Here is a 144,179-nt window from a genome sequence, read left to right on the forward strand (position 1 = left end):
TTATAATAACAATTGTCATTAGTTTATTAATTGTATAACATAACTCGTTAGAGGCGCCCGGTGTGCTGTGTTCAAGCCCGCAGGCAGGCAGGTACCAATGTCTCTAGTGAATGAGGGTACGTAATTAGCACACGCTCACGACTGTCTTCCACGATCAAAGAATAAAACGGCAATTCGGATGAAGCCAGTAGAAAATTATAAATTCGTGTAATTATTCAAGGGCCGTAGGAGAGACGCCCTGCCTAATCCTGCCGACAGCCTTCTGTCTTAAGGCTTGTGGCAATTTTCACATTATAATTATACATATTAATAGGTATTTTTTCCATATTATTATGACGTTGCCGTGTTACAACACTGCTCATTTGAAAGCTAGTTTATGTATGGCTGATAATAAATTCTAAATTAAAATGATTTTTATTTTAAAATTCAGTCATTTGTTTATTGATTAGTGTTTTCTTCTCAGTACATTTGTAAGTTTGTCAGCAATATGGACACGATGAATATGAGTAATAACGGGATACGAGTTGCGTCGCAATAATAATACTAGTAATGCCGCACAACTGGTTGTGACGCTTCCGATGTGGAAAAAAATATCCGCAATGTCAATGAAGGCCGATAGTGAAGCTGTCGATACCACATCTACTGCCGAGTCCGCAGCAGCTTTCAAGGCTACCATCAAAACATTGTTGGACCATTTGCGTCAAATTGATAGGATAACAAAAAAACATTTTGTAATAAGCGTGTGCCGCGATCGCCAGCGCGACGGTCGCGGCAGGGTGTGCCTTGTGTCGCTTAACAGACGCAGACACAAAGAAACGATACAAAATGCATATGAAATGCATATATATAGATGTTTCACAACAAATAATAAAAGGTTGTGAAAATGCTGACATTACTCTGTTGTAATAATGTAAAGTCATCAAACTGTGATAAGGATCAGCAGTACGATACGAACCTCGTCTAGTACTGTAAGTATTTGGCACGGACAACATGTATTGCTAAGGCGAGGCGTTTCGTCCTGGTCTCTACAGGAACGCAACGAGCTTATGACCCTGACGCACGAGTCGCACCGTGCAGCGGCTGGAGGAACCCTCAAGTCGAGACGCGTGACTTCTGCGCGGAGCTCGGCCACCGCGCGTGACGGATCACAACTATTTACCAAAATGAGTGTTATACTCCGATAATAGAAACTCACTTCATTTGAGGAATATAAGAGAAATAAAGATTCAGGTAATGAGACGAGAGAGATGTTGACGAGGCGTCCGAGCGTCGCAGCACACGACGACGCGCGGGGCGGTGCGGTGCGGTGCGGGGCGGTGCGGTGCGGTGCGGTGCGGGGCGGTGCGGTGCGGTGCGGTGCGGTGCGGTGCGGTGCGGTGCGGTGCGGTGCGGGGCGGCCGCCGAGGGCACATCTACAGTTCAAAAACCAACAACCAAGATAAGCCGCTCCGTCTAGGGATGTGTGTTCCGATTCTCAATCGATCCAATAACGATCCAGCGACACTCCGACAGACTGAGATCAATATATCGATTCTTTCTTTCAAATTATTATCATTTATTATAAACCTGTGGCGTTACTGGTACATTCCACGAAAACGGATTAATAACACTTACCGATCTTTTTTTATGTATTCATACACCATATTTATAGGTAGCACAGGATAGAAACAAAGTAAGGAAAATGAAAACTAAGAAACATAAGTATTAATAAACCTGCTATTGATTGATAAGTATCATATAAGCTCATTTAGTTTTACTATTAGTGCGATCGAAAACACAAATCGATACATAAATTTAAGGAACATAATAAAATGATTCGGCGTGGAAATCCCTGCGTCTGGTGACGTCACCGCTGAGTTGTGCAGACACGTTATATATATGAGGGTCGCGAGAGTGTGGGCCGCATGCCGCGTGCTGACGTGCTGGCACGCGCCGCTCCTCGACATGGCCCGCCTCCACTCGGCAGTTGTACTCGCGCTCGCTCTCAGCTCGCTTCTCACAGAAATAGCAGCCGGTAAGACCATTCATATATTCATTCGAAGACGTACATAACTTATACTACCATACATGACCAGCAACACAACTTTAAAAAGATGAAAAGCCGCGCGAGCTTAAAAAAAAGTGTTAATTCTAGACTTTGTTGCAATATGTTGCGTGAACACGTAGTAACAAAAATTAGCTTGGAGTTTGACTTTATTTATTTTTTCCAGTGCTGAATTATTATATTCAACATGTGGTTGAGACAAGGCTAGGCCATTGAAAAGCGCGATTATAAATGTGTAACTGAATAAAAACAATAACAAAATATTTTGGTTGTACTTTATAATTGTTACCGTACATGACCCATTACCTACTATGAGTATATTATTTCTGTAAACATCAACAGCTTATCAGATAAAATTGAACCCATTGGTCATTGTTATTGCATATTTTCATTTTAACTACCTTTTGAAAACGTTTCCTTGCGCGTGCTTTTTTTTGGATGGATCCGTAACGACGTGTCTAGGGCGTCTGACTTCTGCCTTTCTCCTGACAGCAACGATAAGGCGATTATCATGACGTATAGCCTTATCGAAGTACCGTTCCGACGCTAACTTCAGATGTTTCCGGATTTATTCAAGACCCAGATCGTCGGGTAAGTCGACGTTCCTCACGAACCACGCATGCTCCGACGGTTAGCCTGCTAAAAAGGGATTCGAGGACAGTAAGGAGTGTCCATGTTGGTACGGGCAGCGTGAGCGAACACCAAGCTCGCGTATTTCATGACGGGTCTTATGCAAGCGTTGCAAAGTTTCACCTTGTTCCGAAGGGACATTTTACTCCGCTTGCAAATCATGGGATAAAGTCTACAGGGAATAAGTGCTGCGCGGTTACGGACCGATTTCATAAGCGGGCGGCATATCGTGGATGGATTCAGGGTAAATTCCGGGTACTTAACTTTCCTAGCCCAGCGTATGGGTTGGCCGAAGAGGGTGATCGGGGGTGTGAGATTTCTACGCCTAATGCGGTAGGAGAAATGGGTTGAGTTCCACCTTTGAAAGAGCATCGTTGTGCTTTTTGCTGGTCCACTGTCCGAGGGTCACGGCTGCACTCTGGAGCTGCGCTTTGCTCGCGATTAGGGAGCTTGCGCGCACTGGGAATTGGTGTGATCCAGTAGTACCGTTGTGATGCGTGTGATGTATCCTTCAACATCGCTTATGGAGTGTGCGGTGCCGGACAGGCTCACTTGCGTTGCTCATACGTCGCCTGTCACTCAACCGCCCCCTGTGCTCCAACACGGCGTCAACTTTTTAATTTTGTTTCAGATTGCGACGTCGTCAGTAAAAAGCAATGGGACGGTTTGATCCCGGTGCACGTGTCGTACCTGGCGCGGCCCGTGAGCCTCGTCATCGTCCAGCACACAGTCACACCCTTCTGCAGGACGGACGCTGGCTGCGAGGAGCTCGTGCGGAATATCCAGACCAACCACATGGAGGCCTTGCAATACTGGGACATCGGACCCTCGTCAGTATACGCACCGACTACTGCACGATACCTGATTCTATAATAATAATGAACAGCGACGGTCTGAGAGTTTGATTCATTTTTATGACTAATGACATGATTAATGTTGCGGTAACGCAAGTCAACACTTCTAATTAACTTTCTGAATGAATCTTACACGATTCGTGACGATGTCGCCTCATGTGTAGGTTCCTGGTGGGAGGTAACGGCAAGGTGTACGAGGGCTCCGGCTGGCTGCACGTCGGCGCGCACACCTACGGGTACAACTCGAGGTCCATCGGAGTCGCATTCATCGGCAACTTCAACAGTGAGTCCCTCCACAGTCATATTCCGTCTAGAGTTCGCGCACGTGAAAACGATCTTCATCCTTCATTTTGTGTGACTGATATGATCGGATGGAAAATACCCTGCAGCTAAGACGGAAGATGTTTCTGATAATAAGTCACCATCAGCTATTGCCCAAAAAAGGGTGATAGTCTAACTGCACTAGAAACCATCATTTCATACTTTAAGAAGCAACGCAATGTTGTTTTGGAACAGAGACGCACGGGCCGGTACCGCTCCCCTGACTATTTCTGCCGCGGTTAGAGGGTGGGACTCCGGTTACCGTTATGCAGCAATTGCGATGTTTTACGATGAGTAACGGCAATCACTTTGTAAATGGATTCGGATTAACGCCGGTTGCTAGCGACTAACACCAGCCCGACCTTTAATACGTTAAAATAAAAAGGAATACGTACATATGTAATAATCACGCTGGTTTTAGTTTAAAGCACCATCTTTATATTTATCGTGGAAATTAGTCTTCAACATGTGTGTACAAGGTTGAGCCCCCACAGAGTGCGTGATGCGTGCACCTTGTATGACGAGTACATCGCGAGTTGTCCTTTTGACTACGCTGCTGGGTATGAGTATGTCAACATAAAGCTAGTGCGATGATCGAAATGCTTGTGGTGTCAGCGGACGAGCCGAGCGGCGCGATGCTGGAGGCGCTGCGGTCGCTGCTGCGCTGCGGCGTGGAGCGCGGCCACCTCGCGGGGGACTACCGCGTCGTGGCGCACCGACAGCTCATTGCCTCTGAGAGCCCCGGCCGGAAGCTCTACAACCAGATACGACGCTGGCCTGAGTGGCTGGAGAACGTGGACTCCATCAAGAACGCGTAACATTATCACAGCGTATCGCATAGCGCCGTTCTTGTTGTGTTCAGATCTTGGACAAGTGTCAACTCATATAGTATTTACGCGTAATATAATTTAAACTACTTATAAATTAAAATTAAAACTGGCTGTTTTTTAATTACACTGTTTACCCTGGTTCGAATACTTAAGCTCAGTTTCGTTGACATTTGGATATTGTCTTGAGACGGACTTTCATATAAAATTATTTCTAGACTTTTGAGTTTCGTTTCCCACAGAACAAATTAATGCTATCTTGAGGTATTGCAGTTTGTTCCACACTTAAGGTCTTTTTGTATTTCAATGGTCTCTCACACCACACGTACATGCCTCTTGTAGCATTGACGCTGAGCGGCACAAATAGAGATATCCGTTAGCAGATCCATTAAAAAGACATCTTTGGACCAATGTTTGTCAAATCCCGTTCGACGATTTCGAAGGGTACCTTTGCTTTGACTGCAGCTAGTGTTATTTAATTAATTTATTTATTACTAAGATGGATAGCCCAGCTCCCGATCGCCTGATGCTAAATGTTCACCGGAGCCCAGAGACATAAATCACACGAGTTCCAAGTCTCAGTTTTTACACGCTTTATATTAGCTTCACTTGTATGTATGTTTGTAACTGACTCCTTTAGACGCGATTTTGACCCACTTTAAACGGCCAAATTTCATTCAAACTTTGTAGATTTATTGAAGACCGTTGACAATACACTAATTTGATAAGATTATTCTATTATTCAATTTGCAAAATAATATTTTTGCCAATTTATATAATTTTTATCTATAGTCGGTAAGGCAGGAGTTGATTTTAAAGTGATTAATAGTTTTAAAAATACGCTTTTATAGAAAATTTATTCAAAAATGTAAATTAAATAATAGTTTAAAAAAACTAAAAAACACGCTTTATGTAAAATTCAACTAAAAATAGAAAATAAATTGTTATAAATTTAAATTGAAAATAGTGTAGAAAAAAATTATTTTATTTAAAAAAAAGCGTGGGGTGCTTTTTAAGATATTATTGAAATAATAATTCTACTCAAATCTGTCAGAAAAATATTTATAACTAATAACACCATGCACCCCACGCTTTTTTTACAATAAAATTATTATTTTTTATAAAGGCGTGGGGTGCTTTTTAAGATATTATTGAAATAATAATTCTTCTACTCATATCTGTCAGAAAAATATTTATAACTAATAGCACCATGCACTCCACGCTTTTTTTACAATAAAAAAAAAATATTTTTTACCCTATTTTCAATTTAAATTTATTAAAATTTATTTTCTATTTTTTAGTTGAATTTTATATAAAGCGTGTTTTTTAGTTTTTTTAAACTATTATTTATTTTACAATACAACGGCTGCCCCGCCCTTCAAACCGAAACGCATTACTGCCTCGTGGTAGAAAGGCGGTGGTACCTATCCGTGTGAACTAACAATTCACAGCTATATGCCTATCGCGATAACATCCTTGTTTTCCAAGGTAATGGAGTGAATAATAAATACGCAACTCCTGAAGTATCTTAAGGATCGCCTGTTGATCTATGACCGACAGTACGGTTTCCGTCATTGTCGCTCAGTTGGTGCATACCTTACGCACCGGTGGGCTAAAGCGGGTAGGTTGGAGAGTCAGGCCGAGGCTTTCACTGTAAGCCTTGATATCGTGAAGGCCTTCGACAGGGTCTGGCATAGGGCACTTCTATCGAAGTTACCATCTTACGGAATCCCCGAGGGACTCTGCAAGTGGATCGCTAGCTTTTTGGATGGGCGGAGTATCACGGTCGTTGTAGACTGTTTCTGCTCCGATACAATGACCATTAACGCTGGTATTCCACAAGGCTCGGTGCTCTTCCCCACGTTTTTCATCCTGTGTATCAATGACATGCTATCTATTGATGGTATGCATTGCTATGCGGATGATAGCACGGGGTATGCGCGATATATCGGCCAACAGGGTCTCTCCCGGAGCGTGGTGCAAGAGAGACGATCAAAAAACTTGTGTCCGAAGTGGAGAGCACTCTGGAGCGAGTCTCCGAGTGGGGTGGATTGAACTCGGTTCAATTCAACTCGTTGAAGACACAAGTTTGTGCGTTCACTGCGAAGGAGGATCCCTTTGTCATGGCGCCGCAATTCCAAGGAGTATCCCTGCAACCTTCCACGAGTATCGGGATACTTGGAGTCGGCATTTCGAGCGATGTCCAGTTTCGAAGTCACTTGAAGGGCAACGCCAAGCTGGCGTCCAAAATACTGGGAGTCCTCAACAGAGCGAAGCGGTACTTCACGCCTGGACAAAGACTTTTGCTTCATAAAGCACAAGTCTGGCCTCGCGTGGAGTACTGCTCCCACCTCTGGGCCGGGGCTCCCAAATACCAGCTACTTTCATTTGAATCCATACAGAAGAGGACCGTTCGTATTTTCGATAATCCTATTCTCGCGGATCGCTTAGAACCTCTGGAAGCCTCTGGGTCTGCAGAGGGACTTCAGTTTCCTCTGTATTTTGTACCGTATGTTCCATGGTGAGTGCTCTGAGGAATTGTTTGAAATGATTCCATCATCTCGTTTTTACCATCGTTTTTACTTTTAATACTACCTGGAGCCTCTGCACTCATTACTGCGTCCACTGCTTACCACAATCGCGTAAGTTGTGATCGGATGTACTTAGCTATTTTTGTAAAATGTCACAGGAGTATTGATGTAGTCTAGTATGTTGTACTTCGGTGGGAAAAACAGGCAGTACTTTAATATTTTAGAAAATCCTGACGAAGCTGAGAAACACAGAACCTAGTCACTTTAATTAATAGTTCCATGAACTCATGTCACTAAACGTTCGCGAGTCCCTCGAGGCTGATGTGTGCCGACTCAGACGGATTGCTTAGCAAATTGTTTTCGTGAACACAGATAAGTTCGGCAGAGTTAAACCTCTTAGAGTGATTAAGCCACACTAGCAACGTAATCAATATACACATTACTAGTTAATGCGGGTCAAGGTATGGGCGATGACCTACCACTACCTGCTTAATGTCAGAAGAGTTTCCAGAGCGGGGTCGCAGTGTCGCGGAGTTGCAGTGTCGCGGTGTTGCAGTGTCGCGGTATCGCAACAGCCTAGGAACTTATCGAATGGTGTAGTGCCAAATTTCAAAGTGAACAAAGCTCAATCTACTACTGCTAACCTCAACTTACCTAGTAGTCTGCCCGACTTGCCTCGGCTAAGGTATTTATCAGGCAGGTCATTCATAGAGGGCAGGAATGACAGTGCCGTTTGAACTGGTAACTTTTACAACTTAAAAATACTATAAAATAGTATAAAATAGTATTTTTAGAAAAATGTGTAATTATTCACGGTACGGTCCGTAACTGAAAGCCTCATGAAATATATTAAAAGACAGTAGGTAGTTTTAGAGAAGGGTCGTTTACTATCAGATGACAAGCCATAGGTATTGCATGTAGAGAGCTAGGAGTCGTCGAGGTCCTGGTCGAGCTGCAGCCGCACCTCGTACTGCGCGCGGTACCACACCCACCAGGAGAGCGCGTGGCGCGTCGCCGCCGACACCACCCAGCAGTAGTAGCACACCTGCAGGAATCGACGCGACCATTCACATAGCGATGCCTCATCGAACGAGATTATGGCATGTGACTGGGCTATTCGGGACATACCTATTTAAATTTTTTTTCTACCTACTTTTTTTTCATACCCATGCGTCATAGTTATGTTGTGCCTAATACATAATTTTAAGAATAAATAGTTTTTACTCGGAGATGTTCAATATTCAGCACTCAATAATAATGAGATGGTTGTTGCCCAGAATAAGGGAGATCATCGTTAAAAGGGATAGCTTTTTAATTTTTTCGGCACGCGCGTGTTCGATAAGGAATACTTTCTACTCTACCGAAAAGAAGTCCCGCAGTAGATACGAACGAATACTGTAATAATGATAGTTCACAATGAGTAACCAGGGTCATGCAGGCTAGCACGAAGGTGGACGCGAGTGGCCAGGGCGTGAGGCGCGGGTCCTGCGCCATCAGCGAGGAGAGCGTGCGGCCTGACAGCCACGCTGCCAGCACCGCCAGCGGAGACATCAGCGCCAGCCCCAGCCCGTCCACCAGCAACTAATCGAGATGAAACACGAGTTAAGTTTACAGCCTCACCAACCTCATGTATGAGGTTTCCGCGTCTAGCAAGCGGCCGGGGTGTGCGGGTCTTGACCATCCACAGCAGGGGTTCGGGTAGTCCACGGGTCCAAAGATGTTTTAGGGCCCCACACACAAAGGACTCCCCTTGAAGTCTATCAACCGACGTCCGAACTCCACAGCAGGGGATTGCCGCGGTCAACACTACCTATATGAAGTCGTCCTGGCCTAAAGGAAAATTAGATGCCCGGTGCATTCGTATCTAGAGATGCGACTGAGGCGGCGCGGCGGCGCTCGAATCCTATCAGAAAAATTGGTACCTGGCAATAGCCAGGATAATAATGTTAGGAATTACATCCACGGCGAAAAAATAGCATCGTGTAAAAATAAAACCCGCAAAAATTATAGTTTGTGCAAATTTTTTAATATTTTTTTATAAATGAGGGATTACTGGTGGCCCTGACACCTTTCCAGTTTCCCAGGATAGGTGAACGAGCCAAGGTCAGCCAAAGGAGACCTAACAACTCAAGAGCAACTGCTACGCGAATGAATCTTCAACCGGATCGGAATCGGAGGTGTGAGATTTCTCCTCCTAATGTGGGAGGAAATCCGTGTGGAGTTTTCCCTTTGAAATAGCACCGCTGTGCTTTTCGGTGGGTTGATGAAATAAATTTAATAGTAATACTAATAGAGGTAATAAGAGAAATTATTTGTCATCAAGTATCTCAAAACTGCACTGGCGCAATACTGAAGGAGGTAAATACACTCGGAATACGAGTGAAGTAGCATATCACAGACTAACTTCGGTTAGCTGCGTTACCTGTTTCGCGCTGTGGCTGAGGAGCCACACCAGCATGGCCCTCGCCAAGCCATAGCGGTGAACCCGCTGGGTGTGGTAGCGCGCCCCACAGAGCTCGCAGCGCGACTTGGCCGCCTCGGTGAGCCACCGCTCCAGACAGCGCACGTGCACTCGACCCACCGTGCCCCGACAGCGACACGCAGCCACCAGCGCTCCCTCCGCGCCGTGACAGATCCGACACATCTCCTCTGCATCGAGCGACCTGCCCTCTGCTTGTTCTGTGTCGTCAATAGTTGGTGCGCATCTCTTGGGACTCCTCACTTTGATACGATGTTGACTTACTAAGCTATCATTTTGTTTACAGTTCGTCTCGCTTTCACCATTCAGAGTTACTGAGCTGGCCACAGAGGCGTTTTCCGGAGCCCTTAGGTAATGATAGAGATCGATGTTACTAGAGCTGGCGGCCACGTCCTTGTCCAGCGTCGCGGTGGAACGTTGCTTCGTGGTAGCGAGAGACGCCGAGCTCTCGTGGTCGTCGGACACATTCAGAGAACAAATCTCATTGGAACTGTTAGGACGTGTCTTGTTCTTTTGTACACAATTTTCTCCGGCATGGTCGGGGAGCGCGGACTTCGATTTGTAGCTGGCAAACGAAAATGAAATAAGCGAAATAAATATGTACTCACCGGTCTACAGTGCTATATACAGTTATTGAACGAGTAGTTTGTACGCTTTGGACATTAGATGACTACGAGTCGTTTAAAATCATATTTCACTAATATATTCGTATAGGTATATGTAGCTACGCCTCGGTATATTTAAAGAGTAAAGAGTTGCCTGCAGTTGCCCCAGTTTACCTCGGCAGTATTCTCGGAAGTTTTTCCTAAATATTCAAATTAATATCACGACAATGACAATTTATGTTCTGTTCATATAACTTTATAAGTGGTCCCCCCAGAATTAAAATCGATTGTCTTCTAGTTTTCTAGAGTTAACAAAAATTATAACATCATATTAGTTGTGGCGGGCAAACACTTTTAGATGCCCTGTCCTACTGAAATCGACTCGAATCCAAACGACTACAAGTTACGCTGTGTCGTTATCCCCCATTAGGACGCGAGTGAGTCCGCAGGGACTGGCTAGTAACTAAGTGTCAGGTAAGCCAGATGTCGGTCGTGGAATGGCTAGAAGCGCACCTGTTATTGGAGGCGCCCCTCGCTCGGTGAGACTTCGGTCGTTGTGTATCATTTTGCACGGAGAATCGGCGTCGCCTCGTGTTCGGCATTTCACACGAAATTTATATTTGTTTTTTTTATTTATTAAATCGGTCTTACATGACAGTTACACGCTCATTGCTAATTTTGACATTGTTTTTTTCTTTTATTTTTTAAATATTGCAATGAGTTGGGTTACACTCCTCCTTGCGTCGATAATCCTCAATACTGAGGGTCGTGGCCTCCTCTAACAACTTTTCCTGTATTATCCTGCGCCATTCCTGCCTATCCTCGGGTGTGTGGATAGCAACGTAGACTGAAGTATTGAGAGTGGAGCGCATCTGGTCCGACCAACGCATTGGACTTCTGCCTCTGGGCCTTCTTCCGCCCACTTTGCCTGTTACCAGCAGCATTTCCAAATTGTCACCTCTCTTTCTGGCGATATGTCCAAAGAACTCGAAATTCCTTCGCGCGCATATATTGCTGAGGCGTATTGGAATCTTTAACTCGGTAAGAATGGATTCGTTGGTTCTGTGTTCTGTCCAACGAGTCCCGAGCATTTTCCTCCAGCACCACATCTCCGATGCGTTAGCGGTCGGCTTTCTTGAGGGTCCAAGTCTCTGCGCCGTAGAGAAAAATGGAGAAGACGAGGGGGGTGATGAGCTGCTTTTTGGTATTCCTTGAAATGTTTCTGTCCACCCATACCCGGTCCAGGGACCGGGGAGGGACATAGCTCTCTTTGCCATACCAACCCGCTTTCTGATGTCCTTATCGGAGGATCCATTACTAGCTATGACGGAGCCCAGATAAATGAAATCCTCTACGACTTCCAGGTTTAGCTTATTGGTCATAGTAAGAGAATGGCTGCGATCGACCACCATAATTTTGGACTTTGCTCTATTTATGACAAGCCCCATTATTCTGCTGGTTCGTTCCAATTTGCCCAGCAGGATGCACTTTTCCTCTTCGTTGGTCTTTGTAAAATTGACTTAACATCAGGTAGTCCCTGAGCTCGTCCACCCATTTAGACAATAAAGAAGGAATGTCGTATAGCGTCAGTGAGCGTGCTCTTCTCTCTCCGCAATAATGTGTCGATGTCGTGTCGGTTGCTGGGGTAGCAATCTTGTGGTATGCGACCGGCTCGAGCCGCCTTGGTGATTCTGATTTCTTCCGCGTGCCGGTTCGCGAATTTCCGCAAAGGAGACCCGAGGAGAAGACGTGTAAGTTGCTCTACACGTGTATACTACACGCGATAGACAAACCGCCTGATGGACGATCACGTTCACCGAATAAATAATGATAATAACAATAACAGAAGTAGACATCAGCACGTGTCAGTGTCAGCGTTGACCAGAACGGCGCCGGTGTCTATCGGTGCGGGCTCGCATTGTACACACTTAGAGTATGTTTGTTGAGTAAAATTAGAGTATGTTTTTAATTTTATGTCAAAGGCGAACATACGGCTCTTCCGATAGTGAGTAGTCACCGTCGCTTAGGGACAGAGTACACGTATTCTATTGAAGCAGAGTAAACTTGAATGGATCACTCTGTGTAATGTGAGCAGTGGAGAGAGCCAGCACGCGGCTCGGCTCCGGTCGGCGCGGCGTCAGTCCATCCGGGGCGAGCCTCGGGGGCGCGCGTCTACCAGCTGCTCACTGATAAAGCTCGCGACGCTACGACACGACACGAAAGTTGCTGTACTTGTTCATTCCTTTGGTCGTGTATTTGAATGGATTATAATATCATGTTAGATAGTTGTAATGTTTGTGTTTGTGCTTAAATGTTTACATTTTGTAAAGTAAGTAGTTTAAAAGATATCTTGTCATTCTAAAACTTCGTCATACACAAATAAACACATTGACGCATTAAAAATTAAATATTAAAACAAAAAATAATTTAATTAAATTAGCCTTTTAAAGTCTATAATTATATATTCTCAAATACGATGCGAGTTAGCGAGGTCGAATAGCGAGTTCAAGAAGGAAATTGACTTAAAAAGTGTTCACCTGCCGGTCGGACCGGTGTGTTGGCCTAGACAACTAGACACGAACAGGACGGTCAACCTGTGAAGAGTATTTGCATCTCCTTGTATCCAGGGGAGCGCACAGCGGGACACGGACTCAGCGTACCTGCACCGTGTGCTACGTGCGTTGTTTACTGAACTGTGCTGCGTGCTGCTCACCTGTGACGAGGGTGCCACACATGTGCAGCAGCACTCGGCAATGGGGCAGACCAGATCTAGAATTGAGTCGCCGGCGCGCTATGGGTGGCGGCTTATTGTTAGCTCGCGCGGACCCTGCTTGGAACTGAGTAGTGGAGTGAACGGACACACCAAATAACTGTCGCTGCTTTATCGCCATATAGTTAGTTATATTGATTCGTTTCAATATACCCAAATGTCTATTAACATCTTTCTCTCAAGTTGGATGCCATGCAACGTGCACCGGTCCTGAGAAGATCCGGCGGAATAAGCTCAGCAGGCTTGTTCTTATATACCTTATATTTTTTTAATGTCAAAAAAATTAACGACACTACTGCGGTATTACATAAATATAAAATAATAGGAATTGAATGAAATGAAATGTAGAGGTGGAGAGCGTACACTGCCAGTCTATCGAGGGTCCTGTTGAGTGCCAATTCGGCCAGTGTTTAACTTTATAAAAGAACTTGTTGCATTGAAGTTCCTTGATTGATTTATTTCTTAGAACATGCTGTAGTTGAACCTATGCAGCTCTGCCGCCACCGACTGCCAAAGACTCTCCTTAAACATTGTTTGATGATGGAACTCCATGATGGAAACACCATGCAGAGAAGTTCATTCAAAAGTGGCATAGTGTATGGCCAAAAAAAATCTGGAAATGCACCGTAGCTGAAAATATTCCTTATAGGTATTGCAAATGAACTCTGTACCTGTAGCAGGCGATGCGAAGGTGAAAAAGAGATAAGGCGATCGAGATGAAACAATTCTTATGATCATGCCCCATGGAACACATATTAACAAAAACGCAGAGAGAACCGAAATCCCTGCTGCATTTGCCACGATAAGTCCGTGCAGTAATATTTTGAGATTTGTACGAAGGGACATCCGTTATTGAACATACGGTTGAGAAGCCTCGAGGCGGGTAAAGGCCTCACGTTGTGTGTCTTAGTTCAGCAAACACTTAACACTAAGTGGGTTATGGCTTTTACTTACGTCTGGGCAGTAAATATACGAGGAGAACATTAATCTTTAAGTTATGAATAGTAGAGGCAATGTTTGAGTCGCAAACATAACGTGAAGACGCTAAGTTCAACACTTGTGAATGCGAAAGCAACTTTACGAACCATATTATCAGTCAAATTGTGATATTATTTTATTGGTATAATTTTAATCCAGGTTCAAAGTTCAGATGATGTGATTGTGCAATTCCACATACATGGATCCTCGCAGCTTACTCCATCAGTCCAAGCACAGTAGTGCGCCAGTAATGGACGCGATGTTCAACATTACAGCAGAGCGTCAGAAGTTCTACGCTAGTGCAGCCTTCAAGGACATGTCTAAGAATAAAGACGTAGAGGTATGTTTGTTTGTGAAGTGATCTTAACATCGCGCAATCGCGCGGTTTCACATCAAGGTGCTCGGCGGGGGTCGGCGGGGGTCGGCGGCAGTGCATCCCTGTCAACCTTCGATGCATCACCAGTTGTCACTCTGCTCGAAGTAAAAGATTTAATCGAAGATGTAAAGGGCGTCTTAGTAGTAGTGCACTTATTCGTTTCAAAATAAAAATAAAGTATTTCTTGAGCTAGTTATAGTTATTTATTGGATTGTAAGGAAGACATGTCCCGATTTAGTATGGAATAAAATATCCGTCAAATGACCCCCACGGCTCCGTCGACCAGCCATTATTCTTTTCATGAATTTCCATGAATTTTTCATAGAAATGTGGCTGTATCTCACGGATGACCCGTTGGATCTCGAATTTCAACTCAATAATTGTTTCTGGTTTCTTCGCATAAGCCTGAAATTCCACAAAACTCCAAAGGAAAAAATCGCACTGCGTCAAATCGCATGATCTTGGTAGCCAATTGACATCAGAATTTCTATAGAAAATATGTTCTGGACATCGTCACTGCAATAAAGTTATTTTTTATTTTAACTGAAGGTGGAGGTCTTTTGTCAAACTTCTCTGTGTAGCAAGCACTTCGTGCAATTTGAAGTTGTTGAGAACGATGACAAATTGATGTTGTCGGTTGTTCGGTGACACTTTCGTTTTTTTTAATTTTTTTATTGCTTACATTGGAGGACGAGCCCATAGACATCTACAGCGTAAACGCCGTCACCCATCTTGAGATAATATGGGTTCTAAGGTTTCAGTATAGTTACGACCCCCCACCCTTCAAACTAAAACGCATTATTGGTTCACGGCAGAAATCGGCAGGGTGGTGGTACATACCCGTGTGTACTCATAAGATGCCCTACCACCAGTAAAATCGCTTACACCAGCAATGTTTTCAAGAGACCGACCGGCACATTGACGGCACAGGAGTCTTGCTGCCCATAAACCGACCCGGTTTCTTCAAAATTTTTAACCACTCTTCGAATGGTTGGGACATTAGGTGCGCTTTCTCGACTGAAAATTCTTCGAAGCTTGCGAGCGATCTCAGCATACCTTTCCAAATGATTGTAATAAGTTTTCAAAATTAAAAGGCATTGCCTTTCTTAAAGCGCTCCATTTTCAATAATCGTAATAAACATTATGTGACAGCTGCCGAATTTCAGAGTTTCAAAGCCACTTAAATATTAAATGTATCTATGGTCGCCACTGGCACAAAAATATGACACTAAATTTAAAAAGCAATTCTTACTAGGACACCCAATTTAACAGCAAAAAGCTCTGCCTCCGACGATATGTTTTATTTATGTTTCAAATCTGTACCCGGCCAACCTATCGTTATGTTTGTCATTATTTCCAATGACGTTATGTTGTAGCTCGTTTCAAAAACCCCAGTCGTTTCGACGCGTCGTTCCTGTTGCTTCACAAACGAAGCAGACACTCATCGGTCCGGCTCCGAAAGACTCGAGCTACCGTTCGATTAGACTTTTAAAGTCTCTTGGCAAATTGTATGGGCGTTTCTCTGGCACTTTCGTTAGCTCGGACTTCATTTGCAGCCCGTATTCAAAAGCAAAATGCCCAGCTTGGATCCCGCCTCTAATATTTGCTTTTTCCTTTGGTTTAGTTAGAATTAAAGCGCTTTCCACCTGTGTGTTTGTTACCGCTCACATCGTTGTAATGCTAATAACGCTTGAGAGATGCCCGGTGACAGTGTGCTGTTGACTACATTTTAAACCTCCTCGGAAAAGGAAAAATATGTACTTATAGCTGAAGCAATGTCTGGTGGCATCAATGGCCCGATATTCGTGTTTGTAGGTGGAGGCGACAAAGTTAGTCCACTTAGTTTAAAACAGAAAGGCTTCACGGATCTTAATAGCGATTCATTGCAAGGTTTAATAACCCATTGCTTCTGTGAGATGCATTCTCTATTGATTTCTATGCAGCTATCTCGTTGTACTGTCGTCAATATATGACAATATATGAGGAAGTAGGCTACGTAAGTTAATCCCTCTACTTTTTTCCGTTATTATTGGGTTTGAGTTGTACTGTATTGGAACTTAGATCAATATTAAGGTTGGAAAATCAAAGAAAAACCTTAAAAACAGTTTTACGGTATAATACGGAGTGACGATGCAACAGCGCCCACCGAACCCATTCTAGCGAGGGATCTGAATCCAGCACATCGGGCGAGTAACGGGATTTAATGGTAGACTGGGTGCCCGATGTACTATCGGAGCGAAACTCTCTGGGTTGATTTAAGGCACTGAGATCGGTCGATCGGTTCCCTTCAGGGGTATTCTCTATAGTCTTCGATATGTATCTATGTTGTAAAAAATATTGCTTTATACTGCACTGGGCTTATGGATTCCCGGGACACCTAGTGTTAAGCGTTACCTGATGCTATTAAGTAACATGAAAACAAATGTTTAAAATTGACTGCACCTAAGTTAGACAAGTAGACACTAACATTATAAACGATCGTAAGTAGAGAGCGTCTTGAGCTTCTCGCAACGGTATTTCTTTGGCATGAAGATTGAGTTGCGCTCATAGCGGGGTCGGCACGCGTCCAAAATAGCGAACGGATGTAGTTGTGCAGCGTGTTGTGGAGGCGGCCCGTCTCGCGCTGCGGGACCACGCTGTCGGTGTGCAACTGTTTCCGTCCGGCAGAAGAGGGTTGTTCGTGTCGCTTATCATATTTACTCGTTGGACTCCTCGAGGGAACGCTTTAAGGAAATCAATGTTCAACCTTCAGGCTCAAGAATATGCTTGCGTTCCCAACGGTTCAAATCAATATCGGAACTCTTATAGGTGGGTGGCTGAGTGGGCACATCCTCGACAACATCTCACAAGGCTTCAATACTGCCTGTTCATAATTTAAGAAAATGAACTAAACGAACTCTATTATAAACGAAAGCTATTTAAGCTACGCGAGTAGAGACGCTCGCTCTACACCTACTGAATATTGCAATCCCGTTACAACTGTATTTTTTGAAGTTGAATCACTATAGTGCTGGCAAAAATATATTATAACACTTAAAAATAAACGCATTGTCTCTCAGTTTGTTCCGCTGGTTCTTGCCACGACTGCGACTCTCCTCCTAACTCTTCGAGCTATGGTACTTTCACGACCAGTAAGAATGTGCAATAGCATCCATATTAAAAGAAATGATTGTGAATTTGAATGTAGAATAAAAATTATTGGCATCTATTTAAGTTGTAAGTAATTCCTTTATACCTAGTAGTCGGGTAGGTCCGGATTGTGACACCGCTCCATCGGGTTCCATGAGGCCCTTGCCAGGCATCTAGTCCACTGAGAATATATTATTATGTAGTTCTACAGTACTAGCCCAAGCTTACAAGTTTACAAAGCTTGATTGTTGTTGTTGTCGTCAGGTGGTGTACACTTGGGAGATGGACTTGAACCGCAGCCTGCTGGGCGCGTCAACGATCCTGGTCCCCCGCGCGACCACCGCCAGCCCCCCCGCCCCCCTCATGCCGCCCTGGGCACACAACTCCTGGATCTGCGTCTTCTCTATCATGCTCATTATAGCCGTCGGAGGAAACGCTATAGTCATATGGATTGTGATCGGTACGGGTGTCCTCATATTTGACTGCTACAGTACGGAGAGAACGCTAGCATGACGTGCAGCTTACCTTTTGATAAGTTGTGACCCGCATCCATGAATTAGCGCACCACTAACCGTACAATAGTCACGCGACTACGCAATACACAATAAGATGTTCGGAATAATAAAATGAATTCGCCTGTTTGTTGTTGAGCAGCTCACAAGCGCATGCGCACGGTGACCAACTACTTCCTCGTGAACCTGTCGCTGGCGGACCTCATGATGTCCGCGCTCAACTGCCTCTTCAACTTCATCTACATGCTCCACAGGTATCGACAACCGCTCTCTGTACCTACTACTTGTTATTAGTTCCATTACAACATTGTGCGCCTGACGAAGGTTGAATGACCTTGTTACTGCTGCTAAAGGTTAATATCTTCAACCAAAGCTACTTGCTTATTGCATTCAAGTACGGACACTTTCAGCTCGTCATAATCTAATAAAGATTCGCCACTGAACAATCGGTCCGAAACTTAGGGCTTTCCCTTTTCCAACATGTACCCCAATGTGTACAACGCTTCATGAACATTGACAACAGTTATCAAATATATTTAAAACGAGCACGACTAGAACTAGAACAGGCGCACGTCCCTGGGCACGGACTCAGGACCGTTCAGGACCACTCAAACTTGAGCAGTCAAACTCACGCAGATTGGTCAATCACGTAGTCAACTATGTGACAGTAAGCAATCACTATTATAATACTTTTCATTGTTATTTTAAAACATATAAAAGCAAGATCCAAAATAAACGACTCATGAAAATTAGGAATTCCCGGCTTAATGACATCCTTCTTCGATGACGACATAAGTCTCATCACTTCCTTTCTCTTCCTTTGCACGTCGCAGCGGGAATCGTAAGCGAGGGGAATTTATTCCGTTACGTGCCAGACAGCGGATCATTTTTTCTCAGAACAACAACAATTTACGATTTATTTCATAATCTTGTTTTATAAAGAAATTTACAAAGATTTTTTTTCATCATGAAAAGTCATCTCGAATAAAGGGAGCCCTCGTCCCGAGGGTTGTTTGTTAAGTCAACCGAACAGCCACCCGGTCACGTGTGCCTTCTAATCACTGACATATCGGGCCGGGCGTCACGCGCTGTATTTTCCTATGCGATTTTGTTGTTTTTTCTTTTCTATTTCCATAATCCATCGTCATAATGAAGCTTAAGATAAATATACGAGTTTTTATTGAAATAGATTCATTGGTTCGTTTAGAAAGCTAATGATAAATTAGGAGATAGCTCTTAGCGCAGAGGTCTGCACTGCACTACTGCACGGGCGGCACATAGTGCGAGTATACTCGCGTAACAATCAGTCGCACACCGCCACAGTTGAGGGCGCGGCGCGTGCACAACTTGCGATGCCGCTACCGTGGGTGGCTCTACGTACGTTCTGCCACTTTAGGATTTCAATAAAAATTCTATTACGCTATTTACTCAACAGCGGTTACTTTTTTGGAACATAAACTTTAAAAAAACAGCTATAGAACTTATATTAAATTACTTATTATTAAACTATTATAAAGTTATTATTAAATAATATTTTCTATAGCAGGCAGAATAATAAGTCGCAGTTGCATAGTTGCATACTACTGAACCTTCAAAAAGCCTGGGTTCAAGAACTGTTCGTGCTACCACATCCCATTATTTAGATATTAGATATAAAGATAAAAAAAACACTTGAGCGTGTCCCGTACGAAGTGAACGATCGCCAGCACGACGAAAATTGTCAGCTACTAATATAAAATTGAAATTAATAAAAGAACTAATACAATAAATAATGAAATAATGTTAACTGAGTAACCGTCACCATACCAGTCACTGTGTTAGATTAATGAGAGACAGATGCTTATTACAACAGTGTCTTATATAGGGGCAGTCCAGTCTGTTTGCAATCATGGCCAGGACCGTGTTGGAGCTGGCCCGCACTCTGCGTACCAAGGATGCGCACCGCTTGCGTATGGTCGCATGAAAGCAATCCGTACGAGCCACTGCGAACATACCCGAGGCGCTACAAAACCGGGGCAGCTCCAACACAGCCCTGAAAGCGTTATTGAACTGGACGCGGATCGCGCTGCATGCACGTTGCGTATAGTCAGCCCACAGAGCACAGGTGTACAGAGAGGTGCAGTACGCTCGAAACAGAGTTATCTTCACCCCGTCTGAGCTCCGCGCAAACCTGCGAGCCAACATATTCGCCCGCACTGACAACGCTCTCCGCTCCCGCTCGATATCTTTAATATCGCTAAGGTCGGCAGTTACTACATGCCCCAGATATTTAAATTCATAAACCCTGACTAGGAGAGTACCGTTCAAGAATACAGGTGGTATACTCTGAGGACATTTAGCACCACCGCCTTTAAATACCATAAACTGGCTTTTACTAGTATTGTATCTCAGACCGTGACCACCGGCATATTCCTCACAGACACGTATAAGCTCTCGGAGACCGCAGACCGACGCACTCAGCAACACCATGTCGTCCGCGTAATTTAGATTATTAACACAAACGTCATCGACATGACAACCGACATGTTTGCCGCTGAGCCCGCCGATCAGCGCGTTTACATACACATTGAACAGCGTTGGCGAAGTCAGTCATTATGATAGGCAAAAATTTCTTAGTCATTATGACACATTTATTGAATTAATTTTGTAGTTAATTCACGTCCATTGATGCCTCGTATCGCCCCTGACGAAGCTTTACTTTAGTAGTTTTAGTCGGTAATGTGCTCGCAGTGACTGGGTGTTCGGGCTGCAGTACTGCAAGATCAGCAACTTCATCGCGAACGTGACAGTGGCTGCCAGCGTGTTCACGCTCACGGGGATATCCTTCGACAGGTGAGGCGGGACTAAGTTTCAGCACGCGTTTATACAACTGAAGAGCATTTAATAAGGCTATTTATTAATGCTTCGAGTAATGTTGCTACTACTTTTCTATGCGCATAGTAAAGATATTCCCACCCGTGGCTCATTGCGGGTCTCTGGGTCTGGTGCCATCGTTGGGGGCCGCCGCCCGGGTACGTACGGGCTGCCCCGGTGCTATCCCGGTGCTACGGTGCAGTTCGTAGCTTGCCAACTAGTCACTTAAATAAATGTTTTTCGCGATCCAACGAGCAGCGAGAATAATGACTCAAATTCGTTGCAATATGAATAGTACAATGTTTAATAATTGTGAACTCCTTGTAATGTTCGGCCCATGAGAATGAGCGAGTGACTGGCAGGTTCCAAGCGATCGTGCGTCCGATGCGGCCGCGCATGTCCAAGACCTGCTCTCTGATCGCGATCGGCGGGATCTGGCTCGGCGGGATGGTGCTCGCCACGCCCTACCTGCTCTACTCCACCACCAAGGAATACAAGTTAGTACATTGACTATATATATATGTATGTATGTATGTTCGTAAGTGCTCATTATCGGAAGCTGCCAGCAACGTACGGTAACAAACTCAAGTTCAACTTGTGAACAGATTATTCCAATGTTTCGCGAGGACTCTAAATACATATTATTTTATTATTACCTATATTGTATTAAGTAATAGTGAATAATTAAATTCAGCCGTCGTGAGCTCCCCGAGTTCGTTACAATACCGCAAAGGATATATTTAGGCGCGGTTCGTTCTAAAACAATGTAATTACTTTACCTCAGAACTTTTACTTTAAACATTACGTTAATGAGCTGAAGAAATGGGCCTTAAACTTTCTCTACAACTTATGATCTCGGAACAGAACATTTACAACTTTAATTATTAGCTTCGAACAAAAATAATAAAACGCTTATTTCTAAATAATGAAAAATGATAACAAACATTTAAAATTTACCAAATTACATGATTTTCATATCCCCGACTCGCATATTAGATACCGAGCTAGCATCAAAGGATATCATTATTAGAATTAGAATTAATCTTTAGGACTGGTGTAAGGATCCACAGTGCATAGGGCGCTCTCGCGACCGCGATTAGTTCCGAGCCATTGATTTCTCACTATTGAAATGAGTGTAAGCATATTAAGTGCAACGTATCACATTGTGTACAGGTTCCCGGTACATGCGGTGGGGGTTTGGACCGCTCATTTCTCTTGCTGACATAATGAAAAATTGACTTTTGTATTTGTTAAGTTAATATTTCAAAGATATAATGAATTAAATGTAGAAATAGCATGTAAGCTCTATTATCGATGAAGGGGTAGCGGTGGCTGACGAAGCACAGCTCCGTACACAACAGCACCTGAGCTGGAGAAGATCGATACAATAATGTAACGTGGAGTCTACGATTGAACGATTAATAATTAAAAACACAAAACAGGTTTTTCAAATAGTATTGACTTCATTAATTTGTTGTCAGGTCAAGAGTTGGAGTGAAGACTGCCTGTCTGTTGGTTTGGCCAGATGGCATGCCCGATGTCTCCAAAATGGACTTCGTGTAAGTGCCATATTCAAGTTCCAAGAATCATATACAGAAATTATGAGTCCAGCTGATAAACAATACAGTATACTTAGTCTGGCCATAAATACTGTTACATCTATACTAATATTATAAAGAGGAGTTTTTTTTTTTTATTGCTTGGATGGTTTGTTTGTATTGAATAAGCTCCGAAACTACTGAACCGATTTGAAAAAATTTTTCACTGTTTGGAAGCTACACTATTCCCGAGTGACATAGACTGTAATCTATTTTGAAAAAAAATAAGGGATCCTTACTAAAACTCCAATAATATAACCCAAGGTGTAAAAAAAATACTTAAAATATTCTTTACATCGCGTGCCCTGCGAACACTATTGATGATAGAATAAAATAATGTACTACGACTTTGTAGAACACATTGTTATTTACAAAAAGTGTCGCGACAGCATATGTTTAACTATTATAGCTATGCCGCAATAAGTGTTTTTTTATTTAAAAAAATAAAACAATATCAAATATCGTTGAAATTTTTGTTAAAGACCCGAACTGAGCCGGAGCGGGTTGCTTTTAAAAATAAACAAAATATTACATTTGAATTTGGAATCTGTAATTTTTATATGATTGCTCATTGAGTTGTCTCATTTTGGCGCCAATACATTGTAAAATATTTTGCAATTTAAAATGGAGTGGGGTGATAAAGAGAACCGAATCGCTGTGATTGCATTACACAAAGTAGTTATGGAGCCAAATGCAATTTTTAAAACTCTCCATAGGCTTGGTGTTAGTAAAATGTTTGTGTTCCGGGCTATTAATAGGTGCAATGAGACCTCCTCTGTTTGTGACAGAAAAAAATCTGGCCGTCCACGTAGTGTTCGTACGAAAAAGGTGATCAAAGCAGTAAGGGAAAGAATTCGAAGAAATCCTGTCCGAAAGCAAAAGATTTTATCTCGGGAGATGAAGATAGCACCTAGAACCATGTCGAGTATTTTAAAAGATCGAAAAGCGAGATCGAAACAACTACTGAAGCGGTACGCAAAGGGAGGTCATAGAAAAATTTTGTTTACGGATGAGAAAATTTTTACAATTGAGCAACATTTTAACAAACAAAATGACCGTATTTATGTTCAAAGCTCTAAGGAAGCTTCCCAATTAGTCGACAGAGTGCAACGTGGGCACTATCCGACTTCAGTGATGGTTTGGTGGGGTATTAGCTATGAAGGAGTGACTGGGCCATACTTTTGTGATAACGGTATCAAAACATCGGCACAAGTGTATCAAGATACCATTCTTGAGAAGGTAGTGAAGCCCCTTAACAACACCATGTTGAATAATCAAGAATGGTCCTTCCAGCAAGACTCGGCGCCAGGTCGTAAAGCTCGGTCTACGCGACATTGGCTGGAAACGAACGTTTCGGACTTCATCAGAGCTGAAGACTGGCCGTCGTCTAGTCCCGTTCTTAATCCGCTGGATTATGATTTATGGTCAGTTTTAGAGAGTACGGCTTATTCTAAACGCCATGATAGTTTGGAGTCCCTAAAACAGTCCGTACAATTGGCAGTGAAAATTTTTCCCATGGAAAGAGTGAGTGCTTCTATTGATAACTGGCCTCAACGTTTAAAGGACTATATTGCAGCCAATGGAGACCACTTCGAATAAGCTTTTTATACTTTAAATTGTCTTATATCTATGTATTAAACTAACACACTGTAAAAGTAATAAATGTTATTTGCCATAGAATTTTTTTTGTTTTCGTTTGTAACAGTATATATGGCCAGACTAAGTATATACTCGTATACATATATGTACAAACACGCGACCCAAGCCGGGCGTCGCGGTGCAGCGGCCGAGTCTATGACTTATTCGCGTTGCTTCTCACTTGTGCGTGTAGAGGAGTTGTAGAGGACGATGTACATATTATTATGTACGTATTAAACAAATGTACTTAAAACTACTTTTACTGTTCAATATTGCGTGTATATTGTCACTGTGTTGTTTCCGACGCTTCGAATACTTTACATTGGTCGCGGTCCCGAGCCGCTGAGGCGGTTTCTCCCACTACATACTCGAGCATATCTCAAGTCACTGCTCATCGCAACAACAGTCGATTATATTTACTTACAAAATATAACATGTAGGTACTACATATATAATAAATGTACTAAGTAAGCAGAGGACGGAAATTATTTACAAATATGTGCTTACTTAGACAAGACAGGTGTATATCTGCAACACAGTCTATGACTACAGCAGATAACATCGTTTCAATATTTGTTATTATGATTAAAATTGTATGTTTTTGTAATAAAAAAAAAATATATATATATATATATAAATAGCTTTATCTTTTTCATTTATATACTATTTTATTTATTGGGCACCAACACGCTATAAATCAGCACAAAACATTACAACTAACACATACAATAATAATATCTCATACTAAATGCTAACTCAATTAGAGGTACTGACTGCTCGCATTGGTGAAATAAGCGGTTCATTTTATGGCTCTAAAAATTATATATTATATTAGTATAGTATTAGTACATTATCTAGTTTATTGTGTGTGTGTGTGTGTGTGTTTTTTTATTGCCCTTTTAGGGAGACGAGCGACTCATCTGATACTGAGTGGTTACCGTTGCCCATGGACTTTTTTTTGCTTAGATAGGTGGACGAGCTCAGAGCCCACCTGGTGTTAAGTGGTTACTGGAGCTCATAGACATTTAGAACGTAAATGCGCCACCCACTTACTAATTAAAGTCGCTGCACCACCCTTCAAGCCGAAACGCATTACTGCTTCACGGCTGAAATAGGCGGGGTGGTGATATCTACCCGTGCGGACTCACAAGAGGTCCTACCACCAGTAATTACGCAAATTATAATTTTGCGGGTTTGATTTTTATTACACGTTGTTATTCCTTCACCGTGGAAGTCAATCGTGAACATTCGTCCAGTATCTATTTCATTAGAAAAATTGGTGCCCGCCTGCGGGATTCGAGCACCGTTGCATCGCTAGATATGAATGCACCGGACGTCTTATCCTTTAGGCCACGACGACTTCAAGGCAAGTGGGAACAGTACTCCACGGAGGCCGGACTTGTGCTTTATAAAGCAAGAGTCTTTGTCCAGGCGTGAAGTACCGCTTCGCTCTGTTGAGGACTCCCAGCATTTTGGACGCCAGCTTGGCTTTGCCCTCCAAATAACTTCGGAACTGGACATCCCTCGAAGTGTCGACCCCAAGTATCCCAATACTCACATGTAGTAGTGAGTTCTAGTTTTTCTTCTGGAAAAATGAATTGATAAACATTTGGAATTATCCCGGATATTAATCCACGAGCAGGAATATTGCATCAGACGGGCTGTTTGAAATTCTGAAGGGCTTTAACAGATAATGTCTACGCTGGTAAAGGTAGTCACTAATAATTATATTGAAAAACAGAGAACCAAGACGGATGGATATGTCCCTGTGACACCCCGGAGAGTGTCAGTGGGAAAGGGTCAGCAAATAATCCCGACGCTACCACACTAGTATTAGTTTGTGCACGCGATAATGCTCTCAGACTTTTGATCGACTTTGGTGTCCTCATTACTTGTAACAATAGCACAGCAATCTCCTTAAATTGTATTACTAGATAGTACCTATAATTTGTGTTTTTGTTTGAAATGAGCCGAGCACGCCATGTTGCGTGGCATACTGTCATCTCTGCAGTAAGTTGTACGGAGTTTCTGTTATTTGAGAATCATTTCTCAGAAATATAACAAATTTTATTGTTAGCTTAGATTTGCATGAATCGCGTGAACACTTTGGATGTCAACGGACGAATTGCATAACTAGGACACGCAGGTTGTAACTAGCTATTTTTTACATGAAGGGTGGGTTGTTCGATCCATAGTTAAGTAAAGCTGATTTTTTATAATGGCCCACCGCTCTGTCTCGAGGTCTTCTTATGACTTTCACCGGGAGAAGAACCCCTTCTACAGGGGCCAGACTTGGACTAACCGTTTCAGCTCGGAGCGGAGAAGAATGTGCATTCCCTCTCCCGTTCCGCCGCCTCCTTCTCCGACATGGTGCACTCGCATAGTTCTGGGGAGCTGAGGGGGCTGCCACTGAGAGGAGCATCCGCAGGGCAGCGTCGGCCTCTCCAGTCTTAAATTTTAATTCAATTAGTTAGTTAGTCTGGTTTTAAGTTGGAATTTTAATTGGATTTGTGGCCATTAACAATTTATAGAAAATTGTTTTAAATAAGTTCCGTACGTAACGTACAAATATTTTTAATATTCTATTTAGACAAGTCACACGCTGCGTTTCGTACTAAAGGAAAAGTATGAAAGGTAACCAAGGCGTGTGCAGTAACGCACACTACGAGACTACGAGTAGGTACAGTGACGTGCACAGTGCACAGTGCACACAGCTACTCGTACCAGCCAGGCTCGACACGCGGCAGTACACGGAGATGTGTGACGTGTATAGCGACAACATCTACTATTCATTGTAATCAAGATACAACCTCGCTACCCCTCGACAAGCTGTGGCGCTGGAGGACAACATTGTTTACAAGTGAGGTTCAACCCCGCTACCCCGCTACCCCACTACCACGCTAATAACGTTTTGGCGAGTCGTAGACATAAATAAAATATATAACAATAAACACATAATTGAAAAAAAAGGTTTGTTTATTCTCGCGTTTATTGTGATCGCTACATAGTGGCGGACGTTTCTAGTTCTCGTGGTCACCCACGACTAAGATGTTGTTTGTCGATACTTAACAACTCATTGGGAAGGGATGTACTATTATGTACTATCTTGTACTATTATGGGGGACCAAGGCACAAGACACCCTCGACAAATAGGACCAGATGAACAAAGTTATTTATGAGTTACAAAAGATAATATTATGTAATAAGTCCAATATGGCAGTTGACACAATATGTTTTTAAATATTGCTTTAGGTTATGGTGTAGATTTTTTTTAATTTATTGAGGCACAGAACAAATTACAATCATTACAGCACATATTACCTAAATCGTACAATTAGTACCTAGATCTAATCTGGATTGCAATTTAAATAGTATGTGCACTCAGCAAATCCATATTAATAGCTTTGGCTATTGAAAACACAATTGAAATTACAAATATTGATAACTATCCATTGTTAAATAGGATATTCTTCATACATTTGACAAATCCCCTGAGTCTAGGTTCAAAGATATCAAGGTTACCGTGACATTTAGCGAAATCATTATAACGCCTGACCATTCTTACCATAGGGTTATAGTATGATATATTATTTTTATATGTCCGTAACGCAAAGAGGTTTACATAATGCGAATTTCGGGCTCTGAAGTGGGTGTTGATAGCAATATTCGACAGCAGTTCCATGGAATCTATATGTGAGTGTAAAATTTTGTACAAAAATATTAAAAAAAATACCTACGGCGAGCTTCCAAAAATTGGACATGGAAAAGAGCAAGTCTGGATTCATAATTCATGTCAGAACGACCTGGCCGCATTTTATTTTTACTTGGAAAATCGAACTCATGACGTAGGCTCGTGAGGTGTTTCCAGCAACCGGTTCATACAAAGTCGCCACGGCGACGGCGTCGGCGGCGTGTATAAGATGTATCATGTTGTCCTCAGCTACCAAATAGCGTTTTTCATCGTGACGTACGCCGTGCCGATGGTGGGGATGTCGTTCTTCTACACCGCGATGGGCAGAGAGCTGTGGGGATCCAGGACCATCGGAGAGCTCACGCAACGACAGCTCGATTCTATTAAATCTAAGCGCAAGGTACTTCTCAAACTTAAACAACTAAACTCATCATCAACATTATCAAAATCATTATCATCTGTATAGTTATTATCACAGGTGACAATGGACAACCTGTCATCAGTAACAACAACTGCCGTGTTCCGCTAGCAGCTGCTCGCGACTCTAACGCCACACTGACATGTCACTGCCACGTGCCTTTTTCCACGTTCTTACACACCTATTTATTGATTGCTAAACGGGTGTACGATCTCATAGCCCAGCTCGCGTTAAGTGGTTACCGCAGTGCGTGGACAGCACAGACAGCACAGTGCGCATGTCGCCGCCCAGATCTGGCCCGCTCCTGGAGTGGCAGCGCGCGGGGTGACGCCGGTGCGGACTCACAACTCCTGTTAGACCAGTAATTACGCAAAGGAGAAACACCATTCTGGGCCTAAGCGTTACACGAATGGGATATGTACCAAAAAAATCGTCTATTTTGCTTGATTAACCTATTGAAATCTTAGCTTCATTGACAATGGCCAAGTGTAGAAAATAAGTAGAATTCTATTTTTTGTTTTAAACAATCTTTGTAAACCTCTGCAACACATTTCAATATACGTAACTAGCTCCACAAATGTGCGGATTAGAATTAGAGCATCCCTAAAATAGGATCGCTTTAGTGGAAATCGAGTGTTAAAAATAATTAATACTCCTTTGTTTAAAGATAAATGACTGTTTTTATGGGTATTTTAATCAATGTAAATAGAGAATGGCCATCGAATCGTGACACAACTACTTACAGTGGCGGCAATTCAAAATATCTACAACTGACAACATTACATATAGCATGCAAAGGTAGTTTTGCATTTTCATATTTTTTTAAGGGATTTTATGACCTGGTAACTAAGACCTTTAAGTCATGTCTTATTTCATTATATTTCTTAATTTTATGAAAAATGATAATATGGAGTGAAATGAAATGAAATGAAAATGAATAATTTGGGACATTAACCAACTGGTATGAAATTAAATAAAATGAGATGAGATGATATGAGATGATATAATCTCAGTAAAATGGTGGTCATTTACTGAGATTTTTTCAGTGGACTATTCGGAGAATCCCGAGAAGTTACGTCCAGTGGCTTTGTTTCATTTTCCCACATTTGTGCACTTTCACAGATATTAAACAGTTAATAAACCACCGTTATTACACATTTAAACCCGAAGAAACACTAAATTGACAAATAAAAAAAAACACAACTTTACTCCTCGCGTTCCCGCCAAAAAATCCGCATTTTTATATTAATGTGACTATGCCATAGAAAAACACAAATGTATCAAATCGTGTTATGTTATCTTTAATGTTGCCAACTGCAGATATCTTGGATTGCCGCTATTTAGTTGTGCCATGATTCGCTGGCCAGACTATAAACTTAATCTCATTTAATAACGTAACGTAAAGCACCAAAATCTATTAACAAAAATCATTAGGAGAAATAAATAACTGTGTGATTTAGTTATGACACGAAATCATGTCGGCAACTGCGGCAATTCAAAATATTTTCAACTGGCAATCTTAAATATAACATGAAAAACCCGATTTGGTACTTTTGAGTTTTTCTATGGTGTAGTTACATTAACAATTTTACTGGTGGTAGGACCTCTTGTGAGTCCGCGCGGGTAGGTACCACCACCCCGCCTATTTCTGCCGTGAAGCAGTAATGCGTTTCGGTTTGAAGGGTGGGGCAGCCGTTGTAACTATACTGAGACCTTAGAACTTGTATCTCAAGGTGGGTGGCACATTTACGTCGTAGATGTCTATGGGCTCCAGTAACCACTTAACACCAGGTGTGTGAGCTCGACCATCCTTAAAAGCAATAAAAAAAAACGGCATGAAATGAAATGAGATGAGATGATATGGGAGCACGTAATGATTTATATTTTATATAAAAAAGTTATCATATAAATATCGTTTTTCATATAAAAAAGTTTTCATTAAAATTAAAATAAGACTGATCTAAAGGTCTTAGTTACCAGGTCATAAAATCCGTTAAAAAAATCATTTCGCGCACAGCGCGTTTTGCGTTACGTTGTTTTTAATTTTTGGCTTTCGTTCGTTTTCGTAAACAACCTAATGCGCGATTTCTCGTAACAGATTCCATTTTTATTTTCAAGCAACCTGTTGCTGCAACAGGTTTCGTAAAAAATTACTCATCTTTAGTAGGAAACAGCCTCAAAAATATCGTTTTTTATTAAAATATCTCGAACAATGAACATAACCTAAAATGTAAACAGTCTGATTTGACCAATTTGACCTTTTTTTTTTTTTTTTTTTATTGCTTAGATTTGTGGACGAGCTCACAGCCCACCTGGTGTTAAGTGGTTACTGGAGCCCATAGACATCTACAACGTAAATGCGCCGCACACCTTGAGATACAGTTCTAAGTTCTCAGTATAGTCACAACGGCTGCCCCACCCTTCAAACCGAAACGCATTACTGCTTCACGGCAGAAATAGGCGGGGCGGTGGTACCCGTGCGGACTCACAAGAGGTCCTACCACCAGTAAAATTGTTAATGTAACTACACCATAGAAAAACTCAAAAGTACCAAATCGGGTTTTTCATGTTATATTTAATATATATAATTATATAATTTATAGAATTTTTTTGTATTTCACATATTTTTGTAGAGAATGAAAGTTATTGAGATGAGTCTTATTTTTTTTGTAAAGTGCAAATGTATTGAGATGAGTTTTATGAACGTGGTCTTGGCGCAATTTTTTACAGTGAAACTGTTTTTGTTCGGATTTGAATAACTCGAGTGATAGGGATTTAGACGGAGAAGATATTATAAGAAATTTAGAACCAGAAGGAACAGCTATTACTAATGAACTACTTCCAGCAAAATCCAGACAATTATACTAGAAGCGATACAGTCAATTCAAAAATACTGTTAAATCTATCGTTAATAAGTGCTAATATTTGTGCCAAATATAGTCTAATAATTATTTATAAATTGTTTAGAATTTATAATATTAATATATTCAACAGGACATTGTTTTTTCTATTCATAAACATTTGAATATGTTACTAGGTTAGACCTTCAAATAAAGTAATAGAAATGTTTGATAATGTATGTGGTGATAAATTATTTATAACATCAAAAATTTTATTTTGAAAGTGGGGGGCTCCGCCCCCATCCCCGCAGGGGCTTAGCCCCTGTACCCCTTTTTTATGTAAAAGAGTACATATCAGAACTTTTCATCCCGGTTGAAAAGGGTTGAGAGAGGGATACAGTGATAATATTATCAAAAGATAAGTTTGTCCTATTCTTAAATACATTATAGAAAAAAAAATACATTAAAATCTTACAAAGTAACGGTTTCCGATGGCGGACTGGAGATGTCACTCTGCGGAATAAAACGTCTTGTTGTGCTTGAGTGCGTTGCCTTTACCACCGGCACCAATGTGGCTGGCTGGAGGCATGATCTCATCGGTCATCTTCGTTAGTGAAACACTAGCGATATCAGAATAGCACAAGCCTCTATGTAATTGACAGGTAGTGAAGATGTTCATCCTGGTGATTGTGATATTCGGTATCTGCTGGTTCCCGTACCACGGATACTTCATCTACACGCATCTGGACTCCTCGATCCTGTACTCCCGCTACGTGCAGCACGTCTACCTCGGCTTCTACTGGCTCGCCATGTCTAACGCCATGGTCAACCCCATCATATACTACTGGATGAACGCCAAGTAACTTTCTTATGGCAACGTTTGAAATTTTTTGTGCCCTTTTCATCATAGTAGCATGGTTTGTCTCAAACACCGCATTCAGAACATTGATACTCGCTTATCGACAAGAGGTCGCCGTCCTTATTAAAACATAATAAGAAAACATCAACATTGCCGATCCATAGGAAGTATACGACACACACACTCGTGCGCACACATACTTGTGTAACTAATTTAGGACCAGGAAATTAGCAAACTTTGTAAATTATTAAGGGTCATTAAGGTAAAAAAACCCTTGATCTTTTTTATAAAAATTAAAAGATTATGAAGCCAGCTCCAAGTTTCAGAGACAAGAAACAATCTAATGATTTTCTTTAAGAACGAACTATTATAATATGCCTTCTATAGTGTGTTTGTAGACAGTTGCCCTTCTTTGTACGAGGTGTGAACTTCTATCGATTTCAGACTTTTCGTTCTTATTACTTATTTAATTTGTTGAAATGTTGGCGGATAAAAGCACTCCGTACTGTGTGGAGAGGCAGACAGTCTCCGGGAGCTGGCCGTCTACGTCCTGAAGAGGTATTAGGCTAGCTTTATACTCTAGAACGGTTTTATCCAGCGTTGATCACAACGATGCTCAAAAGAACAATTGAAAAAGCATCTGTTTAAAATTTAAATGAAGTTCTGAAATATTTCCACATGGCCGGTTGTCTGTTCGCGCAACATACCGCGCTTCGACAGTTCTGAGAGCGCTTCTACTCAGTTAATGCAGTATTGTGCTCCACTCGGCCGTGAGTTCAGTACCGACACGGCACGCGACACCGAACTATTTGGAATACTGAAGGTTTATTATATGTATTTCATGCTACATTTCATAGGTTTTGTTTTATTGCACTCGTGAACTAAAACAAAATTTCATCGTTGTAGTTATTGTTGATGACTATAGTTCTACTTTACTCTTGGTTTTAAAGATATATGACTTAGATAGAAGTACATAAAAAATTTGCTGTTGACCGGGAAGGTGGAAGGCAAAAGACCGAAGGGCAGGTCCCTCATGCGCTAGGCAGACCAGATCCGCACCGCACTGAGCACCGTGTGTGAGGCGGTCCACGCCAAAGACAGATCGTCGTAGCGTGATATAGTCCGCCGGAAGATTGTAAAATCCCACAGAGGTCACGACCCTCAGCATTGTGGATTTACGACGCAACGAGAAGGTGTATATTCTTAAAAAAATATTTCACTTTCGTGTAGTCAGGTAGTTTTATTAGACTTTTTAACCTACCCAGTTTTCATCTTATCTTCAATCTTATTGACGAGTTGTTGCGTAAAGTATGGACAAGAAGCGCGCCTTCCACACAAAGAACAAGCTCGTTTAATACCTCATGAATGATGATGAAGGATATAATAAAGTTTCATTGAAGTGGGCCTTTGCAGATGTTTCATAGCGTTTACCATAGCGATTTGATTTGATGAGATGCGTTCTTCCTCAGGTTCAGGAGCTACTTCCGCATGGCGATCATGTGCCGGTGGCTGGAGGTGATGTGGAGGCGCCGCCACCCCCTGGACTCACCCCCCGAGTGTCCGTCCCAGTCCAACACTAGATCCCGATCAGGTTTTTACTCGTTAACGTAATTATTACCTCTGGTTATATTATTTGTCCTTGCACTCGTCCCGTGTTTGTAGCCGCGCTGTTGCTTGTATTCAATGGATCATTTTACACTTATATTTTTTAAAGTATCATAGTCATTTGGAGGATAATACCAAGTTGGCCTCAAAATGCTGGGAGTCCTCAATAAAGCGTAGCAATACTCCACGTCGGGACAAAGACTTTTGTTTTACAAGGTCCGTCCTCGCGTGGCACGTAGTATTGCTCTGACCTCTATATGCTAGAACTTCCAAATACCAGCTATTTCATTTGACTCCATACAAAAGAGTTCGGATTGTCAGTAATCCCAGCCCCACGGATTTATAGAGGGACTTCGGTTCCCTCTGTATTTTGAACCGTAAAATCCATGGGGAGTGCTCTGAGGAGCTGTTTGAGATGATCCCATTATCTCGTTTTATCATCGCACCGCCCGCCATCGGAATAGAGCTCATCACTACTACCTTGAACAACCGCGTTCGTCCACTTTCAGAGATATTTTTTGCTACGTTCCATCCAGCCTTGGAATGAATTTTCTTCGTCGGTATGCCCTGAGTGCTATCAGATGTTTTTATTCGAACGAGGTTTGTGGAGAGTAATCGATGGTAGAGATGGGCTTGGCTATGCCCCTGGCATTGCAACATCCATAAACGACGGTCACTACTTGCCATCAGGTGGGTCGTGTGATCGTTTGCCCGCAAGGACAATAGAAATAAAAATAAACTGTTGTCGACTTCGGTTCCGATCAAAAAGGAACTCCGTAAACTCTCCAGAAGAACCACAAAACTCAACTTCCGAAAGTGTTCGACGCGGACCACTTGATCATGATAATATTAGCTATAATCCTCGACCGAAGGAAACTGATTCTACTATAACATGAACAATAGCGTTTTATAACTTAATAAAAATGTAAGGGCTCATAAATGTATGAAGCTTAATTGTAACATTTAAGTGTACGACGCCGCGACGTGTCGTTTTTGTGAATCTGTCTCACAAAAATACATACTAGTATAGTGCACACACTTAGACCTAGCGACGTATTTTGTCCGATGTAACAATTAAGGTTGCTATGTACGGCTCTAACAATGCTGAAACCCACATTAAATGTGGAATGGCGATCTACCAAAAAACTCTTTTCCTTTTATCGACTTTTATGTTTTTATTGGAGAGTAAGGATTCGGAGAGATAGGATACTAAAGGCGAAATCAAGGTAATGCTGGAATAAGCGCAGGAGGGAACGATTGCTGAAGGAACTTGGCCAAACTTCGGCCACCCGCCGGCGCATTCTCGAGGCCCTGGTGCCCGTGCTGGAGGCATGGTCGGGTCGGCGTCACGGCGTACTCTCCTTTCACCTTGCTCAGGTCCTCTCGGGACATGGTTGTTTCGGGAGGTACCTGTGGAAGGTCTGCAGGAGAGAGCCACATCCGGGTTGCCACCAGTGCGGGCATCCAGACGATGATGCACAGCACGCGCTCGAAGCGTGCCCGCGTTGGGAGTACTTGCGGCGAGATTTTGTTGCGGTGCTGGGGAGAAACCTTTCCTTGCGGGCTGTCGTCGCCCGCAGGTTAGAGGATCAGGGCTCGTGGGAGGCCATGGCCAGGTTTTGTGACCTGGTAGTGGCGTCCCGTGAGGCTGAGGAGCGTGAAAGGGAGTCGGATCCCTCTTCAGCACCTCAACGCAGAAGGCGGGGTGGGCGGCGCGGGCATGAAGCTCCCGCTCAGCCGCCGTAGGGACTGTCGGGTGGCGGGTGCGGGGGCGCCCGGTACTCGACTGTCAGTCCGGTGGTGGGGCGGTGCAAGGTGGCTCCTGTGCGCCACCCACGGTGTCTCCTGAGACGACGTCCTTCGGGATATTCCCGGAGATGAAATCCCGTCTTATCATCAGGACGGGTACCGGCGAAGGCGGACTGTCGGCGCGCACTGCGGTACCGTGGGTCTGGTGTAGCCGGTGTGGTGGAGCTCGATGGGGCTTAGTCGGTAGTTGGTTTTGCGGGGCGAGCGCCTCGCGCGCCTTTTTCAAGGCGTAGTCTCCTGCGAGGAATTCGGGAAGGTGGATGACCTTGGCCCTATTCGTCTCCCTCTTCCTCACGGGAGGCACCGGAGTCCGGCATAACCCGGTTCGTTACCCCCCTTTACCGGGTATCCGTAAATAGATTCCCTAGAGTTTAAAAAATTAAATAAAAAAAGGGCACAATGAGCACTCGACCGGGGATTCGTGAAAAGCTGACACTGAGCATGGAAGGGCCCCCCGTCCACCCTGTGTACGGTCGCCGGGATCCACTCCGGTCTTCGATTTCAGCGCGACGACCGCACGACAGAATTTTACACTGGTTGGCGGGACAGCTTCCCGGGGTTCAGGTCCCCTATTGAACAGCGGGCGGTGGTAGAGACCGTTTCACTGGGCCTTCCTATACTCCCATCAGTAAATAACATCCCGCGGACTCGCGAGCACGTTTGAGGACAGGAGAGGAAAGAAGTAGAACTGGGTCTCCAACCCACACGCTAGGCTACTTGACAACGGATTCTAGTTGGAGGGTGGTCGCCAGTCGGTCGGACAAGGTCCTACCACCAGTTGTGTTTTGGGCTCCCGTTTAGCATCACCCAGGAGTCACCTGTAGGGTATTGCGGGCTAAGCCTACCAACCCCCAGTCGTATCCAAAAATTCTTTTTTTTAGTGCCTTTCTATAATTTAAAAAAAGTATTCATTTTATGGTTTTTTCTTACATCATTATCAAAAGCCACACGTATGTACATATGTATGTACTACATGTCGTCTGTCTATCTGCTTGTTTTAAAAATCAATCTGCGAAACAGTTAAAACGATTTTGGGCGTACATTCATTAGATATAAGTAGTTGAGCAGTACAGAAGGGTCGTTTTCAATTCTGCGGCCAAAAAAGTAACGATTTAATGATTTTAAACTTTCTCTAATTTTCAATTTTGTTGTATGGGCATGCTTAGAATAAAAAGTGCCTCATCACAATCAAGCCAATCACTAATTTATTGATAATATTAACTAATATTCATTTATATTTTTCATTTTACGCATTTGATAACACCAACACGGATGACAATTTAAATAGGAACTTTTTTTAAAAGCTTAGAAATCGTACTTCTTTTGTTTTTAATAATGTTTTAATATCCAGTTACTTTCCCTTTAATATTGTATTATATACTGATTAAATAAAATTGCCGAATTTCAACATGCATTACTGGAAAAATTGCAAACAAGTTAGAATTTGAATTCCGAACCAGCGCGGCGATACGAATGAGATTTGGGGTAGGTTTTAATGTGTAACTCCTAATTGAACAGTGTTTACGAATATACAGTTATAGGAGCACGTGCCTGGTGTCATGACAACTAATTTACTGGAGTTATAATTACGGTAACATTAAGATTATGAGAATTAAATCAAATAACTAGCTTTAGGCCCCAAATTTGAAAACGACCCAGAAGTGATAAATGAAAATATTGAACAATCTGTAACGGAGACCCACTAGCACATTGTGGGTTGCAGGTGAGATGCGATATTATTAAATTTCTAACTAATTTTAAAGTATCGCACGTACAATTAAGTTATGAATGGATATATTTATATATTTTTTTTTATATTTATATATACTTTATGTTTTGAGGAAATTTCCCCTAGCGCGATGATACGTGAAATGATCTGATTATTTTATAACTCAATGAGCGCACCGAGTAAACAAAATGACAAATTCTCTTATGATCAAATGTGGATATTATAGAGCGATGAAATGGAAAATATACGAAGTTAATTACGAATGAAAGACAGTAAGCTTGTAAAATTAAAAACTTTTGAAAACTTAAAAAAAACTTGATTTTGTCAGAATGGCTATCCTGTATGAATTTATTGAATTTGTTTTTTTTTAATAGTACTAGCCACGGCTTACTGGTTAGAGGCTGGCAAGCGAGTGCAAGGTAATTGTCTTTTAAGGGAGAGCTCACCTCTCTCCGCACCGATCTGTCGTCGCCGAATTGGGGCCCCTGTAGGAGGCGTCCTCTCCCCGGAATTAGTCATGGGGTGACCTGAGGGGGCGAGGACGTGCTACAGGACAGTACTTCTATGGAACTGCTGTGGCCTGAGGCGGCTTGAAGGGATTCCGTACAGAAACGAACGACGTAGACGTGGACCATGGCAGGCGGCGCTAGTCAGGTTCATCTTACCTAAGTGCTGCCCAGTGCCGTCCATTGTCGTTCCGGGGCCGTCCATTGCTTCATTTCATGGACGGTGAAGTTGTTGTTAATGCAGTAGTTTCTTAATGCATTATAGACTATTCCCATCTGAATTCGTATACACTGTTCAGGTCCTATAATAGATATATCCGTCTGATGCGACGCAACAAGCGGTGCGCTCACGCTCCACGCCGCGGCCGCGATCCCTCTTACGAGTACTATCGGTAAACAAATTAAAAACGGAGATTTGTTAAAACTATTCTAACTAACTACTACTTATTCTTACGCCATCTTACCGATGATTGTGTCACAATAACAGTCGTTATTGAATTATAATAATAAATAAATACATGTGCTTGTTTGCACGTGCAGCTACCGAGGAATGCAGAGGATCAAAAGGAAATACAGCAGCCGGATGGGCGCACCACACGCGTCGGATCCGCAGCGACCCGCCCTCGCCGAGACTGTATTCGCATGCTAGCTGCAGGAAGTGTCCCGGCACCAACACCTACGACCGTAAGTGTCCCACACATATGTGCAGTTCTGCACGGTGCGACAAGTCAGCCAGCCGATATTTAGTTACTCTGTTACTACGCAAATAAAATCATTTAATAAGAGAGTAAGTTACATTTTCACGCCTGAACTATTGAAGTAATTTTCACGAAATTCTGAATGGAAATAAATTTGCGATAGAATCTTTAATTCCACTCCCGTGCACTGGTCTCTGCCCACGCCGTATGTACGGTAGTAGCATGGGGGCTTAAAGAAAAATATCTCTTAATATATCAAGAAGTAATACTTTATTTGGCGAAGCGACTTTCAGGATACACTGTTGTTACGAAAAATGCTTGCTATGTAACGGCAAACGAACTCAAGGAGCACCTGGTATTAAGGGACTATCGAAACATTATCGAACAGATAAATGGCACCGTCTTGAGGCGTGAGGTCGATTGTTCGACTGTATTGCACAAGGGCCGCTCTACCCTTCAAGACGGAACGTCCCACTGTTTCGCGGCAGAAATAGGCAACATTGGAGTAGACTCACGCGGGAACAGACGGGATGGTGCTATTTTAGTCTGACACCACCTAGCCAGCTCGGAACTTACACTCTTTACTACACACTCTAGAGTGTACGGTGAGGTCAGGTACTAGAGAGTTAGGTAGGTACGTAGAAAGACCAAGTTACGGTACTGCTTGTACTGTTATATGTTTGGAAGTAGTAACAATATGACAAGGAAACCAGTGTCACGTACCGATAATTGTTGGTTGCCAGCCGGACATAGTACTATTTCCATCCGAAATACAAAAGTTCTTGCTAGGGATAGTGTTAGCAAAGTCCTCAGACTGAGGTGAGCTTGCCTACACGTCTGATAAAGGATCAGTAGATAATAAAAATATCAACTGATTTTAAAACGTTTTGTTTTTTAAAGCTTATCAGTGTAAATTCACCCTTGACCGAGCCCGAGCGGGCCTCCTGTCATCGACGGAACTTCCTTACGAGGGTTGTTGTTCGCTTGAATTAGGCAGCGTCATAATATATGCTCAGAGCAAAGGTAGGGCGCAGCCTGACTGAATTGAAATATAAAACATGTTACAGCATAACTACTATAAGTGTGACTGTGGCGAGGCGTTGCATCAGAATTGTTAATGATCGCTTTATTGGTCTTTCAAAAATTTGGGCGAGTTCTGGTTCTGTTGGGGACTAAGTTTGCGTGGCTCGTGATATCGCAAACGTCCTGGTGGGGCTGGCGACGACCGCGACCAGCTGATGCACGACAGGCCACTCTCTGTTCACCTCTACATCGTATAGATTGAGGTGCGGTAAGACCGCTCCAGTTAAATTCCGACTTATGAATAAAACATACTATAACTCGTCTCTAAAAATCTCATCTTCATTACAGAAATAAATTATTTTCCACTATTTCGAGTCGCGGATAGTAAAAGGACTCCTTCCCGCGTCGTCATGACAACCTGAACCAATCTCCTTAAATCCCACGTTGAATATAATCTATTTACAGAATAACGAATACGAGTATCTATTCATTCTATTTTCTTTTCAATAAGAACAAATATTTAGTGTGCAGTCGTAGAAACAAAAGAGACTTAGATTCGTAATTAGATGTACCAACTGTATTTCTACAGTTTTTGTAGTGAAAATAATGTTAACAGAATCACAATAATAGTATAAATATCGAAGTCATGTACTTGATTTATGTCATAATTCTGCTAACAATGTCGTATATTATGTTTGTAGCAAACAACACACATAAAGGGACAAATGAAATATGATACAATACCACAAAGTATGTACTCCTGAATGTAGACCTATACAAGTATGTAGGTATCCTGTTTTTATTTAGGAGTTGTTATCGAGCTCTATTGTTATCAACAGATAGTTTTAAATGATCAGTTGTGGGGTTGTGGGCCGGCCCGTTAAAGGCGTACAATCAGGTCAGCTAGTCCGCCCTAACGTGAGCCAAGTTCGCAAGTGCCAGCCCATAGTTTAGCTTATTTTAGCTTATATATATTAGTTTAGCTTATTAGTCTAGAAAAAAATGCCGGAAGAACCTACTAGTATATTGGTTAAATTTCACAGATATTCATTTTCTAATGAAATACGCTAATTCATGTTCCACGATTAAGGGTTACTATCATGTCATGACAAACAAATCCGTAAAAAAATATCGTAATTATTAAATACAAATGAACATATAAAGCTCAAGCGATGCTGTGCTGAGCTTGCGATGGCTGTGGACTTCGATGACTACTTCTCACCAAGTGGGCCGTGAGCAGGTTCAACCGTTTTATCTATAGAAAGTAAAACCGCTTCAACCACAGCCAAACCTCATCGGCCAGGAAACATAAGTGCATCTGACGTAAGCTTCGCGTCGCGTCGCGTCGCGTCGCGTCGCACACCGTGTATATACCTAGCGTTGCTTCGCTTGTTGCAGCCTTCATCCACGGGAGGAGAGTGTGAACGGGCCGGGGGAAGCCGCGCGCAGACCGAAGGACTGAATAACTCAACGTCAACTTCATCATGTTTTTAAATTTTATGCTTCAGTAATTTTCAATGAGCAATTACTCGGACGCGTTCTATCTCAATTTAAATTGTACATAATGTAGCTAGGCGTTTATTTAAGTACCAAATTATTAAAATAATTATAAAACAATAAGAAGCATAGATTTTTATATTGAAAAGGTGTTCTTAGTAAGAAAGGGAGCGTATTATCGTATTATTGTCTACCCCGTGTTGAAGCTTCTTTGCTCATTCTCTAAGCGAGTCAAATCATGTGGCCACTAAACTAAATGTGCATTAATTGTATTAAAGTTGATCAAAATTAAAATTGTTTAATAAGTTAGGAGCCATTCATGTTTCCTGCTATTCGTTATGCGGAATGCTCTTATCATCTTCTCATGTAGCTGTTAGAAGCGCCTGTTCCCCTAGCTGACTCTTAAAAAACGTATAGACGGTATTCGTTGATAGAAACAGGCGGCACTGAAAATTTCGGGAATTAACGAAGTGACACAACATTACTATTTAAAAATGTATTTATTGCTTTTCGAAGTATTCTTCGCGAAATTTGACACATTTTTCCATACGATGGAACCAATCATTGAAGCAACCATTCCATTCGGAAGTTGGGGTCTCCAAAATGGCCGTTTTGTAGGCGTCCACAGCTTCTTCAGGTGATGAAAATCTCTGTCCACGCAATTTATTCTTTATTTTAGGGAAAGTATAGAAACCATTAGGGCTTAGGTCGAGGCTGTACGGCGGATGGTCTAATGATTCTATGTTTTCTTGCTCTAAAAACTCTTTTGTTCTGTGCGCGGTGTGAGAACTCGCATTGTCGTGATGGAGGATGATGCGGCGGTTGCAGTTCTCTTTACGGAGTTCAGAAACGACCTATGGCAAACAAATGCTAGCATACCATTCTGCATTAACCGTTCTTTGTCCCTCAAGAGGAATAGTCGTGACATGGCCGGTTTTGGAGACAAACGTGGCCACCATTTTTTTTGCAACACTCCGTGAACGAACAATTTTTGTTGGCTTTAACTCATTTTCGTACACCCAAACTTGTGACTGATTTTTTGTTTCGGGTTCGTACGCGTATATCCAGGATTCAACACAACTTTTTTATACCTAATTGTTCATGCAAGATTATTTGTATTTGACTCATGCCAATGTCTAAAGTTGCCTGAATTTCGCGGTATGTCACATGTCGATCTTCCTCAATCAGCTTACGCACAGCATCAACGTTTTCTTGGGTGACTGCAGTTTTTGGACGACCTTGACGGGGATCATCACTGAGCTTGACACGTTCACGTTGAGACTCAGCAAACCAGCGATAAATTGTGGTTTTGGATAGGGGCTTCATCACCAAATGCAGAAATCATCCGGTCAACACACTTTTTTTGTGTTAAACCACTTCGAAAGTCATAATAAATCATCGCTCTTGAATTTTCTCGAGTCAATTCCATTTTCTCAACGACTAAACAAGTTTGACAAAACCTCGTGACAAGACCGAGAATCTTTTTTTAAATAAATAAATAGTATTCGATTTTTAAAACCAAGGAGTTTTCAATTGAAAAGATTTTAATATGACAGGAACAGTGGAAATATTCCATTCCCGATACTTTTAGTGCAGCCTAGTACTGCTATTGACGTAATATTATTATATTATTTTGGCTAGGCCGGTCATATACTCTTCAGAAGTGTCTTGTTACAATTTTTTGATTAAGCTGTTTCAAGTACGCATTTATTGCATACTAGCGACCCGCCTTCGCTTCGCTTCGGAAACATTAAATTTTATTATTATTAATGAGTCCCGCGATGTTACCCGCGGTTATTGTCGTACACGGGTGACGCCGCGGGGCGAAGCTAGTCTTAAAAAAAGTAGCCTAAGTCACTCCTTATATCATCAGCTACCTATCAGTGAAAGTCTCGTCAAAATCGGTCCAGCCGTTCCAGAGATTAACCGGAACAAACAGACAGACAGACAGACAGACAGACAGACAGACTGACAGACAGACTGACAGACAAAAATTGTAAAAAATGTTATTTTGGTGTATGTACCGTATATGTAATCATATGCATGGAGTAAAAAACTGTTATTTCAATATTACAAACAGATACTCCAATTTTATTTATATGTATAGATGTATGTAGTAAAAAGTAGTTATTTCAATATTACAAACAGACACTCCAATTTTATTTATATGTATAGATAAATGGTAGGTTCATATAAATCTTGTCGAAAATTTGCAAATACATAAATTGTAAGTTGATGATGTTATTAGCATGGGGGCTGACCTGATCACAACCTTCATGTACTTTCAGTAGACCGGCTCCTCGTAATGCGAGAGCGCGGCCGGGGCGGGGCGGGGCGGGGCGGGGCGGGGCGGGGCGGGGCGGGGCGGGGCGGGGCGGGGCGGGGGCTGATCTCGGCTACCAAGTCGACACCTCATCATGTCACCTAACGAGCAAGGGCTCCTACGGATATACGACTAGTAATATCATTTCATATCGACGATATTTATTTATTTAAAATAAATGTTAATATTAAATTGTAAATATTAAATCAATTTCAAATAAATTTATATTGATTAATTGTTGTAAATATAATACTAGTATCATTGAATTTTGTGGTTAAAATATTACGTGATGTATTTCATAATAACAAATATTACCATATTAGGTACGATTAAATTGATTTATTTTTTTATGTATAGTGTAAGAATGTTAAAATGATAATAAAATAGTTCCGTAAGCGGCTTCAAGAAGTTTTCCTGTCACTCTCGAGCCGATCGTACTTTGGACCTGGAACACGCACCACGCACCACGCTCCAGTAACAAAACTAATCTAATGCTGTCTACTTAATGTTAATGAAACTTTATCGAAAAGTCATTTATTTTTTTATGAAATTAAAATGGCAAAATTTAATTGACTACGTAAAACCGAATAACTATTATTATTTCCAATCAAAACACCCCAACTCAATTTTTTGTCATCGAAAGCAGGTTTCAATATTTGGTTAATTATCTCTTATCTCCAATTTGATATTAATATAAATCAACTGTGTATCAAAAGCGCCATTAAGTCAGTTTTAATTTATCCGTAGGATGTTGCTTGATATTTTTCAGTACATACATTTTTCATAGATTAAATTAAAATGTGATTTTATTTACTTGTTCACGATGTTCAAAGCTGGAGTGATCTGAGTCTAATGTTCATAAACTGACCTTAGACTTATTGAGGAAGTTTTCTGTAATATTATTAACGTCAGTAACTTTTGTTTCTGCTGTGAAGAAATTATATTGAGAGCGCATGTACATATTTACGAATGAAACAGTGTACTTAGTGTTGGTTATATGTATATTACTGTTACAATTATTAATATTAAATAATTTTATGGTTGAATATCTCGTTTTATTCAAGATATAATTTTTACTGTGTACTAACCCATAGACACAGCCCACTGAGTTTCTCGCCGGATCCTCTCAGTGGGTCGCGATTCCGATCCGGTGGTAGATTCTGAGAAGTACTGCTCTTGCTAGAGCTAGTGTTAGCAAATTCTCCGGAGCCCATAGACATCTACAACGTAAATGCCGCCACCCACCTTGAAATAAGAGTTCTAAGGTCTCAGTATAGTCACAACGGCTGCCCCACTCTTCAAACCGAAACGCATTACTGCTTCACGGCAGAAATAGGCAGGGTGGTGTCTACTCGTGCGGACTCACAAGATGTCCTACCACTACTAATTACGAAAATTATACTTTTGCGGGTTTGATTTTTATTACACGATGTTATTCCTTCACCGTGGAAGTCAATCGTGAATATTTGTTAAGTACGTATTTCATTAGAAAAATTGGTACCCGCCTGCGGGATTCGAACACCGGTGCATCGCTACACACGAGTGCACCTTACGTCTATAGGCCACGACGACTTTGCCGCTCGGTGTTTTTCTTTTGTCGTCAAAATCATTTGTCAAACTCGTATTTACTTAGAAAAATTGATATCTACCCGAGGGGTTGGAGGTATGCACAGTCGCATAGCTTCTTAATAGCAGCAGACCCGAGCCCCTGGAGGCTCCTCACCTCACGGCTGCTGTCGTTGAACTACATATCACATTGTTATGTAAATTTCGCTTGTACAATCAGCGTAGCTTCACGCGTGCTTCCTTCCTAATGTTAATCATTTACATGATATTATGTTACACAATGTTCTTGATTAACTCGGCTCGGCAGCTATCGTAGTGTTGTCTAAGAGTGAGATTAGTGAATTAATGAATCCTTTGTAGTTAAGGTTTCGATAAGTGAAATAATATCTTTTAATGATGGAAGCCAAAAGAGGACTACAATATGGCCGAGGCCTGAAAAATCCAATGTAAAAAGTAAATGTTTCGTTTTTTCTTATTGCCTTTGTAAAAATTGAACAGAATTTAACATTTTTTCGAAAAATTAAGATCTTTGGCTGCGTCTGTGTCTGTCTTTTCGTTTTTATTTTATTCGAAGAAACTTAAGTGTATAAGATTGATCCCTTAGACTTTGTGAATCGTTTATTATAAAATAAAATAATTTAAAAAAAAAAGAAAAAAACCTAGGAGCATACATGGCAACAGTAGAGTTGTTAATTGTCTCAGGTGACCATCCGGCTCTACGACTCACCTCATGGGAAGCGATTACAGTCACCCACGGACGTCAGCAACGCCAAGAGCACACAGAAGTCACTGCCTCTCGCAGAGTACTCTCCGCAAACCTCGTTTGAAGAAAGAGATCGGGAAACTAGGATATGCTGCAAAGCGCCTAGCGAACTCCGCGGTGACTCTGACGGCACCACCGGGTCTAGCAACACCCTGCGACAGTCCCCCACTCACACTGTCGATTATTATGTTTTGTTGCTACATATGTTCCATATGGTAATGTATGTATGTATGTATTGATAACGCATTTCTCCTGTTACTTGGTTGATAATCGTGTTTGCTTGTATTCGTTCACTGAAGTCTCACTAGTCAGTGAGTAGTAGATGTCCACACTCGAATCAGCAGTTGCGGGAGTATCATATAATAATAATACACGGAAGCTCATCGCAACACCTTTCATCTTCTAAAGTAAAGTCTGCAAACCGCCGCCGAGCCGCGTCCGCCCCCAGCGCAGCGCCGCCCCCGCTGACCACGTGTGCCGAGCTGAGCTGCACACCCCTCAAGTCAACTAGACCAGTCCTCATTGACACCGACAGCTCTGTGATCATCTCCAGTAGTGCAATGACGCAACCGTCGACGCATTATCTTAAGTCGTTTGTCGAACTTTTATTTAGCTTCAAAACGCATTTGATAAAGCAAATGTTCTATGAATATGGAAGGGTTTTAAAATGGAAACATTATTTGTTTAACATAACATTTATTACAAAGTGTTTTCAACTGTTCAAGTTAATTACTACGCCGTATAGATAAATAACTAAGTTCTCTGCGTGGAATAGAACCCCGACCCATCCGGAGCGGGCTCGGTGCGCCGCTTAGTTACTGCTACCGATGCGGCGACGCGCTGGCGACTGGACCGGTGTGGGCATCACAACCCTCATGCTATGCACGTGGGCCGCAGTCGCAACAGTACCCACTGCATACAGTGACAATGCGAGCTGTCAGGGTGTCGACACTTAGTCTTGTCGGCGCGTGCAGCGGCGGGCTGCTGTATTCGTTAATTGTTTGCAATTTTTGTTGTAGCTTGAGTTTAGTGTTAGTACAGAGATGTACCTGTCTTGTATCTGTATATACATGTATATCTTTAAACCATTAAATCGTAGACGCTTTTTAAATGACGACTAACAAAATACACTATTCATTTATTTAAAAATTTATTATCAATTCTTTGTTTTCATTTACTTAAATAATTTTAATCTCACAAGGCTTTACTAATAAGCACGTTTTAAGTACATACAACGCACATACACTTATGAAGTACATACAAGCTGTGACACCGTGCCGGTGGTGGCGGGTGGTGGCGGGTGGTGGCAGGTGGTGCACAAGACAGAGCGCGCCACCACCACCACCACGCGCGCCACTGACGATGACAGTTCGCGAGCTTTTTTTTTCTTATTGCTAGGATGGGTGGATGAACTCACAGCCCACCTGGTGTTAAGTGGTTACTGGAGCCCATAGACATCCAGAACGTAAATGCGCCACCCACCTTGAAATATAACTTTTAAGATCTCGAGTATAGTTACAACGGCTGCCCCGCCCTTCAAACAGAAACGCATTACTGCTTCACAGCTGTTCTTGATTTTGAATTTCAGACTGTATTTCCTTTGTGATTTGTTTTCTTAGGTGGTTTGTGAAGTCTGCCGTTAAATTATAAAATACTGTTGATTTCTATTTGGTTTAATATGAAGTGATTGTACAATATATTGCGCGTCTTGTAGCTGTTGAGTCCCGTTCAGAAGTGAAGGTGGTTGCTTGTGTTCGCGCTGCGGAGCTCGCCGGTCCGCCGGTTTGCCGCCCCCTCCCGCGCCGCGCTGCCTCCGTCTTTCCCGACTTCGCGAAAGAGGAGTTGATGCGTCAACATATGGCCCCCGCCTTGGAAGCTCCAGCTTCCAATGAAGTAAATACAGGATGCTGATTACGATGTGTGTGTTGTGAGACTCTCGTTGTAGTCCTCTGCATTATGTAAGAGTGGGCAGATTTTTGAGTATGCCCGCTGTACAATCCCAGTCGCCGTTTTGAGGTTAGCTACTCGGGATATGCCGTCCTTGCCAGGAAATGTTTGCTGCACTCGTCCAAGACGCCATTTGAGTGGCGGCAGGTTGTCTTCTTTGATTAGGACCAGGGTGTTCGGTACGATGTCTTCCTTGTCCGTTTTCCATTTAGTTCTCGTCTGCAATTCGGATATGTACTCCTTAGACCACCTCTGCCAAAATTGTTGTCGGATTGTTCCACTCGATCGTAGTGCATCAGTCGGTGTGATGCCGTCGCCGTGAGGTCGCTGCAGGCTGGTGCGGTCAACGGTCGGCCAATGAGGAAATGACCAGGGCTGAGTGGACGAAGATCGTTTGGATCTGCGGACATTGGGTGTATAGGACGGGAATTCAGGACGGCTTCTATCTGTGCTAATACCGTGCTGAATTCCTCGTAAGTTAAGTGTGAATTACCTACAACTCGTCGTAGGTGATGCTTATGCTTCACTCCCGCCTCCCATAAACCACCAAAATGAGGCGAATAAGGCGGTATAAAAGACAAATTAATGTTGTCGTTGGCTGCTAGCGAGACAATTTCTTCGGAAATTTGTCAAGAATTGTGAAAATTCAAAAAAAAAGTTTTAGCGTTGTCTGAGAAAATTTGAAATGGTTTCCCACGTCTAGTAATGAACCCTTTAAGTGCAAGAATGTATGCTTGAGTCGTTAATGATGTGACCAAATCCAAATAAATATACCGAGCGAGTGAGAAAACAAACGATTAAAATAATGTAACATTTTTCTAATTTAGCACCTCTTCCTTTGCGGTTATCATATATTATAATAATCTACTCCAAAAATACGTTTAAGAATGATATATTACGCGTAGGTTTCAGAGGTAAGTTGTTTACTAGTGCATCATACATGATCGGAAACGATTGTTGTTGAACCACTCGTGCTAAAACCTTAGTCGCATTGTCTAATTCATCCGTCAAAAGCGCGCCGGACTTCCGCTGTGATTTTAATTTTATACGAATGTTATAAACAAATTTTAACATATACGCAATAGCACGTCGTAATCGATTATATGATGAAAAACGTTCAAATTCAATAAATGACTGTGCGTTTGACTGACAGACCATTGCCGTCGCGTCAGATTTTAATTCTGGTAGATCATTGTGGTCAATGATTCTAGTTGTATGTGTTTTGAATGATCTAGGTGACATACGAAGCCAACCCATAACAATGGTCAAATAAGTCCAAAAATAAATTTTAGAAAACGTCAATCTGAAGGATTGAAATATTTTAGCGTATAGTCTTGTTGATCGGGTTGTGTATTGTTAAGCGACTTACCTGAGCTTGATTTGACATTCGCACCAAATACACCTCGAAGCTTAGTTAGTCGTACTGTGTTCTCGTAACACACCGTGGTGTGGTAGAAAATAATGTGGCGTTGTGTATTAAAGTAATATAAAATAATATAATTAAAGTAAGTCTGCTTGTAGTCATTCACGAAATCGATCTGCATTGGCTTACAGTTAGCCGCACTACGTTCTAGCTTGCGCTCGAGTGCATGGAATCGGTTCCCAGCGATAATGAATGTATCGTCGAGCGCGTCAGCTGATTCTTGTAAAGGAATGCGCACGGAAAAACGACCCGAATCGTCGCGTTTTGTTGTGGTTTCGAATAAAGTTTCGCATGCGCGTTCCTCTTTTGTATATTTGTTATGAATTGAATGAATTTCTTCTAGCTCCCGAAAGGTTTTTAAATGTTTCTATGTTTTGTGATTTATTATAATGACTTTTATTCGTTGAATTTGAATAGTTCTTATTATAAAATGAGCCAGAAATAATCCATCCGAGTTTAGTGTTTTGTAAATACGGACCATGTTTTAAACGAATTAATCCGTCGTTTAAAAGTTCCCAAAACTTATCTGCGCCGATTAATAAGTCTATATCCGCGGGTGAATGAAAATCTGGATCAGCCAGCGTGATGTTGTGTGGAATTTGAATGTTGTTGATGTGTGTATGTGTTAATGATGGCATCTGAGCAGTGATACCAGGTAAAACTATACAAGTGAAGCGCGTGTTATAGTTATTAGTTTTAGCTCGCATCTGAATATCGCATGATTGGGTGGCCTGGGTTACGGAGTTACCCACACCTGTGATTTTAATGGAGGACTGTATCAATGGAATGTTTAATTGATTACATAATGACTGCGAGATAAAGCAATGCTGACTTCCGTTATCGAGAAGTGCACGAATTGTGTGATATTTGTTGTTGTTGTCAGCGATTTCGACTAATGCCGTTGACAACAACACAGTAGGTAGTGTTGGATGTGCTGATGTGGTAATGTCACCGTGATGTGTGTGCGAGTGTAGTGAAGCTGTGCCGCCACTGTGTGGGCTCGACTCAAGCTGCGGCGCCGGCGATGATGATACGGTTGCGCTGGCGTCATCACTATTGTTATCACGGTGAATTAGACCTTAATTTTATCTTGTGTAGATAATTTTAAAAACGCATTACACGAATAAAGCCCATGATTTGCGTTGCACATGCCACAAGGACGCGATCGCTTATTCGAATTTGACTGCCTATTTTCGTTGTTTTGTGTGGATAAATAAGAGTAACTATGTGAGTTTGATGATTGTATTTTAATGTTAGTGGCAGGCGCAGGTTTAGTGTGAGATACTTTTATTGTCTCCAACACGTCGGCTTTGTCTCTTAGAAATTTGATTAAATGCGATAATGTTAACTTAGAATTTGACTCTGATTTCTGAATGTCGCTTTTATGAAGTTCCCATTCGCGTTCTGTCGACGCGTCTAATTTAGAAACCATTATGTAAACTATTAAAGTATCCCACATGTCAGTAGGTTCACCTAAGGTTTTAAGCGCACGAATATTTCTCAAAACACCGTCAATAAGTTTGCGTATAAGCGCAGATGATTCTTTGTTTATAACCTGCATAGAAAACAGCGCCTTGACATGATTATGCACGAGTAAACGATTATTATTATATCTATTTTGCAATAGATCCCACGCAATCACATAGTTTTCGGCAGAAAATTCTAATAATTTTATAACCTGCAGTGCGTTACCGGTGAGACTTGAACGTAGGTAATGAAACTTTTGAATGTTATCCATATCAGGTGAATTATGGATTAAAGAACTAAACGTGTCTCTAAATTCAAGCCAATTATCATAATTTCCATCAAAGGAGGGTAAAGAAATGGTGGGTAGTTTTATGCATGATTTCTTTGTGGAACTCGATTTCTCACTTTTATTATTTAAGATACATTTAGCTTTGGCCACAATAGAATAATATTGATTTTCAAAAGATTCTCTGACAAGCAACTCATTCTCTAATTGAAGATCAGATACCTTCATATCAATATCATCTTGAATTTCAGAAAATTGTTCGAAAAGCTGTTCGATTTTTTGTACACGAACTTGCAATTCCGATTTTTGCAAATCAGTTACTGTGGAAATATCAAGTGCCTCGACAAATTTCGAGAAAAAAGTGAGCTTGCCCTTTAAAACACCTCGCCTCTTAACTAAATCTTTCACTATTTCCTCATCATCTTCCATCGAATGTTGCTTCCTTTTGGTCATTTTAGTGGTTTACGGGAAACAAAGGTAAAAACTCACTATTATTTCACCGGTACGACGAGCTGCACGAATTGTTCACGTTTGCAGGTAGATTGCACACCCCGTTCACGTATTCGAAAATTTTCTGGAATTGATTTAAAATTACGGTATTAGCACCGACGAGCACAGGATTGGGTTTGGATAAAAGGAAATACTGGCCTGACCGTATTGATGCTGGTATTCTTGAGTATCATCGGCGTCGAAGGACCATGTTTTTGATTATGAATTTCAGACTGTATTTCCTTTGTGATTTGTTTTCTTAGGTGGTTTGTGAAGTCTGCCGTTAAATTATAAAATACTGTTGATTTCTATTTGGTTTAATATGAAGTGATTGTACAATATATTGCGCGTCTTGTAGCTGTTGAGTCCCGTTCAGAAGTGAAGGTGGTTGCTTGTGTTCGCGCTGCGGAGCTCGCCGGTCCGCCGGTTTGCCGCCCCCTCCCGCGCCGCGCTGCCTCCGTCTTTCCCGACTTCGCGAAAGAGGAGTTGATGCGTCAACAACAGCAGAAATAGGCAGTTGTTGTTGGCAAATTTGTGTTATGTATAGTTAGTCTCATTGTTCCGTATTCATAGTATGTACTGATAACAGAGGAGACAGACAATATACAAAACTTACTGTGTATAAAGTGGCAAAAAAGTAAAGAAATTGACCAAATAGGCAATTAAATGTCAACTAATTTCTCGCTCTTTCCAGTTAACTCGAAGGTTTTCATTTCACTTTTGAATACAAATTACAAAGTCACATTCCTTTCTTACTTAATTGGGATCCGTCAGACGGCGATGTCATTAATTAAAAACGTTTTATTATTCGTATCAAATTATATACACAACGCTATATACACAATATTCGCAAAATAAATTATATCTAGTTTTACTAAAACATACAAGTTATTAGACTATTACAAGTTATTAGACTACAAGTTATTATTATTATTCATTGTTTTTGGTTCTGTTCGATCCATTTTTTGACTGTATAAAAGATACTTAAATTGATGAGAAACAGTTGATCGGTGACCACTAACATGGCAGTAGTAAAATAACAAAAATAATCACGTTTAAAAAATATAATTGACCAGCGGTACTACAGCGGTACTACTACCTACCAATCAACAGACTGTACGATCGAGTATTGCGTTAATTAACCTTCGCGACACGTTACGGGCTCAAAAAATATGAACTTATATCTTAGCTAAAGCTCTTAACTTAATTAATATTCTTTTCAGTTTAGTTAAGGCTATATATTTGTGAGAGTCCTTTACACAACTTAGTCGTTTAAGCGGTAAAGTGGGTATCGAGCAAATCGTTCATGAGATAAAATCCAGAGTAGCTCTGATCTAATAATAAATGACTGCGGATTTCTTAACAAAAGCCCAATCTCTGAGGCATTACATTCCGTCTGCGGGGAGCGGCGACCAACAGCGCCACGGCGCGGCGGGCTAGCTGGGGCCACCGTTCAAAAGGTCATAGCAGCAAATTAGAGGATGGATGACTTTTATAATTTTTCTCCATCCAAATTCTGAACATTATAATAAGAGTGGTCTGGAAACCTCTCTAGTTCTATGTAATCCATCTCGGTACACAGCAGTTTCTCCAGCATGGCTACTATCTCCTTGAAGTCTGGTCGAGCTGAGGGTTCAGCTTCCCAGCAGTAGTACATGATATTGTACAGCTCTCGACGACAGTGCTCCGGCTTCTCGAGGCGGTGACCGTCGCGGACCTGATCACAGATACTGAGTATTATTATAAAATAAGCTATGTACTTGTTTTATTTGTTGTTTACTGCCACTGGGAGGTACTCGTCCCCTCCCCCCGGCTCCCGTTCACACTCCATGCTAACGTCCCATCTATGACTGAGGTCGAAGTGACATTACGACCCTTGCACTAAGACACGATGACGCATCGGAACCAGGGAACTGGGAGGTAGTGGAAGTCAGCACTGAACTGTTTTCGCACCTTTCTCATCACGTCTCCAGCGGAGAGCCCAGGATAGGGCGTAGATCCAAGGGTGACAATCTCCCAGAGGAGTACTCCGAAACTCCAGATATCAGACTTGACACTAAATATATCATCGTATAGTGATTCAGGCGCCATCCATCTGAAACAAAACATTTGATAAGGTCGTGATCTTAAACAGCTGGCGCGGTGAAAGCGTGACACGGCGTACCGATACCGCCCAATACCCTAATTTAGACCTAGTCACTGGACTGTGACCGGCCTAGTTCTTTCGGCATGGAAGTTACACGTTCTAGTTGGGGACGAGTCTGCTGGACGATTACCAAATTCTTGGGTTTTGCACCATGCGCCTTCGCTTAAGGCCGAAGGATTAATTTTTGACAAAAAACTCAACAAATGTCAACGAGCAACCTATCCTATTCACCAGATACGACATCAGCCGACTTCTTTTTACTCCTAAATTCAAATTACCACTTCATGGCACCCGTTTTCATTCATTAGAAGACAAATGAGAATTTCCGGCGGGAACTGAAATTAATTCCGGAAAAAAAGTTTAATTATTTTTTTGATGATTAGGTATACTTTTTTTTTTTTTTTTTTATTGCCTTTGTAGGCAGACGGGCATACGGCCCACCTGATGGTGAGTGGTTACCGTCGCCCATGGACTTCAGCAATGCCAGGGGCAGAGCCAAGCCGCTGCCTACCGCTTAATACTCTCCATAAGCCTCGTTTGAAGAAGGACATGTCATAGCGCTCGGGAAACACCGTGGAGGGGAGCTCATTCCATAGCCGGATGGTACGTGGCAAAAAAGATCTCTGGAAACGCACTGTGGATGACCGCAGTGGCTCCAGGTAGTATGGATGAACTCTACTCCGGTGGCGGGCGGTGCGATGGTAAAAACGAGATGCTGGTATCATCTCGAACAATTCCTCAGAGCACTCCCCATGGAACATACGGTACAAAATACAGAGGGAACCGAAGTCCCTCCGCAGACCCAGAGGCTCCAAACGATCCGAGAGAATGGGATTATCGACAATCCGAACGGCCCTCCTCTGTATGGAGTCAAATGGACGAAGCTGGTATTTGGGAGCCCCGGCCCAGAGATGGGAGCAGTACTCCACGCGAGGCCGGACTTGTGCTTTATAAAGCAAAAGTCATTGTCCAGGCGTGAAGTACCGCTTCGCTCTGTTGAGGACTCCCAGTATTTTGGACGCCAGCTTGGCTTTGCCCTCCAAATGACTTCGAAACTGGACATCGCTCGAAATGCCGACTCCAAGTATCCCGATACTCGTGGAAGGTTGCAGGGATACTCCTTGGAATTGCGGCGCCATGATAAAGGGGTCCTTCTTCGCAGTGAACGCGCAAACCTGTGTCTTCAACGGGTTGAATTGAACTAAGTTCGATTCACCCCATTTGGAGACTCGCCCCAGAGAGTTCTCCACTTCAGACACAAGTTTTGAGCGTCTCTCTTGCACCACGCTCCGAGAGAGACTCTGATGACCGATATATCGCGCATCCCCCGTGCTATCATCTGCATAGCAATGCATGCCATCAATAGACAGCATGTCATTGATATACAGGATGAAAAGCGTGGGGGAGAGCACCGAACCTTGTGGAACGCCAGCGTTAATGGTCATGGTATCAGAACAGTCACCGTCTACAACGACCGTGATGCTCCGCCCATCCAAAAAGCTAGCGATCCACTTGCAGAGACCCTCGGGGATTCCGTAAGATGGTAACTTCGATAGAAGTGCCCTATGCCAGACCCTGTCGAAGGCCTTCGCGATATCAAGGCTCACAGCAAGAGGCTCGCCCTTGCTCTCCAAGGCTTCAGCCCACCTGTGAGTAAGGTATACAAGAAGATCGCCAGCTGAGCGACCGTGACGGAAACCGTACTGTCGGTCACTGATCAGCTGGCGATCTTCAAGATACTTCAGGAGTTGTGTATTTATAATTCGCTCCATCACCTTGGAAAGCAAGGAAGTTATCGCGATAGGCCTGTAGCTCGATGGGTCCAACCGGTCACCCTTCTTGGGGATAGGGTGGACGTGGGCGGTCTTCCATGAAGACGGAACCCTGTTAGTGCAATAAGAGAGGCGATACAAACGCGTTAGCGCAGGTGTCAGCTCAGGGGCGCACGTTTTCAAAACCACTGCGGGGATGCCGTCTGGCCCACTCGACTTATGGACGTCCAGGAGTCTGAGCTCCCGCCTGACTGCACACTGTGTGAAGCAGATTTCCGGCAGGGAGCTATCACACCGGGGGATGTTCGGTGGTGTGGCACCCCCGTCGTCCACAGTCGAGTTCGAGGCGAAGAGTTTGACCAGAAGGTCAGCCTTCTCTTTCGCGCTGTGGGCCAGATTGTCATCGGACTTGCGCAGTGGTGGGAGACTAGACCTGCAGAAGTTTCCTTCTGCAGCTTTGGCGAGCGACCAAAAAGCACGGCTCCCGGAGGGATAGCTCTTCAATCGCTCGCCAACTCTAGCGACGTGCTCCGACTTCGCCTTGGCAATTACCTTCTTGTAGGACCTGGAAGCGGCGTTATATTTCCGCCTTTCCCCTGAGATGTTAGGATCCCGACGTCTCCTGGCATTATCCCATGCCACGTATGCGGACCGCTTGAGGTGTGCAGCATCCCTGATGGCATTGTTATACCAGGGTCTGCTGCGACCCCCAACGGGCACTTCAGAGGAGGGAATAAACAATTCCATCCCCTGGAGCACCACGTCTTTAAGACGGTCCGCACAGACGTCAGGATCAGCAGAGGAAAAGCAGAACCGCCCCCATGGGTAGGATGCGGAAAATTCACGCAATCCATCCCAGTCTGCTGACATATACTGCCAAACTCTTCGATACCCGGTCGTCGTTCGACGATCAGGACGAGAGAGTGGTACGGCAGCACGAATAAGGCAGTGATCAGACGGTCCAAGCGGAGCGTCGACCACCACACTGTATCCGGCTGGATCTGTGGTCAGCAGAAGGTCCAACAAAGAAGGCTCGTGCCCCTCGATATCTGGGACACGGGTGGGCTGTATCACCAGCTGGGAGAAGCCGTAGGCCAAGGCGAAATCGTAGGCAGTCCGACCCGGGAGGTCAGTGGTTCTGGATCCCAACCACTCTTGGTGGTGAGCGTTAAAGTCTCCAAGAACCACCACCTCCGCAGATGGGTACTGCTCAAGCACGCGGTTAGTCCCCTCTTGCACATGCTCAAACAGAGCTGAACCTGCATCACTGCTGTGGGACCTGTACAGGCACGCGTAGATTCGGCTACGGCCCCCGTGATCTACGCGCAGCCACAAGAGGGACAGGTCCCGTTGTTCGAGGCCCCGAAGACGGCGACAACAGACATCTGCCCGGACGAATACGCACACCCCGGCTTTACGCAGGAAGTTGTGCTCCAATACGTAGCCGGGGTATTCAAGGTATGAGGTATCATCCGGAGCAGATATCTGCGTCTCCGTTAAAAAAAGCAGGGCAGGCTGCGCCGTCTCAAGGTGGTGGTGTACGGCGTCAAGGTTGCTATGTAGGCCCCTGACATTGCTGAAATCCACATTAAATGTGGAATGGGGGACCGCCTGTGAAACCCTTTTCTTTTTTTTGTCGTCTTCATGATGTTTAAGTTTTCGGAGAGTAGGATTAGGAGAGGTAGGATGTTGGAGGTGAGATCGAGGCAACACCTGAATGAAGCGCGGAACATAGTACGTGCTCGACCACGGGTTGCGTGAGAGACTGACGCAGGGCATGGAAGGGCCCCCAGTCCACTCTGCGTGCGATCGCCGGGATCCACTCCGGTCTCCGACTCCGGCACGACGACCGCACGGCAGGATTTTACACCGGTTGGCGGGACAGCTTCCCGGGGCGGAGTTTAGTAGAGACACCCGGGTTCAGGTCCCCTACTGACCGGCGGGCGGCAGCGGGTACCGTTTCACTGGGTCTCCCTATACCCCCGTCAAACAATCACGCCCCGTGAGTTCGCACGCACGTCTGCTCTGCAAGTTCCAGGCGTCACCAAGACTCAACCCCAACAAGGAAGGGGAAAGGGAAGGGATAGAACTGGCTCTCCAACCCACACGCCGGAACACAGCTAGGCTATTTGGCGGCGGACTCTAGTTGGAGGGTGGTCGCCAGCCAGTCGGACTAGGTCCTACCACCGGTTATGTTTTCGGCTCCCGTTTAGCACCACCCAGGGGTCACTTGTAGGGAATCGCGGGTTAAACCTACGGAAGCGGGAAGCACCAACCCCCAAATTCGTATATTATTCGTTGGCGTAAGTGTATTGTTTCTGCATTTTCATTTTATGTAATTGACCTTTTCCCGGTATTTTTTTGACATAACACATATATACTATAAGTATATGTGTTTCTACAACGATACCTACCGCTGTGTCATAAAAAATACACAGTCCACGTTCAGGTAGGGAGGTCCAGTCAGGTATCAGATTAAGTTTATCAAAGTTTTCCCAGAACACTATACTACATACATATATTATACAGCACACGGACACGACACGTTCGCCGCGCCATGCCAGTGGGGCACGGAGCGCGTTGTCATCTATACTAATATATAAATCTACAGTGGCTTTTACGGATGTTCCGTTATAACTACTAAACCATGCATCCGATTGACTTGAAACTTGGTATCCATGAAGAAAATACATGTACTTAATGGATAGACTAATATTTATATGAGTTTTGGACTCCCTACCTCAAACCTACCAATCAAAAATTTCCTTCGACTTCATAGAGATATAATTTGTTTTTAAATAAAAAAAACTAGTAATCTAATCGTAAGTGAGATTTCCTTAGTTGTCGACTATAACATAATTATGTACATTTATACACATACGCTTATGAACACAGTCTGTAGCGCTACGCTCTGCTATCGTATCATCTCTTACGACGTTTTTTTCCACAGGAGAAAATCGTCGGGTATGTGGGAGTTGAACCTCACCAAAAACTACTGCCGCCTACAGCCGGCACCCTACCTCAGACCGGGCGGGAACCCAGTCGGAGCTATTGAAACGGCGGGACAGGGTTTACGCAGAGCATATTACATTCATCTCGCCGTCCCCCAGACGCCAGACCGGCGGCCGCCAGCGATACGGCCGCCGGTTCCCTCGGTCAGCGATCCGAGAGCCCGCCTTGATGGCGCCGCGCTACACCTCCTACCATCAACCGGTTTCGTATTACCGGCGAGCGTGTCGAGCACGCCGCCCAACGCCTAGGTTCCTCCCCGCACAAAGCGGGTGGAGCTCTTAGGGGGGCCGGGTCACGGACGGTACCGCGATCCCGACCCCCTGCTCGGCGGCGGCGGATTTCTGCGTAGTGAGGAGAGCTTTGCCTCACACGCCTCGCCGCTTCCTACTGCGTGATGGTGCACTCGCAGAAGTCGAGCATAGCCTTCCAGGACTCGTCGCCGTCAAGCATCGACGCCACGACGCCAGTCAGCGACAAGTCGGGTCCTATCTTTGCGACCAGGACCCCTCGCTGCACCTCCCAAGTGGGGCAGACAGCGAGCGTGTGCTCCGCCGTGTCCAGGTCCTCATTTGCGACGTGGAAAGTTTCTCAACAGACCTTCAATGCCTGTGATTGGAAAAGACGTAACGAAAGCGTGTCGTTCAAAAATATCATCATAATATAATAGGTAGTATAGGTCTAAAAAATCGAAACTTTTCATTTCAATATTAAAAAAGGAAATAGTTACTTTCCTTACGTTTCATTATCTTATCTGTAGTGAAGATGGCGAGACCGTACCTGATGGGCAGCCGCCCGTCGCTCTTCCGCTCGTAGACGTGGCTGCCGCCGACATCTCGCGCAAACCCAAAGTCCGCAACTTTGCAGGTTCGTTCTTCTGTTATCAGCACGTTCCTAGCCGCGAGATCTCTGTGAATTATCTGGAATTCAACAAATGAGTTACGACCTGTGCCATATCATTTTATAGTTGAAGTATTAAAGTACAATACGACTGTGACTAGTCTTCATGCGATGCGCGCTGTAACCTCCTCATGAGACAGACGCATGTGTCATTAGAGAATAGTAACGTTAGGGAGAGGAGCATACGGCTCTCGTTGTGGTAAGTAGTTCCTGTCACTCATGTCACTCATGAGCAATGTCAGAGTATAGTCGAGCCGCTGTGTCCCGCTACCGACACCGGGTAGTGAAACGATGGCGCGCAGTGAAATTTCAACGTTCCGTATTTTCGTCTGAGATAAATGAGTTTACGACCACCACATCGTTTGAGTGATTCTGTCGCACGCGCCAATGTGCATCCCACGCAATCACCGTGAGAGCAATATAATAGAATGTATAATATATAGCGGTGATGGCGTCATGTCGCCCGAGATAACGGTAAACAGATCCTCGCGTTCAAATCTTACATCTGACACCTGATTGCTTTGATCGCTGTCAGATAATCTACGAATTAGACGGAACAGTTGAAAACAAGTCCAAATTTATTTAAATTAATTTCATTATAAGACAAAACGATTTTATCATTTCGTATTTCACAATCTGAATCTTTCAGTCACTTGTGAATTATATTTAATTACCTTTACTTTACTAAGTTAAAGTTCTGACAAATTTCTGTAACGTCAAATTTTGAAAGATGATATTTGGTTCAGAAACGCCATAACATTCTAGACCTGTCTAGACCTGAGTGCATTTGACATAATGAATTGCTATTTGTGGTATTACCGATATTACCGGAATGTGTTAAATTTATTCCGTGTCAATCAAAACCCTTTTAGAAGTTTTGAGACAATACCGTACAGTACAGTACAGTACAGTACAGTACACCAAATACACAACTTGAACAAATCCATGTCTCAAATGAATTTACGTTTTCGATTAAAAGTGTGAAAATATTAATAAGAAACACTTTGTCAATTGTAATTACGTTCTAAGACAGTTTGAGCTCTTTACGCAGTATGTTATATCTGACTTCAGATTTTGTTCTCGTAAGATGTATTTTATTGAGAAATCTTCAAATTTATTGGCGGTTAAATTAAACTTGTCAATTTCGTAGGCCGACGGCTGAAACGCATACGTTCACTTTGTAAAATGAGGCTGGAGTCTTGGTATCAGCTGTGTGTCATGCGATATTGCATTTGCATTGCATGCATTATTGCTTTACTTCAAAAATAGAAATGGCGGTGCTAATATTTGAGTGAAACTCCAAAACGCACCCTTTTTGTTTACTAAGTTTACATCTTTTTGAATTTCATTTACTACGTGAGGTCCACGTAGGACTTCAGAAAGTACCCGTAAAATATTTCTTCAATAAAAGATTTTTTATTCGCGAGCTGATCACAAGAGCGAATCACGTTGGAGCAGCATTACAACATCGGGGGTCACGCCAAACTGGCGAGGACATTAACTGTTCTAATCCCAGAAGAAGCTGAGCACGCAGTACGCCATGTCGCTGACCTTATCCACTCTTGGAAGTGTGCCGAGGCTCATTCTGTTAACTAATCTGTGAATAATGTTTGAAACTAACCCCCTTCGAGCTAAGAAAGTCCATTCCCCTGGCGACTTGGAAGGCGAAGTGAGTGAGATCACGCGAGGTAAGGAACTGGCTGCCTCCGTGAGTGTTCCCGTAGTGGCGCTCGGCGCGGGAGTCTCGCAGGAACTGCTGCAGCTTGCCGAGACTCACAAACTCCATGATCACCAGGGTTGGCTCCTGGAAGTAGCTCATTGATGACTATAAATGGTGGTCGATTTATTAGGGAACATCGTGTGGATTGTAGGTACGGTTTTTTTGCAAAATATTCAATGAATATTGTAACCGGACTGTTAATAAGATATTAAATCATAAAAACGTCTAAATTTTTTATATATTAAGTTTTAACCTATATACAGCTTAGAGTGACTAAGAGAAGTTTAAGGAATTTTTGGCTTCGTAGCTCCAGTAAGGTGCTGCTGGTGCTTCTCCAGACTCCTTATTTATTACATTCTCCATTTGTATGTATTATCTATTGTAAGTGCTATGGATATTTTATTGATATCTTACACTTGTAGTTTAATTTTTTTTATACATATTTGATGTAATCAGAAATATTCCACAGGATGAAAAGTGGTACCCGATGGACTCTGATAACATCAGAAGACATCCGTGCTGCTGTCCATATCTTCATAGTGAGTAGCACCGTAAATGCTAGTTTATTCTAAAGTATATTTCCTAGAGAAATTAATAGGACGTTATTTGTTTTGACCACCACTGACAGTCCACCGTGCCGTCCGCGCAGCCGGGGATAGGCAGGGCTGACGCAGGATAGTCCAGGAGAGAGTTATTAAGGGTGACCACAACCCTTACCATTGAGGATTATCGACACAAGGAAAAGGACCACTGTCAGATAATGATCTACGTGGCTAAAGCATTGAAACTTGCTCGGAGTCACCAGAGCTCACTCACATGGGTGACGCAAGTCGAATGGAACCCCGCTGATAACTAACCTTTTCAGTACAGCATCCGATGAGGCGGACGACATTGGGATGTGGTCCAAGGTTCTTCATCACGATCAACTCTTGCAGCAAATCAGTCTTTTCCTTTTCTGAGGCATTCTCTTTCAGGGTCTTCACAGCTACTATCTGCTCCCCTTTCTTTCCTAAACAAACAAACGAAATGAAAATATTTATACAATCTAACACATCTTGTAAATATTTTTGGATTTTAATGTTTGGTAGTTAGTACTTACTACATATGACTTAAAGTGTAATTAAAATAATGTAGATGTAGATGTAAAATCTGCAATCCAGCAAATTAAATTTAAAGCAGAATTAATGTGTGATTGACAAAACGGCGAACATTTATAATGATCTTGTCGTGATGCACACGTACGCACGCCGCGCGCCGCCTCCTTTGTGTTTCAAGAAAGACGAAAAATGAACAGAAGAAAAAAGGAATACATGTGTGCGTAGTGTAGACGCAGCCAACGACTCCGCGCGATACAAATTAAGCACGAGTGTTTCGTTTACAGACTATAAATTCAATTAGCTAACACATTTCAATTGAATTGTCTCGAACAAAGGATGACGGGCTCTCCACGTGTACCTATACACACACAACTAGGTGGATATAATAGCCAAACGTGTTTTATAAATTCAAAGCAATTTAATTACGTTCAGTAGCTCGTATGACGTTGTTGTTTAAAGGGCTCCCATTGTAATCTTCAATACTAATTTATGATGACCGGAATATTCATTACCGAATCATGCGAAATGGCTAAAGGGATTTGCATGAACATACGGGGTATAGCTGTCGCGATTCTGTTCGAAATTGTGCTCTACCAGCAACAGCGCTGAGCGATTCTTTGGTCAGTTAAACGTAGCATATATTAGAGTTATGATGTACCTATATGTATGCACATACCGATATTCGAAATAAACAAAGCCCTGAACCACTTACAGTCTCTTCTTAGCAGTGAATTGTATTCCTAATTAAAAGTCTTGAGAGTTTAAAGGTGCCCGTAAGTATTCCCAGAGTACAGGATTACCAAGTTCAGGGATCAGATAGTTTATGAATGTATTGTAATACTTTTTGGACAATAAACTATTACCTATTCGCGATGACATTGTCGGTAGTCTAAATCTGACAAAAACGAATTTTGTTCGCGTGGCTTACGTGCGTAGCTTGTGGCTCGACGCTGTGTGATTGCTACTGAGTAGCTTAGACCCAAAGAAAGTTAATTTCCACCGCATTTTACGATCACATCCTCGGGACGTGAGGGTGAAATCTATAAAACCAATGATTACGCACGCTACATAAAACATTTCGACGTCCTGTACTTGGTCACTCCGAAGGAAAATTGTTTTTCATTTTTGAGAAAAATAACCATTTTAGTCAAGATCTAAAGTTCACTAGGCATTGGTAGCAGACGTGGTCTCACACCCCACCTGCGCGATAATCAATAGATTTGAGGGAATACTCCGTTGGGCAGTGTAGACCAGGGTTGCCCCTTCTACCTTTCCCAGGCTTCATTCGGTCTGCAGGGCTTTTTTGGGTCGTTTAGTGGATCCCTAGTGGAGTCTTATAAATCCTGTGCGCCTCCATGGCGCGAGTTCGTAGTTCGTACTAGATACGGGCTGCGGCATTTTGGTACTAAACTTTAATGAAATTTAGATAAATATTTATTCCGTGCTCTTTATAAAAAGTAACCAGAAAGAAAAAACGTAGAGTTCATAGTTGATTCTAGTACTGTGTCGTCTCGTCGTCAGTTGGTGGTGGTGGCGAGCCCGACTTGCTACGGAACCGTACCCGCCGTCCGGGTTCGAATCTCGGTCCGAGGTACTCACTTTTCCCTGATGATACTTTAATATGTAGTCAGTGTTTGGGGCTTGGATTTATTTATCGTTATTGTTAGTTATGATTATGTACGCTAGTATTCGTAACGCTGGAGAAAATCCAAACATTATTATAACTCTGCCCTATGTGTAGCGTTTATTCAAGAAATCTCTATTTTAAATTAACAGCGATAAAAGAAACGATATTCCTACTCCTTCTACTACTACTACTACTGTCTAGAAAAACATAAACATTTTTACAAGTAGCAACCACCCTTCTGTCTATTTCTGCAATGAAGCGGTCAGACATTTTGAAGTCGTCGTGGCCTAAAGAGTAAGACGCCCGATGCACTCGTATCGACCGGGACGAGAATACTGGAGTTCCAAATCCAGCAGGCGGGTAAATATTATCCTATCGAAATACGTAATTAATTCGGACTCAGTCATGACTTCCACGATTGCCGATTAAAATCATGTTGTAAAAATCAAACCCGTACAAATCATTTGCGTAATTACTATGCAATTAAGACATAGACCTCAATACCTAATACTTAATAAATCATTATCTAAATACCTATAAAAAGAAAAGACCAAAGAATTCAGAAATTGTTTAACGGGAATTGTGTTATGGATATTGTTAATTTCAATCCGTTTCAGCTTCTTTCCGTAATTTGAAAAAAAAAAAAGAAAAACACGTTCCAGCTTCACTAACTGCTGCGTTTGTTAAGTGGAAAAATGAAACAAAGTCGCTGGATGTAACTTCTCAGGTTCTTCTAAAAAGCTCACCCAGCTAGAACTCAGTAAATTCCAACTCTCTACTGGACCATTATTTCATTTTATCTCACCTTGTTTTATTCTATTCCCTTTTTTTATTGCCCTTGTAAGCAGACGAGCATACGAGCCACCTGATGGTAAGTGGTTACCGTCGTCCATGGACGTCAGCAGTGCCAGGGGCAGAGCCAAGTCGCTGCCTACCGCTTAATACTCTCCACAAGCCTCGTTTAAAGAAGGACATGTCATAGCGCTCGGGAAACACCGTGGAGGAGAGCTCATTCCAAAGCCGGATGGTACGTGGCAAAAAATTAAAGACGTCTGGAAATGTACTGTGGATAAACGCTGTGGTCCTAGGTAGAATGGATGAACTCTAGGATGATGAATTTATTACGAATTAAAAAAACATGGTGCGTGTGCAACTTGCTTAAGGAACGCCCTTAAAAAGTTGCACTTTAAAAAAAGTTATTAGAGAATGAGAATAATAATATAAGAATAAAATTTTAAGCCCGCAGTTTGTAGGCACTGAGCACCTCCAACGGAAATTCAAATACACGGAGTGGCCACAAATACTGTTATGATAATGTGTTTACTGAGCGCCGTAACATGTCCTTCTGCTAAGGCTAAGGCTTGAAAGGAGTTCTGACAAGTGGACAGCGGCGTGGTAGCGAGCATTGCTGATGTCCACGGACGACGCTAAGCTCTCGCCATCAGGAGGGCCGCACGCTCGTCTGCCTACAATCATTATTATGAAGGAAGTTTTATTTTTATTGTAACCAATGACTAACCCACCAACCAATATACTGTAATATTTCTCTTGAATTCGGAAATTGGCGTTCTCCTTTAATATTTGATAATAAAACCGTTGTGTTGTCTAATTTTCGCGCTAATTGCTTTTAAATATTCTTGTAATATACAAATGAAGCGGACGGATATAAAACCGATTTCCCTTGTTAGTGGTTAGTACAAAGGAGCCGCAGGACACGGTCTCCGTTAGCCGGTATTCATCGAATATTGTTTAACGGGCTAGTGACAGCTATCATCCAGAGTCCTCTGCTGGTAACCGAAAAAGATATAGGCGTCCGCGTAGTATTCGTTCTAAAGGCGTTCAAATTCATCAATATAATTATTTATTACTGGTGGTAGGGCATCTGGTGAGTCCGCAAGGGTGATACCACCACCTCTCTGACGTAAATCGGTTATGTGTTTATGTTTGAATGGTAAAGCAACTGTGGTACTATAAAAATTGAGAGTCAGAACTTAAGGGGGACCCCCAGTGCGGTGCACACAAGCGAGTCTGTTAAGGAAGGGTTCTGACGTCTCTGGAGCTGAAGACGGACGTCGTCGAATCCCGGTCTCATTCCTCTGGATCATGATTTAAATCATGCTATAAATATATAAACTAACGTGCACTTAAATAATCAATATGTAATTTATTATCAAAAAACGATGTTTACTTTGCAACAGCACTTTAGCAACACTGTAAATCCAAGTAATACTTACAAGTACTCTTTGAAGATTAGCAAGAGCCAATCGATGGCTCATAAATAAATATTTGTTGCCTTAAATATTTTGGTTTAATAAAAAGCAATTAACAGTTTCAAAGTTCGCCAACAAGTGCTTAGTACTCACTACTCACACAATGATTAAATTTCAGTGAATTCGCTTTGTGAATATTTCATGTGACGGGAACAAAGCAATTGCGTTTCATTACACATTTATTTCTGTAATTTGTTTTAATTGTTGAGATAATAACTTTATGCCGTTTTGGAAGTACTGCAATATAATTATTTAATATAATAGAATACTAGATGGTTCATAGGACACCACTTTTAATGGTGTAGATAGGCAGCATGGAAATGTGTTTCATTTAATTTCCTTCGGTGGGTAGTGGTTACCAGAGACAATAGATAACAAACTTGTCAATGTACAAACACATTGATAAGTGACTGACCTGACTGAAGTTTAACCCAGGGTGCGTGTACATTTAATTTTGCAGTCAGTATCCTAGTTTACAAATATTTAGAATTCAAGGCCTTGGAGTAGTTCTTCTTGTCTCATTTAGCTCATTTGACACTAAATTATAATGACCATGGCTTTGGCCGGCTTTTGAGCGTGAATTTTTTAATTTGAGAACTTTATTTCTACCTGTAGCGATCCAGATTAAAATATTTTTTATTCAAATAAGCCTTTACAGGCACTATCAAATCGTCATGGCATTACCACCGCAATTTTATCGCTGTGAAGAATGAGCAAGAAATTCAGCGCTTGCTTTTTCCAATGTAGGCACGAACTGTATATACATACATGTATTATAGTACATCGCAACACACAAAATTTACTACATTTATTGAATGAGTATATAAGATAACCAATGACTAAAACGATTGAGAATGAAATGAGAGATGACGATAATGAAAAAAGCAGTTCTACATTAGTGAGCGCAGCCCAAAGACCCGTTACCCGTATCTGTATTAGCCACTAGGCCTAGTATGTAGGTACTCTTCAGAGCAGTCTATATAACTTGGTGTTCGTTCATCACGGTTAAAGGATCCATCTCTCAAGCGCAAACCATCTTCCAGGTCAGTCGGGGTTAGATAGAAAGTATTTTGAAGCATTTCTTTAAACGTGAAAGAGGCGACAAGCTGTTAAGTATTTTTATCTATACTAATATATAAATCTGCAGTGGTTTTTACGGAGGTTCCGTTATAACTACCGAACCATGCATCCGATTGACTTGAAACTTGGTATCAATGTAGAAAATACATATACTTAATGGATAGGCTAATATTGATATGACTGTTGGACTTCCTACACCAGTTGTGGGGGCGTTAATGATGAGAATCATTGTGGGGGTGAGAAATAATAATGTTCATTTTAAATGGCCAGCGAAGCGGACGCGTACTGCTAGTTTATGTATAAGTTTGATACCATCAATATCCACTGCCTGCGCCCTCCAGACCTGCCCGAAAGCGCCTTCGCCGACTATGTTGAAGATCCGCAGCCGGTGCCGTGGAAACTCCCACTCGTCATAGTCGTCCTTTGTGATGGTCGTCTCTTCGGACATCTGAGAACAATTGCTTAGTTATTGACGTGTATCAGAAGACGACTGACCATCTGATGTGTAGCGGTCAGTGTAGCGCAGCCCATTGTGCAAACCGCTGCCCGCCTTTAGATCGGGCTGAGGTACTGTTCTCCTGCTCACTCCTTCGTAGTGCAACTGAGACGGCGACTGACGATAGAAATGTTGCAACTGACGTATGTTCGAGAGGACGTCAACAAGCCGTGATCACACCACCTGTCACGGTACACTGTTCAATGACATACGAGTCAACTGCTCAATACATTCATTTTAAGTCAATTCTATCATTTATTACAACGCTGTAGTATTAAAATATCAATGAACGAAGTATCAAGTTAATGAAATTAGCAGTGTTGCTGCTGCAGTCTGCTCGTATTGCCTAATCCTACGCTTTATTTAAAAAAAAAATAAGGTTCGGGTGCGGACACATTCTGGGGCCCGCGGTCTGCTCCCGTCATATACAGACCGTCAAGTACCACATACCCCGCGTACCCTCTAGGCGTGGACACCCCGTATGAGGTTCGGTCCCCTGCACGAAGAAAGAAGAAGGATGTGGGTGCGGGTGCGGGTGCGGGTGATGGGGTAGATGGGGTAATGATGGTGTTATTGTGCTGTAGCTTTTGTAGCGTAATACTTGATATCGCCAAAATAGGCAGGTCCAGAAGAGGCAAGTCGTTGTGGCCTAAAGGATAAGACGTCCGGTGCATTCGTATGTAGCGATGCACCGGTGTTCGAATCCCGCAGGCGGGTACCAATTTTTCTAATGAATTACGTACTCAACAAATGTTCACGATTGACTTGCACGGTGAAGGAATAACATCGTGTAATAAAAATCAAACCCGCAAAATTATAATTTGCGTAATCACTGGTGGTAGGACCTCTTGGGAGTCCGCACGGGTAGGTACCACCGCCCTGCCTATTTCCGCCGTGAAGCAGTAATGCGTTTCGGTTCGAAGGGTGGGGTAGTCGTTGTAACTATACTGAGATCTTAGAACTTATATCTCGAGATGGGTGGCGTACTTACGTTGTAGATGTCTATGGGCTCCAGTAACCACTTAACACCAGGTGGGCTGTGAGCTCGTTCATCCATTTAAGCAATAAAAAATAAAAAAAAAGAGGCAAGCTATAAGACGTCGGGATGTCTTAGAACATTCAGTTATAGTATGGATAAGGACTGCTACTGTCAAAATTCTTTTTTTTTTATTGCTTAGATGGGTGGACGAGCTCACAGCCCACCTGGTGTTAAGTGGTTACTGGAGCCCATAGACATCTACAACGTAAGTGCGCCACCCACCTTGGTATATAAGTTCTAAGGTCTCAATATAGTTACAACGGCTGCCCCACCCTTCAAACCGAAACGCATTACTGCTTCACGGCAGAAATAGGCAGACTCACAAGAGGTCCTACCACCAGTAAGTAATTCAAAGCAAAGTTGTGATAACACTGGGCTTAGGCGCTCTAGTGTTCATATAACTAGATTATACCTATATATACATAATATGTATTTTGGTAGTTGAATAGTGCACCGAAATAGTGTAAGATGTTTAATTCCATTAAAGCTACTGCCAAATACACCAGTCAATACACTCGGAGTAATGACGTGAATACACGTGCTCCTATCGGCTCGAGGCTTAGATTAATGTTCGGCTTGCTGGAGCGCGGCGGAAACAAACCATTAATATCTCCAGCTGTATTCTTGTTTCACAGGATATTAAATACATACCTACGTACGTATAGGTTGTTGATGTTTACTTATAGTTCAATAGGCAATCAAGCACACTAGAACCTAGTAAAGTCGTCCATGGTCATCGGCACTGCTCTGAGCACAGTTGCTCGCTGCCTATCAAGACTATTGACCGGCTCAGTGACTTGTTAACGTTATTAGTCAGACTTATCGTCCGGATGGGACGCGGGCTTGTATGGGACGTACGGGACGGTCGCTGTACTCTCTGTTTCCGGCGATATTTAATGAATTTCGAAATGATTTGGATTAAGGATGAACACTCTCCATATAGAACTGTATGGCACTGTTGTGTGATTGATAGATGATGTAATGTATCGCCAACGGACCTGCAAGTGGTTGGCGTCCCAGCATTCGTATCTATTAGAGTTGGCGCGCGGACGTTCCCATGCATTAAAAGGCGTATCTTGGAGAACGATACCACCCGAGTCTTTGCTCTGTGGACAACAATTTTTATTTCATTATGGTTGATGTACGTTACGTATCGACCTCGTAATCGTAATCGCAATCGATAATTAAATCTTTATTGTCATCTTTAATTGCCATAAATGGGTATAAGATCTCACGGCCCACGTCCTAGTGAGGAGAGAGCCCATAGGGAGAGGCTATAAACGTCAAACAAAATTACTACAGTGATTTAGAACTTTTGTATCTTTTAATCAAGATGTCGAACCCGAGGGTGCCATTGTCGTCAGTTTTTGTGAAGTCGTACTACTCGTAAGAGTATTTGTCTCCTGAATATGTACATACACCCATGTCTGACGTCTGTTTAATGCATCATTAAGGACAAGGGTGACTTGATTCAAGCACATTCGTTATTCAGTATAAGCTGAGCATATGGAAGTAGGATAGTAAATTTTCAATTCAATGTAGGTATGTAGGATTTATTGTCAATTTAAAACTAGCTAATAATTATTTGTATTTATCAAGCATTTGATAGCTCGATCTATATCTGTGTGTGTAATGTAACTGAATATTTCAACGTAATTATAACAACAAAGTTTACTTTGCCGGTACATCGTTAAGTTATCTGCTTTAAAATATTTACAGGAAGGCTCTTTTGAATTTCTTGTAAGATGATTTAGACCCGATTTACATACATATTTACAGAACTGTAATTAATGATCTCCTAAAATGGTACTTGTTTGTAAATTAGATTGTTGTTGTTGTTATGTGGTTTTTTGAATTTCACTAACGTTCTCTGTCTGCTCGTGTGTTGTTAATGGTAGAAACTTGTTTAGTTTTGTTTGTACTTATGTTTGATAATATATTCGTTCGTATTGTATGGATCCACGTACTGTTTTGTTCATATTTGACCCTATCTACAGACGCACATTTTTTTGTCTCCTTCTGTTCAGTCTCTTATTTAAAAATTCACTCATCTAAACGAATATTTATTTACTTTTACTAGTAGTGGCGTGTTTAGTGAGACCATCTGTCCAGGGTTCAACCAGGCTCCCTATTCCTATTACGTAGCGTGCGTTCGGCTGTAAAGGAGCGACGTGACAACGACTGACGTGACGTGTTGTTACTGTACAATTTTAGCTTCAATCTCCGGCCTGAAACTGAGCGGCGGTGACGTTCTGGTGGCTATAAGCCGACAATAGTGACATCAGGTGAGCCAAGAGCTGAAACGTCCGACTAAGTACATAGAAAAAATATCACACATACCATGTCATCTTTGTCCTTCTTTTCAGAGTTCCTAGCGCTATTCTTCTTCCAGATGAACAGGATCACCCCCGCTACTACAACCAGGAAGCATCCGACAGACGCTAAAGGGATGATCGTCAAAGACTTCTCAGTATCACTAGCTGGCTTGGTATCTCCAGAAGTTCCATTGGCTTGTTCCACTGAAATTCTATTGTCTGTAACTGGGTTTTGTTCTTCGTTGACTGGCAGAAGCGTGGTGGCTTCAGGAAAGCGTAGGTCTTCGTAAGACTCTGTGGTTGTTGTTCTCAATTTGGTAGTTCTTATGGTGGTGAAAGGTATCTTTGGTTGTAAAGGCACGTTGGCGTAAGGTGGAAACGGAAGTGAGGATATTGGTGGTTGAGGTATTTTGGGTCGGACTCCTGAGTTGTCGGTGATTATTGCGAACACTCCTGTGCGCTGTGGTATGGAGCCGTCCATTGCCGTCACCCATAGAGAGTACGAGCGGTTCTCCTGAAATGATACCGAAGTTTGGTTTACACATTACAATTCCAGATGGACATCGCACTACGTATAATTCCCACCTCTGCGCCTCTCTTGTGTTACTAAATATTATCACGCTGTTTTCAATACATTAAATACAACCTGCAAACTGCACTCATGCTCATAGAGATGCGTATTTATGACTTGAATTTAAAAACATTTGTGGTACAGTCAGTTTTGAATTGATATCTCTTAATTGATGCTGGGACCACTGGGGGATGAGCATATTTCGCGTAGGTTAAAATATTTTATATATTTATTGCTTTGTTTAGATGGTCGGATGAGCCCACGGCCCACGGATGGTCTTAAGTGCTAACCGGAGCCGATAGACATTTACAACGTAAATGCCGCTATCTACCTTGAGACATGAGTTCTTACTTAACTTCACGGCAGATAAGCAGGATGGTGGTATCTACCCGTGCGGACTCACAAGACGTTCTACCACCAGTAATTACGCAAATTATAATTTGCGGGTTTGATTTTTATTACATGAAGTTATGCCTTCACCGTGGAAGTCAAATCTCAACAATTGTTAAGTAGGTATTGCATCAGAAAAATTGGTACTCGCCTGCGGGATTTGAACACCGGTGCATCGCTACATACGAATGCACCGGACGTATTTTCTTTTAAGGCACGAGGACTTCACATGCACTTCGATCATTCATAGTATAATACACACAAAGAGAGCTTCTGTTTTTATTCTACAATAAGCCAAAGCTTCCCCAGTCATACACCCTCGTTACGATTTCTACATCATCATCTACTTAGTCAGGATGGCTTACATAGTCAAATGCTCCGATTTCAAAAGTACAATCCTCTACATGTCTCACCTTATCAATCAAAGTGTCATTAACAGTAACGACTCCTGTCTGAGGGTTGATCTCGAACGGGACAGATGCGCCGTCAGCTTCCAGGCCGTACGTGACAGCCTCTGTGCCGGTCTTGTCGCTGTACACCCGGGTGATGGGCGTACCCTTCAAAGTGTTGGAGGGCACGAACCAGTTCCTCTCCACGTGCATAATCGCAGGCAGGTGGAAGCCTGGAGGCTGCTGTGACGATGCTGGAATAAAACAAAAATGTTGTAGGTACTCACTTTACAACTTTTAGTTTATTATTTGCAATCATTCAAGTAACGATGAAATATATAAATAGAAATATAAAAAATTGGTAACTTGATACGTAGCTCGGTACGTGTAAGTATGCTTCACGTTGCGAAACAATATCAAGTAGGTAGGTCAAGTCTCGAATAAGCGACATAAACGATGATTCTCAATTTTACAAACGTGCGATGGGTGCTGGTGGTGTCTCTGTCGGTCCTATAATTCAACTTATCTACGAAAAACAATTTTTTTACCTATAAAGCTATGAACAAAAAGTATTAAATTAAATCAAATCTTTTTTAGAATATTTTAACACTTAATTTATTCTGATTAGAACATAAGCCCGTCAAAGTTATTTTTAACAATATTTTCGTAGAAAACGCGAAGCCTTTAACGAAAAGCTTTACGAGTTATGAAGCTTTAAATTAAATAGAGGGATTACTCGTTTCGGAGAATTGAGACAGGAACGCAAAACCTTAGTTGGATCAGTCTTCTCAATTAATTTTACGACAATTTTCATAAAGACACAGATTGTGAAATAGCGGTCCGCTATGCTATGATCTATGAGAGCATATCACTCGGTCTGTATGTGTGACTAAGTAAAATATGAGCCCCAGTGTGATGAGTAGTTCGGAAATGCATAAAAATATCGATATTAGAATATCTATCTACCACGACGAGTCAGTACGATACCCACAGGAATTTATTTTAATAAATTATTCTCTTCTGGCAATTGATATTCCGGGCCAGGAAAGACAAGTATTTCCTTCCAGTGTATTTCAAACAGTATTTCCTCCAAATTATACGAGCGGCTACTACGAAAACGTTTCTGAGTCTTCATCACCTCGAAAGGCATCCTAATCGACGAACAGTTCGGATTCTGCACCAAGCACTCGTGTATTCAACAGGTACACCGCTTCATGCTGCACATCTTAGTAGGGCATTATATATATTGCCCACGGTGTATCTCCCGAAATGACGTCCTTCGGGATTTTCCCGGAGATGAAATCCCGTCTTATCATCAGGACGGGTACCGGCGAAGGCAGACTTTCGGCGCGCACTGCGGTACCGTATGTCTGGTGTGGCCGGTGTGGTGGAGCTCGATGGGGTTTAGTCGGTAGTTGTTCTGCGGGGCAAGTGCTTCGCGCGCCTTTTTCAAGGCGTAGTCTCTTGCGAGGAATTCGGGGAGGTGGAGGACCTTCTCGTCCCCCTCTTCCTCTCAGGAGGCGCTGGAGTCCGACATAACCCGGTTCGTTACCCCCCCGGACCGGGTATCCGTAAATGGACTCCCCAGCGTTAAAAAAAAAAAAAAAAAAGGGCATTATATATATATAGTCATTTCAATATCATGGGCGCGCCAGACAGTCTCGTGTTCATCATAATTACGAGACTTCTTGTCGAACCATTCGTTTCGATATCGAGTAGAGGGAACTCGCTTTTTCCAGCGACAAATCCCCCAAGTCCCACAAGGCTCGGATCTCCCCGCGCTACTTTTTACCGTTACCCTTATCGTGAATTATACGGCTATCAACGATCTAAATTTATCACCGATACGTAAGTATCTTAAGGTAGCGTCAAAACGCTACTTCCCCAAAGCGGCGTGACAATATAACCCTCTTATCGTGGCTGCCACTATAGTATACATTGTGCACCAAGGGAGAAAAGTTGGACATTTCCTCCCGTGTGTAAAATGGAAGAAATGTCCAACTTTTCTCTCGCGATGCACATACTATTATTTCTCCTACCAGGCCGAAAGTTCGTGGAGTACCGAGCCGGGGTCCAGGGGCGAAGCCCTGGCTGGGGTTAGGGGGGGCAGAGCCACCCCCCCGTTCTCATAAAAAAAACAATTTAACTGTTTTTTTAATTTTTAAATAAACTACTACTAATTGAATATGAACTGTCTGATGAACTCATCTTTCTCTCAATGGCGGAGAATTTTAGGTGCGTGATAGCAGACGTAGACACTCACGCGCATGCGCACTGGGTACAAGGGAGAAAACGTTACACTTTCTTCCCTGTACAGCGGGACGAAAACCGAACTTTCGGCGTAGGTAGGAGAAAAATTACCTTTCCCACCCGCCGTCGCTTGAAACATGTCTTGTCGTAACCCCCGGATCCACACGGTGCTTTTAGGCCGGCGCCCTAGACACAAACTCTCTGCTAAGATCCTCGCAAGATATTCTCCGTGAGATGCCATTCTAATTTAATAATAAATGCGCTTGCAAAGCAGCTTCCTAGTTAAGCCCTGTCTCGCCCACCCGTCCTAATGAAGCTAGCAAGGGCTCTGGTACACCAAAGCACCTCAAACATAAAAATGTATATTATTATTTATCTTCTTCTTGGTTTTATACTCCTACGTGTGCTCAGCGCAGCACATTCTCGTTCTCCTTTCAGGTCAATCGGACATCATCTCTGCACTCATGCTAGCATGCTCTCTGCTTCTCTGGCATACCTTTTTCACACAGTACATCCAAGAATTTTTAAGACCTCATCCTCAGATTACCGTCTATTTTCATACCCAGGGTCTTTTTGGCCACATGGTCATCTTTCGTTGTATATATTTATTGTATGTATTGTAACAATGTACATGGTTGTTAAATAAAATGTATATTGTCGTGATAACTACGTTTTTACGTCAATTAACTACGTTCATACTTTGCCAAAAGATTACCAATTATGAACACTTCTGTTGACTTTACTTTAGTAAAGTTCAGTACAAGCTTTACTTCAGTATAGAGCATATTTTGGGAGACAAATAAACGACGCGTGCTTAACCCGAACCCACGACTTCTTGTTTGGAACATTAGTCAACTAAATTAATTTGTGTTTTTTTTACTAATACTAATACTCTCTCTACTACTACTACTACTACTACTACTACTAGTCATACATTTTCTTTTAAATTTATACGTACCCAGAAATATTCTAAAAGATTCTTCATTATATTTATCAGTAGGACCAGACTAAAGATACAAGAAGTTAAATAAATGTCGCGGGTGGGCAAGGGCGGAAGTCCGGCGATTTCCTCATGACAAAAAAAAAAGGGTCCGACAGTATTGCATGAGTGAATTGTAGTTATTACGAGTGAAATAAACGATTACCTACAAGTTAACAATCATGTGCGCTGGCCCAGGTTCCCGCTTAACACCACGTAAACGACTAGTTCATCGGCAACAGTAATAGACGAATGGATTGGCTGTTTTGAATTTACTGTGAAAAGAGAAGAAACCCAAAATCGAATATTTTTACCGACGCGTAGAGCCTAAAGATTTTATAAAGAAGATGGATTCTTTTAAGTTTTTGCGTCTGCGATACTTTTATGTAACAGGTTATTACCACTCTTTTTTATTTTAATTGAGTTTCTGGTAAAGGCATAGTTTACGTAAACGAACATTATTAGTTATTTAACCTAAAAAACTATTAAGGATTACTTCAATTCTACACAAATTAGACCGTTTTGTAAACAACTACATACTAGGAGATTAGGACGTACAAAAACTGTATTGACGTCATTTAACATTCTTGAAGAATACATTACAGATTAATTATTATTTACATGCTAATCGATCGAAACCGCACTAACCAGGTATAAATTAGAAAACAACAAAATGTTCCGGGATTAGACGCATTCTCTTTATGTAATAGACAGCTTAAAGGTATTTATTTAATTATATGTATGAGCTTAACGTTGTTTTTCTTTGATTCAACGTACCTACACAATCTTATATGATTAGAATTTACCAGGAAACTATAAACGCGAGTAGGTTATATGTCAGACTTGCGTCTAACTGAGTCTCGGCAGCATTAGAAGTTATTAGGAGCTACCAGGATTTCATAAGCGACGAGCAGGTTCGCTGGACAGGTGAGTGGAAAGGCGGGATTAGTCCATGTGTGGAATACAAGTTATCCCTTTTACTATCCCGCTTACTCTGTATCTATGTCCCGCGTGTGTAACAAAGATAGAGTGTTACATCCATGTGGAGAATGTGCTGTATGCATTAATACGCGGTATAGGGATTGTAGTCTGGTATTGAATAAAATTTAAAGAAATGTGGCCCGATTGTATTATTAGCGAGAAGCTGGTTGCAGCGTTAAGAATATTAGTTATGAAAAAAGTAGTTTTGTGTATTTTTCACTGAACACTTCATAGGCCCAGCCGTGGGCACTGTTCATAATTTTGTGATTTCGAGTTTTGTTTCTTTGTCAACAGTATGATTCTCATTTACCCTACACAAGGCTAGAGGATCTTAATGATGATATGTTAAGCAGTTGCCACTAAATCCCGCCATGCGTGCGTGAGTAATATTGTCCAAATTTTCTAATTATTTTTCAGAATAAAACTAGAAATAAACGTAGGGTGACATTGTCCCAACCATCACCATCGCGTAAATACTCTCGAACACAATAAATGAATCATGTTTAAGGCATTACTGGTACGCTTCCACCAGACCTCACAAAACACTTCATTACCACATACGTGGTACGTACATTTGTGCAATTTAATGTTTCAAAGAAAATGATCACGTACATAGGTGCTTGACAAAGGGCAAAAAAATCAAAGTCCAAATCGTTTTCTCAATTTCGATGTCATTGAACATTTTTAGTGATTGTCAAAGGGATCTCCGCGAAGAGCCACAGTCCGTAGGGGAGCCGGCAGAACAAACTGAGCGGGCTTGTGTTTGTTATATCGATGTAGTATGTACCTATACGACTTAACCTCACCTAATCTACCTTAAGAAGGAGGGAGCCTGGAGATCAGTAACACAGGCCTTTGAAACTAGTACAGACTTTTCAGCTCTTTCAAAGGTTTAAAAAATATTATGAAGTTAATTTCTATTTGTATTAGCACCATGCCTATAAGAGAGAAATAAATAAATTATTATTATGAATATAATTATTATTTATTTATATTTATTTAAAATCTTATTAATTACACAAAAATTTTAAAAAATATATTAAAAATACAATTTTTAAAAAACACTATATAAAAATAGATTGCCGCTGATGGCGGTGTCTACGACACAAGCCACCAGTGGTTAGGACTCCAGAGTGAGAAAACTCTTCACAATGCGCGCAGTATCGAGGATAACTGCCTTCTGTATTAGGGCCCCTAACCCAGCTGGATAACGAAAGCTTCTTAAGATGTCGATCGAAACTTTTCGCTATCAAGCCGTGTACCGATACAACTATTGGCACAATGATGGTTGAATCAACATGCCACATGGCGGTAGTCTCGTGGGCCAGGTCTAAATATTTTATTAATTTGTCCTTTTCTGTCTTCACGAGGTTCTCGTCATGAGGAATGGTGACATCAACCAACACTGCTCGACGCGCAGACCGATCTATTATCACAATATCTGATATAGTAAGGAAAGCTTCAAGGTGTATTTCGGAGAACTATCTCCCACTCTAAATTTTCAAAAGCCGCTAAAAATTATAAAAGTGATATTTAGATTTCGAAATGTAAATGAATTAAATAATAAAATGATGAATAATTAATTTAAATGATGACTAATGATTTAAAAGTATGAATGAAAAGATTTTGTGAGTACACGCTTGATTGTCTTAGATGACAGAAGCCAGTTTGCTTCAAGAACATATTCTGACGCGTAGAAAGCACTGTGATGAGAATCGAATGGTGCGTTGCAAAAAGCATCCCTGAAAAAACATTGTGATATATGTAGAGCAAGCGAGCTTTTTATAAATGAGAGAGACTCGTTAACGAGCTCTTTGTATTTCATCGGAGAAGATAAGTTAGTAGATCTGTTAATTATTTTCGTTTGAACTCCGAATATTATCCAACTAATGAAAGTTTTGATGCACCACCAGGTGCGTGTCAGACTGAGCACACTAAAGGCTTTTAAATTTAAAAAGCCGAAAAATTACTAAAGTCTCGAAAGTAATATTTTAGCAGCAAAATCTTTAATGTGTATTATGAGAGCACCTGAGAATTTCTCTGTGTCTCTGTATAACGCTAAGGCAGTTCTTATTTTTTAAAACACAAACTAGCTGACTGTATTTAATATTAGTTCTTAGATTTTTATACACAGATTATACTTTGATTATTTTTTAAGATCTCATTATGAATATTAAAAACGTCATATCTTGTACACAGGTATTTTGTTAATATATTTGTTTACATTTTTGTTAGAGGGACGTCAAGGAGAGGGGAGCCCTCCATGCCGTCTGCCGCATGGCGCCGACACTCGATCGGGTTCGTGATCTGTCATTTTTATTAATTATCTTAATTACTGACGGAATTAATATTAATTTCTTTATAAGCTATACAAGTTACGAGTTATTTTACAAAAAATGAGAGCTATAACAAATTAATTTAACAAAAGTAGTATATGTTATAGTATATAATATAGTAGTAGATTTTTTTGTAATTAAAAGCACCGGAGTAGAGTTCATCTATACTACCTGGAGCCACTGCGGTCATCCACAGTGCGTTTCCAGAGGTCTTTTTTGCCACATACCATCCGGCTTTAGAATGAGCTCTCCTCCACGGTGTTTCCCGAGCGCTATGACATGTCCTTCTTTAAACGAGCCTTGTGGAGAGTATTAAACGGTAGGCAGCGGCTTGGCTCTGCCCCTGGCATTGCTGAAGTCCATGGGCGACGGTAACCACTCACCATCAGGTGGGCCGTATGCTCGTCGGCCTACAAGGGCAATAAAAAAAATGTAAATTATATATATTTAATTTATAAATAATGCTGTGATTACATTGGTGTACCTAAACAGAATTATCTGCCGTGGATAGATACAGATGATGCAAATACATAATCAAACGATTTTCAGTGTCGCCATGTCGTATGGTATTGTAAGGGTGCCTGTCCACCGGAGCGGAGAAACGAAGAAATATTCACTAATAAGCTTGCACAAAATGATATTAAGATTGCAAAATGATTTCGTGCAATCTTATTGATTAATATTTCTCCGTTTCTCCGCTCCGGTGGACAGGCACCCTAAGGTAAGTCTCCGCGAGCATGCTGCTGTCTGTGCGGCGGCTTAGATAGAACAGCGCCCTCTCACAGTACGGGATTCATTGGAAATGAGCAGCAACATTCTCTGAGGGTTATACCGCGGTACTGCGATCGCTTACTGGCGCATACTGGTGTGGGGCGTGTTGTAGCTCGCACGGATATTACCACGAAGCAGTCCTACGATCCGATCCGGTCTTAATGGTGGCTCAGCCGTTAAATAATACAGTCGGTACTGAGGTAATAACAATAATAAACAATAATACAGTCGGTACTGAGCTGTGTACCTATGATGAACTCCCTCACCCGTCTGCGCAATTAAATACAACATAAGTAAACTTGTAATTATTACTATTAAGATCTTTACAGAAAACTCACTAATTTTAAAAGAGTGATATACATATTAATATCAAGAACCGTGAAGCTAATCCACGTCCGCACATTATTGAGTCATCCAGGAAAATGGTTATACAGACGGGGGTACGCAAAAACTTGTCTACGCACACACACGTGCGCACACATACATAGCTGCTGTCCTCGTGAATTCGCACATTGCATAGTCAGCAATCTGAGTCAGCGAAAATAGCTTACTATAGTAATACAACTAAGGTTGGTTTTGCATTATGGTTAACCATACAAGATAAAACCTCCACTGCGTCTCTGCTGGCCTGGTACTATTTGACTCCCACACGTGAAACTTCTGGGATTCGTTTTTTTCTCATGTGTGACTTATTTTGTTCTCTGTCGGATGTTCCATTTGACTACGCGGGAAACAAGGACGGTTAGTGAACAACTGAATTAATAATTATTTATTACTACTAGATGTACAATCGCTTGCACGGGTTATTATTAGTGATGACGCAAGCTTCTGATGAGTTTTCCTTATTTACTATTCACTGAGAAGGCGCTACCTAATCAGTTTCATTATTCTTAAGGCTCATTAGTCAAACAGTAAAAAACCGGTTTATAGGAATGTTAGTCGGAGACTAATAAGAATATTAAGAAGAAATTTGCAAGGTAGGAAATACCTTCACTAAGAAATATTGAATAAGAAATATTCACTAAGAAATATGGAAATTTTCAGAAAAAAATGAACTTACAAGCTACATTGTGTAGCTAGCTAGGTATGGAATGTTCTCTAAGACATTTTGTTTAGTAATTTGTATGTAGTAATATATACTTTGTTCAAGATACAAGAAAAGCAATATCTCATCATTGTTTTAGTACTTCAGACTTTTTATTAATTTAGGGATGAGCGAATGAAAATAATAATTTTGTTACAAAATAATTTCTATCAAAAAAACCATACAGCTGACACAACGTTCATTTTGATTGTTTTGCCTTAAATGATGTACATATAATAGAAAATGGTGATATTGTATGTATTTATTTCTTTCTAATAAATTACTTGAAATATCTGTAGCTATACCATATACCTATACAGACCCGTACTGGTTCATTTTAATGAACACAAGGAAACTAAAATAAATGCGTTAGATTTTAAGTTTGATATAAAAGAGCTTCGCGTTGTAATACTAGGTTCCGCGCTGTTTCTGTTCTCCTGGTAACGTTTGAACCACACACGGCACTTTTGATATGTGAGTGAAGTGTGTGAAATTAATTATATCATCTGTGGTTGTGGTTGTTTGTTGGTTATCAATAAAATAAATAGATGTACATTAATTAATATATGTATATCTCATATACTTAGCTCAGCAGTACAAGATTATCTTTCTGCTTGTTGTTGCGGGTTCGAGAGCTGAGATCCTGCAATTTCGCTCTTACACCTAGGCTTTTTTTTTTTTTGGTCAGGAGGGAATCGCCGGACTTCCGCTCTCCACTGGGGATGAAGGGCGGAGCATGTCAGAGTCGAACTGACTAAAACCTCCTGTCGCTCAACAACCAACGTCTAAACCTCGCATGAGACAGAACTCATGAAGAGGCAAAGGGAGGAAAGTGAAGCGTTTAGTGCGGAGCATATCTCTCCCATCACCCTCCCCCTCGGGACGCCGGATCGGCGGTCGTCGACGCCACGACCACCAGCCCTCTCGGTCGGCAGGCTATCCGAAGCCCAGCTAGATGGCGCCGGTTAGAGTGAGCTATCCTACGGAATACCCTGCTGGACCAGAACCAGCGTGGGTCGAGGATAGCCGGCCTTCCATCATGATTTCTGATGTACCGAACAACGGACATTTTATTTGCACTGGCATTTTCACTGGATTGATGATCATTAAGCTGTTCGAATCGTATTCTGTTCCTACATATAATGTCAGATTTATAATTTATCCGCACTAAAAATTCCACATTACGCAGCAATGCAAAATGTCCGTCCCAACCCTTAGTACGGAATCCATCATTACTTAGCGGGAGGAGTAAGCTGGATGGTGATACCTACCCGTGCTGGTCCACAACCATGCAATACGGGCCCTATCTCTACATATGTATGTATGTATATTTAAATTGCGTGTCTGATTATTGTTTTACAATGCTATTTCTTCTTATAGAGTAACTATTAACGAGAGGAAATTGGTACCTGTCTGCGGGATGTGACACAGTCGCATCCGGCATCATTAGGTATCCAGCCTGACGAGCTTGTGCGGCACAAGGCAAGCTTGGTAGCTACTGCCTAACGTCTTCAAGGTCGTGCTCTCACGCATTCATTTACATTCGGTTGGGAGACTTAATGTGACGATCTAAGTGATATCTGAGTTTACAGTTTACACAAAAGCATATTGTTGCTGTTAAAATCAAAAAAATTTCTGTAAACATTCATTTTAAAGTAGAGTTACAAAATTTAACGTAGATTTGAAAGGTTCCGATTTCTTAGTTTTTAATTTATTTACGTTTCTCTGCTCTGGCTACATAACACGTTAATTAGATGATCAAAAACGACAGTTTCTAATCATCTTTCTCTTCTTCGTTCTTATTCAAAAATCTACTTAGAATATTCTAAGACTAAACTAAGATATTTACCTATCTTGAAAGATCTGCTAGTATAATAATATGTATATTTCAAAAAATGTTAGCACATTTCACAGATTGAACGAGCTCTTTACACGTGCGGTGTTAGACAAGGACAGGGTAATGACCGGTTGCCGTGAAAGCTGGTCACTTTCACTGACAACCTTGGGTTGCCAGCCACGTAACACCAACGTCACACTTGTTTGTGTGTTTCGTAATACGAAATCAGTTTTTTAATCTTTCATTATTTGACATTGTACGTTGTTTTTTGCGACTCCTGGTCTGCTATTAAAATCCAATGCGATTTTTTTTACTTCGAATTTGTAAAGTTGTAAACAATGTAAATAATTTCAACAGAACTATAGAAATTTTCAGAATTATAAAATCAGTTAAGCAAAAAGTGACTTTATTCCAAGAACATAGTGATATGTATGTTCAATTAAGTTAACCGTGGCTACTTTACTATTTCTAGTTTCACATAAAAAAAAATATGACATTTATTTTTATTTTTTTATTGCTTAGATGGATGGACGAGCTTACAGCCCACCTGGTGTTAAGTGGTTACTGGAGCCCATAGACATCTACAACGTAAATGCGCCACCCACCTCGAGATATAAGTTCTAAGGTCTCAGTATAGTTACAACGTCTACCCCCACCCTTCGAACCGAAACGCATTACTGCTTTACGGCGGAAATAGGCGGGGTGGTGGTACCTACCCGTGCGGACTCCCAAGAGGTCCTACCACCAGTGATTACGCAAATTATAATTTTTGCGGGTTTGATTTTTATTACACGATGTTATTCCTTCACCGTGGAAGTCAATCGTGAACATTTGTTGAGTAAGTATTTCATTAGAAAAATTGGTACCCGCCTGCGGGATTCGAACACCGGTGCATCGCTAGATATGAATGCACCAGATGTCTTATCCTTTAGGCCACGACGACTTCGAAATTACCCGCAAGTAAATTACTAGCAAATTAATATAAATCAAACTTGCAAAAACTATGAGTCCGGATGGGTAGGTACCACCACCCTGCCTATTTTTGCTGTGAAGCAGGAATACGTTTGGGTTTGAAGGGTGGAGAGGCCATGGTAAAAAATATAAAATACTGTAAAAACTGAGAATTTATGTCTTAAGGCAGATGCCAGCTACTTGTGCCTTGTTGATGTCTAGGGGGCCGTGAGCTCGTCCACACATCTAAGCAATAAGAAAAATATTCACAGAGCACAACGCGACGCACTTGCTGTTCAAATAGGAACACATGATTGTCCTGTGCACAACACGCAAGACGACGCCACCCACCCGCAGCTAGGGAGTTGACTCAAGATACATAATATGAAACTATATACTGCCAGAAAACTATGCATATACTGCCAGCTCGGACGGATGAATGGAGGAGTAGGGACAGTAACCAATAAAACTATATACATTAGTACTGAAATGACTTGGTAAAAGTCCATCAGTACGGCTAATGGTATTAGCTAATGAAACAGACCTCGACTGCGGATACAGTTCACAAGCAAATAACTCGATGAGTACAAATAATTTCCTGTCCGTTTTGAGGTCATGCACATATTTTATAGAGATTAGTATCAGCATCGGGAATGTCTGGTAGATTGCCGTGACACCGACTCAGGATCTCCCATGGTAATTGATATTAAACAATAATTACCATTTATTGGTAACATATCTTGGGCTGCATGATTTTTCTATTATTGTAGTTATACCGCCGTGCCACTGCTAGCCTAGTTCAGATAAAGGCAAAGTACACTAGTGGTGTGTTGTATGCCCGCACGGGTATATAACACCATCCTGCCTATCTCTTTCACGAAGCGGTGTAGCATTCCGATCTGAAGAGTAGGATAGCCGTTATATAATACCAATGAGAATTTGATCTGATCTTTCCATGTGGGTGACGAAGTTCATGTTGTATCGCACTAAGCACAAAACAACAGGTGAGTCGTAAGCTCGTCGCCAGTTTGATTAATAAAAGTAAAACAAATGTCTATCGCAGCTTTCAAGCTACAATATATTACCGCGAATATCTCGCAGTGGTCGCAGGAGGTTCGCAGACAGCGCAACGGAAGTTACTAGTAGCTATGAAATTTTATGATATTTGCAGGATGAAAACGTTTTTGCAACTTAATGGGTAATAGATAATGTCTCGGCGAAGGACTCCATTGAACTTACTGGCCCCGAGTGATAGGGATCTCAAGAAGCAGATCACGTACTGAAGCTGTTACAATTTCCTTAATGGATTCTTAAGGTACTTAGGAATATTATTATTCAGGTTTTAAAGATGGCGGCTCTTATCGTTAAACAAGAATAAATGGTTTTGTGAGAGTAATTTGAAAAACTGAAATGTTAATATGAAAAGAACGTTTTGCAATTGATAGAACATTTATTGATACTTTATTATTAACTTTCTGTTCCTTATTCCACGTGCCTTCCTTCCTTATGTGTACTATGTGGATATACCTACACCATTAGATGTACTCACCCATGATATATGTAGTTTAATATTATACTAACATGGCTTACGTCTTTTTCCGAAGGTCATTAGTCCGTCATCGCAGGTTATGACTCCCTCATAAAACACTTGTAGAAGCAGAATCTTTACTTTGCTTTCTTACAGTTCAGATGGGAAATATGCAGTATAGTAAGCCGATGCTTATCAACTAAACCAGAGAGCGTCGGGAATTGTAGAGTTAACACAAGACATCAAACGGTAACGGTATAGAAGAACGGCAGAAACAAACATAGAATATATATTTCGGGCATAGAAAATTATAAATAACACATTGACGAAAAGCATGTTGCTTGACAACGCCGCGACTATGAACGAATATGAACAAAATTGACGAAAATTGAAATATTATAGAATTTAGACATTGTGGCCACGAGATGACAGACGTTCTTGAACTGTAGCCGGGTGAGCCGGGCTGTGCACACGAAATGCTTATACATATATCAGTTGTCCGTGATCAAACCCAATTATATTTCGCGTGTTTGTGTTTCGTAGCGTAAAAGGATTTACCTTACAAACTATGCAGTAAAAGTTTTTTTTATAGCTTTGATGGGTGGAAGAGCTCAAGGCCCACCTGGTGCCAAGTGGGTACCACTTAAATGCCGCCGCCCTCCGCGAGACATGAGTTCTAATGTCTCAGTTTTACAGTAAAACGGCTGCCCCACCCTTCAAACCAAACCGCATTACTGCTTCACGGCAGAAATAGGTGGGGTGGTGGTACCTACCCTTGCGGACTCACAATACGTCCTACGACCAGTAATTACAAAAGTTATAATTTTACGGATATGATTTTTATTACACCATGGAAGTAAATCGTGAAAATTTTATAAGTACATATTTCACTAGAAAAATTAGTACCCGCCTGCAAAATTTGAACACCGTTGCATCGTTTGACACGAATGCACAGGGCGTCTTTTCCTTTACGCCACGACGACTTAGTAAAAGTAAACGACTCAGTAAAAGTAGTTTTGATCGTAATGTTTAAATTTTAAAACTAATTACAGTTATCCAAATGAGACTAGCACGCCTACATATTAATCTAAACATCAAAAATAAAAAGGATAGATAGTGTAGATCCTGTGGTTGCTGATGGTCCGACGTCAGTCCCGCCGACCCTGACGCTGTCTCGATTACCAGTTCCGCGAGAGAATCACGGTAACGACTTAGCATCAGGTCAGCCTCGGAGTCATATCCATACAATTAAAGGGATTTGAATTCCATTGTAATTACAATAATAATATCGATCGGAATGTGCTGACGTCAAAATGTTACAGTAGAATTCCGCATTGTGTTATAGGTCCGTCTGAATTTTTTTACTCTTATTAGTTCTGAGAAGAATGACGTAACTTTTGTAGGTAGAGATATGGCAGCTCATTTGAACCTTGTACACATCGCGGAGGCGCGCTCGAGGCTGGCGAATGTTAATGTAACGAGACGACACGCGTCCTCACTAATGTGCAGCTTGGTCTACTGCTCTACCTAGTATTTCTCCTAAGAATATTATCCATGAAATATCCATGAAATATTTCGCTATGAACCGTTTATCGAGGCTATTCGTATTTGTGATCGTTCATTGAACGCGGAATCTGTCACGCCGCTAATGACGTACACGGACATACTTACATGTTACAATCAATGATTTGACAAGTATCATGGTCTGAGATTTGATTTAAGCAAGTTGTAAGGGAGGAAGCCAAGTATGAGCGATAGTCGATTTAGAAGATCATGCAACGCGAATCCAACACCCTCCAATCCCTACAATCCCGCTTTTGCAGGTTAGCCGTCGGGGCTCCGTGGTTCGTGAGGAACGTTGACCTACACGACGACCTGGGCCTTGAATCAATCCAGAAATACATGAAGTCAGCGTCGGAACGGTATTTCGATAAGGCTATGCGTCATGATAATCGCCTTATCGTTGCTGCCGCTGACTACTCACCGAATCCTGATCATGCAGGAGCCAGTCACCGTCGACGCCCTAGACACGTCCTTACGGATCCATCAGATCCAATAACCTCTGCATTAGATGCCTTCAGCTCTAATACTAGGAGCAGGCTTAGGGACCCCAGTAACCGTACTCGTCGAACTCGACAAAGAGGTCGACGTGCAACCTAGCCCATGCATCAGCCCGCTGAGTTTCTCGCCGGATCTTCTCAGCGGGTCGCGATTCCGATCCGGTAGTAGATTCATACGCGAAGCAATTGCTCTTGAGTTGTTAGGTCTCCTTCGGAGGCGCTCGGGCAGCTGTTAGCAAATCCCACCCCTCCTGGCTGAGCCTTTGCTCGCCCACCTGTCCTGGTGAAACTGGAAAGGCCTTCGGGCCACCAGTAATCTCTCAAACATAAAAAAAAAAAAAAAAAAACGCGAATCCACCCAGCTATAACTAAGTATAGCTAGCATCGCCTCGCCGCATTCGTACCAGGTTGTGGGTTCCAGGCGCTATGTAATTTTTCGGTAGCATTGAGAGAGTACACTTGTTTGTGACACACACAGTCACAGATCGAGAGAACTGCATTCTATGTTTTGTAAATTGAAGTTGTTTTTTTTCGGTCGATTCATTCTCTTAACATTTTCTTAACATTTTACTAAAAATCTCTCGAAGGACTGATCGTTAAAGCTAAATGCTTCTACACGGTTGAAGAAGAAGCTTTCACGTTCCTTTTCGTAGGCAAATTAGAATAATAAGGGTAGTCTCAAAAAAGCGCCCAGCATTCTCGTACTGGCATTTGAAGATCCTCTCGAGCCGAGATCGACGATGAACTCTTACCTACGAGTAGAGATGATAGGTTCTAGGGGTTAGCACAAGTTGTGTTCCACACGGGTGCGGCTCAGAATACTCTACCATTAATTCCAAGTTTTCTTGCTTTTCTGTCAACTTAATATAATAAATAGTAAACGACTTACTCAGAACAAGACATCCCGCTACCGTGAGCCATACTCCCATAGACATGATCACAGTAATCGTTTGACCGCCGGAGTCAGTGTCCTTGGCTTGCGTCGCTTCATTTGTGAGGGCCGCTACACGCTACACATGCACTGTGTGTCTCTCCTACACTTGTACACTTCACTTTCTATACACTTCAACTCGATTTAAATCTGAAACAAACGAAATAAGTTCAAGGCACTTTTGCTAAAAATGTTAAACATGTGGTATATTTCAAATTAGCGAGAGTATCTTACATACGAAATTGCCGCTTACTATATGTATATAGAAAGTATATAAGTAATATGTATATAGAAAGTTAATTTTTTTTCTGAATATTTTTTATTTTCATCAATTAAAATATTTACTCGTATCGATGTGTCTCTACCAGCGTAGTGGTAATTTTTTAATGAGCTTCGTGAAGAAATCAGGTTAATAAAGTTGTCCAAACATTGGAAAAGTAGAAATCTCTCTCTCTCTTCGATCGGTTCCTCACTGCTGAGGATCGTGACTCCGTCCGATTTCGTCAACCAACTGTCTCCATCGATCCCGCCCTGCAGCCCGGTGGAGTGCGTCGCTGATAGGTATCCCCAGTTCCTCCGCTATTTGGTCCGACCATCGTTTGGGACCTCTACCCCTAGGCCTTTTTCCCTCTATTTTACCGGTCACCACAAAGTAGAAATATATCGTCATAAGTTCTAGTGAGTATCTACGTCGAATGACTAAAACTTCCAAGCCTGGTATTTGTTGCTTCCAGTTACATTTTCGTGTAGGAGTAGAAAGATTAACAAAGGCTGACCGAAAATTCGCATTCTTCTCCAATATTGTACAAGCTCCTCACAGTACACGCCCGCAATAAGTTTGGTGTCATTTGGTAAGAAGTTGTGATGAATTATACCGGCACTACACTACCAAACAGTGTCCATAACTTTTTTGGGGGTAAATTTTCATTTGAGGCATTGCCTGGGTGCTGAACCATGGTCTAACCAAAACCTACTCGACACTTTAAAAAAGGGTAAAACGATCTCATTTATTTGTCAAAAATGTTTTGTTCTTTTGTAATTTATTTTATTCAAATAACAAGAGGCAAGACAAAAAATATGTTTATTACATTACCAAAAATGTGATTTCAACAGTCGATTCGTTTTTTTTTTATTTAACTTAAATATTAATGTGTATAAATTTCATCAAATTGTGTGAACTTCATAAATATAAAAAAGGAAAAAAAAGTATCGAAGGGTAAGGGCCCGTGGACACGGGCCTAGTGGCTTTGTTATGAGAACAAATAGGTATCACCATCTTGAATCTTCATTCTGGTATGATGAGAAAGTTGATTGCCTAGTTCGAAAGACAGATCATCACTCTAATGTAATTGAGAGTTCAACTTCATGTCACTGACACGTTGCGGTGTACTCGTAGTCCGCTACCATCCGGCGAGCTGGTTCGACCATTTACGTTAAAAATAAATATGTTTTTAAACACTAAACTCGTCATTATTTTCCAGACCACCGTTTCTTCGTGTTACTTTCCAAATATTCCGCAACGATGTCTCGACGAAACTCGGAAATTCTAATTTCCAGTCAAATATCAGGAATGCACTTTGAATTTCCGCTGGATTCGGTCCGCTCAACAATTCTATCTACCTTTGGATGCTTGTGTAATACCACTTTATTCCCACTTTACTGACACTGACAATGTCCACACATTAATAACTGCTAACGGGGTCACTGTCAGTACTAATGAATACACTTAGATTTTTCATTATATTTTTCTATAGAAAGAACTAGTAACTATTCTGTTAACGCTTACAGTAGACACGAATCCCTGACTTAGCTCGACTTGAAGTCAAAGTCTCAATGTTTTAATAATATTTCTCGACGTGTGAATTGTGTTCTCCGACCTTTAAAATAGAACGCCTGATTGACTACGTTGAGCCAAATTCAGGCAGGACGATGGTCCCGAAATGCAGAGCTAATGGTTCAATTAGAAACCAGCCGTAATGAGACTCATTAACGTGGTCCACGGATGAGCGTGATGGTGGCCGATGGACCAGTTGACCACCGGAGTGGTAACACGCGGACTTCACACCGTGCTGCACATCTGGTACAATGAGTACCACTTTACACAAAATATGCGGTACATGTTGAGTTTCAAGCGCTCTCTACTAGATTATGGAGACCCAATAAACACACGCTTAAAAGTCAAATTTATAATTAGTAGCTTTCCGTTTGAAACTTCGCTCGCGTGGACTACACTAGGCCGCGCGGGTCTCGTGCTCACCGGTTGGATGAAAGGTAGCCTAGATTCTTTCTCGGGGCTCAAATTATTTTTATACCGAATTTCGACAAAATCTGTATTGGAGGCGAAACAACGCAGGCAATCCATTTATAGCGTTACAAAATACTAAACAAGTACACGCTTGTCGCGAGGCCGTTGGCTTCATACGAACTCGTGCACAATTCATTACGAACACATACAATAGGTGAGTTATTAAATTCGCAACCAACATATTTACTTGGGAAGACATCGCCAAGTCAAAATGCACTCTGATTCGGTAAGCATAAGTATAGTTTTTCTGATATCAAGAATCTAATTCCGATCAAAGAACTCTGGCTACAATTGAATCATAGAAATATAATTAAGCGTTGTGTACATTTTTATCTACTTAGCACTCAAGTAGTGTTGTGGTACTATATTTACTATAGGAATCTATATATACCTATACACTTAGTCATTTACAATTATTATTATTATGGTCTAAGTTTACATTAGTGATTTTGGTCGGATTACAAGCACGGTAGGCAGCGGCTTGGCTCTGCCCCTGGCATTGCTGAAGTCCATGGGCGATGGTAACCACTCACCATCAGGTGGGCCATATGCTCGTCTGCCTACAAGGGCAATAAAAAAAAAACAAGGCGAACTCTAGTCAATTAAAATTTTAATTGAATAATTTTAATATGAACTTATTGTGTTTTAATAATTAAAGACACATGCTATATAAATAAGCTTTTAGATTTAATTACTTACTGTGTAAATGAGCTTCACGGTCTACGCTCTTTTAATGGTAAGTAAAACCCGTGAGTACTCTTCTTCTCTTAACTTTCTAATTTTTTTATGTAGATAGCCGAGCTTATAACCCACCAGGTGCTAAGTGGATACCGAAGCCCATAGACATCTACAATGTAACTGCCGCCACCCATCTCGAGACATGAGTTCTAAGTCTCAATTTTACAATTCAACGGCTGCCCCACCTTTGAAGCAGAAACACATTGCTGCTTGACGCCAAATAGGCGGTTGATGGTACCTACCCGTGCGGACTCACAAGATGGCTTAGCACCAGTAAGAAACAGTCCTCAGAGAACAATGTTGTAATTGCTTTGCTTGTCTGTGTCGCTAGGAGCTGCGTGGCCGACATCAACCCTCCGGTAAGTGATCGACTCGCACGACAGCTGGGACTAGTAGAATTAAAAGCAATGCGATGCAAACAGTCAATATGGTGCGGATTGAATTGCTCAGAGATCAAACTCGCCCTTCAGACTACAACGTGTGGTTGCTTCACGCTACGAATGTGCCCTGCCTACCCTGTACCTACTCAAGTAGGAATATTGGCGGTGGCCGAGGTCACAAACCCGTAACTTCTGAGAAATGTGATTAATAGCTGTGCAGAATATCATTACTGAGCTCACTCGGCTACAAGGTCACCTGCCTCATAAAGGACCCACAGCAGATACAGTGTGAGTTATGGTTTTACACCAGAACGTTATAATAATAGTAAATTTTGTAAAGAATTTGACGCAAGGTGCACGTGAAAGTGACGCAACGTGACCGACGAATTAGAAAGTGTACGATTGAAAGAAATCGCCTCTCATTACTCGCGTAGAAAGTTTAATTGATGACACTATACTTATAAAAGAGATGTAAACTAGCCAATATCATTATGATCCATCAGCTACTCGATACAAAATCGATTCGTGTCAACGATAATTTCAATTAAATCGATTCGTTTATTCTTAATGCCTTTTGAGTTTGGTTTTAGTTGTATTACAGGTTAAACGATTAACTTATTAAATATTCTGTTGAACAGTTCAAAGAGTTTTGAAAAATATGGATTTTGTGACGATTTAAAACTATTTACAACTACCAATGGAGCTTAATTTTCTTTATATTTTTCGTTATTGACACTTTTTCTAAACTAATTTTATATGGTATTTGATTGCATAACATTATAAGAATTTACCAAGCCCATTTAAAAAAATTCAAAACCTGTGATGACCTCAGTGAAAAATAATTAAAGGTATTGTTTCACCGTACCTTTTATTTTACAATCCAATTACCGTCCATCACACTACAACACATCACTTCACTGATATTTATAACACTTTTATTTATAATTAAACCACTGACATATCCTTCGAAGCCTCCGCAGCGACTGCGCGCACGCATCCAACCGATGTCTCTATTCTCCCACTCCAAATAACATTGAGCAACCGAGTTGGAACTTTAATGCTCAGAAAACAATGTTTCTTATTAATTGATATTTATATTGGGTATTCGATTAGCATAAGCGTCGGAGAACAGAAGACTGTTAGATCAATAACAAGTATTAGTTACTTACGGATGTTCTTGTGTCTTTGATTATTTGTGTCCTTGGTTCGAATATTTTGTTGCGGTTAACTTTAATTACGTAAACATTTAATACACAGTATTTATGTTTGCGAAGCTAAAAGCTTGATTATCATACTGAAAGCTCATCGAAATTATTCTTATCTCTCTATCTACTGAGCATTGGAAACTGTCACATCTGAAGTATTACCAATCTAGGTTAAATTTAGTCCAGATCTAATTAATATGTTTTAGCGGCGGCTTGTAGACAAGTTTTTTTTTTTTCTTTTTCTTTTTATTGATGCACAAAACAAATTACAACCAAAGAAATTATAAGTTTAAATGTTTAACATAACAATCTGGATTGCAATTCAAAACAGGTGCATACAGAAAAAAAATTACAACTGAACAGATGCCTAAATGCCATGTATACATACTTACATACGCTCACACTCACACACACACACAACCGCACGCACACACACTCACACAAATATGTAATTTACTATCTGATTAAATTAGATGTCCACGCATCGAACGCGTGGACAACAGCGGCGGGAGACGCGGCGGACGGGGGGGCGCATCAGCTGATCGCGATCGCCGACAGACTCGATCAACAGCGGACGTTTCGACCGCACATAAGAATTTAATGTTAATCTCCAAATTTATAAAGTACATATTAATTATTATAAAGCGAGTTGTATTATTGGAGTTTTATTAACATTAGTGGCGACCGTGACAGGACACGAACCTGCAATCTTCGGATAGACACAATACTTTGGTTCATAAAGATAGTATGATTACGTATTTAGAACAAAGTGCAAATAGTCAACAAAATGAACCGGTTACGTTATCAGCTACGACGATGACTCATACGTTGTTGTGTACGGCGCAGGTAATAATAGTTAATGAGTTGAAAAATAAAAAGGTTAAGGCACGAGCATTATTGGACACTGGTAGTCAATCGTCATTTCTGACCGAAGCTATGAGAGAGAAGTTAGGGTTCAATGAGAATTCTAGTGAAACCTTAAAGGTTTGTGGTCTTAATAATATTAAAACTAACATTTTAGGAAAGTGTGTCGTTCAGATTAAATCTTGTTTATCGACATTTAGTACTCCAGTCTCTTGTTTACTAGTGCCAACGATAACAGGTATTTTACCCAGTGTCGAAATAGACGTTTGCGAATTAGATATTCCATGTGGTATACAACTAGCAGATCCAAGGTTCTTCCAGCCTTCCAATATAGATATGCTGTTAGGAGCTGACGTATTTTGGAACATTATTGGGACAAATCAAATTAAGTTAGGGTCTAATAAACCTACTTTGCAAGAATCACAATTAGGGTGGTTAATAGCCGGCCCACTCAGTATCAGTCAATCCAACTCGGAGGTCTATTGTTATTTCAATCAGTTTTCAAACTTAGATAATTCCCTGAAAAAGTTTTGGGAGATTGAAGAACTACCTTCAGAGACAAAAACATACTCATTAGAGGAACAGTTTTGTGAAATTGACTTTATAGAAAATACCACCCGCTTATGCGACGGTCGGTTTTGTGTCCGTATGCCCTTAAAGGAACCCGAAACTAGTCTTGGTGATTCATATTATATGGCTAGAAAACGTTTCTTAAATTTAGAATTAAAATTAAATAAAAATCCGAAACTTAAGGAGTCATACACTAAATTTATTGATGAATATAAGGAATTAGGTCACCTAAGTGAAGTAGATCGCCCAAGGTTTGGCAATTACCTTCCGCATCACTGTGTGCTTCGCGAGAACAGTGAAACGACGAAATTGAGAGTAGTGTTTGATGCCTCAGCCAAAACATCATCTGGGAAGTCGTTAAATGACATACAGGCTGTAGGTCCAGTAGTGCAGTCTGATTTATTCTCAATTTTGTTACGTTTTCGCGGTCACCGATTTGTTCTCTTAGGGGATATAGAGAAAATGTACCGACAAACGGCCTTGCATGAATCTCAACGTCACCTTCAGTTAATTTTGTGGAGGGATTCATCTCTTAGTACGGAACCAAACAAGAACGATAATTTAAAGATTCTACAATTAAATACAGTTACGTATGGGTTGGCCAGCGCTCCGTTTTTGAGCACCAGATGTTTATTACAATTAGCTAAGGAGTGTACTGACGACACTATCGCGAACATAATAAAAAATGATTTTTATATTGACGACCTGAATACAGGTGCGAATAGTCAAAATGAATTACAGCACATTTATGTAAATGTTAAGAGAATTTTGGATTCAGCATGTTTTCCCTTAAAAAAAATTCGTACTAACTGTTTGCAGGCGCTCGATTGTGATGATACTGTATTCGACGCGGTAGATTTGACTAAAGAATCCAGCGTGCTAGGTTTGAATTATTCTCCAAAACTAGACATTATTCAATTTCCTTCGAAAGTGGAATCATCACCGCAAATTGTTACAAAGAAAATCGTAATAGCTACTATTTGTAAAATATTTGATCCGTTGGGATTAATTTGTGCATGCATTATTAAAACTAAAATATTTTTACAGCAATTATGGGTCATTAAATTAAATTGGGATGACCCCATACCACAAAATCTATTAGATACGTGGTTAAAATTTATTTCTAATTTGCACTACATTGCTAATATTAAAATTAGCAGAAATGTTCTTTGCAATACCCCCATGTCAATAGAATTGCATTGTTTCGTCGATGCGTCACAGAAAGCATATGCCGCATGTGTATACTTACGGTCAATAAATGACGAAAACGAGATTACTGTTAGACTTTTATGCGCAAAGGCACGAGTTGCACCCTTAAAACCTATTACTATACCAAAATTGGAATTACTCGGTACTTTGCTGGGAGCTAGATTATGTGATAAAGTTATACAGTCATTACGATTTAACATAACTTACAAAACTATTTGGACAGATTCGACAGTTGTCTTAGGATGGTTAAGAACTGATGTAAGAAATCTAAAAATGTTTGTTTGCAATAGGGTTAATGAAATCAACGAGTTAACAAGTACTTTTGAACACAGACATGTACCTACGAATATGAACCCAGCTGACTTGGCCTCAAGGGGGGTCGAACCCCATGACCTTTTGTCTTCCTCTTTGTGGTGGGAAGGTCCTTCTTTCCTGAAGAAGGAACGTTTAGAATGGCCACAGAATTCTTTCGTAGTTCAAAACTTACCTGAGTTAAAGGTACATTCGTTGATAGCTGCAGTAGACAATTCTGATGACGGTAGTTTATTTATAGATTTCAAAAGGTACTCCAGTTTGAATAAATTAAGTAGAACATTTGCGTATGTGTTACGTTTTGTTAACAATTGCAATAAAAACAAACATAAATATTCAGGTCCTATAAACTCAGATGAAATAAATGATTCAGTGATGCTACTTATAAAAAAATGTCAATTGCAATCGTTTTCATTTGAAATTGGGTTACTCAAGCAAGGAAAACAACTGCCACAAAAGAACAAATTGCTGCAGTTGACTCCTTTTGTAGATTCAAACGATATAGTTTGTGTGGGTGGTCGTTTAGGAAACTCAAATTATAATTTCGATAAGAAGCACCCTATAATATTAGATTCAAAACATCATTTTACCAAGTTATTAATGATTAATGAACATATACGGTTGTTTCACGCAGGTCAACAGCTGCTGTTAGCGTCAGTGCGTGATAAGTACTGGCCTATTGGCGGAAGATGTTTAGCACGGCAAGTAGTTAGACAATGTATTGTTTGCGTTCGCCTACGAGCGAATACGATGCAGCCAATAATGGGTCATTTACCTGAAGCGCGTACGAATGCTTGCTTTCCTTTTTACTCGTGTGGAGTTGACTTTGCTGGACCTTTCATGATTAGTAACCGAAAAGGTCGTGGTAACCGTATTACTAAATGCTATTTATGTTTATTTGTTTGCCTCAGTACAAAGGCAATACATTTAGAATTGGTGAGTGAACTGAGTACTCAAGCTTTTATTTTATGCCTAAGGCGTTTTATATCACGTAGAGGTAAATGTCATGAGATTTTTTGCGACAACGGCAGGAATTTTGTGGGTGCAAACAATGAACTAGGTAGGTTGCTTAGATCCAGCCGTCAGACTGTTAGTGACTATGCTACTTCTGAAGGAATCAGATTTGTATTTAGCCCCGCATATTCCCCCCACTTCGGTGGTATATTTGAAGCTGGAATTAAATCAGCAAAATTTCATTTAAAACGTGTAGCTGGAAATGCTGCTTTGACGTTTGAGGAGCTAGCAACGCTGTTTACGCAAATTGAAGCTATCCTTAATTCACGTCCGCTGACTCCTCTCTCGTCCAATTGTACTGATCCTTCTCCTCTGACCCCAGGCCACTTCTTAATTGGGAGACCACTTACGTCTATTCCGACGAAGCCCATCACTGCTACTAGACCAAACAGATACGAGCTTATTGATATATTTTGGGGGTTGGTGCTTCCCGCTTCCGTAGGTTTAACCCGCGATTCCCTACAAGTGACCCCTGGGTGGTGCTAAACGGGAGCCGAAAACATAACCGGTGGTAGGACTTAGTCCGACTGGCTGGCGACCACCCTCCAACTAGAGTCCGCCGCCAAATAGCCTAGCTGTGTTCCGGCGTGTGGGTTGGAGAGCCAGTTCTATCCCTTCCCTTTCCCCTTCCTTGTTGGGGGTGAGTCTTGGTTACGCCTGGAACTTGCGGAGCAGACGTGCGTGCGAACTCGCGGGGCGTGATTGTTTGACGGGGGTATAGGGAGACCCAGTGAAACGGTATCCGCTGCCGCCCGCCGGTCAGTAGGGGACCTGAACCCGGGTGTCTCTACTAAACTCCGCCCCGGGAAGCTGTCCCGCCAACCGGTGTAAAATTCTGCCGTGCGGTCGTCGTGCCGGAGTCGGAGACCGGAGTGGATCCCGGCGATCGCACGCAGAGTGGACTGGGGGCCCTTCCATGCCCTGCGTCAGTCTCTCACGCAACCCGTGGTCGAGCACGTACTATGTTCCGCGCTTCATTCAGGTGTTGCCTCGATCTCACCTCTAACATCCTACCTCTCCTAATCCTACTCTCCCGAAATATAACAACTTAATGAAGTCGAAAAAAAAGAAAAGGGTTTTACAGGCGGCTCCCCATTCCACATTTAATGTGGATTTCAGCAATGTCAGGGGCCTACATAGCAACCTTGACGCCGTACACCACCACCTTGAGACGGCGCAGCCTGCCCTGCTTTTTTTAACGGAGACGCAGATATCTGCTCCGGATGATACCTCATACCTTGAATACCCCGGCTACGTATTGGAGCACAACTTCCTGCGTAAAGCCGGGGTGTGCGTATTCGTCCGGGCTGATGTCTGTTGTCGCCGTCTTCGGGGCCTCGAACAACGGGACCTGTCCCTCTTGTGGCTGCGCGTAGATCACGGGGGCCGTAGCCGAATCTACGCGTGCCTGTACAGGTCCCACAGCAGTGATGCAGGTTCAGCTCTGTTTGAACATGTGCAAGAGGGGACTAACCGCGTGCTTGAGCAGTACCCATCTGCGGAGGTGGTGGTTCTTGGAGACTTTAACGCTCACCACCAAGAGTGGTTGGGGTCCAGAACCACTGACCTCCCGGGTCGGACTGCCTACGATTTCGCCTTGGCCTACGGCTTCTCCCAGCTGGTGACACAGCCCACCCGTGTCCCAGATATCGAGGGGCACGAGCCTTCTTTGTTGGACCTTCTGCTGACCACAGATCCGGCCGGATACAGTGTGGTGGTCGACGCTCCGCTTGGATCGTCTGATCACTGCCTTATTCGTGCTGCCGTTCCACTCTCTCGTCCTGATCGTCGAACGACGACCGGGTATCGAAGAGTTTGGCGGTATATGTCAGCAGATTGGGATGGATTGCGTGAATTTTACGCATCCTACCCATGGGGGCGGTTCTGCTTTTCCTCTGCTGATCCTGACGTCTGTGCGGACCGTCTTAAAGACGTGGTGCTCCAGGGGATGGAATTGTTTATTCCCTCCTCTGAAGTGCCCGTTGGGGGTCGCAGCAGACCCTGGTATAACAATGCCAGCAGGGATGCTGCACACCTCAAGCGGTCCGCATACGTGGCATGGGATAATGCCAGGAGACGTCAGGACCCTAACATCTCAGAGGAAAGGCGGAAATATAACGCCGCTTCCAGGTCCTACAAGAAGGTTATTGCCAAGGCGAAGTCGGAGCACGTTGCTAGAATTGGCGAGCGACTGAAGAGCTATCCCTCTGGGAGCCGTGCTTTTTGGTCGCTCGCCAAAGCTGCAGAAGGAAACTTTTGCAGGTCTAGTCTCCCACCACTACGCAAGTCCGATGACAGTCTGGCCCATAGTGCGAAAGAGAAGGCTGACCTTCTGGTCAAACTCTTCGCCTCGAACTCGACTGTGGACGACGGGGGTGCCACACCACCGAACATCCTCCGGTGTGATAGTTCCCTGCCCGAGATCTGCTTTACACAGTGTGCAGTCAGGCGGGAACTCCGACTCCTGGACGTCCATAAGTCGAGCGGGCCAGACGGCATCCCTGCAGTGGTTCTGAAAACGTGCGCCCCTGAGCTGACGCCTGCGCTAACGCGTTTGTATCGCCTCTCTTATTGCACTAACAGGGTTCCGTCTTCATGGAAGACTGCCCACGTCCACCCTATCCCCAAGAAGGGTGACCGGTCGGACCCATCGAGCTATAGGCCTATCGCGATAACTTCCTTGCTTTCCAAGGTGATGGAGCGAATAATTAATATACAACTCCTGAAGTATCTGGAGGATCGCCAGCTGATCAGTGACCGACAGTACGGTTTCCGTCACGGTCGCTCAGCTGGCGATTTTCTTGTATACCTTACTCACAGGTGGGCTGAAGCCTTGGAAAGCAAGGGCGAGGCTCTTGCTGTGAGCCTTGATATCGCGAAGGCCTTCGACAGGGTCTGGCATAGGGCACTTCTATCGAAGTTACCATCTTACGGAATCCCCGAGGGTCTCTGCAAGTGGATCGCTAGCTTTTTGGATGGGCGGAGCATCACGGTCGTTGTAGACGGTGACTGTTCTGATACCATGACCATTAACGCTGGCGTTCCACAAGGTTCGGTGCTCTCCCCTACGCTTTTCATCCTGTATATCAATGACATGCTGTCTATTGATGGCATGCATTGCTATGCAGATGACAGCACGGGGGATGCGCGATATATCGGCCATCAGAGTCTCTCTCGGAGCGTGGTGCAAGAGAGACGATCAAAACTTGTGTCTGAAGTGGAGAACTCTCTGGGGCGAGTCTCCGAATGGGGTGAATTGAACTTGGTTCAATTCAACCCGATAAAGACACAAGTTTGCGCGTTCACTGCGAAGAAGGACCCCTTTGTCATGGCGCCGCAATTCCAAGGAGTATCCCTGCAACCTTCCGAGAGTATCGGGATACTTGGGGTCGACATTTCGAGCGATGTCCAGTTTCGGAGTCATTTGGAAGGCAAAGCCAAGTTGGCGTCCAAAATGCTGGGAGTCCTCAACAGAGCGAAGCGGTACTTCACGCCTGGACAAAGACTTTTGCTTTATAAAGCACAAGTCCGGCCTCGCATGGAGTACTGCTCCCATCTCTGGGCTGGGGCTCCCAAATACCAGCTTCTTCCATTTGACTCCATACAGAGGAGGGCCGTTCGGATTGTCGATAATCCCATTCTCTCGGATCGTTTGGAGCCTCTGGGTCTGCGGAGGGACTTCAGTTCCCTCTGTATTTTGTACCGTATGTTCCATGGGGAGTGCTCTGAGGAATTGTTCGAGATGATACCAGCATCTCGTTTTTACCATCGCACCGCCCGCCACCGGAGTAGAGTTCATCCATACTACCTGGAGCCACTGCGGTCATCCACAGTGCGTTTCCAGAGATCTTTTTTGCCACGTACCATCCGGCTATGGAATGAGCTCCCCTCCACGGTGTTTCCCGAGCGCTATGACATGTCCTTCTTCAAACGAGGCTTGTGGAGAGTATTAAGCGGTAGGCAGCGGCTCGGCTCTGCCCCTGGCATTGCTGAAGTCCATGGGCGACGGTAACCACTCACCATCAGGTGGGCCGTATGCCCGTCTGCCTACAAAGGCAATAAAAAAAAAAAAAAAAAAAAAAAAAAGAAAATAAGGCAGCACTTCTGGGAGCGATGGCGCCGGGAGTACATCTCCGAGTTGCAGCAGCGCACCAAATGGCGCACGGGGCAACAAGGCCTCGCCTGTGGGGACGTTGTGCTTCTGAAGGAAGAAAACTTACCGCCATTACAATGGCGGATGGGGCGTGTGTGTCGCCTCTACCCAGGGGCCGATGGCGTCAGTAGGGTGGCTGACATCACCACTTCGAGGGGCACTATGCGAAGGGCCATCAATAAGCTATGTCTTCTGCCCACTTCAGAATCTAAAGATGATCACGAAGCAGAGAGAGCCGTCTCTTCGATCTCGTCTACTTTTTGAAAGCCAAGGCTTTCAACGCGCCGGAGGATGTCCACGCATCGAACGCGTGGACAACAGCGGCGGGAGACGCGGCGGACGGGGGGGCGCATCAGCTGATCGCGATCGCCGACAGACTCGATCAACAGCGGACGTTTCGACCGCACATAAGAATTTAATGTTAATCTCCAAATTTATAAAGTACATATTAATTATTATAAAGCGAGTTGTATTATTGGAGTTTTATTAACATTAGTGGCGACCGTTTACAATCGCGACTCAAAGCTGTAATCTTCGGATAAACGTCGAAGAAAAACGGATAACGGTTACGGGAATTTGAATTTACGGAACAAAGAGATTGGATTGGATTGCTGCTTATGCTGCCTTCTGCCCTGGTGAAGTGAAGACTTTGCTGAGGACTGCTGGACGTCTGGCGGGATACCCAAGGGAAGTTGGCCTTTTAATCCTATCCACTATTTCTCATTTTTTTCCTTTTTGATTTGCGTACGGCTTGCCGCTCCGAAAGCGTTACAAGATAATAACAAGTACACTATTACTATTTCTTTGTAATTTACGCTTCGGCTATTGCGAAAGCTTGCCTATAAGTACCTATCGCATTCCTATTTTTTCTTTAAAAATTAAATAAAGTTATAAACCCCATTAGATGATGGTTTTAGCTTAAAGTTAAATTACTAGTTATCTGCGCTATTTACTTCCTAGCTAAATATTTTAAAGCTAAACGTAGCTATTTATTCAATTTTGCCCAGTCATTTTTTTTTATAGTTCTGCCTACCCTCTAACAAAGCTTACCAACTTTAACACCTAAAATTAACGTTACATATTTCCAGATATTCTCTGGCGTAGTGCTAGGCTTGTGGTTGGCGAACCCATCAAGCAATCGAGTGGTAACTACGGTAAGGCGGCTGGATCACACCGCAACGGAACCGTTAAAACTGGTTTGACCATTTCATTGTCTTGCCTAGTTCATTGTTCAATTTATTTATTTCTTTAATTGGTCATGGAAGGAAAAGAGACTTTAAGGGAGCTTGTCAAAAAGCGTAGCATAGTCAAAGGTAGGCTGACAAAATTTAAAGATTATTTGAATGTTTTAACCCAGGTAGGTGCGAAAAAGATAACTAGCATTCAAGTCAAAGAGATATCTTTGCGGGTTGATAAATTTCAAGAATTACTGTCGGATTTTAACGCCATACAATCAGATATTGAATTACTGTCTTCAAATGAGGATGAACAGTTAAATGAGCGGGATTTTATTGAATCACAATTCTTTTCTCTTCTTTCCACGGCTAAAGAATTGATTGAATGTGCGAATTTAGAGAAGAGGTCATTACATGACGAAAGTATGTCCAATCAATATTCACATCCCATGAATTCTATAAAGTTACCAACTATAAATTTGCCGAGATTTGACGGGAACTATTTGAAATGGTTAGAGTTCAGGGACACTTTTGATTCCCTCGTTAATAAAAACGACTCGATTCCATTAATTAATAAATATCACTATCTCAGATCAAGCTTAGAAAGTAGTGCCGCTGTCGTTATTAGATCAATTGAGTTTACCGCTGACAATTATGAAAAGGCCTGGCAAATTTTATGTAATCGTTATAATAGTAAAAATATATTAATAAATAATCACATTAAGTCATTACTTAACATTGAACCAATTGTGAAGGAATCATTTAAAGCATTGCGATATTTAATTGATCATTTATCGAAAAACTTGAGTTCTTTGCACACTCTAGGGCTTCCTACTGATCAGTGGGATGTCTTGTTGATATTCATAGTTTCAGCAAAGTTGGACTCCACCACTAGTATAAAATGGGAAGAATATAAAAATAGTCTATCGGATTTACCGTCGTTGGATCAGTTTTACTCGTTCTTACGTAATCGAGCAGACATCTTGGAAACAACGCATTATAATAGATTCGATAAACAGGAACATAATAATTTTATGCACTCTCAAAATAAAAGACAGGTGAAATCTTTTTTGGCTGCTTCGGATGCAGATACGGGAAAATATCAATGCGTAGTTTGTAGCCAGAACCATTTTGTTTATGAATGTCCGAAGTTCAAACAAATGAACTATGATGATAGAATGTGCGAAGTAAAACGGTTAAAATTATGCACTAAGTGCCTACGTAGTGGGCATAATAGTTATCAGTGCCGTTTAAAAGGTTCTTGCAAGATATGTAAAGGTAGACACAATACTTTGGTTCATAAAGATAGTATGATTACGTATTTAGAACAAAGTGCAAATAGTCAACAAAATGAACCGGTTACGTTATCAGCTACGACGATGACTCATACGTTGTTGTGTACGGCGCAGGTAATAATAGTTAATGAGTTGAAAAATAAAAAGGTTAAGGCACGAGCATTATTGGACACTGGTAGTCAATCGTCATTTCTGACCGAAGCTATGAGAGAGAAGTTAGGGTTCAATGAGAATTCTAGTGAAACCTTAAAGGTTTGTGGTCTTAATAATATTAAAACTAACATTTTAGGAAAGTGTGTCGTTCAGATTAAATCTTGTTTATCGACATTTAGTACTCCAGTCTCTTGTTTACTAGTGCCAACGATAACAGGTATTTTACCCAGTGTCGAAATAGACGTTTGCGAATTAGATATTCCATGTGGTATACAACTAGCAGATCCAAGGTTCTTCCAGCCTTCCAATATAGATATGCTGTTAGGAGCTGACGTATTTTGGAACATTATTGGGACAAATCAAATTAAGTTAGGGTCTAATAAACCTACTTTGCAAGAATCACAATTAGGGTGGTTAATAGCCGGCCCACTCAGTATCAGTCAATCCAACTCGGAGGTCTATTGTTATTTCAATCAGTTTTCAAACTTAGATAATTCCCTGAAAAAGTTTTGGGAGATTGAAGAACTACCTTCAGAGACAAAAACATACTCATTAGAGGAACAGTTTTGTGAAATTGACTTTATAGAAAATACCACCCGCTTATGCGACGGTCGGTTTTGTGTCCGTATGCCCTTAAAGGAACCCGAAACTAGTCTTGGTGATTCATATTATATGGCTAGAAAACGTTTCTTAAATTTAGAATTAAAATTAAATAAAAATCCGAAACTTAAGGAGTCATACACTAAATTTATTGATGAATATAAGGAATTAGGTCACCTAAGTGAAGTAGATCGCCCAAGGTTTGGCAATTACCTTCCGCATCACTGTGTGCTTCGCGAGAACAGTGAAACGACGAAATTGAGAGTAGTGTTTGATGCCTCAGCCAAAACATCATCTGGGAAGTCGTTAAATGACATACAGGCTGTAGGTCCAGTAGTGCAGTCTGATTTATTCTCAATTTTGTTACGTTTTCGCGGTCACCGATTTGTTCTCTTAGGGGATATAGAGAAAATGTACCGACAAACGGCCTTGCATGAATCTCAACGTCACCTTCAGTTAATTTTGTGGAGGGATTCATCTCTTAGTACGGAACCAAACAAGAACGATAATTTAAAGATTCTACAATTAAATACAGTTACGTATGGGTTGGCCAGCGCTCCGTTTTTGAGCACCAGATGTTTATTACAATTAGCTAAGGAGTGTACTGACGACACTATCGCGAACATAATAAAAAATGATTTTTATATTGACGACCTGAATACAGGTGCGAATAGTCAAAATGAATTACAGCACATTTATGTAAATGTTAAGAGAATTTTGGATTCAGCATGTTTTCCCTTAAAAAAAATTCGTACTAACTGTTTGCAGGCGCTCGATTGTGATGATACTGTATTCGACCCGGTAGATTTGACTAAAGAATCCAGCGTGCTAGGTTTGAATTATTCTCCAAAACTAGACATTATTCAATTTCCTTCGAAAGTGGAATCGTCACCGCAAATTGTTACAAAGAAAATCGTAATAGCTACTATTTGTAAAATATTTGATCCGTTGGGATTAATTTGTGCATGCATTATTAAAACTAAAATATTTTTACAGCAATTGTGGGTCATTAAATTAAATTGGGATGACCCCATACCACAAAATCTATTAGATACGTGGTTAAAATTTATTTCTAATTTGCACTACATTTCTAATATTAAAATTAGCAGAAATGTTCTTTGCAATACCCCCATGTCAATAGAATTGCATTGTTTCGTCGATGCGTCACAGAAAGCATATGCCGCATGTGTATACTTACGGTCAATAAATGACGAAAACGAGATTACTGTTAGACTTTTATGCGCAAAGGCACGAGTTGCACCCTTAAAACCTATTACTATACCAAAATTGGAATTACTCGGTACTTTGCTGGGAGCTAGATTATGTGATAAAGTTATACAGTCATTACGATTTAACATAACTTACAAAACTATTTGGACAGATTCGACAGTTGTCTTAGGATGGTTAAGAACTGATGTAAGAAATCTAAAAATGTTTGTTTGCAATAGGGTTAATGAAATCAACGAGTTAACAAGTACTTTTGAACACAGACATGTACCTACGAATATGAACCCAGCTGACTTGGCCTCAAGGGGGGTCGAACCCCATGACCTTTTGTCTTCCTCTTTGTGGTGGGAAGGTCCTTCTTTCCTGAAGAAGGAACGTTTAGAATGGCCACAGAATTCTTTCGTAGTTCAAAACTTACCTGAGTTAAAGGTACATTCGTTGATAGCTGCAGTAGACAATTCTGATGACGGTAGTTTATTTATAGATTTCAAAAGGTACTCCAGTTTGAATAAATTAAGTAGAACATTTGCGTATGTGTTACGTTTTGTTAACAATTGCAATAAAAACAAACATAAATATTCAGGTCCTATAAACTCAGATGAAATAAATGAATCAGTGATGCTACTTATAAAAAAATGTCAATTGCAATCGTTTTCATTTGAAATTGGGTTACTCAAGCAAGGAAAACAACTGCCACAAAAGAACAAATTGCTGCAGTTGACTCCTTTTGTAGATTCAAACGATATAGTTCGTGTGGGTGGTCGTTTAGGAAACTCAAATTATAATTTCGATAAGAAGCACCCTATAATATTAGATTCAAAACATCATTTTACCAAGTTATTAATGATTAATGAACATATACGGTTGTTCCACGCAGGTCAACAGCTGCTGTTAGCGTCAGTGCGTGATAAGTACTGGCCTATTGGCGGAAGATGTTTAGCACGGCAAGTAGTTAGACAATGTATTGTTTGCGTTCGCCTACGAGCGAATACGATGCAGCCAATAATGGGTCATTTACCTGAAGCGCGTACAAATGCTTATTTTCCTTTTTACTCGTGTGGAGTTGACTTTGCTGGACCTTTCATGATTAGTAACCGAAAAGGTCGTGGTAACCGTATTACTAAATGCTATTTATGTTTATTTGTTTGCCTCAGTACAAAGGCAATACATTTAGAACTGGTGAGTGAACTGAGTACTCAAGCTTTTATTTTATGCCTAAGGCGTTTTATATCACGTAGAGGTAAATGTCATGAGATTTTTTGCGACAACGGCAGGAATTTTGTGGGTGCAAACAATGAACTAGGTAGGTTGCTTAGATCCAGCCGTCAGACTGTTAGTGACTATGCTACTTCTGAAGGAATCAGATTTGTATTTAGCCCCGCATATTCCCCCCACTTCGGTGGTATATTTGAAGCTGGAATTAAATCAGCAAAATTTCATTTAAAACGTGTAGCTGGAAATGCTGCTTTGACGTTTGAGGAGCTAGCAACGCTGTTTACGCAAATTGAAGCTATCCTTAATTCACGTCCGCTGACTCCTCTCTCGTCCAATTGTACTGATCCTTCTCCTCTGACCCCAGGCCACTTCTTAATTGGGAGACCACTTACGTCTATTCCGACGAAGCCCATCACTGCTACTAGACCAAACAGATACGAGCTTATTGAGAAAATAAGGCAGCACTTCTGGGAGCGATGGCGCCGGGAGTACATCTCCGAGTTGCAGCAGCGCACCAAATGGCGCACGGGGCAACAAGGCCTCGCCTGTGGGGACGTTGTGCTTCTGAAGGAAGAAAACTTACCGCCATTACAATGGCGGATGGGGCGTGTGTGTCGCCTCTACCCAGGGGCCGATGGCGTCAGTAGGGTGGCTGACATCATCACTTCGAGGGGCACTATGCGAAGGGCCATCAATAAGCTATGTCTTCTGCCCACTTCAGAATCTAAAGATGATCACGAAGCAGAGAGAGCCGTCTCTTCGATCTCGTCTACTTTTTGAAAGCCAAGGCTTTCAACGCGCCGGAGGATGTTCACGCATCGAACGCGTGGACAACAGCGGCGGGAGACGCGGCGGACGGGGGGGCGCATCAGCTGATCGCGATCGCCGACAGACTCGATCAACAGCGGACGTTTCGACCGCACATAAGAATTTAATGTTAATCTCCAAATTTATAAAGTACATATTAATTATTATAAAGCGAGTTGTATTATTGGAGTTTTATTAACATTAGATCTAATGTATTATTAACTGGACAATATTAATTATTTGAGAATTTGTTTAACTAATTTACAATATTTATAAAAATTATTCTCAAATATATCAAGATCTGTATTGTCACTTGCCAACTCATTATAATGTCGTGCCATTCTAACAATGGGATTAAAGTATGAGATGTTATTTTTAAAAGCATCGTTACTTATTTTAATAACCTTGTGAATTTTAGTTCAGATAAAGCTAATAGAGTCATTTGTTCAATTCAATTTCATCAAAATGAGACTGACTGCGTTAGTTTTTACTTTAGTTACGAAGTTAATATTTCAAAGAGGTCTCTCGTTGACAAACGTTTGTTTAGATTATTGTACTTAGAGTAAGTACATCGATGGTATATACTGGACGACACCGCGCCCCCGCGCCCCCGCGCCCCCGCGCCCCCGCACCCCCGCACCCCCGCACCCCCGCGCCGCCTATATAATATAGAATCGTTCACGTCAAAACCAGCGCTAAGAACTTTCAATTCGTAAAGACGCACACAAGGCGAATGAATATAATGTATTTAAACTATAATTATAAGATTGACGCTATTGTTCTACGGTTTACCTACGAGTATACACTTAGTATTGTTAAGCTCCGAACCGGGATTCCCTCCGTTGAATTTAATAATGGAGCCGTGTAGTCTGTCTTCTAATAGATGAGACATTGAAGACTGGTTGTTACGTCGCTATCATTTTACTGACGTACATATTATGTACTTTCTCACAGAGTGAAATAATTTATGATAGGTGATATATTTTTTCGAATTATATTATAATTATCATAAAATATAAACCTACATCAAGTCTCTTGATATTCTCCTGGGTTGTCTAGAAAGGATCGTAGGTCGTGAATTTTTTCTAATTTTAATTGACGTGAATTGTTTGTAATTTTTGTTGTTTCCTCTAACACTAGTGTTTCTCTTAGAATGAACGTTGACGTGTCATTGTCGATCTACTGTGAAAACAAAACTGAAACGATAAATACGAGTAGTTGTATGCAGCAGGCACCAACACGGTCTAGTGGTTCCGAGCCCATCAGTATGCTACCGTTACGGAGTCAGTGACCACAGGGCCCACAGACCACTCACGCCTTAGAGTTCTTTCATTTTATTTGTAAGTAGTTGAAACATCGTTTACGTTTTAATGTAACTAAAAACGATGGCATTTCTATCTACCTAACATGGCTTGCGGTAGGAATAGACTGGCAGAAGACTTCAAGAAACATCAAAACGCCCTTTTTTCCACTTTTTCGCTATCTCTTTCTTTTTCTTTTTTTTTTATTGCTTAGATGTGTGGACGAGCTCACAGCCCACCTGGTGTTAAGTGGTTACTGGAGCCCATAGACATCTACAACGTAAATGCGCCACACACCTTGAGATATAGTTCTAAGGTTTCAGTATAGTCACAACGGCTGCCCCACCCTTCAAACCGAAACGCATTACTGCTTCACGGCAAAAATAGGCGGGGCGGTAGTACCTACCCGTGCGGACTCACAAGAGGTCCTACCACCAGTAAATTCTATCCTATTAGTATGTATAATTATTTATATCTGCGTGCAAATATCTAGATTTGTACAAACGAACACTGTACACGGACAAACGTCAATATGTCATGTAGCATTTTTATATATCATTATGTACATATCTAATTTACAAATCGCTCGTTTAAATCTAATTATTTATAAATGAATATTTTCCTTGAGATAGTTAGTCTTTTTGATCAAGTAGGTATGCCTTTTGAACTACTAACCGCTATTAACTTATAACTTTTACTTCATGTTTCAAATACACATACTCGTCGTAATAACAATTTACTTTGAACTATTTTAAAACAACAATTAAATGTCATGAGTTGTTGAACTCACTATTAACTAACAAACACTATTAACAAATGATAATTACTACCACTTCTGTTCAAGGTCATTTAACTTTAATGCCGAGAAATTTTGTAATACGTAATAACGATGTCATCGCCTCGCTTCCTAATTGTATTGGTCTAAGCGCCACCGAGTAATCTTGAAACAAGTAATTAGAGGTAACGCATCATCATATTGTTCGTAAGTAATTGGTTAGAGGATATTTTGGTAATTTATTAAAGAGTTTATATCCTAATACTAGGAAGATTCTGTGTGGTTTCATAAGCGGTAGACTTAGGTGCTGTATAAATAATGCAACTGCCCATTCTATGGAGAGTGCTCTGAGGAATTGTTTGAGATGATCCCATCTTGTCCTTTTATCCATTACCAGAGTTTTTCCGTATTATCTGGAACCGCTGCGTTCATCTACATAGTGTTTTCAGAGATGTATTCACCCGGTATCATCTGGTTTTGGAATGAACTCCCCTCCATTGTGTTTCTTGATTCAAACGAGGTTTGAGAAGAGTCCCCAGTAGTGGGCCGCAGCTGGGCGGGGTCTCTGGGGTTACTGATGTCCATGGGCGACGGCGACTGCTTACTTAGAAGAAACTTGCTTAAGAACTTGTTTAAAAGTAAAGGTATTTATTGTCCGAGTAAGGAACAAAAGCCCAATTACCTTTGTCAAGGCATCTTGTTTAAGCTGCCCATAAGGACACATATTTAGCGATAGAAAGCCTTATTGCGTTTGTTTACAAAATAATATTTTGACGGATATCCTTGGAGTTTAAAACACTCAGATGGAAATCTAAGCCAATCATTTGTCGAAATAAAATTACCAAGTAAGTTTACTATTTACAACAATAATAAATATTCTTTATCAGATTACAGAGTTTCGTGATTCGTGAGTTCGTGACTGGTTCGGTAAACTTGATGTGCTAGTAAACTAGATTAATTGTAACAGTTTCATGTAGAGATCGCACAATTATCGGATAGTGGGAGTATGCAATCCATTAATTGTTCGTGCACACTTGCCTCTCGAGTCGGATGTGTCTGACGGGATACCGGAGGAGTGTGGTTCACCACAGTGGTCCCATGGCTCTCTGGCATCGGTTCTTCCTCCACACCGATGTTAAGAGGGAGTCTTTAATGGGTTAGTCTTTAATAGGTCTCGGCAAGCTCTCAGTATTATAAAGGAATTACATTGAACATCAAGATTTTAGTGACAATATCAGCAACATAATAAAAATAATAAAGATTTCTTCAAGTACATAATACGGTTTTAGTTGATTCATTGAGCTGGGCTTAGAATTTCTAAATAGTTTATGTCTATACTAAGACTAGTAGTAGGTACCACGTATCCGTTTATGTTAGTTAAAATAATTTTGCAAAAGGTATTGCATAAGTTACTCAACGAAATCCGTGTATCGAGCGAGATCCGGGTGAAAACCCGCATCTTGCGGGCAGCCTTCGGAATGTTGGCTGCCTCTTGCATAACAAGTATTGTTCTGTTTGATATTCTGAAGACGCTTACAAAACATTTGATACACACGAACTACTGATCCACGCGACCAGGTGTAGGTTGTGTTATGGCTGTCGAGCGTGCTTGGAGGCAACTGTCAAAGCAGAAGGAAAAACAGCTGTAACTATATTGCAGCCCCGTCGATGCTTAGCCGTTTCATCTCCGTATATATACAAGCTAATCAATTCTATAGAATTTTTGTTATTTATTTATTTGACCTAATTGGTGCTCTATCTCTATTGCGGTATCGTAGAAATTGGTTATAAATATTAGCCCTTATCACCAGATGAGCCGTTTCAGTTGTCTATTATGTATAAAAGTACCTACTTGGGTTCATAAAACAAGAACAAAAAAAAAACTTTTTACTCGATTCGCCAAATCTTCAACAGAGTTAGTCAAAGTTCGTAACATATTAAAGAATTCGCGTATTTGTTTCAAATAATATACATACGGAACTTACGGGATCCAATTCTACACAGAAACGAAAGTGAGGATAACGAAAAAACTTTTCAGAGGTCTAGTCAGTTTGTAAAAAAAAGCTTAGTGTGCTAGAACGAACAGTTTGACTTTAATCAAAAATATCAAGCAACCTAGTATTGGACTGTGGGTAGGCAGTATCATATGAGCTTTGTTTACTGTGTTGAAAGTAATTTTTAATGAACAGAACATGTTAAGCCTCAGAAAATACCACACTGAAAAAATATTATCCGGCGCTGATATATTTGTACATGATTTAAATGAAAATAGAACGAATTGTGACCCGCGCGGATCGCGGACCAAATAGTGGTGCGTTCCGGCTTGAAGAGTAGATAGCCGCTATACCAAAATAAATCCATATCCATACTACCCGGAGACACTGCATTCATCCACAGTGCGTTTCCAGAGATCTTTTATGCCACGTACCATCCGGCTTTGGAATGAGCTCTCCTCTACAGTGCTTCCCGAGCGCTAGGACATGTCCTTCTCCAAACGAGACTTGTGGAGAGTACTTAACGGTAGGCAGCAGCTTGGTTCTGCTCCTGGCATTGTTGAAGTCTATGAGCGACGGTAACCGTTCACCATCAGGTGGGCCGTATGCTCGTTTGCCTACTAGGGCAATAAAAAAGAGCTAATGGTTTAATGTAAGTGGTGACCATCAAATTGTGATGTCGTTTGGTTTCACACATTTAGAAATACCTATTAATTTTAGGTACCTCGTGAAACGCCAAGCTATGACATCTCGCCAAACAAACAAATAGTTGCAAGATCGCAACACGCATCGCAACACGAGGCATCAGAACTAAAAAATGTTACGTCTGCTTGGAAAACCTCCAGACGGGGAACGAGAATTGAAAACATGTAGCCGGTCGAAAATACAAAACTTTGCTTTAAAATTAATACGAGATTTATCTTTAAGTTTGGTTTTGTGAGGTTTGCGGAAACTTCAGAAAATACAATTACGTAATATTTGTAATCGTGTCAAGGTTCGGTTGTTGTCCAAAAACCACACATTCCACAAACACACTTACTGCGTGAGATCAAACAAGATATCCGTTACCTTCACTACTTACTAGATGTGTTTGTATTATAACTTTCAAGGAATCCTAATCTCTATGCTCCAGCGATAGAGTCAGCTTAGGCTAGCTCTCCATTTGTTGACTGACTCTATTAATATGACCTGACTACTTTATTTTAATTACCTTAGAGTAGAATGTTTTCTATTATTATTATTATTGGTGCGAGGCCCATAAATTTATCATGAGACAGCTCGAGCTGGTACTGCTTGTATAGCGCTGCCGTATACTTCTGCCGCTGACCTATCTGTTCTGGGACATCATTTACAACTTGATATCCATAGACTATTAAGAATACTAGGCTGCACTAAAAGTATCGGGAATTGAATATTTCCACTGTTCCTGTCATATTAAAATCTTTTTAATTGAAAACACCTTGGTTTTAAAAATCGAATACCATTTATTTATTTAAAAAAAGATTCTCGGTCTTGTCACGAGGTTTTGTCAAACTTGTTTAGTCGTTGAGAAAATGGAATTGACTCGAGAAAATTCAAGAGCGATGATTTATTATGACTTTCGAAGTGGTTTAACACAAAAACAGTGTGTTGACCGGATGATTTCTGCATTTGGTGATGAAGCCCCATCCCAAAACCACAATTTATCGCTGGTTTGCTGAATTTCAACGTGGACGTGTCAAGCTCAGTGATGATTCCCGTCAAGGTCGTCCAAAAACTGCAGTCACCCAAGAAAACGCTGATGCTGTGCGTAAGCTGATTGAGGAAGATCGACATGTGACATACCGCGAAATTCAGGCAACTTTAGAGATTGGCATGAGTCAAATACAAATAATCTTGCATGAACAATTAGGTGTAAAAAAGTTGTTTTCCCGATGGATACCGCATTCGTTCTGTGAAGAGAAAAAGCGGCTCGCGTTACTTGGTGCGTCAGAACTCTCGAAAGATTCCACGCAGGATCCTCAAATGCTGTATACAACATTGTATCAGGTGACGAATCCTGGATATACGCGTACGAACCCGAAACAAAAAACCAGTCACGAGTTTGGGTGTTCGAAAATGAGTTAAAGCCAACAAAAATTGTTCGTTCACGGAGTGTTGCTAAAAAAAATGGTGGCCACGTTTGTCTCCAAAACCGGCCATGTTACGACTATTCCTCTTGAGGGACAAAGAACGGTTAATGCAGAATGGTATGCTAGCATTTGTTTGCCACAGGTCGTTTCTGAACTCCGTAAAGAGAACTGCAACCGCCGCATCATCCTCCATCACGACAATGCGAGTTCTCACACCGCGCACAGAACAAAAGAGTTTTTAGAGCAAGAAAACATAGAATTATTAGACCATCCGCCGTACAGCCCCGACCTAAACCCTAATGATTTCTATGCTTTCCCTAAAATACAGAATAAATTGCGTGGACAGAGATTTTCATCACCTGAAGAAGCTGTGGACGCCTACAAAACGGCCATTTTGGAGACCCCAACTTCCGAATGGAATGGTTGCTGCAATGATTGGTTCCATCGTATGGAAAAATGTGTCAAATTTCGCGGAGAATACTTCGAAAAGCAATAAATACATTTTTAAATAGTAATGTTGTATCACTTCGTTAATTCCCGAAATTTTCAGTGCCGCCCTCGTATGTCAGGGGGCACTGAGGAGGGAGTTCTTTTTATGACAAAGATGTGAATATTACAACTGAAATAATTTGTTAAGCATATTTATGAATAAGAAAATACACCAGGTACCATATTTCTTTAAAACTTGTATGTGGAGCACATGTAGGTACATCGTGTGAAAGCTTGATCAATGAAACTTGCCTGAGAGAATCTCAGTTTATTTGGAAACGCAACAAAGGTTGTCTTTGAACTCAAAACCAGACACAAATCCAGGACAAGGATGTAACAAATACAAGGAAAATATTTTGTGATAAAAATACAATTGTAGATGGTGAGCGCACCCCTCGGAGCCTGAGTCTAGGGGGTAGTTATATATTAATTTGATACCGCCTATTATTTTATTCAATTAAAAATTGTACCCGTTAATTAAAGTTTGTATTTATGTGTAGAAATATCTGTCAGTCAGCTAGTTCAGAATAAAAAGAGCGTTATGTGCGTCGGCGTCGTCGCGTCGTCGCGTCGTCGGCGGCTTGTAATTAATCACACACTCATCAGAAGTACATACATATACTCGTATGTACACGATTGTGTTTTATTGAAGAACCAACGAGTGAAAATAAAGTACAAACATCACGATCGCTTCATAACTGGGCTGACTGTTAGCAGAGTACGGATGGTATTCTCAATAGTACTACTGTACTACTATAGTTCTGATGGTTCGCTTCCAGAGAACGAGAGCTCTGATACGGAATTTCTAAAATAATAATTTTGAATTTACTTACACAGACGTAAAATCGAGAGTAGCTAGAATGAATTGATATCATTGTTTATTCAATATTAACAGTTACATTTAGCGAGAACTGTTTGAGTACATCACAAGCTTTTCATAACGTCAATACTTATTCACGGAGCTTTCAAATTGATCTTATGAACAGAAAATATTTTTGCCGTTTCAACTTGAGTAATATTCTCCAGAACGTGTTGATTTGATTTATAAGAGCTTTTGGCCTGTATAAGTCGTTGTTGTAGCTTTCGTCGTTAAATGATGGACTTGACATTTGTAAAATTGATTAATAATTGGACATATTTTTCTTCAAACGAGATTTTAGATATCCCTAGTGGTAGACACAGCTTGGATTCTGCCTTTAGTGCAATGAAAGTCCCCGAGACGACAGCATAGATGGGCAGATGCTCGTCTGCCATCATTTAAAAAAAGACGTATTAACGAAAAAACTACTTGATGTTGGTAACTAGCTTTCCAAGAAAGGTCCGCAACTAGTTGTGATGCAAACTTCGCCCGAAGCGATAATGAAATCAGACTCGGTGAAGGCTTTCGTTAACTTTCAAGGAATTTTCATCGTATCATAACAACACCGCTCAATACCCTAATTATCACAATATTGTCTTTAATATAACTATTAAATAGAAAAATTAAATAAATGCATGTTTAAGCAAATTAGTTTGTTAATGAAAATATTTGTATTCATCATATTATCTATATATTTCTAAGTGGAAAAACTTTATATAAGGTGTGTTTGAAAATGACAGAAGTCCGTCTGGTTCGTTCAGTACATTTTCTGTCACTCTCGTTCTCACGGCTCACTTGATACTGAGCAGTTCCTGGATATACTTACTCACTAAACGTGCTACAATCAACAGTTTTGTTCAGTAACGTCATACATTTTCATGACAATATGATATTCGTTAAAATCAGTCGTCAACCTACTGACTCGGAGGGCGGTATCGCTGAGTCAGTCCCCACAAGTGGAGTGGGCGTCTCATCAATTAAACGATCCTTGCTTCTACGTCCGTCGCTGATTTTAAAAAAGTGCTTCAAATTTCCGACTTCGATAACCCCTTAAAACCAGATGACCCGTAAGCTCGTTCGTATCTATGCCAGAAAAAATTTTGCTCCTGTTTGTCTACGTTCAATGACGTTGCTTCTCAATGTGAGCAATTATGATATTTAAAGTTACTAAGCTTCTGGGTTGCTGGGAGTCCTCAACAGAGCTAAGATGTACTTCACACCTGGACAAAGACTTTTGCTTTATAAAGCACAAATGCGGCCTCGCGTGGAATAGAGCTCCCATCTCTGGGCCGCGGCTCCTAAATACCAGATACTTCCATTTGACTCCATACAGAAGAGAGCCGTGCGGATTGTCAATAATCCTATTCTCATGGATCGTTTGGAATTTGGGTCTGCGGAGGGACTTCGTTTCCCTCTGTGTTTTGTACCGTATGTTCAATGGGGAGTGCTCTGAGGAATTGTTTGAAATGATATGACCATCTCATTTTTACTATCGTACCGCCCGCCACCGGAGTGAGTTCATCCATACTACTTGGAGCCACTGCGGTCATCCACAGTGCTTTTCCAGAGGTCCTTTTTACCACCTAATATCCAGCTTTGGAATGAGCTCCCCTGCATGGTGTTTTCCGAGCGCTATGACATGTCCTTCCTCAAACGGCCTCAGGCCTGTGGAGAATACTTAACGGTAGGCAGCGGCTTGGCTCTGCCCCTGGCATTGCTGAAGACCATGTGCGACGGTAACCACTTACCATCAGGAGGGCCGTAGGATCGTCTCCCTAATAGGGCAATAAAAAAATGTAGTGTGAAATGGGTTGTGGGATGCAGGGGGTCGGTGATACTTGCGATCGTTATTTAGAGTCAAATTAGCTTCTGCTACAAGTCTCTCGAGAGAGGTTTGGGAAAGTATTCAAGTTTTCAATGACTAAACTTTTGTTATCTTGCTTTTATTACGTTTGTTTTCATCCGTGCTTTTTGACAAAGTTGTCGTCTACTGGAGGCAGTAATTCTGTGTTTGTTTTTCTAGTAACAAATTTCTTAAGCTAGTCTGTATCTCTAAGATATATATTTATTTATTTTTATTTGGGTGCCCCAATAAATAATATTAAAATCCTTAGATTTCGCGGTGAGTCGTCCGGACCGTTTGCTGAGCAGACGAACTCATCGCTCATCTGGTATGAGCGATGACTTTCAGGTCGTCCAAACTTATAGACCGCATAATGTATTGTGTTTGTTACATTAATAATTAAACTAAAATGTTTTAATCAAAATGTAATAATCTATAGCTTTGTCTACAGACTTAATACTTTTTTTTTCCGAACCGGAGGCCGAACCTCCTACGAGGTATCCGCGCCTAGGGGGCGCTCGGGGTATGTTGGACTCAACGATCCGCAAGATGTTGGGAGCAGACCGCGGGCCCAAGGAATTTTAGGGCCCACCCACTAAGCGACTCCTCTGCACTCTTCGCTCAAGCATCCGATCCCTCCGAGGTCAGAACCCGGATGAGGGTTACCGCGGTCAACACTGCAACCAGACAGCGCGGCTCACCCCAAGGACGCCCAGCCAACGTAGCCTTCGAGGCGAATCCAAGGCCCTGAAGCGTCGGCCGTCTCGGTACGGCAGCCCGTCAAGCTGACCAGACGGTGCCGCTGGTGTCCGGGAATACCCCGTTGTGCAGACTTAACACTCACATAACGTTTTTTTTTTCCCTTGCCGATTCGAGCCTAGAGGGCTATTTCAGCAACGCTCGGGCGGGTAGGTGAGCTCACGGACTCAACCTGAGAAGATTTGCTAACACCTGCCCTAACAACAGCAGTGCTTCCCAGAATCTATCACAGGATTGGAATCGCGGCCAACTGAGAAGATCCGGTGAGAATCTTAGTGGGATGTGTCTATGTGCCAATTGACGCGTTCGACTAGGACAGTAACCGGTGCTTAAAAAAGCCTAGAGAGTGGATCCGGGGAACCCGACAAGACATGTTTCGGGCGAAAGCGGCTTTGCGTTGTCCCGTCATCTGGATCGGATATGTAATAATGCGGCATCTACGATAAGGGGGTTATCATGTCGCGTTACTTTTTCAGAGTAGCGTTCTGACGCTTCCTACTTAGGCACAAGCCTTTAAAACAATCTAAAGGTAACAAAATTTCCATTTATTTCGAGTGGAAGATCGGTGTTTATTTCAATCACAATTTTTTTGCCTACAGTATCGATCAAGAAGTCCCCCCGAGATCGCGGTATGTCTCCTCAGCAATTATTCGCACGACACCCGCGCTTCACGCACACTCGACACATATGATCAAATAACAGATGCGTGGGACGCGATACAGGAAAACGAGCAAACCAAGCCAAATAATTATATGTATATTGATACTAAAAATGAAATGGGCGATAATTGCGCAGACTGAGCAGTTCGTCACGAGACTGGCGCTGACATCCCAATGTGCCTTGTTAGGGCAACCTTTATCAATCAAATTAATTTTAATTTGTATATTTAAATTTAAATAAATCATTAATTACATCTAGGATCTAATGGATAAGAGACATCGTATCATTTCAATTAATGTAACTTTTATTTGAATACATATCACTTCCGTTCTCTTAATAACTGCTGTTTTTTGGGAAATTGAAAGTGGAAATTCATAAAATTAATCAGCATTTATTTAAAAAAAAAATCTTTTCAATATTTTTGACAAGGACCTTCAACAGAAGATTTAGGAATTACGGTTTTCGGTAAATTACTGATTTACTCAATTTATTTACAAGCCTTACTAAGAAGGATTATTGAAATTTGTCAATACATTTTCGATATACCGCTGACTTGAAGGTGAGGTCATCGGTAATGACAATAAGTCAGCATTAGCTGACAAAGAGCTTCGAAAGGCCTCACGCTATGGGCTATAAAGCATTCTCTTATATCTGTCACCCATGGCCTTAGTTTCTGATAATTGATTACATGAAATCTACACCATTAAAGTATATTATTTGAAATGACATGCAAAGAGGTACCTCAATATTATATACGGACAACAGATTCTACAATCTGCATCATAATTCACTGGATATTAAGTGAATATAAAAAATCGACGAATACGACGACTTCTGTAATATGTGTACGTGATGGAAACGTCAACGATCAGGACTCAGATGTGACCGTCAGTGACATGTAGAATGCTTGTATCGCATCTCACAATACACCCCTACTTAGTTAAACATTATTTTCCGAGTAAAGCCTGACGGAATCAACTGATTGTAGGTCCCTTGACTGTCGTTACTTGATGATCGACTCGTCAACATGTTCAAAATAAGAAGACTGTTCACAGGTTCGCGTTTTATGATCAATGCATTAAAATTATGAATGATACGGACGATGGTTGCATTTATGATGTTAAAAGTGTAGACTTGTTTAATAATATTTTAAATGAAGCGCTTAAGGTAGCAGTCTCTGGGCTGATTCAAAATCGCTCCTAAATCTTCGTCTGCTGATGCTTTACTTAATTTTGAAGTTACAGGAAGTTTCCAGGTTAAGGGAAATTTTCAACTGCTAATAATAGCTCCCGCATGTATTCCGTTTTGTCTGTATACAGTGTTATACACACACACATGTGCTGTCATATTATCTACATTTCATTAAAGAAAAACCGACACGCTTAAGTCTCAGCAGCTTGATACATTGCTTTGCATACACTGCATTGATACATTTGCGTTTGGTCATTAGAAATAACGCGTGCTTACAAAGTAGTGATGTGTTTGTGACGTGACGGGGTACTCGGAGGACACGGATATCGAACATGTGAGCAGGTCGCGCTTGAAGTGATTCGTTTATCAAACCACTAAAAGTAACATTTCTGTTTACTTTAAAAAAATATTCGTATGTACCTATATATATAGGTGGATATATATAGGGATATAGCTGTACGACTGGTCTAATGCCTTCTAATGTGGGAGTTGGATTAGCAGCTGGGTCAGGGTGGTACTTCTGCGAAAACCCCGGGTATGCAGTAGCAGCTCGAGGGCATCCGGCGCACCGTACTCGTGTCGAGTGACGAACACTCGCGTATTAACACACCGCCACTACAATGATTCAGTTTGGTCGCCTACCTGTCGCTCGGTGCTGTGGTCGCCTAGATCCGTTTGCAGATGGCGGCTTATTCACTGCATCCGCAAAACAAAATCATTCACAAATACATTCACACAGTAAACGATCATAACACAAATCTGTTTCCGAATGTGAACGTTGTATCGCACACTTTCACTAAAATTCATTTAGCAATTGAGCCATGACTGCGCGGGGAGCTAGCGTCGCACTGACTGCGCCCGCGACGAAACCTGATTTCCCCCACTAGTCACCACGAGCCAGAGATTGAGGTTTCACTGATTCGTTCTGTTATGGCGCATAGAGTTTAAATGTGTAGACTGGTACGACTATGAGTCAGCGATTGGGCATTTACTGGTCCTATGATATAAGATTTGTAGTTTGGTACAACGTCTGAACTAACATTGTAATTTAGATTCAACTAATACCTAAAAATTCATGTTCGTCTTGCATTCATCAGAAGCAGCAGATCTTTACCTTAATCTTCTACGTGTCACTGCTATCGCCCCCCTGTCACCCCTAAATGATAGTATATTCACATGGTTTACTCACATAATCCCTCCCTGAGAGACTACGTGATGATCACGCGAGAAGCTTTGCTGAAGCTGAGTATCCTTAGCCGTTCGCAAGTGCAGTACCTTGTTCACTCTAAGCACATATTGATACTCTGTGTCGTGCGAGTAGCACATGTCCACACATCCGTCAACAAGTTTTTGTTAAACACCTGAAAGCTGTTTCTTGGGATTCAACAAGTATCTTTATGATATTGGTACCTAATGAAATACAATCGACGCATGTAACTATCAAATCATTCAAAATTCAATATCAAGTAATGCTTAAAGAGTGAAATCGCTTCTTAAGAATACATTTAAGATATCGAAATATTTTCTTGAGACGGCATTCACTTTTGATGTCTGCTGGCCTCATTATTCATTGAACTGAGGACGGACCGCCACCTGATTGGATTTAATCAAATAAAATACAGTAAACACACTGTTGGCACGTCGTCATCTTTGAGCACTCTTCAGCTGACGCAAGTTAACTTTTCTGAACTTCACATATGGTAGTGCATACTGAGTGTCGAAGCTGCAACCGTTGTATGTGAGACCAGTTGGATGCCAATGAATCGGTGGCTCGTTGTTAGTTACTGGTAAGGGTAGGGTCAGGGAAGGTTTGGTTCTATAATTAGCATCGTTTTCATACCAACACCTCAACACTTTGATGTTCCGATAGTTAACTTTCGTTAAGATATAATAATATAATCTAGGCCTCCGTTGACCTAAAGAATGCTACAGTTGCACATAATTAATTAGTAAAAAAATACGATAGAAATTAAAAAGACGTCGAGTCAATCTCTATCGGGACAGAACCAAATAGCGTGTCCTCCGAATTCTGTTCGTTGTGTAAACAACTTATTAAAAACAAACCAAAATAACATAATTAGCAGTATAAATAGCTCGTCGAGAAGACCCGCGATATGAAATATGCCATGCAACGCAACTTATCGGGATTCTAGTTAAAGTTACTCATACTGCACGTGCTGGACCACAGAGGAGGCCGTTGGCTTCTGTATTTCAGAAGTTTGTTGTATCATAGTAAATACTAAATAGTAAATATTGCATTAATATCTCTAGTGTACGTGTGAGGTATTGTTACATCGTATTTGTCGTATACTCCACACATGATGATACTGAGCGATTAATGAGTCTCCAGACGCGGCAGCGTGCTGCTACCATAAACCTTCGGTGTTCGGTGAGTCACGTTCGGTCAGTCTCGGGTCTGTTTTTTTTAATGCCTTTGTAGGCATACGAGCATACGGCCACCTGCTGCAGCTTGGCTCCGCCCTGGCATTGCTAACATCCATGCGCGATGGTAACCACTGCCTACCAGACTGCGTGCCCGTGTTCTGATCGCTTGATCTAATGAGACAAAAAACTTACGCTTACGATCAGAGCTGCAAGTCTTCAGCACCCCAATGGCTAGGGTTACAAGAACCGCCAAATCTGTCGCATTCCTTATTGACAAAGGTTCGGTCCATTATGAAACAGCTAATCCACTCCTAATATACGTCGTTGAAAACCAACTACTTAGAAATATAGAAATAGTAGGTATCATATATATATATATACTTAGTCTGGCCATAAATACTGTTACAATAAAAAATCTATTGCAAATAACATTTATTACTTTTACAGTGTGTTAGTTTAATACATAAATATAAAACAATTTGTTGGCGACAGCGGCGTCGCCTCATAATTATAGAATAAGTTGAATAGAATTTATAATAGATTTATATAGATACGTACATAGACATAGAGTTATAACAAATAGATAAATTATATAGAGTGCATATAGATAGATAAGGATATAGATAATGTGCACATATATTTTACTAAGAATAGAACGTAAGTTGCTTTGTAATAAATAGTATACACTTTTGCTTTATTATTCCCGATAGTTTTAAGATTAGCATATTAACTTAAATGAACACGCGCCCGGCCCGCGTCCCGAAACGATGTAACAAACAGCATTTATCTGTGTTCAGGACCGGGTATTTTGTTTATACGGGCGCGTCATATAGATTAAGCATAGAATAAGTTATATGTATCGATAGGGATTACAACATAGAATAGTTAAGTATAAGGCATTAGTATATACATTTATTAAATAAATAGATATAACGAATAAACCGAGCCGATCATAGTGAAAATGATCTCGACGAGAGACGTATTTTACACGAGATCTCTGTAGGGTAACATTCCGAGGTAGTTAAGCGACCCTGCGACGTTGTCAGGTACCTGCCGACCTACCGACCGACCCTCGACCGACTACCTGCCAACCGCCGGCCGCCGACCCTCCGAACGAAGATTACAAAAAAAAGCACGAGTAAAGACATCAGCGCCTCGAAGATATTTATTGAAGACTTGAAGACCATTGAAAAGATCGTCGGTTATTGAATTCGGTTGTATTGACAGATCGGTCGGCTCGGTTTACGTTAATTAGTAAAGTTTTGAGTTTTAATTTCGAGTGAGCTTGTACGATATCGTACACCTCAGGACCCTACATCGACTGCTTCAGATCGACACGAATAATCGCCACGAGACGGGCATCCGGCGTCTTATAGGATTTCAAGAAATCTTATAAGATTCATAAACCCGTCCAACCTGGGTTGGCGTCACTCGCCTTATCGACACGGGTGACGTGCTGCGTACCCAACAGCTGGTCCTTCGAGCCGGATACAGCGATTATTCAACGATGCCGATCACCAGGAGCAACAAGGGATCATCGAGGGAACAGCCACTCGAACCTGCGGTTCAAGAATCCAGTCCGGAGGCAACAGAAGCGACGTCGTACGAAACATACGAGAGCTCCGCGACCGGTACGACCCAGAACACAAAACTTGAAGAGGCAACGACGCGGACACGTGGTGAAAATAGACCCGCGTCGAAGAAATCGCTACGACGTAAGGAACTGGCAGCGAGAGCGGAGCTGGCGGAAAAAGAATTGATAGAAGCACAAGCAGCCACTATAGCCGCCAGACTCCGCCTGCAATTGATTCAGGCCGAAAGCGAAGACGACGATGATTCCATTATAGAAGAGCCAAAGGACCGGGAGGACCAGGTTAGGGCCTGGGTCCAGACGTCGGCGGGCAGTATGGACAAGGAGCCCGCAGGCGAGCACATTGAGAACCACCCCGTCAGCAAGGCCAACATGGAAGATTGCAGCAACAGGGACCTGGCTAAGGCGATAGTGGAAGCAGTGAGGAGCGCAACGACCAAGGAGCTGCCGCCACAACCCGACTACATGCACCAGTTGCCGACGTTCGAAGGCGACTGCAGGGAGTGGGTGGCCTTCAAGGCTGTCTACGAGGATACCGCTCCACTCTTCTCAAGCGCTCAAAACATGGCGCGGCTGAGAAGAGCGCTGAAAGGACAAGCCAGGGAAGGAGTCCGCAGCCAGCTGTACTCCGAGAGCACACCGGAGGAAGTAATGGAATCACTGCGGCGGTGCTATGGAAGGGCGGACGCTTTAGTCTTAGCGGAGCTAGACCGCATACGAAGACTTCCAACGATAAGCGACTCCGCCTACGACATTTGCTCACTGGCGAGCAATGTTAACAATACCGTCGCAGCGATCAGGGGGCTGCGGAAACCCCAATATTTGATGTCGCCCGAACTGCTGAAGAGCATCGTCGACAAGATGCCGACCATCCTGAGGTTCCGGTGGTACGATCACATTATCGAAAAGACCGAAGGAGACCCGGACCTCAACACGATGTGCGGCTTCCTGAACAAGATGGCGGACCGGTGCGGGCCACACGCCGTGGCTGAAGTAGCAACGAAAAGACAACCATCGAGGCGACAGGCGACGCACGCCACAACCGACTGCACCGAGCGCGCAACTTCGGACAGAGTAATAATAGACAAGCCGGCGTGCCCGCAATGCAAGGATGGACACCCGCTGTACGATTGTCCGAGGTACAAGGGCGCTACAGTGCAGGAACGATGGAGAATGGCCAAGGAGTCGCGCCTATGTTACAAGTGCCTCAACGGTAAGCACCGGAAGCAAACATGTCAACGACCGCCATGCCGCACGTGCAAGCGCTGGCATCACCACTCGCTACACAACGAGAAGCCGGAGACAGAGCCAGCAGAGAACAGGGAAGTCGCGAACAACGTGCGACTTCCCATCAATTGCACGCGGATCAGCAGGGCGTACTTGAAGATGGTGCCCGTTGAAGTGTACGGGCCATCGGGATCGACGACGGTGCTGGCCCTGCTGGACGAAGGCTCCACGGTAACTCTCCTGGACTCGAGCGTGGCGAAGCAGATTGGCCTGAAGGGACCCAAGGAGACGCTCCGCCTTGAGACCGTGGGCGGGAAGACCCTGACAAAGAAGGACTCGATGAAGCTTAACATCCGAGTTCGAGGGCTTCACCAGCGGCAGAAGAGGACGATCGTCGGAGCGCGCACAATGGATGACATGAGCCTTGCACCCCAGCGACTGAAGAGGGAAACCATCGAAGGCTACGCGCACCTGAGGAGCCTGGCGGACCAGTTATGTTACGATGAACAATCCCCCCAACTATTGATCGGGCAGGACAACTGGGGACTCATCGCCGCCAAGACGACGCGCAGGGGCAGGAGGAACCAGCCGGTAGCCTCATTCACCCAATTGGGATGGGTGCTACATGGTCTCGATGGCAACAACGCCAAAGAGGCCAACTTCCTCACCTGCGCCCATGTATCGATGCGTGAAGAGGCCTTGGACAGACAGGTGAAGGAGTACTTCATGATAGAGTCGAACCCAAGCGTCCGAGCACGGATATGGAGGCGAAGGCGCTCGACATCTTGGAGAAGGAGGACGACAGAGGTCGGAGACGCGAGGACGGCCGCTTCGAAGCTTGGACCTACAATCCCTGTTCGGAGTGTTATTGCGGTTCCGGCAAAGGCTCGTCACGGTTGTCGCGGACATCAAGGAGAGGTTCCTGCAGATAAGGATCAGGGACGTGGACCGCGACAACCCAAGATTCCTCTATAGAGAAGATCGACGCGAGGCCGCTCCAAAGAGTATAGAATGACGTCAGTCATATTCGGAGCGGCCTGTTCACCGAGCGCGGCGTCGTTCGTTACAAATAAGAATGCCAAGGATTACAGACATCGATATCCAGAAGCCGCGCGGGCAATAGAAGGCGCTGCATTCTGGCGAGCCTCGCAGGCTGTGTGACCCCAGGAGACATAGAGCTGGGGTCGAAGGAAGAAAAGACCCTGGGCCTGCGGTGGTTCTACGAGTCGGACGAGATGGGATTCCGGACACATCCACGAGACCCAAAGGATATAGAAGCACGGACCCCGACCAAACGAGAAGTGACTAGCGCGGTAATGTCAACCTTCGACCCTATGGGGCTGGCATCATCGTGCTAATAGAAGGGAAAGCGCTCATTCAGAGCATTTGGCGGAGCGGGATCGACTGGGACGACGTCATCCTGGAAAAGGACGAGGTGGCGTGGAAACCTTCGCATGCTGCAAGGCCTCCGAATCGAATCGTGCTGCAACACTGAGGGGGAGCTGCACACGTTCACCGACGCCAGCGAGAAGGCCTACGCGTGTGCAGTCTATTGGCGTCAGAAGGCAGACGAGAGCACCTACCGCGTCACGCTTCTAGCAGGGAAAGCCAGGGTGACCCCACTGAGACCAGTCTCCATCCCAAGGCTGGAGCTGCAAGCTGCGCTGCTGGGGACAAGGATGGCGCAGGCAATAGCGGACGAATTGGACATCGCAGTCGGTGTAAGGACGTACTGGACTGACTCCAGTACAGTCCTGACATGGATAAAGACCGACCCACGCACGTTCAAACCTTTCGTCGCGCACCGACTCGCCGAGATAGAAGAGTCAACGAAGCCCCAAGAATGGCGATGGGTGCCTGGCTCGCAGAACCCAGCAGACGACGCAACTAGAGAGGCGCCGGCGGATTTCGACCACACGCATCGGTGGTTTAATGGACCCGAGTTCCTGACGTGGGATGAATCGCGCTGGCCCAAGCCACGAACATTCAAGCAAGAACCGTCTGGAGAAGAGAAAGAGGCCTTCCTGGTCGCCACGGCGAGGACCGCTGACGCTCGACCCACGCCCGATCCGCACAGATTCTCGAGCTGGGTCAAGTTATTGAGAGCAACAGCCAGGGTCCTCCAATTTATTGAGCTGTGTCGACCCCGGAAGGAGAGCGCCTGCGTGTCCAGACAATTGAAGCAGCAAGATCCCACGTGGAGGACGACACGAACGAAGCAACCCCGATCCACATGGAAGCTAAGGACCCCGGAAGCACCTACAGAAGCGTGGCTGCCGCTTGATCCGCCCCACTTGAAGAAGGCGGAGAAGATCCTACTGAGAAGCAGCCAAGGAGAGAGCTTCGGTGAAAAAGATCCCGAACGTCACCCCAAGTTGCGACGGCTCGACGTCGTGATGGAAGATGGCCTGTTGCGCCTGCGCGGACGTATCGACGCAGCGCAATACATAGATGCAGGCTGCAAGCGACCGATCGTGCTGGACGGGAAGCACGTGATAGCGAGATTATTGATCAAACACTATCACGAGGCGTTCCAGCACGGTAACCACGCAACGGTGATGAACGAGGTGCGGCAGCGCTACTGGATCCTAGGTCTAAGATCGATCATTCGAGCGACGGCCGTCCGATGCCAGTGGTGCAAGGTCTATCGGAGTACACCACGCCTACCGCCCACCGGAAACCTGCCGATAGAGCGGCTACGACATGGAGAGCCGCCGTTCACCTGTGCTGCCGTCGATTACTTCGGGCCGATGACGGTGACTGTAGGACGACGTCACGAGAAGAGGTGGGGCGTGCTGTTCACATGCCTCACCACGAGAGCAGTTCACATGGAGCTAGCAGCGTCACTGACGGCAGACTCAATGCTGTTAGCGCTGCGCAGGATGGCCGCCCGACGAGGAATGCCCAAAGTCATTTACAGCGACAATGGGACTAACTTCGTCGGCGCTAACAAGGAGCTCAAGCAGGCAATCGAGAATGCAAGGGAAACAGACGTCGTGTTACGGGCCGCTCAGATGAACATAAAATGGAAGTTCATCCCGCCAGGAGCGCCGAACATGGGAGGCGCGTGGGAACGTTTGGTGCGGTCCGTGAAGACCGCGCTGGCGGTCACACTGAAAGAAAGACACCCGAGGGAAGAAGTTCTGCACACTCTTCTGTTGGAGGCGGAGCACGTCGTCAACTCGCGACCGCTCGTCGCCAGGGAAGAGAGTTGGGAGTCAGAGGCACTAACCGAACCACTTCCTCATAGGGAGGTCCTGCGGAGCTCCAAGCATCGGCGACTACAGAGACGAAGACCTGACTGGCAAAAGGACATGGAGAGTGGCGCAGCGTATGGCGGACCACTTCTGGAGTAGGTGGGTCAAGGAATACCTGCCTACGCTGCTGCCCAGGAAGATCGACGGGAGAGCGGCTGGCGAGGACTTGCAGTGTGGGGATACCGTCCTCATAGTGGACTCCACGCTGCCACGCAACACATGGCCGCGCGGGCAAGTTGTCCACACCTACCCAGGCCCCGACAACCGTGTACGAACCGTCGACGTCAGAACGAGCGGCGGTCTGCTTAAGAGACCTGCCTCCAAGATGATCCTGCTGGTGCCTGCAACGAGCGACGAGCCCCGCCCATAGAGTCGCCACTACAAGGAGTCGGTGCTACGCACGAGGGGGAGGATGTTGGCGACAGCGGCGTCGCCTCATAATTATAGAATAAGTTGAATAGAATTTATAATAGATTTATATAGATACGTACATAGACATAGAGTTATAACAAATAGATAAATTATATAGAGTGCATATAGATAGATAAGGATATAGATAATGTGCACATATATTTTACTAAGAATAGAACGTAAGTTGCTTTGTAATAAATAGTATACACTTTTGCTTTATTATTCCCGATAGTTTTAAGATTAGCATATTAACTTAAATGAACACGCGCCCGGCCCGCGTCCCGAAACGATGTAACAAACAGCATTTATCTGTGTTCAGGACCGGGTATTTTGTTTATACGGGCGCGTCATATAGATTAAGCATAGAATAAGTTATATGTATCGATAGGGATTACAACATAGAATAGTTAAGTATAAGGCATTAGTATATACATTTATTAAATAAATAGATATAACGAATAAACCGAGCCGATCATAGTGAAAATGATCTCGACGAGAGACGTATTTTACACGAGATCTCTGTAGGGTAACATTCCGAGGTAGTTAAGCGACCCTGCGACGTTGTCAGGTACCTGCCGACCTACCGACCGACCCTCGACCGACTACCTGCCAACCGCCGGCCGCCGACCCTCCGAACGAAGATTACAAAAAAAAGCACGAGTAAAGACATCAGCGCCTCGAAGATATTTATTGAAGACTTGAAGACCATTGAAAAGATCGTCGGTTATTGAATTCGGTTGTATTGACAGATCGGTCGGCTCGGTTTACGTTAATTAGTAAAGTTTTGAGTTTTAATTTCGAGTGAGCTTGTACGATATCGTACACCTCAGGACCCTACATCGACTGCTTCAGATCGACACGAATAATCGCCACGAGACGGGCATCCGGCGTCTTATAGGATTTCAAGAAATCTTATAAGATTCATAAACCCGTCCAACCTGGGTTGGCGTCACTCGCCTTATCGACACGGGTGACGTGCTGCGTACCCAACACAATTTAAAGTATAAAAAGCTTATTCGAAGTGGTTTCCATTGGCTGCAATACAGTCCTTTAAACGTTGAGGCCAGTTATCAATAGAAGCACGCACTCTTTCCATGGGAAAATTTTTCACTGCCAATCGTACGGATTGTTTTAGGGACTTATCATGGCGAAATTAGGAAATTATCATGGCGTTTAGAGCAAGCCGTACTCTCTAAAACTGACCATAAATCATAATCCAGCGGATTAAGATCGGGACTAGACGATGGCCAGTCTTCAGCTCTGATGAAGTCCGAAACGTTCGATTCCAACCAAGACTGCGTAGACCGAGCTTTATGACCTGGCGCCGAGTCTTGCTGGAAGGATCATTCTTGATTATTGAACATGGTGTTGTTAAGGGGCTTCACTACCTTCTCAAGAATGGTATCTTGATACACTTGTGCCGATGTTTTGATACCTTTTTCACAAAAGTATGGCTCAGTCACTCCTTCATAGCTAATACCCCCGACTTTTTGCGTGACCATCAAATTGATATCTTTTTAGTGCAGGAGACCCTACTTAAGCCCGCGCGCCGTGACCCTAAAATCGCGAACTATAACATGGTCAGGAACGACAGACTCTCTGCCCGTGGTGGTGGTACCGTCATTTACTATAGAAGAGCCCTGCATTGCGTCCCGCTCGATCCTCCCGCGCTCGCTAATATCGAAGCATCAGTGTGCCGAATCTCACTGACGGGACACGCGCCGATCGTTATCGCGTCCGTTTATCTTCCACCGGATAAGATCGTTCTAAGCAGTGATATCGAGGCGCTGCTCGGTATGGGGAGCTCTGTCATTCTGGCGGGTGACCTAAATTGTAAACACATCAGGTGGAACTCACACACCACAACCCCGAATGGTAGGCGGCTTGACGCGTTAGTCGATGATCTCGCCTTCGATATCGTCGCTCCGCTAACCCCGACTCACTACCCGCTAAATATCGCGCATCGCCCGGATATACTCGACATAGCGTTATTAAAAAACGTAACTCTGTGCTTACACTCGATCGAAGTAGTTTCAGAGTTAGATTCAGACCACCGTCCCGTCGTTATGAAGCTCGGTCGCGCTCCCGATTCCGTTCCCGTCACGAGGACTGTGGTGGATTGGCACACGCTGGGCATCAGCCTGGCTGAATCTGATCCACCATCGCTCCCGTTTAACCCGGACTCTATCCCGTCTCCTCAGGATACCGCTGAAGCCATAGACATCTTAACGTCACACATCACCTCGACATTAGATAGGTCATCGAAACAAGTTGTAGCGGAGGACTTCCTTCACCGCTTCAAATTGTCCGATGATATTAGGGAACTCCTTAGAGCTAAGAACGCCTCGATACGCGCCTACGACAGGTATCCTACCGCGGAAAATCGTATTCGAATGCGTGCCCTACAACGCGACGTAAAGTCTCGCATCGCCGAAGTCCGAGATGCCAGATGGTCTGATTTCTTAGAAGGACTCGCGCCCTCCCAAAGGTCTTACTACCGCTTAGCTCGTACTCTCAAATCGGATACGCTAGTAGCTATGCCCCCCCTCGTAGGCCCCTCAGGCCGACTCGCGGCGTTCGATGATGACGAAAAAGCAGAGCTACTGGCCGATACATTGCAAACCCAGTGCACGCCCAGCACTCAATCCGTGGACCCTGTTCATGTAGAATTAGTAGACAGTGAGGTAGAACGCAGAGCCTCCTTGCCACCATCGGATGCGTTACCACCCGTCACCCCGATAGAAGTTAAAGACTTGATCAAAGACCTACGTCCTCGCAAGGCTCCCGGTTCCGACGGTATATCTAACCGCGTTATTAAACTTCTACCCGTCCAACTCATCGTGATGTTGGCATCTATTTTCAATGCCGCTATGGCGAACTGTATCTTTCCCGCGGTGTGGAAAGAAGCGGACGTTATCGGCATACATAAACCCGGTAAACCAAAAAATCATCCGACGAGCTACCGCCCGATTAGCCTCCTCATGTCTCTAGGCAAACTGTATGAGCGTCTGCTCTACAAACGCCTCAGAGACTTCGTCTCATCCAAGGGCATTCTCATCGATGAACAATTCGGATTCCGTACAAATCACTCATGCGTTCAACAGGTGCACCGCCTCACGGAGCACATTCTTGTGGGGCTTAATCGACCAAAACCGTTATACACGGGAGCTCTCTTCTTCGACGTCGCAAAAGCGTTCGACAAAGTCTGGCACAATGGTTTGATTTTCAAACTATTCAACATGGGCGTGCCGGATAGTCTCGTGCTCATCATACGGGACTTCTTGTCGAACCGCTCTTTTCGATATCGAGTCGAGGGAACCCGCTCCTCCCCACGACCTCTCACGGCTGGAGTCCCGCAAGGCTCTGTCCTCTCACCCCTCCTATTTAGCTTATTCGTCAACGATATTCCCCGGTCGCCGCCGACCCATTTAGCTTTATTCGCCGACGACACGACTGTTTACTATTCTAGTAGAAATAAGTCCCTAATCGCGAAGAAGCTTCAGAGCGCAGCCCTAGCCCTAGGACAGTGGTTCCGAAAATGGCGCATAGACATCAACCCAGCGAAAAGTACTGCGGTGCTATTTCAGAGGGGAAGCTCCACACGGATTTCCTCCCGGATTAGGAGGAGGACTCTCACACCCCCGATTACTCTCTTTAGACAACCCATACCCTGGGCTAGGAAGGTCAAGTACCTGGGCGTTACCCTGGATGCATCGATGACATTCCGCCCGCATATGAAATCAGTCCGTGACCGTGCCGCGTTTATTCTCGGTAGACTCTACCCCATGATCTGTAAGCGGAGTAAAATGTCCCTTCGGAACAAGGTGACACTTTACAAAACTTGCATAAGGCCCGTCATGACTTACGCGAGTGTGGTGTTCGCGCACGCGGCCCGCACACATATAGACACCCTCCAATCCCTACAATCCCGCTTTTGCAGGTTAGCTGTCGGGGCTCCGTGGTTCGTGAGGAACGTTGACCTACACGACGACCTGGGCCTCGAATCAATTCGGAAATACATGAAGTCAGCGTCGGAACGATATTTCGATAAGGCTATGCGTCATGATAATCGCCTTATCGTTGCCGCCGCTGACTACTCCCCGAATCCTGATCATGCAGGAGCCAGTCACCGTCGACGCCCTAGACACGTCCTTACGGATCCATCAGATCCAATTACCTCTGCATTAGATGCCTTCAGCTCTAATACTAGGAGCAGGCTTAGGGACCCCGGTAACCGTACTCGTCGAACTCGACAAAGAGGTCGACGTGCAGCCTAACCCATGCATCAGCCCGCTGAATTTCTCGCCGGATCTTCTCAGCGGGTCGCGATTCCGATCCGGTAGTAGATTCATTCGCGAAACAATTGCTCTTGAGTTGTTAGGTCTCCTTCTGAGGCGCTCGGGCAGTTGTTAGCAAATCCCGCCCCTCTTGGCTGAGCCTTTGCTCGCCCACCTGTCCTGGTGAAACTGGAAAGGCCTTCGGGCCACCAGTAAACTTCCAATCATAAAAAAAAAAAAAAAAAAAGCTAATACCCCACCAAACCATCACTGAAGTCGGATAGTGCCCACATTGCACTCTGTCGACTAATTGGGAAGCTTCCTTAGAACTTTGAGCATAAATACGGTCATTTTGTTTGTTAAAATGTTGCTCAATTGTAAAAAAAATCCCATCCGTAAACAAAAAATTTCTATGACCTCCCTTTGCGTACCGCTTCAGTAGTTGTTTCGATTTTACCACCCTATTCTCTTTTAAATTATCAGTTAAGAAATGACCAGTACGTCTCTTATCTGCAAGTTCTAAGTCATCTTTTAAAATACGCGACATGGTTCTAGGTGCTAGCTTCATCTCTCGAGATAAAATCTTTTGCTTTCGGACAGGATTTCTTCGAATTCTTTCCCTTACTGCTTTGACCACTTTTTTGGTATGAACACTACGTGGACGGCCAGATCTTTTTCTGTCACAAACAGAGGAGGTCTCATTGCACCTATTAATAGCCCAGTACACAAAAATTTTACTAATACCAAGCGTATGGAGAGTTTTAAAAATTGCATTTGGCTCCATACCTACTTTGTGTAATGCAATCACAGCGATTCGGTTCTCTTTATCACGCCACTCCATTTTAATATCGCAAAATATTGTACAATGTATTGGCGCCAAAATGAGAAAACTCAATGAGCAATCATATAAAAATGACAGATTCCAAATTCAAATGTAATATTTTATTTATTTTTAAATGTAACAGTATTTATGGCCAGACTAAGTATATGCAAGAGGAATGACAGCATGAGGTGTACTCGGCTTGAACCTAGTCGGGGCCGCACGTACTAAGTACATACATACCCTTATACACAAACCATAGCTATTTGTTTGAACGTTCGTACAATTTAGATTACCTTTCACAGTCAATCTTTTCCATTCCGCTTAGTACAAATTATTAGTTTACGAGCATCTTATCTTCAAGGGCAAGAGACTAGCTTCTTCAATTTTTGAGAAATTGTTATTGGTTGTCAATTCAAGCCTAAAATATTTGTAATTGATATTTTACGCCTCATATCTGTTGATTCCTATAGAGAGAGGCTCGAAACGGTTACAGAATATAATGGTCTACTAACAGAAGCGTGGGTATGCGACGCCCTCTTTATCAGTTCGTCCTCATTTGTACATCGCAGTAGTCAGTACGTGCTGTGAACGCTCATCATGTGTCAGCCTAGACGCGTTACGGTTTCAGTGGTGCAACGCCTTATCTTTGGATCGAATAATCTGAAAGCACCTACCACTAAATATGGTATATGATCTGATTGAACCTATGGGCAGTCCTCATAGATCGATGCTACTATTTTGTCTATTTCTGCCGCCATCACGCGTTTGAAGAATGATGTAATTTTATCGTAGCACACCTGTTTCTGTTTCGCTTCTGTTATCGAACGAAACCAAATATAAATCAGTGTCAAGTCTGACCATGAGTTGAGTAGAACACCGCATCATTACGCGCCACAAGTAATAAATACCTTACGATCAATGTTAAGTACAGCATGATTTTTTTTTTTTTTTTTTTTTTTTTTTTTTTTTTTTTTTTTTTTTTTTTTTTCGGGGGGAAATCCTCATGGACTACCTCCGCCTGGGGAAAAGCGAAGGGGCGTGCCGGACTCCTACCGGCTAAAACCACCCCGGTGTCCACCCACACGTGCGCGCAGGGCCGCGGGAATCCAAATTCTTCCGCAGCCCCACACCAGTGCTGGCCCGGTCTATCCAGGCCTCGTCTCCTGCACGGAGTAGTGAGGCGTTCAGCTACTCCGTGCATCGCCTCAGAGGCACGCGCCGACACCCGCATGCACCTCCGTCTCAGGTCCATCGAATAGGGGGCGAGGGCTTTCCCAAGTCCCTCGCCCCTGGACCCATTCATGGGGGGCGGAAAAGGGCGTTGTCCGCCCTTGTCCTGCGCCCGGTGCGCCTTCTGCGGCCGGGAAAGGGAGTCGAGATCTCCCTCTCCCGTTCTGCAGTTTCCTTCTGCGACATCACGTCCTCGCAGAAGGACACCACCGCGTCCCACGACTCTGCGCTGCCGACCATCCTCCGCACTACGGCCGGCAGCGACAGATCGCTTCCTACTTCATTTGTGAGGACACGGCGCTGCTCCTCCCAAGCTACACACTCGGCGAGCGTGTGTTGCGCCGTGTCCTCCCCGCAGTGGACGCAGTGGTGGCACCGAGCGTCCGGCTCCCTGTCTATGCGGCACAGGTACTTGCCGAAGCAACCGTGCCCCGACAGCACCTGTGTCACCCTAAACGACAGGGATCCGTGCCTTCTCCCGAGCCAGTCGTCGAGTACTGGCCGGATCGCCTCGACGGTTGCGAGGCCGGCGGTAGGGCGCAGAAGCCTTTGCCGCAATTCCGCCACCAAGGCCAGACGGAGCTCCTCTCGGCGCAGCGCGATCTGCCGCTGCACCAGAAGTACAGTATGATAGGCGAACCTATAAAAACTGAGTAATATATAGCGAAGCCACCACAAGGTTTGATAAATTAATCAGTAATGAAATGTAGGTAATTTTAAAAGACCTTACATAACCAAGTTCAGAAATGGAAGGGTCACACCGATAGCTGCGAGTGCGGACCGATATTAGACTACTGACGGGCAACAAGCAAACCGAGCTGTCTGAGTGGTCGCCCACTCGACGTATATACTCGTCATTCAAATTATACTTACTGAAGCGTTGCCGTACGCGCGGTTGGATATCTTCGTTCACTTTATCCATCAATTCACTAACAAGATCTTATGAATGCTCGTGAGCCTTTCCCAAGAATAGTACCGTCGAGATAATATACGATAATTCTTTGTTCGGGAGGCGTAGACATAATTAAATATATTTTTAGAGTTTAATTTCACGCTTATTAGTTTCGTTATTTTCGAGGACGTCGTCACCTCAAGCCGAAGTCCGCCAATGGAAACAGGAACAGGAAATTCGCTGTGAGAAACGGGCAGATGGACAAACAGATATGGCGACAATCGAATAAAAAATACCATTAGATTGTTTTCATTCGATTTTCCCGGCTTAGACTATCTCGATTAGTCTATCTAGTTATCAATTGTTATGAACACGTATTGAGTGCCAAATAGCTAACGTAAAAAACGGTTGTAAAATATATTCGTAAGTTCGTGATTAAAAAAACCTTAAGCACTACATTTTACTGAACCTTTCATTTCTTGTTTTCAAGGCCCTTCATAACGGAAGGGACCTTTAGTAATTTCCATGAACGCATTTCGAAAGGACGAAAAGACGAAAAAAATTGCTCATAATTGTAACCCGGACGTGAATGGCAAGGCGAGCTTTCACTTTTTTAATGATCCCACACAAAGATGGCGTAGTCGGGTAGACGAGTTCAAAATCCATCGCGTCTCGAAGCCTCGTCGCCTCACGAAAAATGAGCCCCTTAAGTTCATTGTAATCCGAACTATCCTACCTATGTGTGCGTGTTTGTGTGTATGTGAGGTACACGTACACACAAACTCACAACACAACTCGAGTATTAATACGTCGATAAAAGAGAACTGCGACCGTCGACAAAATTGCCTTCCGGTGTACTGAAACCTGTTAAAAGTTATACCGCTGATTAAAATTTTGTTCAGAAGGTTGTATTCCGCTTCATATTGAATATTATTTTGTGTGTTTAATTATAACAGGAGTGATTAGAGATCGAGCGATGTGATTGTGCCAGTGCTTGAAACCCGAAAACTTGAAAAAAATTAAGATTATGATTTGCCTACTACCAGTAAATTACTGGTGGTAGGACGTCCGCACGGGTAGGTACCACCACCCTGCCTATTTCTGCCGTGAAGCAGTAATGCGTTTCGGTTTGAAGAGTGCGGCAGTCGTTGTGATTATACTGAGATCTAAGAACTTATATCTCAAGGTAGGTGGCGTCATTTACGTTGTAGATGTCTATGGGCTCCGGTAACTACTTAACATCAGGTGAGCCGTGAGCTCGTCCACCCACCTAAGCAATAAATAAATAAAAAATGTAAGTAATTAAAAAATACAGTTCGAAGAAGTGTCGCCGGATATTGTCGAGTACTCGGTCTGAACTGATGATCTTGAGGCGGCTCCGGGCCACACAGAGCTCTGTGGAAAAAGGAGAGCTATTGTTCAGCCGGGAACATCTGTAGACACATATGATAAAGCAGAGTATTTGTGTTTGACTGACATTATATTTATTATAAAAAATCTTCTTCTTTTTGTCCACATCCCACAACCTTCCTTGGGTTACATCCCCAGCAGTATACTCATTGCGACGTGCCATAACGAGGTACTTCTATGTCGCTTCCTTTGCTTTTCTTTTTTTTACTTCGTCGGTTTTTGTCTCTATCATTTATTTTATCCTTATGGATATGCTTATAGAATGCTTATAAAAGCATTTGCATTAAACAGCACAAATTGCCAATTTTAACCCCTCTCCCAATTAACCTAACCCATCTCTCGTCAATTCTAAGAAACATTCAAGGCAACTAAAAATAGCGCGAGCTTTTCACTATAACAAAAATACTTAGTTCATATTAAACATTAAAAATCACCTGAAACTTGAAACCTTTCTGAAACTTTTTAATACGTTCAAAAAGCTAGTCTATTACATTAAGTCGTGCTCGTGTGCGCGGTAGTGGCGGGGAAAATATGATAGCAACCCCTCCTATGGCAACTCCTACGCGACTGCTGCTCTGTGATAAAGCGAATACCTAACTGAATTTTCGTTTCAAAGGAAGGTTTTAGTGTTCATGCAAATTAGATTTATTTGTAATGAACATGTTTTTTTAATATTATAACTTTCTCGATGCTAGTTCTCAAAGAGTAGCTAAGAGATGAATTATGGCGTAAAGTACTTACTGCAATTTTAACAAACTCTCTCTCTCTCTCTTAATATCGTTGACTAGCAAACGAACTATCGACGGCTGATTAGTTAAACAGGGGTCCTTTCCTATATTTAATTAATTCTATAATGATTTATGCTCTTGATTGTAATAATATGTAATAATATTGATAAATTGATATGATATTACCAATAATGATAAATATTATAAACAAAATATATTGATAAATGAAAAAAAATCCTAGTAGAATTCTTTAAACTTCTGATGACAAAAAAAGTTAAATAGTTTTTTTTAACACTTCTATACTGCTTATCTTTGTATAGAGAATTATATGGTAGTAACGCAATATTTAAATTCTGATGAATAACAAATTATCATCAGTGACCACGGAAAATGTTAAGTAATCGAAAAAAACAAAATACAAAAAAAACTTTATTTTCAAAAGCGAGTCAAAATAATACATTGATTGGAGTCTCCTTTTAAGCATGCAAGCCTGTACTAGGAGACTCCGCTCTTTCATAAAAGCACTTTATATACTACAATACTACCAATTATACATAACAAATGTGTGTGTGTGTATGCGCGTTTATTTGTGTGTTTTACTTTATTATATTTAGTATAGCCTCTGTTTCGTCATAGTTTTTAGATCTGAGCCATTTAGAAATATGTACTTATTTTACACTCAGTGTATAATTTATCATATATGTTAAGTACTTTGTTTATTTTATTATACAGGAATGAAGACCTTACGTAAAACTGTCTTTGTGCAAAACTAGTCTTAATCATAGGTACAACGGTAATCGTATGATTACGTCTACTACTGTTTCTTACCGGGTTATATTTTATAGTTTTATGTTTTTTTAATACACAGTGTAGGATGTACAATTGTTTTACAGTGAGTAGATTGCATTCTTTATATAAAGATACAGATGGGAATTGTTTTCTCTTAAAGTACATTATTTTGATTAAAGATCTTTGTGCTCTTTCTAGGCCTAGGATATGAGTTTTAAAAGCACCACCCCATACCGGAATGCAATCAATTAGAACAGATTGAACAAGAGATATGTAAATATAGTTTAAAAGATTATTATAAGAGTCCTGTGTTTGAGCATTAGAGTTTCTAGGTACTACGTGTCTTAGTGACTTAAATATCAATGATAATTTTCGAACCCTATTTATCAAGTTTTCGAGATGAGGACACCATGACAGTCTCTGATCCAACATTATACCCAAGTACTTAACTACAGAGGTTCTTTCAATCACTGTACAGATGGACAAACTCACAGCCCACCTGGTGTTAAGTGGTTGCTGGAGCCCATAGACATCAACAACCTAAATGCCTAGAGATATGAGTTGTAAGGTCTCAGTAATAGTTACAACGGCTGCCCTACCCTTCAAACCGAAACTCATTACTACTTCACGGTAGAAATAGGCAGGGTGATGATACCTACCCGTACGGCTTCATAAGAGGTCCTACCACCAGTAAAAGAGTATATTTTAAAATACTTCTGACCGATGTAAAACGTCTGTATGTATCAGCAACCACGTCACAAGACAGCCGGGAACTTATTTAAGTAGCATAGTATAGCTCGTGGGTCTTCGGGCAGTTCAAATTGTTATACTATGGCATTAGCACTATTATCTTAAAAAAGAATTACTTTACCTGCTTGTGGTTACAAGATAAGACGATTTCATGAAAAAAACTTGAAATTGTAACTCTTGGATAATATTTGATAGATATACCTAATAGAATGATGACTTGGTAACTTGTTTGAAGAGACTCAGAGCCCTTGAGTCAAACCGTCTAGACCGTCATGCCTTGAAAACAAATAATTAATCCTCGAATTTGGCCGCAGTGCCACCTACCGGATCCAATTAAGTTATCCAGCGACCCACACATAAATGAATAAAATCGTTCCCTCCAAAACGCCTTACACCAAAAGCAACATAAAAATCAGCTGAGGTCTCATCTACCTTTTTTCCTAATGAAATCGCATTTGGACTATTGTGGATATTTTAAGACAAATTAAAGTTAAATCGGTCCAATCGTGCTCAAGACAAGCGATTCCTAGCGAATAGCATTTCGTTTTTTTAAGTTGGGGAAAAAGTCTTTTCGCATTATAGTATGTATGAACTTGTAATAAAATCTCTTTGGCTATATTATTTGTATATGGCTGGTTTTTTGGTATCATTAATAGTTGAAATTTTAAAGGAGATAATTTCAAATTCAAATTAGGAAAATGTGTGATTTTTATTTATTTTTCGTACTGTCAAGATGAGTGAATCTAATGAAGAAATTCGATACATTTTAAAATTTTACTACAAAAAAGGCAAAAATGCAACGCAAGCCGCGAAAAAATTTGGGTTTGTTTATGGACCTAGCGCAGTGTCTGTGAGAGTAGCACAAGTTTAAGCGTTTTCAATCCGGAAAATTTTGATGTCAAAGATGCACATCGCTCTGGTGGCCCTATTGCGAATAAAATGGATGCCATTTTTGAAAAAGTGGAGCAAGATCGGCATATCAGTAGCTACGACGTAGCTGAAGAATTGGGAAATGACCGCAAAGTTTTGACGCATTTGAAAAAAACTGGGTACACAAAAAACCGTGTACTCATTTGTGACTCTTTATTACGACGTAATGAAACCGAACCATTTTTGAAGAAGCTGAAGGTGATGAAAAGTGGATCACGTAGGACAAGAACGTGCGAAAAAGGTCGTGGTTAAAGGCCGGTAAGACTTCACAGACTGTGGCGAAACCCTGGTTAACTTGCAACAAGGTGATGCTATGTGTGTGGTGGGATTGGAAGGGCATTCGACCATCGATTCTGAACTCTACTGTGAACAACTGATGAGATTAAAGCAAGAAGTTGAGATAAAGCGGCCGGAATTAATCAACAGAGGGTGTGGTTTTTCATCATGATAACGCTAGACCTCACACATCTTTAGCCACTCAGCAAAAATTAAGAGAGCTTGGCTGGGAGGTGTTAATGCATCCGCCGTATAGTCTTGACCTTGCACCCTCAGATTTCCACCTGTTTCAGTCTCTTCAGAATTCTGTAGGCAGCGTCAGGTTAACATCACGTGAGGACTGCCAAAACCAATTGTCGCGGTATTTTGATCAGAAGCCCCAAAATTTCTATAGCAATGGGATCATGTCCCTACCTAAAAAATGGTAAAAAGTTTTCGAACAAAATGATACCTACATACTTTAGTTAAATGTAAATAAAGTATATTAAAAATATTGTGAATTTTCTTAAAAAATGCGAAGAAGCTTTTTCCCCAACCTATTATATCGGCTATCAGCCGGTCATACTTAATTAATACTAACAATTAGTTGAGTTAAATTAGTTGAGTTAAATTCATTTGTATGCTGCAAAAATAGGTAGACCGAGGAAAACCGGAACAAAATAAGAAATCCTTAAATATTTAGGTTAACGCGTTGAAATAGAATACCTACAGGTGACTACCGTCTTTAAACCGTATTCGAATTCTTTAAGGCTGGAAAAAGTAATAAATAAGACCAATTGAAGAGGTAGACTGGAATGATAGTACAATGTGGACGAGAAATGTTCTAAGAAATGTCGTAAAACTACAAAACCAATTTTACATTTGAAATCACTCCAGAGTAAGAGTAATCTCCTCGAATAAGATGCTGACAGTAAACATAAGACTGACAAAAAAGCTGTGGATAAAGAGAAAATGACCGATGATAATGTAAAGGAGAAGAATAAAAGAACGCTTCGAATAAAAATTAAAGGCTTATCTGCAAAACAGAGAGATTGGCGTTGTAATTACTGATCTGAAAAATTCATTAATCCCCCATCAGAGAAATGGATTCAGTGCTATGCATACGAAGAATGGTGCCACGAAAAATGTGCTGATATGGGAGGGGAAAAATGGCCCACACGTATGTGTTTTATATGTTAGTAATTAATAATTGTTCTTATTATTTATTATTCAAAAAATTTATGATTCCAAAGCTTATAGTGTTAAGAATTTTTTATTAAAATACTTATTTTGCACGATCCCATTCGCCTGGAGAATTGGGGCGATTTGGATATTTCTGTGTTTCAAGTTTTAGTTTATAATTTTAAGAATGTATGAACTACTTAAGTTTTAAATTGTTGTTGATTGTTGCTGATTTCAATTCTGGCAGTAAAAGTTACTTATATTACATTTTTGTATGACTTTCATAATGTCAAAAAAAAATTTACCCGATTTGCCTCGCTCTACCCTACCTGTGTCAAACAGCTATTACTAATTACTTTATTATACATAAATGAACAACAATAATTGCAAATTGTTATTGATTTCCCAATAAAAAAAAGTTGAAAATTGTAGTCCCTCACTTTTTTAAATAGCAATGCGTGTACAAAATACTAACTATTTGTTGTCCAAGGCTATTTTTAGACGACATCCAGTTTTCACTGACTAGAATTCAAAATACTTATTCTTTTCATTCATACTTTACTTTTCATTTTACTTTCAAAATAGACCAAAAGGTATAAAAAAATGTTGAAAAATCAACAGACCGCATTTGATGAAGGAATCACAAAGCAACTTGACATTCATAAGCTTTATGTCCAGTGATATTTCTTAGATCTAACAAACGAGGTTACTTCATTACTTTTGAAATAGACATTTCTAAATGAAAAACTTAAGAGATGAACACAAAATTCACTACTGATACTACTAATATTAGTCGAAATTATTTGTGTATTCAACATTGACCTTTGGATGTGATTGTAATTTTTATGACGATGTATCAAAGCCTTAACACGTGGCCACAGAACGTGATATCTGCAGCTCTTAGTAATTGCCTGCTGTGAACATGATCCCAGGCTACTCGCGTAGATGTGCTGTAGGTGTATAAAGGCACGACCCATCTATAATGGTATCGAGCGGTCGCGAGAACAAGACACCGGGTCACATCGTAGACGTTACAATCTATTGGAGCTCTTGTATTTACGCAGAGACTTCGTTTTTCTGTGTGTTGTATGTGTGTGTATGTTACATGTCAATTGCTCTAAGAAATGATTTCAAGTAATTATGTCATCTTTTAATGTTCATGAGTGTTTCGTGGGTTACTTTGGAATAAAACGTCGAATAATCGTTCGAGAGGTTTAATGATTATGATTAACTTTAAAACAAACACTTTAAATCAATCTTACTATAAGCGCACGCGCACACACAAGTCGCAACAACAATCATACTTATCATACAAAAAATGGAGAACGTTTTAGCGCGTCGGCGTCAGTCCATAATGCGCAAGCGCAGTGGCGGCTTGCGATGGCGGCGCGGTCGCGGACCAATCACGGCCGGTTGAGGCGCGTTCCGAGGAACGCGCTGATGGGAATTAAGGGTGCGTTCGGAAATGTCCCGTCGCGTTATAGGCTCCCCCTCCAAGTTGGTAGCACGTCCCGGGTCCAACTTGGTATCTGACGGTTTAATACGCGGCCTACCCCTACCTTTCTTTGGAACAATGGGTGTGGTATCAGACGTTTGAGTAAAGGGGGTCAGGTCCGAACTGTGGTATTTTCCTATGACAGTGTCGTCGTCAGTCAAATTAGCGAGTATAAAGGTAGTGGGAGTTATAACACGTTTAACGCGATATGGGCCATCTCGTTTTGGCATGAATTTGCTGGTAGTTCCTTTCGAGGCATTGCTCAGTGCGTGGGTTTTGACCAAGACCAAATCATTTTCTTTATAAGGAGGCATAGGACGGCGTGCAGTATCACCTATCTCCTTACGCTGATCTTGCTTCTTCTCAACACGATCACGAATATCCTGTAGGGTACGTATGAAGGAGCGCAAATATGGAGTGGCCGAAGGAACAAAGTTCTCTTTATCTAAGATTGCACGTAAATCATGGTGCATCTCATAAGGTGTGCGAAGCTCGCGTGCGAACGTTAAAAAGGCTGGAGTCTTCCCAGTGGTGGAACAGACGGCGCTGTTCATAGCGAACCGAACATGGGCAAGATATTTGGGCCAGTTCCGGTGCTCGGTTTTTACTAACAAAGACAGTTGTACTTTGAGATCCCGATTCTTGCGTTCGACGGGATTAGCCTCAGGGTGGTAAACTGGGATGAGCTCTTGTTTAATACCTAAAATAAACATTGAAAGTTGCATCACTGAGGATATGAATTGAGTCCCGTTATCGGACACAACTCGACGTGGCAATCCATATCTGAGGAAGTATTCCTCTATAAGAAGCTTGGCGCAATTTTCTGCTGTGGCCTCCACAAGCGAGAACAGCTCCACCCACCTGGTAGCTACGTCTTCAACAATAAGGACCCAACGTTGTCCTTGATCTCCTTCAGGCAGGGGACCGAAAAGATCCACCGCCAGGACTTCAGATCTTTGTTGGAGGACGGGTGTCTGGAGGAGACCAGCTGGTTTCTGGTTTGCGGCTTTATACCTGAGACAGTCCACACAGTTCTTTAGGTACTCTGTGACGTAACGACGCATTCCGGGAAAAAAGAAGTGTTCACGGATGCGTTGTAGAGTCCGCTCAATACCCTGGTGGCCAGCAGTTGGCGAATCGTGAAACGACTTTAAAATTTCTTCCCTTTTTGAAATTGGCACTACCATCTGCGCTTCTTCAGAGTCGTTATCTGGATCATAACGGTATAGCACGCCCTGCTGCAGTACATATCCACGTTCCAGCCACCGAGTAGAGGTAAGTTCGTCTACGCTTTCTAGGTCTTGTATAATTTTAGCCACTTCTGGATCTTCAAGCTGCTCGGCTCGTAGCTGGCTCGGCAGTGCTTGAGGTAAGTCGACGGTCACGGAGCACACTTCGCAATCGTTGGTACCGTCACAGGTAGGTCGACTCAAAGTATCAGCCAAGGTATTAACTTTACCTGGAGAGTATTCTATCTTGAGATCAAACGCCTGGAGTTTTAGCGCCCATCGGATGAGACGACCACTTGGGGACTTGAGTGTAAGCAACCACTTAAGGGGCTGGTGGTCACTTTTGACTATGCATAGATGGCCATCAATGTATCCCCTGAACTTTTCCACTGCCCAGACGACTGCGAGCGCTTCCCGCTCGGTGGTAGAGTAATTCCTCTCGGCTGACGTCAGAAGTCTGCTGGCGTATTCGATTGGTTTTTCATTGTTATTGTTACCTTG

The 144,179-nt window shown here is 42.3% G+C and overlaps 4 protein-coding genes across 14 annotated transcripts in view; 2 read left to right on the forward strand and 2 right to left on the reverse strand.

Moving 5' to 3' along the window:
* PGRP-S1 (peptidoglycan recognition protein S1) overlaps nucleotides 1-4,785 on the forward strand; it is a 6,439-nt gene extending 1,654 nt beyond the window's left edge. The window contains exons 1-6 of one of the 8 annotated variants that reach the window (XM_062669974.1): nucleotides 1-116; nucleotides 1,032-1,230; nucleotides 1,652-2,014; nucleotides 3,306-3,504; nucleotides 3,693-3,811; nucleotides 4,465-4,785. The exon at nucleotides 1-116 is cut by the window's left edge and continues 1,654 nt beyond it. In XM_062669974.1, coding sequence (XP_062525958.1) covers nucleotides 1,879-2,014; nucleotides 3,306-3,504; nucleotides 3,693-3,811; nucleotides 4,465-4,667 — 657 coding nt within the window. In that variant the 5' untranslated portion in view covers nucleotides 1-116; nucleotides 1,032-1,230; nucleotides 1,652-1,878 and the 3' untranslated portion in view covers nucleotides 4,668-4,785. 8 annotated transcript variants of the gene reach the window in all.
* A 3,286-nt stretch (nucleotides 4,786-8,071) lies between these two features.
* On the reverse strand, nucleotides 8,072-10,988 carry LOC101745364 (uncharacterized). The gene is made up of 4 exons (XM_004922822.4): nucleotides 10,805-10,988; nucleotides 9,630-10,251; nucleotides 8,633-8,788; nucleotides 8,072-8,252 (listed from the first exon to the last, which is right to left on the reverse strand). The coding sequence occupies exons 1-4, from the start codon at nucleotides 10,891-10,893 to the stop codon at nucleotides 8,133-8,135; spliced, it is 987 nt and encodes a 328-aa protein (XP_004922879.1). The 5' UTR covers nucleotides 10,894-10,988; the 3' UTR covers nucleotides 8,072-8,132.
* Nucleotides 10,989-17,875: 6,887 nt separating this feature from the next.
* Nucleotides 17,876-41,104, forward strand: NGR-A32 (neuropeptide receptor A32; the record flags this gene model as incomplete). Its single annotated transcript, NM_001134276.2, is given in 10 exon segments — nucleotides 17,876-18,004; nucleotides 18,199-18,310; nucleotides 20,787-20,888; nucleotides 21,272-21,406; nucleotides 22,391-22,468; nucleotides 28,086-28,236; nucleotides 31,757-31,953; nucleotides 33,423-33,560; nucleotides 38,143-38,286; nucleotides 40,722-41,104. Coding segments are annotated over 9 exon segments (1,119 nt in total). The 3' UTR covers nucleotides 38,252-38,286; nucleotides 40,722-41,104.
* Nucleotides 41,105-51,883: 10,779 nt separating this feature from the next.
* Nucleotides 51,884-119,734, reverse strand: LOC101745512 (tyrosine kinase receptor Cad96Ca). Of its 4 annotated transcripts, none has more exons than XM_038012772.2 (11): nucleotides 119,460-119,734; nucleotides 87,572-87,763; nucleotides 71,930-72,159; nucleotides 70,581-71,069; nucleotides 69,239-69,346; nucleotides 67,018-67,153; nucleotides 61,489-61,640; nucleotides 60,533-60,715; nucleotides 58,792-58,931; nucleotides 53,038-53,179; nucleotides 51,884-52,801 (listed from the first exon to the last, which is right to left on the reverse strand). In XM_038012772.2, the coding sequence occupies exons 2-11, from the start codon at nucleotides 87,615-87,617 to the stop codon at nucleotides 52,577-52,579; spliced, it is 1,851 nt and encodes a 616-aa protein (XP_037868700.1). In that variant the 5' UTR covers nucleotides 87,618-87,763; nucleotides 119,460-119,734; the 3' UTR covers nucleotides 51,884-52,576. The 4 variants fall into 4 exon arrangements, with proteins under 4 accessions (XP_037868700.1, XP_037868699.1, XP_062525974.1 ...); XM_038012771.2 differs by lacking the exon at nucleotides 119,460-119,734 and adding an exon at nucleotides 91,902-92,167; XM_062669990.1 differs by lacking the exon at nucleotides 69,239-69,346 and having other exon boundaries at nucleotides 119,460-119,695.
* Between the last annotated feature and the right edge of the window lie 24,445 nt (nucleotides 119,735-144,179).

The sequence above is a fragment of the Bombyx mori genome, chromosome 9 (genome assembly GCF_030269925.1).
Source record: "Bombyx mori chromosome 9, ASM3026992v2".
Taxonomy (NCBI): domain Eukaryota; kingdom Metazoa; phylum Arthropoda; class Insecta; order Lepidoptera; family Bombycidae; genus Bombyx; species Bombyx mori.

Coding starts and splice junctions, on each gene's coding strand:
- LOC101745512 (XM_038012772.2), bottom strand. CDS start 87,617: ATGTCTATGGGAGTATGGCTCACGGTAGCGGGATGTCTTGTTCTGA. Junction 60,716..61,488: donor TCGGATGCTGTACTGAAAAG/GTTAGTTATCAG, acceptor AGCTACTTCCAG/GAGCCAACCCTGGTGATCAT. Junction 52,802..53,037: donor CTGGAGACGTGATGAGAAAG/GTGCGAAAACAG, acceptor ATCTGTGATCAG/GTCCGCGACGGTCACCGCCT.
- LOC101745364 (XM_004922822.4), bottom strand. CDS start 10,893: ATGCCGAACACGAGGCGACGCCGATTCTCCGTGCAAAATGATACACAA. Junction 8,789..9,629: donor TCAGCCACAGCGCGAAACAG/GTAACGCAGCTA, acceptor CATCTCGATTAG/TTGCTGGTGGACGGGCTGGG. Junction 8,253..8,632: donor TGCTAGCCTGCATGACCCTG/GTTACTCATTGT, acceptor CGATTCCTGCAG/GTGTGCTACTACTGCTGGGT.